General features: G+C 43.3%; 1 protein-coding gene across 1 annotated transcript; it reads right to left on the bottom strand.

Moving 5' to 3' along the window:
* Positions 1 to 41,651: 41,651 nt before the first annotated feature.
* On the bottom strand, positions 41,652 to 105,261 carry LOC148481886 (solute carrier organic anion transporter family member 3A1-like). Its single transcript, XM_088452857.1, has 2 exons — positions 104,801 to 105,261; positions 41,652 to 42,291 (listed from the first exon to the last, which is right to left on the bottom strand). Exons 1-2 carry the CDS (start codon positions 104,969 to 104,971, stop codon positions 41,767 to 41,769), a joined length of 696 nt encoding a protein of 231 aa, XP_088308983.1. The 5' UTR covers positions 104,972 to 105,261; the 3' UTR covers positions 41,652 to 41,766.
* Positions 105,262 to 144,179: the final 38,918 nt, after the last annotated feature.

The raw sequence follows: 144,179 nt of genomic DNA, 5'->3' as shown, positions 1-144,179 counted from the left end.
ATTTCATTATGATATGCAAATATACCAAAATACTAGATATTCCGTTATCCAAAATACCCCTGGTCCCAAGCATTTTGGATATGAGAGACTCAACCTGTACACTTTGAGCAGAGATCTTCCTAATTTCAGCACACTTTCCCTTTCTGGTACAGTCCTTCATTTGGAGCTCAATCCCTGTCCCATAGCTCACTTTACAAGGCTGCAATCATAGAGGCGCCTAGAGTCCGACAGTGTAGGGCTCACTAATTACCTCAGCTGTGCCAGTAAGGGTGAAAGAAGAGCACGGCAGATGGAACATATCAGTGAGGTGCTTTACTGAGAAGTAGAGATAGAGATTGCCACTTATATGAGCATTGATGAGTTCTCCCTTTCAGGCTGGTCAATGGGTCGGGCCCAATTGCTTAACTAGCAACTTTGGGAACTTGGCAGACAACTATATGATCTGGGTCTGGGGCCCCTTCTGGCTCTAGGCCCCTTAGCAATGGCACCCCCTGTACCTACTATAGCTACATTCATGGACACAGATTTAATATTTGACCATATTCAAACTAGGGATAAGCAGCAAATCCTTAAGACCATATAGGAAGAGCCCACTCAGAGGAACACTCACTAGACAGTGTGAATTCCAACAGGTGGTAAAATCTCAGACAAAAAAAATTGCATATTCCATAACATAACATTCGGGATTCCCAATTGAACTCCTGATAGACAGGAATCCCTGTACTCCGTCCATCTCACCAAAATTTGGCATTCATCTGTTGAAATCAGGGAACATCAATCATTCAAAACCTGGCTCTGTCTAGCAAAATCTCATCTCCTTAGCATAAGACAGAAGAAATCACCATTATCTGAGCTTCATCAAATAAAAACAGAAGATAAGTATTGCTGGGACTCCTACAACATTCTTTTGCATCTCATCAAAATGTAGAGCACCTAGAGGTCTTTGTTAGATCAGGACATGTATTGTAAACTAGACTGTCAGGGGGTGGTAGAAATATAATGGTCTCAAAACATAATATTGTGGAATACAGAGTGATGAAGACCTTGAGACTCAGCCTACTGTATGTTAGCCTTCCTAAATGCTAAGTTCTTACCTATATTCTTTAAGAAGTCCCCAGACCCAATGAATCTAGGCACTTTCTATGGCTAGCATTACACAATTCTCACAATCTCATAGTAGTTTACACAGGCATCACTTAAATTTTTGTTATGTAACTCGTATTCTTACAAAATTTTCTCCTTAGGGTTTTATGGACTTAATTTTCTGAACAAAATGCACTGACAATATGACAGACCCCCTTCCCATGCCTTTAAAATAAAACAATACCCTCAGGGATAAATCTCCTATGGCCTAGTTAAAAACCACACAATGGCCATATTTTTATTTTTAGTTTTAACTATTTACAATGAGTTACAATAAAAAAGGGCAATGACAATTTTTTGTTGAAGACACTTATCCTCACTAGGCACCAAATACAAATAAAAATAAATATACATTTCTCTGAAGGATGTGTAGAATAGGATATGTATGGCAATCTAAGGGTAGGAAACACAGACAGAAGCACAATCCTTTGGGTTAAATCTGATGGGAATAGACACAAGACTTCCCAGTAATGTTACTCATTGTTACAATAGTATTATTGCTGGGAAGTTTTGGTTTATTTCCACAAGATTTAATCGATGAATTGCACGTCTCTATGTTATCATTATCTTTAATTTATGATATAGCAAAATACAAAATGAATGAATGAAAAACTTCTAAAATTGTTAATGAGCAAAGGTTTTAATAACAATATTGAATGCAGTGACTTCTGTAAAGTCTCAAGGAAAATGAAGCTTTAGTCAACAGAAGAACATGTAATAACTGCACATACATATAAAGAGGCAGCAGAAAAACTTATTATAACTGGTAATAATGTTCTACAGATTCTTATAGAATTCTCACCAAGAGGATATAAAGCATTCACTAGATTGAACATCCAATCTGAAGATACTATTACACCTCTGAATGTTACAATGAATGTGAACTGAATGCGGTCTAGATTGGTAGGGCATTTATACAAGCGAGCATTTGCAGATACAAACTGAATGAGAAAACATCTTTCCAGGAATTGCTTGGTGTGGTGACATCTTCTGCTTCTAAATGACAAAGCCTGATCAGCACAGATAAATGACTCTGCCAAGGTTAGGGGAAGGGATAGAAAAGCAATGGGAGTTAAACTGAAATTAGACAGTGGATTAGGTGAGGATTATTATACTTGACCTGGCTTTTTGCACAGCAGACAGATTACACGAGTGTACACTGGTAAATAAAACAAATGGATCAATAATACAGCTTTTATCAGGTTTCTATAGAAAAGAAAAGGGATTAATCCTGGCATTGCTGATTCTTGTTTTGGAATAGTACATATGCAAATGAATTGCAAACTGCGAAGTGCAATTTTGTCTGCTGCTGTGGTTTTCAAAATGAGCTCTTAGTACTGTTCGTACACAGCAAAACTGCTTGTGACCCAGATGGCAGTTTGTGTGTCTGGTCATTTTCTTATTTGTGCTCATCTTTATCCATTTTTTGCATTATTTACATTTTCATACATTTTTAGAATTCTGACCCAAGTTAACAAGTACTAACTATTGCAGACACACTTTTACCAGCAGATGCAACCGCTATCTTTTTCTAATCAAGGGTCTGATGCATGTCTGCTCTACAGTATCACCCCGCTGTTCACTACATATGCGCACAGCGGGGCAGCAGAAGCACCATCACCCTCATTTCCTTTACTCTCAACTCTGACTATTAAACCTATAGTTGTACCACTGATATCAATACAATGCCGAAAGTATAGATTATGTAATGTTTTGAATATATATGCCTCTTCTGATATGATGCTTCGTGGATAAAGGTATTAAAATGCTTTAATAAAAGTCCACTATACAGTATGAAACTTTTAACTTAAGGTTACAATATTACCTTGTTACGTATATACTGTACATGTTTGCAGATGGCTGCTTTTAGAATCTCACTCTAAGCAGTGACACTAGGTGCTGATGATCTGTCTCTCTGAAATTTTGCTACACAGCAGCATTGTTGCATGGGTAAAACACTTTATTTGTGATTCTGGATGATGCCAAATTAATGTTTGATAAAGTATATTCTGTCAAAGTTAGCATTCTGTTACTTACAAAACGCCACAGTGTCTCCTTATGTGATACAAACACCTTTCGAAATAGTGTTGTTGATTAATTGAATGAGCTGGACAGCTGACTCAATGTACATACAACCTCTGATATAATAGAGGAATATGAATTAAGCTACCATGGAATAACAGCACATATATTCCCAGACAATGTAAGGGAGACTGAATAATACTTTTTTTTTCCTGTTCTCGATATTTCGACAAAGCACTCACTGGATCTACTGCTTCAGAGGCATATGTACTGTATCAAAGCTTGATGTGAGATAAAATTGTGAGATATATATCACCAACCAATCAGCTCCTAACTATACTTTTTTAAACACAGCCTGCAAAATGTAAGTTAGAAGCTGATTGGTTGGTCATATATATCTCACAAATTTATCTCACATCAAGCTTTGATACATATGCCCATAAATACTTACCTTGGAGGTCGGTATCCTTATGTTAATTTCCTATGCTGAATTCTCGGAATTGTGTGATTTATACTCTAACTGGCCATGCAAATTTTGACAATTTGCTTTCTATTGTACAATTGGCCTTCCCGTTGCCAGGCCAATTAATAAATATGCTACGTGACTCAGACCGTTTTACCTGGTGTGTGCGAGAGTAACCAGTCATTTATTGTAAGTCGGGCAAAGGTTTCCAGTTGACCCTTCGTAGACCATGTCGAAAGAAGATGACTCAGCTGAGGAGAGTTAAGACTGAACTTTTGAGAATCTATTCTACACGGAGGTGAGAGTGACTACACTTTTTTTTAATGCAAAAAAGAGTTGTGTGCAAATAAAGCATTTGGAATTAGCCACAAACAACCACCAATATGAGTTGCCATGCGTTACTAGAAAATTAATAGGGAGCACTTGCATTAGACATGTATCTGTTTTGTGTCCATTTGCAAAATGGAAAAATATGAACATGAAAGCAGAACATGAAAAGCAAAACCATAATACATCTACATAATAGAATAGTCACTGGGCACTAAGGAAATTATACGCAATTACATCAATTTGCAGAATGATTAAACTGATTTTTGTTAGTGCTTAAAATACAGGAATTAATAGAAGGTACACCAGATCAGACATGGGCTATGTGGCTGTGTATTGTAAGATGTGCTGCGAGTATAGGTAATCCCGCAGTAATAAGCCAGAGAATTGCTGTAAATATAACAGACAAGGTTTGACAGAATATAAATGCAACTTTCATTTCCTGTCTCCCAATACAAGACATCTGTTTATGTAGAAATTATGTAGCTGTATGAATGCAAGAGGGTTTTATATTCCAATTATAGATCTAACACACAAATGAGCAAAGGTTCTAAAGATCATTTATGTACCACAAAATATGCAGGGAAATAGAAATTTCATTTGGAGTAAACTGTTTTGCACAGGTTTGTAGATCAGAATGGAAATACACATGTTGGAAGTCTAACTACAAAGTCCAGGCAACAACCTCTTTTCGGTGACCATCTTTATTCATTTCAACTTGGCTAAACCAAGTAACCAAATTTTTATTACACTGTAAAAAAAACCAACCAGAAACTCAATGTTCTTGGAAAGGACAAGAGGCACTCAACTGAAGGTATAGACTACAGCTGGTCATACACTGCCACAGTCAGTGCAGATGACAAGGCTTACCGATGAGGGAAGGAGCACCGGCCCCATAATTGGAGCATCTCCATACACTGCATGATGATGGAGATGACCTTCATTCACAACGTGAAATTGGCTGAACAACTATCGGGTGGATTGGACAGGTGAAATAACTAAAGGAGCCATACACAAGGCGACAGATTGCACAATCCTGCATTTGGATCAGAAATGCCGACCGGCGGCCGTCGATGTTCCATGATCCATCGGAGGATCGTTGGAATCATACATGTTAAATTTTACCGATTTGCAAATCAAGATCATATTTTGATTGTGATTGGCAAATCAGTGAAATCCAACATGTTGGATTTCACTCATCCCCCAACCCGGCATCTGAGAATCTCAGCGACACAACAATCCATCGCTAGTGTATGGGGGCCATTAACCAAACGAAGTAGATGACTTTTTAGCTGTTTTCAGGCTGTGAACAATTATCATTCAGGTCCAACAATTTTACAATATAATGAATGAAATGGCAACAGTGCTTTTTGCAGGCTTTTGTACTGCACATGTGTCTAAGTTGCACTGCGCATGCGTCCTGTCCGTACAGAGTCGCTGTTGTGATTTCAGATGCATGCACAGAGAATTACATTGAAAATGTATTGGGCATTCCTGGACGGGGTCAGGTAGGAGGCTATTGAGACGCATGGGTGTTTTATGGGAGCATTAATAATAATAAGCGTCGCTGAATTGTTTGCATACACAGATGCTTAATTGCTCACATAAAAGGCCATAGTCAGACAGAAAATCTGCACCTGTCATAGGGCTGGTGCAAGTTTCCATGGTGCAACAGGTGGTGGTGTCTAAAGAGGCACTAAGCGGTGTATCAGCGTGTACAGACGCTGACAGAGGGAGTCTCAGTCCTTGCATATTTGTACACACAGATGTACACCAGGAAAGGCTTTGTAGCGGCATTAGCAGGGCCGGATTAAGGGGGGGGGGGGCGACAGGGGCTGTCGTCCCTGGGCCCCCCCACACAGAGGGCCCCCACACAGGGTCAGTGTGACCCTGCCGAGAACAGGTGCCGGCGGCACCTGTTCCCGGGTGGAGGGCGCTCTGGAGCTGCGGCCATTCTACTGCATGCAGCAGCACAGTCAGTGCTGCTGCATCAGCTTGGGGCAGGGTGGTAGTGTGGACGGAACATAAGTGCCGTCCACACTACACAGCACAAACACACAGCCGCCGGTGCCAGCAGCTGTGTGTTTGTTTTAGCAGCCGCTGAGAGTCAGTCAGACTCTCATCGGCTGCTGCTCCCTCCCACTGCCGGAGCCTCCGTCTTCCGGCTCCCGCAGTGGCTGATGGGAGAGACGCCATGTCGTCTCTCCCATCATGCAGTGCGGGCCGGCCCGGGAGGACGGCGGAGGGAGGTGCAGACGACAGAGCGGGGATTAAGGTAAGTGGAAGTTGTTGTTTTCTTTGTGTGTGTCTGGGGGGAGTACTAGGGGCACCGCAGGGGGTAGTACAAGGGTCACTGCTGTGGGGTACCACTACTAGGGGCACTTCAGGGGGTAGTACAAGGGGCATTGCTGGGGGGGTACTACTACTACTACAAGGGGCACTGCAGGGGGTACTACAAGGGGCACTGCTGGGGGGGTACTACTACTAGGGGCACTGCTGGGGGGGTACTACTACTAGGGGCACTGCTAGGGGGTACTACTACTACTAGGGGCACTGCTGGGGGGGTACTACTACTAGAGGCACTGCAGGGGGTACTACAAGGGGCACTGCTGGGGGGTACTACTACTAGGGGCACTGCAGGGGTTACTACAAGGGGCACTGCTGGGGGGTACTACTTCTACTAAGGGCACTGCAGGGGGTACTACAAGGGGCACTGCTTGGGGGGATTACTGGGGGGTACTACTAGGGACACTGCTGGGGGTACTACTAGGGGCACTGCTGGGGGGACTACTAGGGGCACTACTGGTGAGACCACTACTAGGGGACACAGCATAGAGGGGGATTACAACTAGGGGTACTCCTGGGAGGACTACTGTTGAGGGGTGACAGCTACTGGGGGCACTGCTGGGGCAGACTGCTACTGGGGGCACGGCTGGGCTGTGCTCGACTCTGTGTGGCTTGAAGGGGCCCCCACAACTTAGTTGCCCTGGGGCCCCCACAAGTCTTAATCCGGCCCTGGGCATTAGCATAATGTTGCAGGTGTGTGACCGGCATAGACACAGGCCCTTAGTGTTTGGAAAAGGTTGGTATTCCAAGTATATTCAAATTATTCCTGAACTCAGGGCCTGATTCAGAGCCGGACGCTATTTGCGCTCGCTCGTCCAGAAAAAGGGGCTGGCTATTTAAACTGACCGTTCACTCTTTGCGGTCTGTTGACGCCTCTATGTCTGAACGAGCGAACAAAACATGCGGACGTTTTTTTGTAAAAAACGCCCCCTGGCCGCTCGCATCATACGTCATCTCCGCTAATTATTAGATTAATCGAGTACATCAAAAGGCGAATGAACTGCTCGCTATTCTTGTGGTTGCATTTTCCTACCGCAATCATGCGAGCAGTTCTGGCTAAAAGACACCCAACTGACGTGGTCGATGACGCTGCTTTGTTAATTATGCACACCCTTAAAACGCCCGTTTTGACCTTTTGGCACGCCTGCGTTCGGATCTCCACTCCCCGTTTTCAAGCACCTTCCCCTGTTACCACCCACAAATGCCTCATCCTGTCACTCAAATTAGTAGGCACTCGCTATTTTGCGAGCACATGATTTTCGGCCGCACTGACTGGTTCGCGCATGCGTACTAAAACCCATACGCATGCGCAGATGTGCGAACATCGCTCGGAGCAAACGAGCGGCTCTGAATCAGGCCCTCAGCTCATTGGTGTATTGGTCAGAAAAAGAAATGGATTACTAAATGCACAACAATGAAGCTAGAGTACCTAAACTGGAAAGCTTTCATTTTAGACACATTGCTGAGCCTGGGACCAATGGCCATTGATAAAGAGTGTTGAAAAATCTACTTACAGATGTGTACATATACATTTTCCTTTCTGTCTTTCTTATGTGTGCTGGCAATGCTTTCTGCAATTTAGTAAGCAGTTTTTAATTTATTTATTAACATTTTATTATATAGCGCAACATATTCCATTGCGCTTCACAATTGGAAACATTAATAGAACAAAACTGGGTAATAACAGACAAGCATAGAGGTAAAACTTTTGCGTTCGCAAAAATGATAAATCACTATTAAAAAAAAAATCTCAATAATCACAGACTAACGCTGCAGTAAAAAATTAAATAGAAAGATTGATGTCTCTATTTCTGGCTATTTTAGATTAGGCTTTTCTGGAAAATATTTATTGTGGACGACAAGATTTGCAGAGTCAACCAGATTTATCAGCAGTAATATAATTAAATGACAAGTGATGTGCTATTATGCAGAGACATCTTCTAGGGAGGTTTAACAAGTAAAGGTATTTTCCTATCACATTAAACTGATCTTTAATCCTCTTACTTCACATTTGTGGCTCTGAACAAGCGGTGGGCGTAGTGTGCCGGGGAAGAAAAGTCTATAGTTATGTTGGATGCCGTGGAATTCCTGATGAAAACTAGCTCAGAAAGAAGTTGGTCACTGATGTGAGGAAATGCAGAGACTTTTGTATCATGAAGGGTGTGAAATCTCTGGGGGTAAACAACAGAAGACGACAGCTGTGACTTATAGCACATACATTGCTTACATATTAAATAAACAAATATGTCCCATGATAGCAATATCACATTACACAGGTGACGACAAGGTTTTCCGCGGAGATGCACTATGCCTTCTGCGGGATCTGTCACACAGACATTCTGTAGGGAGGAGGATATCACAACGGAGATCTGACATTCTATCATTTGTAATATGGGAATAGGGTCAAATGGAGGCACAGGGCCGATAGGTCAGAGGTTTTGCCGCTAGCTGCTACTTACAGTCTACACCTTTAGATTTTGTTTTTACCTGGTGTAAACAACACGTACTGCTCTTCTTACAACTATGTCAGAGCAAGTTAAGCTGACATAATATGTAATAAAATACACCGACATAAGATTTTCTGCAGCCCGTAGGCTAAATGCAGTGTTTTCATTATATGTCTGCATCTGTTCCTTTGGCTCAGACACAATGGGGAGGATTCAAATGTTTTTTGGGCGCACAATTGTTGCTCTATGCAGTTGTCAGTGCAGCGCGTGCGTGCCCAAAAGCACGAGGGTTAGCCGCATATAGCAGCTAACCCCATCTAAAGTCCTGCTTTGGGCGCACAAAGCCAAGAGCTGTCGTATAGATAGAGAAAAGCAGAGGACCTAGGACTGAGTCTTGTGGTACTCCAGCGGATAGAGGAAGCAAAGAGGTGGTGGATTCAGAGAAACAAACACTGAAAGAGCGATTTGATAAGTACAGTAGGATGACAACCAAGACAGGACAGTGTTCTGAAGACCTAGGGATTGTAGTGTTTGTATGAGAAGAGAGTGATCAACAGCAGCAGAGAGATCCAGGAGAATTAGAAGTGACTAATGGATTTTAGATGTAGCAGTGATGCCCCTGTGGACTGTTGGGAACAAAAATTTTAACCAAAGTTGGTCCGATAAGTTGTGCAGATCAAGAAAGTGTGTGAGGCGGGTGTAGGCAAGTCTCTCAAGTAGCTAGAAGGGGCATGGGAGCTGAGAGATGGGATGGTAATTTGAGAGACAGTTAGGGTCAGAATCGTGTTTTTTTTTTAGAATAGGAGTAATTACTGCATGCTGGAATAATGATGAAAAGATACCAGGAGAGTGATAGATTACAGTTTTTAGCTAAGATTGGGATAAGAACAGGAAAGAGAGCTCTACTGATTCCTGAGGGTTTAGAATCAAGAGGAGTGGTAAGAGAGTGTTGATTTTCGATAAGGTGCATTTCTATGCAGGTTATACAGTACCTATGAACACCAAAAGTACACCACACAGTCATTCCCATTTGAATGCTGCTTAATCATAATTTGCAGTGGTTCTGCTTAATCAGTGGTCAAGTTGGAAGGTGCAGTGTGGTTTTCTATAAAGCATCGTGATAATGTGTGTTTCAGGCATCTGACTGCTGCATCTTTAATGATTTGAATCAGAGCTACAGAGAGAAGGTGAATCCCATTTATTGATAGGCAAGAGAATCCACAAGATTAATAGGAAAGCTGTAATTCACTAATGGAGAAAAACCAAAGCACTTTATTTCATGCTACTTTGCAACATTACTCTGCTGGGAAATGGATGCAGCTGGTAAATACTTCCTACAAAAAAACAAACTTCGGTTTACTTAATTAAATATGTATTAAAATAAACATGTTATAATGGAAATGTGATTTGCTCTGTATATCATTTTAAAAAGACTGCTTTACAACTGCTGCAAACAGTCCAACATGACTTTTGTGAGACAGGCATTGTACTGAATAAACAGTGGCTAAGTGTTCATTTAAGACAAATTTGTTGATAAGAAAATACTATGGACATTGCCAAACAAATATACTTTCAATCTCAAATCTCCGCTTTGGCTTCTAACAACCAAATGCCACTCTACTATATATCTCTTCTCAGATCACCCACAACAACTCCTCTGTTCATCATTATTGCCCAGGAACTTGCTTCCTACTTTAAGGACAGGATTGGCAGGATCTTGTAAGAAATGGGATCAACTTCTCTAAGCAACAACCTGCTTAATTCCCCTCCTGCACAAAAGAGGATGAAACTGAAGTTCTCTGCAAGGAAAGTCACATCATATACTAATGATAGCCACTGTGTTAAAATGCGGTGATTTTAAGTAGACATGAGCAGGTTCGGATCTCAGAGATCCAAACCCACCCAAATTTCACAGATCCGAGTCGGATGCGAGCCGGCTCGGGTTTTCCCTACTGACTCAGATCTCAAAATGAGGCAAAACATCATCATCCCACTGTCGGATTCTCGCGGGTTTTGGATTGTATAAAATTTTCCCGCGATCACCGCCATTTTCATTCCGGCTGTGAAGAGCGAAGAGGGAGGGGGCTGTGAATGTGATCGCTGTTCTGTTGCTGTGCATAGGGGCTGGCTACTGTAGTCACTCAGGGGCTTGCTGCTTAATGTCCATAGGCGGGGGGGGGCTGGCTGTTGATCATATAGGGGCTGGCTGGCTGTTTTCCTGTCCATAGGGGATGGCTGGCTGTTGACCATAGGGCCTGGCTGGCTGTTGTCCATATATGGGCTGGCTGTTGTCCTGTCCATAGGGACTGGCTGGCTGTTGTCCATAGGGTCTGGCTGGCTGTGCTGTTGTGTTGTCTAGGGGGTGCTCTGTCCATCAGGGGTGCTCTTCACCCCCAGTGTGAAAAAAATAAATACATTTTTTTCTGTGTGTGTGTGTGTGTGCACATTAGCCACACTTATCAGCAACGTAGGTGCGCAGGGGTGCTGCCTGTATCATTTATCAAGGGGCTGCTGCCTCGCTTTTCTCTGTGTGTTTGTGTGTGTTAGCCGCAACTTAGCTACGCTATAATTGCTTGGTGACACTGTTGTAAGACCGCAGAGAGTATGGAGGACAGTCACATGACATTAGAGCAGGATCCACATACCAGCCTTGTAGCTGCCGGCAGTAGTCATGATGACAATGCAAGGCCGTCAACGTGATCTATGAAGGCCGATGCACCAGGGCTTAAGTCAGGCTATGTAAAAAAATCAACTTTTACCCTGTTAAAGAAAAAAAAATCTAAAGCTAAGTCAGCTTTAGAGAAACAAAAAATTGGCAATATGCCATTCACTACACAAAGTGGCAAGGAAAGGATAAGGCCTTAGCCTTTATTTATGACTGGTGGTTCTAGTTGTGATGATTTAAGCCCTTCTGCTTGTAGAAGAGGTACAAAAAAAATGTAAATTGTCTCCAAAAAGTCACAGATCCCAGAGGAGAGTCCAAGTGTGTCCGCGGTTGCCATGTGTGAGCCTGACCTTTCTAATACTGTACTTGAAGAGGATCCTCCTTCCACCATTTGTTTGCCCTCTGCAAATGTGGGGATGAGCAGCACAAGTCAACATGCTGACATAGAAATCGAGGATGCTTCTGTGGAATTGCACCAGGAGGATGAGGATATTTATGTAGTTGGTGATAACAACAAGGATGATGAGGATGTTGATGATGATGATGAGCATGTTGATGGTGAGGATGTTTGTGTAAAAACTAATCAGGCAACAGTTGTTGCCCATGGTGGGAAAAATCCCATTATTGCCATGCCTGGGCATAGGACCAAAAAATCCACTTCTCAAGTGTGGAGTTATTTCCACCCAAATCCAGACAACCTTTGCCAAGCCATTTGTAACAGTTGCCATGTAACAGTGAGTAAAGGTAAGGACCTTAACCATCTAGGAATCTCCTCCCTGTTACGTCACTTGTAGCGCATTCATCAAATTGGAAAGGGTATTTCAAATTCTGAAACTTTGAGGACAAAAAAAACGAACAACAATCAGTCCAGTGTCACCTAGCTGCTCCCTTCTATCTGGATCCAAGCTCCTGCAATCTCCACCACCAACACCTGCATCATCATCATCAACATCCTCATTCGTGATTGAAAGTAGTCCTGCATCCAATTTCATAAGCATGACTGACTCCTCTCCTATCCATGATTCCGCAGAAGGATCCTTGAGTGCCTGTTGCTGCTCTTGCGGGGGTGGATCTTCATCCCAGAAAGGGCCCAAGAAGACTACTAATAGTATTAATTTTAAAAAAACAATTGACTATTAAACAGTCCTTTGATAGAGGAAGTAAGTATTACAGCTGTCACCCAGTTTCACTGCGGATCTTTGACACAATAACGGCTGTGCTAGTATTAGATGGTGAAATAATAGAAAATGAGGATGATCGTGTGAAGGAAGTGCAAAAGGAAAGATGAGGGGGAAATTTGTGTCCTATCTGACACTAATGAGGATGTTGATGACGAGGATGTTGTTTGCGTAAATCAGCCACCATGGGCAGCAGTTCTTCCTCATGATAAAAAGAAAGCCAGAAAAGCCACGCCTTGGGTGTGGAATTATTTTAATCTAAGTTCTGACAACATTTGTGAAGGCATCTGTTCCATTTGTAAAGACCAAGATAGCAGGAAGGGACGTTAACCATCTAGGCACCTCCTCCCTCTTACGTCATTTGTAGCGAGTTCATGCAATTTGTTTAACATAATTATAATAATTTGTAAATTAATAACAAGCAGTCCAGTATCAGCTACCAGCAGTTTGGACCAGCACATGCAATCTCCACCACCAACACCCTCATCATCAATGTCCTCCTTAATAATTGAAGGTAGTCCTTCCAAAAAATGTTTTGTGGGGGCCCATACAAACTAAGGAGTTCAGCCACGAAAGTGTCAGACCTAGGGGTAAATTTACCAAGATGGGAGTTCTATTAAGAAGTGATGCTACCCATAACAACCAACCAGGGGAAATACATATCTAAAATCAAAATCAAAACACGGGGGGTCGGCGCACATCTCTAATTTTTAGTAAGACCCAATTTTCTGAAGTGGACTCTTTTATCGTAAAAAAATTGGTCTTCTTGTACTCTACATAAAATACATATTGCAATCAGATAAGGCCTTAGATGTGTTCTGCTACATATTTGCTGATGACGCAGCAAATTGCGCCACGCATGGTGCAAAGCGAGTGCCTGCGAGCGGATACGCACTGTGTTCGCAACTGCACCACCAGTAGTCATGTGCCTTCAGTTAATTAGAGAAGTCTTTATTTGTTATGATTATTTATTAGAGGGGATTAAACAACAGACTTTAACTGTTAGGGGGTTTATAAATGACAGGCACGAGAGCAGCCAGTGTTCCTGACTTCCTAAAGATCCACTTGCCGACTGAGGAACGTTTGAACGATTATGACATCATAATCATTCAATCGTTCCTCATCCTGTAGGTGCCCATACTGAACTATATGTTGTTCAGTGCAGGCATCCTCCCTCTTCCCCGAATATGCCCAATCTGCGGTTATCCGCAGATTGACCGGCATGTTCGGGCGATGATTGATGTCGAAACCGACCAGCGGGACCGCACATCGCTGGTTGTTTTCGACATTTTCATACCCGATTCATGCCCGATTAACGAGCGATTGAACAATTACGATGTCATAATCGTTCAATCGCTCTATTTAATCGGCAGGTGGATACACGGCTTAAGACCAGAGCTTCCGATCAGTTGACCATAATGAGATCCCTGGCGTTAACGCAGCTGTAGCCTATGAGCAACGAGCTTGGAAAAATCAGCCACAGTAAGACAGACAATAAATACAAATGTATAACGCTCCAATGTAGGAATAGATGACTCCTCAATATAGTTTTATAGTAAGTGATATAATACAGTATTATCAAAATAAAACAAATAAAAAACCAAAACACAACCTTTTACTTGTCTACTTTTAATAGCTCCTATCTGGGAGATGCAGGAGAAGGTATAGAAAAGAAAAGGAGGGTATATCTTAATAGCACCATTCAGGGCAATATGTATTGTATGATGATACAAATCACACCATGCCGCTCTTGCCAAGAATGAGCATTGAGTACAAAGTTTGTCCCAATTACCTCTGAGACAAAGTTGGGTGGCATTGTCTTATACAACAAATGTTTTCTTATGTGTAGCAGCCAGCAAACATAAACCTGACTGGTTTTGTCTCAATTACCACTTGTTTCCGTTATACCCATTTAAGGTTGGGCCCTGTTGTTGTACAGAGATAGAGAAGAGTGGCACAGGAAAACAAGACCAAACCTGCAAACAAATTAAAGCACATTGACTATTTACTCATCATGACACTTCTATTCACTAGACAAACATATGGAGCGGAATAATGAGAAAGGCTCATGCACTGAATGGAGATCATTTGTACAACATGATTCTCTGCCACAGATACAGATTTCTGTGAGCACTCAGCAAGTCTGCAGATGTGAGTAATTAGCACAGACATAAATTGGATTAGATCATTTTTGGCATTGCCTTTCACGCTTATCTATCAAAAGACTCTTCTCTGTTCAGATGAGAACTTATAGAATGCTGGCAAACTAGTGCTTACTACTACTACTACTACTACTACTACTACTACTACTACTAATAATAATAATAATAATAAACAAATAAAGCTGTTGCCATGACTTTCAAACGCTGGCTACAGCACCTCATTTCACAAACCTCGCGGCCGGCTGCAAGACTATGGGGCTGCGAGCACTTTTGTGCGAGCTCAAGCTTCCGTAAAGTGCGGCTATTGCCGCAATAACTCGCATCCATGAGATCATCGTGGCTAATTGGATCGAGCCCTTTATCTTTTAAAGGGACTCGCTTTTCATTCCAGGATAATAAGAAACTTATACAAAAATAGTTTCTCTCTGTTTTGGAGTCGAACCAAGTAGTTTATCAGACAGTCTTTACAGTTTATAATGCTGGGTACACACTGGTCGACATATCGGCCGTTCATGTGCCCGTAGTTCACAGACATAGCGCGTCGTCTGTGCAGCACAGCCGATGGCAGATATATCTGCTCATTGTTCAGTGTGTATGTGCGGTTAAAGGGAGGGGGTCGCATACTGGTAGGTTAATTGGCTTCTGACAAAAAAATTAACCCTAGTGTGTATGTGTGTCCATGTGGTAGGGAATATAGATTGTAAGCTCCACTGGGGCAGGGATTAATGTACATTAAATAACTAAACATTCTCTGTAATGTGCTGTGGAATATATGTTCACTATATAAATAGCTATTAAGAAATAAATCTTTCAAACTTCTACTGTGGCTTCTAGAATTTTTTTTTTTCTTTTTATCAAAGATTACTATCCTCATTATAGCATTGCTGTGATGTCTAAATGTCACTTACAGCAGCTACTCTATAGTCGAAGAGACATAGAGAAAAAAACATGAATGTCAAGTTGAACTTTCAATTTCTGAATCAATGAAGCTTAAAAGTCAAATTAAAGATAATACTGTGTAAAATAAAATTTTGTGTTACAAACCCAAATCACAAGAATTTCCATATCTTAAATATTTTTTAAAAGTAAATTTTTGTAGGGATGGCATAATCAGAAAATTATTTTTACATACAGTATGTAGTTTGATATTTAACATAATATAAATCTGCACAGTATTATGTACTAAACCTCCACCTTGTCCACCAACTGCTATCGCCCTTCCTCATTCTGAAGCCCACCACATACCCACACTATCCTTATCCCCCTGCTCTTAATCAATCTCAAAACCACACTACAGCAACCCTAACAATCTTCTTCTTCTCTCTCCTCCTAACTCTGTCCCTCTCTCCTGTCTCCACTGGAAAGCCAGTTATGTCTAATCAACTGGTCCATGACAGCTTCATCTCCAACTCCTTGAATCTCCTAGCCATCACCAAATCCTGGATTTACCCATCTGACACCACTTCTCCTGCATCTATCTCCTTTGGGGGCCTCACATTCTTTCACACTCCCTGGCCTGGAGGTTGCCACGGTGTTGGTGTTGAGGTACTTCTATCGTCTGGTCACTCCCACCAACTCTTACCTTCTAAACTCTCCATTTCATTCTTTCCATTCAATGCTCATGATATTCGCCTCTTCCAACTTCTTAGAGTAGCAGCCTTTTTCCGTCCCCCTGGCCTTAGCTCCAAATTCCTTGATAACTTTGCTTCCTGGCTCCTAATCTTCATATGGGCTCTCAAGACCCCTTTCTTCCTCAAAGCTTTCCAGCTCTTATCCTAACCCACTACTCCATGTTCCTTCCTCACAATCCAGCCCATCTGTGTTACCCCTGTTTGTCTGCCCCTCACCATGTATATATATATATATATATATATATATAATTTTATATTATATTTATATTTTCATTTACAAAAGCACTTAACAGTTGGTTGCTGACACCCGGCTGCTTATTTAAGTGTTATGCAGCAATGTTTATAAATCAAGTATTTGTCCTGCATTGTTTTTACTGTTAATAACTGATTTTCTTGTGTGCTCATTTGTTTATGTACTTTGTAAGGCGATGCGGAACCCTTGTGGTTCCATATAAATAAAGGATAATTATAATAATATTAAAATGATACAATTTGATACATTTTCTTCTGTATAATTCTTAATGCAGTGTTGCATTTGCCTTAAGCATGAAGACTTTAATTTCCAAGAAAGCATTTCACTGGTAGCAAGATTGTTCATTATACTGCAATAAATACAGTGAAACTTTCTAGATATAGAATTAGATAAAAATATTTTTACCCATTACTGTCACAGGGATCATTGATTCCTACAGCCAGTTCTCCATGCTCATTATAGTATTCAGACCTCCAGTATATAGTAAACACATGAACAGTTCAGCATAAAATACATTTAGAAGTTAGAAATAAAATAATAAATTAATTTTTTATCCATGATTCCTTCTTTAATTATTTTTGTTTTTTAAGAAGCGTGAGTGTAAAAGATCAGCTACAGTACGGTAGTATTATTTAATTCAATGGTATTGAAAGTGTTTAAGAAACAAGCAAAACTATATGGATGGAATTTATTAAGCCTACTGGAAGCAATTGTGAAAACACAAGTGCACACCAAAAGCGTTCACTTCAGTTGAAGTTGCCAAAGAAATAAGTAGTGCAGACTAAAACAAGTCTTTCAATTTGATTGGTCAGTGTTCAAGAAATAAGCAATGCCAAGGAAATTGTTTTCTTCAGTCTGATTAAAATTATGGGAGTGAGTTGCTGGATTATAATAGTGATTTCTTGGTTTGGAAGTCTTTTGCCCCTTTGAAGTTTCTACCCCCCTCCACCCAGTTATTGTGATTGCCGGCTTTACTGTTTTGCAGTACAGAGCGATAACAGTGAATATCTTCCTATAGGTTTTGAGGTGCTCTGTGGGTTTAGAGTTAGACTGGTTCTGCCCTTCTAGGTTCAGCTACACCACCATTCTCGGTGGGCAATTTGTGTGTCATTGACAAGGGAGATTAGATACCTTAAGTTGTTGGCGATGGGCTAGCAATTGCCTCATCTAGGTATTCAATAGGTTGGCAGTTGGCCTCCATCTGAGCCTTGAGCTGGGTGATGGGTTGGCAGTTGGACCCCATCTATAGCTTTTATTGGATTATTTGGGCAAGATAAATATACCACCATACCTTTTCCCTCCTTTCACTAAATAATTAAACAAAGATGACCCTTTCCCCTATTAATATGTCTATGTATCTTTATTGTAGATATATTAAGAAGTTTAATGACCCGGGTTTTAAGAATTTGTATGTGGAATTTCCTGTCCCAGGAAAACCACCTAGTATTTACTGTATTTAGAGTGACACAGAATTATTTATTCTATATTTTTTTCTTATATGTTTAATACTCTAATAGTTATGAAAATGAGAACAAAATATCAAGTCAAGCCCACATATCTCTATGAAGACTGGTGCATCTAGGTCTTCCTAAACATGCTTTACTTGCTAAAATGTACCTGCTCTGACTCTACCACAAAACGTCTGTGGATGTTATTAGTGTTATGTTGTGTTTATTATTATTATTATTATTATTGCTACTATGATTACTGTATATTAATTAATTGCATGGCAAGGAGCTCAGAGAAGTCATACAGACTCTCCTCAGCATTATACAATTCATAGATGTGATGTTTATGTTTGTACCACTGCTTTGCAACTCCCCACAGGGTAAATGGATTTTTTTTTTCACCGTCATTTATTTGTGATGAAGGTCAGCAAATAATAACATCCGGATTTGAAATTTTTTATGCTGTTGAATGTATCATATCTTTGTAGATTCCAGCCATTTCTACCATCTTAGTCGCAGAGTGTTATCATCAATGCAACAGACCATAACAAAGATGGGTTATAGCAGAAGATCCTCGCAGCGATGTGTGCAATTTAATCTTATGAAAGCCCATCTGCAGACAGGAATATTAAGATTGGGTCCCTTATGACCATGTTAGTGCTAATACACATGTGTTGTTCCCATGCTCTTAATGTGTGCAATTTTCGTGATGAAAGGGGAAATAATTAACCTCTCTGCTAAGCAAAATTCTAGTGGACCAGGAGGAAACATATTATTTATCTCTGTAATGTACAGAGATTGAGGTAACTCTGCTACATGCTTTAATTAGCCACTTTATTTTTAATTACTTTCTAGAGAGCATGATTATCTGTGTGCTCTTGGAGAGATAAAATTCCCCCTTACATCAGCGTCATTAGCTTATGAGAATATATTTATTACTAAACGTCTACATGTGGGTGAAATGATAAGCTAAATGTTATTTCAAATTCACATAAATATATCCAATTGTTGATTAGTGTTGGAAAAGTTAATACTTTCAAATTAGTTATTTATTTATTTATTTATTTTAAAAAAATCTGTTTATTTATCGTTAATATATTGAGACATTGGAACAAACAAAATACATAAATGTATTAGATAGTACAAAGCAGGAGTCAACAACTATAAATCCAAAATAAGTGAGCAGTGGCTGGAAAAGTAAATACATATGTCCCCGGATATCAGTCCAGCTGATCTTATTACGGCCAAAGTGAAAGTCATTGTTGTTTACATTAAGTAGAGTGCAGTTTTTCAAATAGAACATTCAACCAGAATTGAGGTGTTGACAAAAGTAAATCATCAGAATAATAAAAATAAAATACAAAAAAAAAAAATATTCCAAAAAAAGGAGGGTGGGAGGAGGGATAGAATTGGGGGGAGAAATATCACATCACTCAATTGTCAAGTAGGACTCATTAGTGGAATGAAGAGTGTTTAAAATAAGGGATATATATAACATGCACATTGGAGGAGTGACACAACTTTCAAGAACACCATACTCATTGTAAACGCTGATATAAATACCAGTCAGTACTCAGTAGATTCAAAAATGTTATTAATATGAGCTTGAGTGGCAATAACCAGATGGGAGATATAAATGTCCCATTTATTCTGGAATCGTACCACCCCCTTCTCAATGTCTGGGAGGGTAGCCCTACGGTCAAAATAAAGAATTTGCAACAAATGCGTTTGACTGTCGCCAAAAAGGGTGGGGTCTTAACAGTCCAATTTAGTAGAATGGCCTTCTTAGCTATAGTGATAATTGTTGTAAGGGAGGGAATTATGACTATTCTAGTATGGGATTCCAAATTCCAATTGTCAAAATGGACACATAGCAGTGCCAGAGGGTCTTTAATAAGATGAAGCAAAAATATAGAATTTACGAATGCGGCCACGCTCCAAGAAATTGTGAAAGAAATTAGCTATAGAGGCACCACATTTCAAACATTTTCCAGACTCTACTAAGACCAAATGTGCTCTTTGACTTTGAGAAATATAGGCTCTATTAAGTACCTTAAAATGCACTTCCTGCAACATTGCAGATTGTAGTATTTTCATGGTATTCTCATACTACTTAAATAAAGGTCCAGAAGATTCTAAACTTGGAGTTAGTAATGACCATCTTTCAGTACACTTGTACCAAAGTTTCTCTGTCTTAACTGTCTGCAAATCTATCATTAAGAATTTGGTATGGTATGCATTGGAGGTCAGAAAAGAGAACAGGGACATTAAAACATTTTCTGTATCAGGTTGCAACTTAGAAGACGGCATAGTCTTAGGAAAATGCCTTATCTGCAGATACATATAAAAATTGGTGTTGGGAATGTCATATTTATCTTTAATCCCTTGGAATGTAAGGAGTTTTCCACCAGGATCGAAGACATCCTTGACAGCAGCCAATCCTCTCAAATTATTTCTTTTTAAAATGGCCTCAACGAAAAAATGATAAACTAAGCTCCCTGTCAAAACAAATTAAGGAGCTTTGCTTCTGATGATTATAATTTATTGGCCTGTACATACCCTACTGCAACTTTTACTGAATAAAATTATTTATTTTTCATTTATCTTTCGGTCTTCAGTGCTTTTCATCAGTGTTTTTTCAGCCACTGTTTATTTGCATTACCCTGTGATATGTCATTCCTGTACTGTATTCGTTAGGTATATAAAGCAGCTTTTTGTCATACCCCATTAAAAGAACCCAAACATTTTTCTGATGATAAATAAACATGGCAGAGAAGCACAGAATCAACAGAAAGAAAATAGGAAGAAAATGCAACATATTTCTAAAAATTTGTGACAGACCATGTATAAGTGAATGCATCTGTTGTTGGATGAAACAGTTAAATTAATGTATTGTGTGGCTACCAATTACATTGTGTAGTACAGTACCTCCTCCCTATATCCCAATGCACTAAAGGTGGCTGTCTCCTCTGCATTTTCTTATATCCGCCACTATATCTATAACAGGTGACCTGGTTCTAAAAGGATCAACAGAGGCATACTTCACAATATGAAGCTACTGTAGCATATGACTGTATCAGAAACTGTGCAAAGTGCAGACAATGGGCCTGATTCAGCAAGGAACGCAGTTGCTTATACGTACGCAATTGGGCGATTGCTGCGTTCTGTGCATGTGTATGCATCATAGTGTGCTTGCGGGAACAAGCCACTGAGATCGGGACTGCGATCGCAGAGGCTACGCAGATCCATGGCAGAGTGATTGACAGGAAGTGCCGTTTGTGGGTGGTGACGGAGGGGGGCGGTCGGGCGAACTCAGGAGTGCCACTGCGTTGGGACAGCATTGTAGGGGCGTGCTTAGATTATTCACTGCGAAACCATACGCAGCCTGAGGCCTCATAGCGTGCGCTGAAGTAAGTAAGCAATTCCAGAGTGAGGTCTGACCTGCCTTAACTGTGCCTATGGGTCTGATGTTACTCGATGCTACCGATTGTTTCGATATGTTGTCAAAGTATACGGCTGTGAGTAAGGGGAAGTGGGCATCCTTATATTAGGCTGCGATCTCAATGCGAATGCAAACATTTACATATCACCGCTGATATTAGCAACTGCGTTGCGTGAGTATACAACAGAATAGCGATACTTGCTGAATTAGGCCCAATATGCACTGGGGGTCCTCAGATACAGGGTTATTTTTCTGGACAAATAGGTTCAGGAACTGAGTGAAACTACTGGGGGTGGAGCAATTTAAAAACAATGATATAAATATTATATATATATGCATATAGCCATATACACAGTACTGTGCAAAGGTTTTAGGCAGATGTGGAAAAAATGCTGCAAAGTAAGAATGCTTTCAAAATTAAAGTGTTAATAGTTTATTTTTATCAATTAACAAAATGCAAAGTGAATGAACAGAATATAAATCTAACTCAAAAATTTGTGTGACCACCCTTTGCCTTCAAAATAGCATCAAATCTTCTAGGTACACTTGCACAGAGTTTTTGAAGGAACTCAGCAGCGAAGTTGTCTCTTAATGTAATCCCAGACAGACTAGATGATGTTAAGATCAGGGTTTAACCATATCATAAACGAGTGTAGAAAGAAAAAGAGATGCGCCCATATCTGTGTGCATGCCAAGTTTACTACAAGTAATCATTATTAGTGCGGTCTTCCACCTACCCTATACTAGGTGCAAATAAAACACTTCCAAACTGGCAAATTTTCATTTAAACACACCCTCGATAAAGTTTGCCTACGTGAAAATGCCCCATCACAACCCTGTGCCACCTAATTCTGGTTGTAATTGTAAATGTGATCGAAACGTGTACGACTCTGCATCTGCAAAGACTGCGCAGTGCGAATACACACGAGACACTCTGCAAACCGACTTACATTAAACTCTGAACCTGCACCTAAAACTGCCACTTCCACCACGAATAGTGTATAATAAAAGGTGAGAAAGACAGAACTATGCAAACAAAGTATACAGCAACATAATAAAAAAGACAGAACTATGCAAACAAAGTATACAGCAACATAATAAAAAAGACAGAACTATACAAAGTATACAGCAACATAATAAAAAAGACAGAATTATGCAAACAAAGTATACATCAACATAATAAAAAAGACAGAACTATGCAAATAAAATATACAGCAACATAATAAAAAAATAGGTAAGTAAAAACTTGTACAATCATAACATAGAAGGCCAGTTCTTCCCACTACAGTACAGACTGGTACCTTTATAATGCAGTATAAAGATTTAGGGAGGGGGATGAGCACGTGGAAATAGTACAGTATGTGTGTTATAGGGCAAACATTTCTTTACCCAGCAAAATGTGTGAGTAGGATCTCAGGAGAACAGACACACTTGTGCTTTTTTTTTTTACAATAGCTATTACTATTATACATGTTGGTAGAGAAGGTTATTATCCCCAGTGCAACTGAAGTTGTTACTTTCAAATTATTTATTTGTAATCAATTTGTTACAGTTTAACAGAGAATAATATGTTTTAATGTTATACAAATTAATCTATTGCTACATAACACCATGAGCAGTGACATAACAAGGGAGGACTAGTGGATACAGAATACAACTGGATCATACTTTAATCCCTTGGAGCTTTCATATTGCAATTTATATTGTCAGCAAAGGTTTTAAACCCATTTCACTCTCAGTATTCCATCAAAAGATATATTATATATAGCTGTCTCCTGTCTTGTGGGCAATGTGGGATTTAAAAACAAATTTCCCAGGAAATGAATCTATTATCAATTATTCTTTATATTAAATGTAATGCTTAGTTTCTGTTAACATTATTTTATCAATTAGTAAATATATATGTAGGAACGCTATTAAAATGTGTCCAGTAGACTTGTTATAGTAATTATTACAGTGCAGAAGTGGGCAAAATGCAGCCTGCGGCCTGGATGAAGCTGGCAAATTAATTGGGTCCGGCCTGATTAATGCAGCAGCCCCTGTGCCGGGACTGCTGGCTGCCAACACCACAGCAAGTTAAAAACATCTACAGCTTCCGACAGCACTTGCTGTTGGGAGCCAAACACCAGAACACAAAGGACTCTTGGAGGGGGGGCGGAGCCAAGCCTGGGCTGCAGAGAATAGATAGAGCGAGAGATTCAGGACGGGATGCATCAAGCATTGCATTGTGGATGTGATACATCCCACCAATGATCGCATGCAAGGTAGTGTTTAGTAACACCTCATGCATGTACAATTGCGGTAATAGCTGTCCTTTGTGGTGTGCAGACCTCCGGTTTGCAACCCAGGAGTCCCTCTGCGCAGCGATCTGCCAACTCTAAACTCTGATGCCATGAAATAAGGAGGCTAATCAGTATTTTATAAATGAAATTTATGTGTTGGATATATATAGCTTCACAACAGCACAGTGCCCTGGAAATCAACAGTCACTTTACTATATTACTAATAAGTTTACTATGAGCAGCATTAATCAATTTGCCATGTATTGTGCTACGCATGTACATATATATGTTCATACCTGCAATTTCTCCATTGCATTAATTCAAACACAAAACAACCCCTAATGAGCATGCCAGAGTGCTTACATCAACAATTGTGTATGTATGTATACACTATATACCCATGGCAACCTACTCATCAGGGCATGTGCTGTGTTACCTGACACCCCCTTGTTTGGGGCATACGTTGCAAGATTCTGCTCTCATTGCATATGTACAAAAGAGGCACCAGTCCAGGGGCATCTTAACATATGGGCACACTGGCCATCTTAACGTATGGGCACACTGGACACACTGACCATCTTAACGTATGAACACAATCAGAGTGGCCAGGCAGAATTCTCTACCTTCCTTCCAGCCTGCAATCACAAAGCCAGATTAAGGGGGGAAGGGGCACAGGGGGCATGTCCCCCCCACCCGGGTCTCCCACTTTCGGAGGATCCCCTATACTTTAATCACCGCTACAGTGCAGAGCAGGAACTTTACTGTGAGCTGGACAAGAGAAGAGGGAGGTGGAGGGTAGGGGGCGGGGATACATGGCACTGTGCCAGCAGCATCATGGGAGAGAGGAGGCGGACAAGCTGTCTGAGACTTACCAGAGTGATAACGATTATGAGACCGGCGGACGGCATGCCGCCAGTCTGAATCCCAATGCTGGAAGTCTGACATGGGACTTAAAATAGGCATCGAAATACCGATGTCTATCTTAATACCGACGCCGAACACAGACAGATGCCAGCCCAAACCAGGTAAGTCTGGGGTGTCTTAGCTGTTAGCCATGGAGGAAGAGGGTTAGGTTTAGGTACCATAGCGGGGTTAGCTTTAGTTTTTTTGGGGGGAAGGTTAGGGTTAGGCACCCTTGGGGGGTTAGGGTTAGGCACCACTGGGGGGGGGTAGGCACTAAGGGGGGAGGGCTAGGATTAGGCACGAAGGGGGGAGACTTAGGTTTAGATACTAATGGGGAGGGTTAGGGTGCAGGGTGGGGATTGTTAGGGTTATGCTACAAGAAGAGAGGGTTAGGGGGAGAAGGGCGGAGGGTAATTATACCAACCATCTGGATACCGCTGTCGGTATTTTGACAGGAGGCATCCCGACAGCCGACATTACAAACCGATTCCATGTGTGAGTATGTGTGTGACTGGGAAGGGTATTTAATGCCGACAGTCGGGATCCCGACAGGGTTAACATACCGACTCTTGTTGGTCGGTATGCTAATGCTCACCCACCCCCTACCTTAACCCACCCTCTTTGGTGCCTAATCCTTACCTCCCCTCTAGTGCCTTAACCTAACCTCGACCTCCCCGCTTAGTGCCTAACCCTAACCTTCCCCTTAGTGCCTAACCCTCCCCCTAGTGCCTCACCCTTCAATACTTACCTTTGGCATGCCGCCGGTCGGTATTCTGGAGCTGGAGTCCCGACTGCTGTCGAGATGTAGTCCATCGGCATGCCGTGTGGAAGCATGTTAACTACATCCCATGTGACTATATATGTGTGCGTGTGTGACTGCATATTTGTATATATGTATGTATGTGTGTGACCATGTCTGAGACTGTATGTACAGTATGTATGCATGTGTATAAGTGTGTGACTGTATGTGTGTGACTGTATATATTGCATGTGTGTGTGATGTATAGGTGTGTGATGGTATGTGAGTTCTGGATATATATATATATATATATATATATATATACACACAAATTGGTTACTGATGGGGCGCTTCTATTTGACCCAAATTGACAAGTCAAATTAGAAACATATATTTATTGTGCAATGCAATATAGGGCCTGATTCAGAGCTGAATGCTCTGAATCAGGGCCCTCCTACCTTTTTTTGGAGCGTCCTCATGGACGCTCGCATAGCTGTGGGTTACCACCCACAGCTATAACGAGCGTCCATGATGATGGTCGCGATGGTCTTGACCATCGCGACCATCGGGCTTGCGACAGAGACCCTGCGGTAGGGTCTCGCTGCCGCAAGCCCTGGAGTGATTTTGGCTCTATCAGTGCCAAAATCACTCCCACTGACATCACTAGTGATGTCAGTGGGGCCAGCTTGAGACGGTAGGCGTTCCCATGGGAACGCCTCCGTCTGGCAGGCACGCCCCCGGCACGCCCACCAAAGGGGGCGTGCTGTCAATCAACATCAACAGCATGCCCCCTTTGGTGCGAGACCCGGAGCGATGGAGAGCCCGTCGCTCGCCGGGTCTCGCGCATGTGCACGACGGAGCTCCCTCCGTCGTGCGCATGCGCAGTGGGGGAACATCGACCCGCTTGCGAGCGTACTGCCGCTCACGAACGGGTCTGAATGACCCCCATAGTCCCTCCAGAGGCTTATAGGTCCCGATTCTTTTCTTTTGAAGAGGCAATATCGCTGTAGTTCCTGCTTGTTTTCAATATTGATCAAATTAGTCCATAGAATAAAATTTAGCTTGTTTAAATCCTCCTTGAGGCTCTAAAAAAGATACCCTCGTACCAAAAAACACCCAAGAAATAGGCCCAAGGCCAATATTAAAAGAATTTAAAAATAAAAATATACCTTTATTAAAATATAACAATGTATCAGATGAACAATATATCTTACACAATTTTGATAATATGTAACCATCCACTCTTTGGAGAAAAAAAAAATTTCTACACCTTCCAATCAAGGGAGTGCTCAAGTACAGTGTCCACCTTCCACATAAAACCTACGCGTTTCGTCTAATTCCGAAACTTCTTCAGGGGTAAAACTCAAAATCAGTGTGTGCATATGTAGTTAATGTCTGACCGTATATTAGAAGATTCTTGTACCTCTCAGTCCAACTGAGAGGTACAAGTACAAATTCAGTTTTTATACTTTTTGATCATTGAATCGACTATTATATGGTCAGACATTAACTACGAATATCGTTATGTACACACCAGTTATGAGGTTTTACATTATCTGATTCAGAGAATCGTCTAATATACGGTCAGACATTAACTACACATGCACACACCGATTATGAGATTTACCCCTGAAGAAGTCTCCGAATGAGACAAAACGCGTAGGGTTTTATGTGAAAGGTGGACATTGTACTTGAGCATTCCCTTGACTGGAAGGTGTAGAAAAATATGAGATATGGTAAGAACTTACCCTTGTTATCTCTATTTCTACGAAGTCCATAGGGTTCCACAGGATACCTTGGGGTATAGGTGTGACGTCAGTCGCAGGGCACCAAAGAGTTAAGCTTTCAGCCTCCCAGGATGCACTAGGTCCCCCTCCTATACCCCGCCCCCGGGCCAAGGCACCTCAGTTAGTTACCAAGCCATAGGCCGGAGGAGGAGAAGGAAGAGAGAGAACAAAGATCTGGACACATACAAGAATCACATTCTCACCAGAGGGAGACGGAAAACCGGTGACCAGAGCAAAGCCCATCTGCAGCACAGGTGCGACAGGGCGGGAGTCCTGTGGAACCCTATGGACTTCGTAGAAATAGAGATAACAAGGGTAAGTTCTTACCATATCTCATATTTTCTACTTCAGGGTCCATAGGGTATCCACAGGATACCTTGGGGATGTCCCAAAGCAGTATCCTTTAAGGGTGGGGACGCTCCTGTGCAGAAAGGAGAATCCGCCGCCCGAAGGAAGCATCCTGAGAGGCGAAGGTGTCAAACCTGTAATACCTCACGAAGGTATGGACAGAAGACCACGTAGCAGCCTTGCAGATCTGAACTGCCGAGGCACCACGTCGAGCTGCCCACGAAGGACCCACAGACCTAGTGGAATGAGCCTTCAGAGAAGGAGGGACCGGTAGGCCTTCATGAAGATAAGCTTCAGAAATAGCCATACGGATCCAGGCTGCCAAAGTTTGCTTTGAAGCAGGCCAACCCTTTTTACGGAAGCCAAAGAGGACAAACAAAGCGTCCGACTTCCTAAACGAAGAAGTGCGGTCAACATAAGTCCTTAAGGCCCGCACAACATCCAAAGAGGCCTCACCCACGGAAAGACCCGGTGAGTTAAAGGCCGGAACAACTATTTCCTCGTTAATATGAAACTGGGAAACAACTTTGGGAAGAAACTCGGGCCGAGTGCGGAGCACTGCCCTGTTTCCATAAAAAACCAAGAAAGGGGGTCTACAAGAAAGAGCCCCTAACTCAGAAACACGTCTGGCCGAAGCAATGGCCAGAAGGAAAACAGTCTTAGCTGTTAGCCATTTAAGATCCACTGAGCCCAGTGGTTCAAACGGCGGTCCTTGGAGAGCCCTCAGGACCACAGCCAAATCCCAAGGCGCCACAGGTGGAACAAAGGGCGGCTGAATGCGGAGAACACCCTGCATAAAGGTGCGCACATCCGGGATTGTAGCAATCCTACGGTGAAACCAGACAGATAGGGCCGAAACTTGTACCTTCAAAGAAGCAAGGCGAAGCCCATGATCTAGTCCCGCTTGCAGGAAGGCGAGAATCCGAGACAGACGAAACTCCCGCGGTGCATAACCTCTCGGTCGACACCACTGGAAGAACGTATGCCACACGCGATGGTATATCCTCGCGGAAGACGGTTTCCGAGCTCGTAACATGGTACGCACCACAGAGCTGGAAAACCCCCGGGACCTCAGCATGGCCGTCTCAACAGCCACGCCGTCAAAGACAGCCGAGTCAGGTCCGGGTGAAGGCAAGGACCCTGAGACAGAAGGTCCGGTTGTAGCGGCAACCGCAGAGGAATGTCCACGGACAGACCCTGAAGGTCTGAGAACCAGTGCCGTCTGGGCCACGCGGGAGCTATCAACAGGAGCGTCCCTCCTTCCTGTTTGAATTTCCGGATTACCCGTGGAAGAAGGGAGACCGGAGGGAACAGGTATGCGAACCGGAACGTCCACCGGACGGACAGAGCATCCACCAGAGACGCCCCTTCGTCTCTTGTGCGAGACCCGTACACCGGCAACTTGTTGTTGTGCCGGGACGCCATGAGGTCGATTTCTGGAAGACCCCACCTGTCCACCAGTAGTTGAAAAACGTCCGGGTGCAGGGACCATTCCCCCGGATGAACGTCCTGGCGACTTAGAAAGTCCGCCTCCCAATTGAGCACTCCCGGGATGAAGACCGCTGATATGGCCGGAAGATTGCGCTCCGCCCAAACCAGGATCCGAGAGACCTCTACGAGAGCCGCCCGACTGCGAGTTCCTCCTTGCCTGTTTATGTAGGCCACGGTGGTAGCGTTGTCCGACTGGACCTGCACCGGGCGACCCTGGAGAAACCGCTGTGCCTGCTGGAGAGCATTGAAGACCGCACGGAGTTGCAAGATATTTATTGGAAGCTCCGCTTCTGTCGGCGTCCACCTGCCCTGGAACAAGTGTGGACCCGAAACTGCTCCCCAGCCCCGAAGACTGGCGTCCGTTGTCAACAGGACCCAATTTGGAACCCAGAACGGACGTCCCTTGTTGAGGTGGGTCGTCTGTAACCACCACGTAAGGGACAGGCGAACCTCCTGGGTGAGCACAATCGTCTGGGACTTCAGAGACTGAGTCAGCCCGTTCCACTTGGACAGGATCAGGTGCTGCAGAGGTCTGGAGTGAAACTGGGCGTATTCCACCATGTCGAACACCGACACCATGGAGCCCAGTAACCTCATCGCCGAGTGTAAGGACACCCGGCGGCTGTGCAGACAACTGCGCACCCTTGACTGTAAAGCAGAGATCTTGTCCTCCGTCACGAAGATCCTTTGCTGTCCCGAGTCCAATAAGGCTCCAAGATGCAGAATCCTCCGAGACGGGATTAGAGTGGACTTCTGCCAGTTGATTAGCCAGCCGTGCCGTTGCAGCAGTGCAATGGTCAGGTCCAAGTGGCGTAACAGGAGCTCTGGAGATCCTGTCACCAATAACAGGTCGTCCAAATACGGCAACATGCGGACTCCCTGCAGCCGCAGAGAAGCCGCCATGACCGCCATCACCTTGGTGAAAACACGTGGTGCTGTTGCCAGGCCAAAAGGTAACGCCCGAAACTGGAAGTGGTCGCTGCTGATTGCAAACCTGAGGAACTGTTGATGGCGCCAAAGAATAGGGACATGCAGGTAAGCGTCCTGTATGTCCAATGACACCAAGTAGTCCCCAGGTTCCAGCGCCAGAATGATGGACCGTAGGGTCTCCATCTGAAACTTCGGGACCCGCAAAGACTTGTTGAGTGCTTTGAGGTTGAGAATCGGACGATATGACCCATTGGGTTTCTGTACTAAAAATAGATTTGAATAGAAACCCTGGCCCCTCTGGGAGAATGGAACCGCCACTATAACTCCAGCCTGGAGCATAGTGTGCAATACCTTCCGCAGCTCCGTAGCCTTGTTCCGGTCTGATGGGAGACCCGTGGTGAAGAAGCGAGCCGGGGGTCTGTGCCGGAAGGAGAGGGCGTATCCGTGGGAAACCACCTCCAGAACCCAAGTGTCTGTCGTAGTGGTCGACCAACACTGGGCGAACTGTAGCAGGCGGCCTCCCACCCTGGGATCCCCCAAAGGGAGGCCCGGACCGTCAGGCCGCAGGCTTGTCATCTGGCTTGGGGGCCGGACGTCTGGTACTCCATGCCTGCTTCCGGGGCTTGACCGATTTCTTAGGGCCAGCCTGTTGAGGAAACGACTGTGGTTTGGGCCTGCCCTGGGCCCTAGATGACCGAAAGGACGATGGTCCCGAACCAGAAGGAGCAGCGGCCGACGGGAGACAGGCAGATTTGGCTGCCGCCAGCGTGGCCACAATCTTATCCAGATCCGGACCGAAGAGAACTTCTCCGGTAAACGGCAACGCTTCCAGACCTTTCTTGGAATCTGCGTCCGCCTTCCAGGATCGCAGCCACAAGGTGCGACGAGCAGCTACCGCTGCTGAAGAAATTCTAGACACCAGAGTACTAATGTCTAGAGCCGCCTCGTTGATGTAGGTGGCCGAATCACGGAGATTGCCAATCAACTCCGCCTGATCGGCCGGACAGTCGGATTCAAAAGAAGCCTCTAATGAATCCGCCCAGCGCTCCATCGCTCTGGCAACCCAGCAAATGGCCATAGCCGGCCGTGCTGCCCCCCCTGCAAGGGAATAAGCGGACTTCAGGCAGATTTCTACCTTGCGGTCCGTAGCATCCTTAAGGGAGGACATGGATGGCATCGGCAATGTGGCACTACGGACAAGACGGGTCACGTGAGAATCCACCTGTGGAGGGGATTCCCACTTCGCAAAATAATTATCCGCGAACGGATAAGCCACCGCCAGGCGTCTCTGCGGCTGGTATCTTTTGCCAGGTTGTTTCCACGCCTCCTCTAAATGGTCCACCAACTGACCCGAAAGAGGAAAGACTGTGGCATCGCCCTTCACATCTTTGAAAAAGGCATACTTAGATTTAGCCGCTGGGGGAACTTCGTCCTCAATCACCAAGGCTGTGCGGACCGCCCGAATAAGTCCAGGAATATATACTTTGGACTTATCATCAGCGTCCTTAGTATGGAGAGGTTCCTGATCGTAAGGATCTAGAATCTCCCCATCATCAGACGTCCCTTCGTCATCCTCATAAGGAGCGGACAGAGACGCCACCGGCCTTTTATGAGACCGCATCACAGACTCCCCTTGCAACACATCCGACAAGTGCTGTACAGAACTCGTCAGGGAGTTAACCCACGCTGGCTCCTGAGAACCCGGGAGCGGGGAAATAGGGAGACTGTGGGGTACCACCAATTGTCGTGGGAACCCCTGCATGGGTGACGACACCACAGACTGCTGGGACAAACCCATCGGAGTAAACGCGGGCTGCGGAGCTAACTGGCCCACTAAAGCTGTTAACGCCTGAGCGAAACAAGCCCAGGGCGGCTCCTGTACCGGTGCTGTAACCGTAATAGGCCGCGCCATGGACAAACACTGCCGGCAAAGGCCCTCCGCGCTACCCTCCCCCTCCGCTAACGGTACTTTGCACGTGGTACACTGTAGCCGGAGGGGAAAATCACTTTCAGACATGATGGCACCACGTATGTGACCTCTCTCACCAATTAAGTATTAAATAGGCGAGAGACCACCCTGCAGCACCGCACCGCAAGGGCTTTAGCAGAAAGAACAGGGACAGTAATAAAGCTGACAGTTTAGAGAAGAAAAGATTACAGGCAGCAGCGCTAGCACAGTCACATACAATGCAGAAAAATAACAATTCCTGCACTAACAGCGCTGATCACTCAACTACACAGACACAGGGCCTGGTAGGACACAGCGCTGCATACACAGACCTGACCACAGCGGAGGAGAGGTATGCGGGGGGACCCAGACCACGATGCTTCCGTCCAGCGCTTCCAGCAGCGTTCACCATGCGTTCTGGAGAAGATGGCCGCCGAGGAGCAGAGAGGAGGCTGGCCTGGGGGAGGAGCGCTGCCACAGGACCAGTCGGCAGCATGCAGAGAGGGCTGTGTGCAGCGGGGGAGGCGCCGGCTGTGAGACAGGGAAGGCGCGCTCCCCTGGCATGCATTTAACCCCTGGGACGCCGCAGCGCTACCGCTCTGCTGCGGTCCGCTGTCCCAGGGGGTAGTGGAAGCGCAGGTTGGTCGCCTGGCTCCACGCTGCAGCCAGTCCCCAGGGAGCCCCCTGCCTGGGGACTTAGGACCATGTGATCAGCGGGGACCCACCGCGGGACCCCGCTGCTTACCTCTGTCCCCCTTGAATCCGGCCATGGTCCGGAGCATCTGGGGTCACCGCTAGCTGTGACCCCAGACGCCCACCAGCATCCCCGGATCAGTACCGGCGTTCTGGTACCGGCGGGGTGTAGGGAAGACAGCATGGACGTCATGACTGACTGTCCATGCTGTTCATCCAGTTGTGCAGCCACAGCTGCATGAAGAATAAGCTTCAGGGGCTCTTCTAGCCCCCACTCCAACAGGTGCACCCGACTCCGGCCGGGCACCAAACTAAACTGAGGTGCCTTGGCCCGGGGGCGGGGTATAGGAGGGGGACCTAGTGCATCCTGGGAGGCTGAAAGCTTAACTCTTTGGTGCCCTGCGACTGACGTCACACCTATACCCCAAGGTATCCTGTGGATACCCTATGGACCCTGAAGTAGAAACAAATATTTTCTCCAAAGAGTGGATGGTTACATATTATCAAAATTGTGTAAGATATATTGTCCATCTGATACATTGTTATATTTTAATAAAGGTATATTTTTATTTTTAAATTCTATTAATGTTGGCCTTGGGCCTATTTTTTGGGTGTTTTTTGGTAAGAGGGTATCTTTTTTAGAGCCTCGAGGAGGATGTAGAACAAGCTCAATTCTATTATATGGACTAATTTGATCGATATTCAAAACAAGCAGGAACAACAGCGATATTGCCTCTTCAAAACAAAAGACACGGGACCTATAAGCCTCTGGAGGGACTGTATTGCATTGCACAATAAATATATGTATCTAATTTGACTTGTAAAATTGGGTCAAATAGAAGCGCCCCATCAGTAACCAATTTATATAATTTTTATATCAGTCCTACTAACAGAGGACTTACTGAAGGGTGCTGCATATATATATATATATATATATATATATCACTGCATTTTTATTATTATTATTTTTAATGTTTATTATATGGCATCATAGGTGTTCCGCAAAGTACAAAGTACATAAATAATTGAACAAGAAACCAGTGACTTACAGTACAACACAAGTCAGGACAAGTACATAGTTTATATACATTGCTATATTAGCATACCTCCCAACTGTCCCGCATCCAGCGGGACAGACCCGTTTTTCTGGGACTGTCCCGCTGTCCCACCCGCAGACCGCAGTGTCCCACGGTGTGGGGGGGGGGAGTTAGTGTGCGCATGCGCACGGCATCTGTTCACCATACAGAGAGCCTAGGGACTGCCCAGCATCTCGGAGAGTGCTGGGCACGCCCCCAGAGTGACGTAAACGGGGAAGCTGTGTGGCTCTGCCCCATTTTCCACAGGCCCCTCCCCCTTTTCGGCTGTGCGCGCCTGCAGAGCTTGAACTGTCCCTCTTCAAGGGACCTAAAAGTTGGGAAGTATGTATCATAACACTCAAATCAGCAACACGGTGTAAGCAACCAAGTGTTAGGTGCCCTAGTGGGGAGTAAGGAGTAGATGAAAGTAAAGTAAAGTAAAGAGAAGCACAAGAGGGTAGAGGGCCCTGCTCGTAAGAGCTTACATTCTAAAGGGCAGGGGCAGATAAACAGGAGTGACACATGTGGGGTAGACAGGGAGGAAGGAGCATGTAGCAGCAAGTTAGATCTGGTAGAGAGGTGGAGAGTCTGATGGGGAGATGGAGAGAATTGTGCATATATGTAATATGTATGTGAATACTATAGGCATATAACTGTATGTATATATGTATGCATGTGTATGACTATGCATATGTATGTATATGATTGTGTGTGACAGTATGTATGTGTATAAGTGTGTGTCTGTATCATACTTGCCTACTCTCCTGGGATGGTCAGAAGCCTCCCGAAAATCAGGTGGTGCTCCTGGCACGCCAGAAAACTCAGCAAGTCTCCCAACCGGCATTTTCCTCCCCCTGCTGGAGTCCACTTCCCACTTGTTGAGTGGGCAGTCCAGGGAGCCGATGATGCTATTCGCACTGAATCGTGTCATCGTGGCCCCGCCCCTGGCTGCACAATGCCGGTTATCTTGGAATTGAGTGGCGGGGGCGTGATCGCGATGACTAGATCGCACAGTCATGCCCCCAATCCATCCCCAAATTAGCATCACGACCCCCTGCTATGCCGATCTAGGCTACCTCTTACCGGAGGAGCCAGTCACATTGTCGGCAAGTATGGTCTGTATGTATGTGTGTGATTGTATGTATGTATATGTGTGGATGACTGTATGTATGTATATGTGTGGATGACTGTATGTGTATGTATGTATATGTGTGTGTGACTGTATGTGTGTATATGTGTGTGTGACTATATATGTGTGTGACTGGATGTGTATAAGTGTGTGACTGTACATATGTATGTATGAATGTGTGGGCAGCAGTTATCATTTATATATTGAAATGTTTGTGTTTTTCAAGGCTTATAATGTTCGATATACATCGAGCTTTTTAAGGTTTAAACATTGATTTTGTTGAAAGTACCAATAAATCTAAACGTTTAATTTTATTAACAGTTTACATTTTTATTCCCGTGAATGGGTGGGTAGGGGCCCCAGTGCATTGCTTTGCCCAGGGCCTACAATGCTGTTAAGATGGCCCTGGCTGGACACCACTGTATATATCCCAATGCCTCATTCCCCTGTACTTCCTCCTATAAGAGGTGAAATGTCACCTAACGACCTGCCCTGCCACCTGATTCACCTTGATTCACATATCAGTGGGCAGGAAGTCTGTAAACTTGCCTACAAATACCAGTGTAGTGTTTGAACATCAAATAAATCACCCTGGAGACTCTTGATACTGGATAGCAGCCGCTGAACAACTGTTTACTTTCAAGGGTCAACTGCATACATGGAACTACAACAATGTACCTATAAATAGAACATTGTTCCTGCTGTCTACATCCTCTGGGAGCAGCAATATATTATAACAATAAACCACATTTGTCCCTTCCTAGACAAGACACAAACAATCAACACTATATATCAGTGGCGTAACTAGGGTATTTGGAGCCCAGGGCAAGTTAAAGAGTGGAGCCCCAGAATGCCCGCCTGCCCAAGTATGTGCGCACGCTGAAAAAGCATGCGTGGTCACATGACACACGGGGTGTGGCCACTGGCAAATGGGGGCATGGCAACGTGACACACCACCATTTCTCGTCACTCTGGGAACATTCCTTTCCATTCCATATGTACCTTAATGCCCCCAGTAGTAGTGCCCCTCTTGCAAGCCCCCAGTAGCAGTGCCCTTATACAGTGCGCCCAGTAGAGCCCCTTATACAGTGCCCCCAGTAATGCACCCTTATACAGTCCCCCCAGTATTGCCCCTTATGTAGTGCCCCCAGTAGTGCCACTTATATAGTGCCCCTTATGCAGTGTCCCCAGTAGTGCCCCTTATACAGGGCCTCAAGTAGTGCCACTTATACAGTGCCCCCAATAGCGCCACTTATACAGTGCTCCCAGTAGTGGTCCCCCCTATGCAGTGCCCCCAGTAGCGCCCCTTATAAAGTGCCCCCAGTAGTGGTCCCCCCTATGCAGTGCTCCCAGTAGTGGCCCCCCCTATGCAGTGCTCCCAGTAGTGCCTCTTATACATTGCTCCCAGTAGTGGTCCCCCCTATGCAGTATGGATCATTGTGCCTTATAATCAATGCAGGGCAATTATACTAATGATCCCATTTGAATGTATATATCTCTGTTTTTTATATATATAACAGCTTCATAATGGGGGTAAGTTGCAATCAGGGAGATCGCTAGACTTTTCTGGGAGTCAGGGAGATTGCTACTATTTCAGGGAGTTTCCCTGACAATCAGGGACAGTTGGCAATTATGGTTTAACTGTTATCATGAACTTTATTGTGTACATTTTTTGTACAGACTTGATGGCCCTTTTAAATGTTTGGATGGACTTCTCCGCTAACCCATTATTAGCAGGGTGACATGGGGCTGAAATGTTGCGCTTAATGCCATTCTAAGCACGTGCCCTGCGTCCATTTATGTATTGAGCTGCCTCTCCACAGTGAGGTTGAGACAGTGACCAGAGTCATACCTAGACTTTTTGGTGCCCTGTGCCAGAGAAAGCATTGGCACCCTCCCCTCCATTTTTTTAAATAGGGACATAAGATAGTGCACCTGAAAAAGGGCCATGGCCTCATGGGGAAGGGCCAGAGAAGAGATAAGGGTACTCCTAGGGCAGCCAGGAGATGCTGGGGATAAAAGAAGAGGAAGCTACACGTAAGAATGATAATAGACGGGAAATTGACAGGCCCAAACGGCGCGCCCTGCCCTGCGGTGCCCTGTGCCATTGCACAGGTCGCACTACCCTAGTTATGGCCCTGGCAGTGACCACGCCACCTCCTTGGCCTTGAGTGGGCTGGTGGCACCAGTTTTATTGTTCTGTGACTACATCAATGTACTGATAAATAGAATAGTATTTCTAAGTCTACATTTGCTGGAAGAAGCAATGTAGTTCCATAAAATTCCACAAACAGAATCTTCAAAGAGTTGCTACTGTAGATCCTTTGTTGGCTTATGTCATATAACCTTTGCCCATCCCAATATGTTCTACTGTGCTTCACCACATTACTTTATTTTTATCCTTTTGCATTCATATCATAGCAGAAGAAATGTCATGATGTCTGCAAATATAAATATAGGCCGTGATGCTAAATGGCTATTTGCAAAGTAAATATTCATATACAACATCATAACGATAATGATATTACTTTCATAGACAAGAGCCATTTGTAATTTTGCAAGCTGATTAATTGGAGAAAAATTACCTAACATTGGAAAACCCGTGTTTCCAACAGCAGCTAATATATTTCCAGAGCAAGTCTTTTTTTTCCAGAGGAAAAATAAATATGCAAAAATGGAAAAAAATCTAAATCTCACACATGATGGAATAATAACTGATTAAGAATCAACATAATGTTCAGCTTTCCTAATTCAACAAATAACAGCACCAAAAGAGCGTATCTTCAAATTGGACATTATTTTGTGATCAGCCGCCTGCTGCATTACAAAAAGCTTTCCCAGTTATATTAATTGTTTCATTCTTTAGGGAACAATTCTTATTAATAATTCCGAATGATGGAAATTGTTCTCATTTTGCACTTAGTAAAAGGAAAGCAGCATGATGTATAAATATTAATTTCATGAAGGCACAGATCAATTGTAATAATGTTTTTTATCAACTGAATACAGTTAGCATACCTCCAGCTAGCCACTAATAAGCTGCATGCATTTACCAACTTCCATCATTCAATAAAGTGGCCAATTATAACTGAGCTATTAGTCAGTGTTCTCCTCAGATGAGGGGTTCTCAGAGCTGACCATCTAAAAGCAGAATTAGAGGTGTACCTGGAGAATGTACATCCAACCAAACACATGCAATGAAACTGTAAGTCATCAACCAAGGGGTGCTGTATATTACTTAGACAGTCAAAATTTAGACAATCAAATTATAGACACCATCATGTCGACAAGTGCATTATTTAGACAACCAAAATGTCGACATGGACTCTGGTCCTGATTGAGAGTTGTACGCACACTGGGCCTGATTCAGAGCTGCTCATAAGCGGCAGCTCGTTCGCTCCGAGCGATGTTCGCACAACTGCGCATGCGTATGGGTCGTAATGCGCATGCGCCAACCAGTCATTGCGGTCGGAAATCGAGCGCTCGCAAAATAGCGAGTGCCTGCTAATTTCAGTGACAGGATGAGGCGTTTGTGGGTGGTAACAGGGGAAGGTGCTTGAAAACGGGGAGTGGTGATCCGAACGCAGGCGTGCCAAATGGTCAAAACGGGCGTTTTAAGGGTGTGCATAATTAACAAAGCAGCGTCATCGACCACGTCACTTGGTTGTTTCTTAGCCTGAACTGTTCGCATGATTGCTGTAGGAAAATCCAACCACAAGCACTGCGAGCAGTTCAGACGCCTTTCGATGTACTCGATTAATCTAATAAATAGCGGAGATGACGTAGGATGCGAGCGGCCAGGGGGCGTCTTTACAAAATAGCGAGCGCATGTTTCGTTCGCTCGCTCAGACATAGAGGCATCAACAGACCGCAAAGAGCGAGCGCTCAATTTAAATAGCCGGCCCCTTTTTCTGAACGAGCGAGCACAAATAGCGTCCGGCTCTGAATCAAACCCACTGTGTGATTTGCAGTGTGATTGACAGACATGGAGGGTTTGGGGGTGGTAATGGGGAGTGTCGGCTGAAAACACAGGCATGTCTTGACCGTTTTTGGGAGTGTCACATCCTGCATCTGCGATCTCGTATGCAGAAAACAGAGCTCCGGCGTCTCAGTTACGGCGGCCATTCTGAGTGACCACAGGAGTCGATGTTTGCATGATTTGCGTCTGATGCTGCGTATGTGTTCCCTTACCCCCACACCGACTGCCCAGGGCTGGTTGGAACCCGACTGCCCTAGGCTGACCAGATAGACTTCACATGGATTAGCCAGCACCAATCGCTAGTGGTACAGAGGGCACATATGCTGACAGTTTGGACAAGCAACTGTCCCCACTGACGTTCCACTGCCTTCTACAACTCCAAATGATACATATCTTAAACTACAGGACCTGGCAGTAGAATTTCAAGTGCTTCTTCTGTTTCTGTGCTCATTATGCCTGCACATCCCATTCATAACCTATGTTTTCCTCTACCTCCTCATTATGGTGGTGATGCTCAGGCCTGTGGAGGATTTCTGAATCAATGCTCAATTCATTTGGTCTGAGCTGAAGTAGCCTTGAAATCTCCTTGTTATACACATTAGAACTTTTACTATGTCAGTCCTCTCTCCTGACTATGGCTCTCATTCTGAGCCGTTCGCTATTTGCGGTCGTTCGTTTTCTAAAAAGGGGTGGCTATTCAAATGAACCGTTCGCTCTTTGCGGACTGTTCACGCCTCTAAGTGTGAACGAGCGAGCAAAACATGCGAACGTAAATTTTAAAAATACGCCCCCTGGCCGCTCGCACCATACGTCATGTTCGCTATTTATTAGATTAATCGAGTACATCGACCAGCGTATGAACTGCTCGCTATTCTTGGGGCTGGTTTTTTCAACCACTATTTTGCGAGCAGTTCTGAGTTAAAAAAAACCAAGTGACGTGGTCAATGACGCTGCTGGATTAATTATGCACTCCCTTAAAACGCCCGTTTTGACCTTTAAGCACGCCTGCGATCGGATTTCCACTCCCCGTTTTCAAGCACCTTCCCCTGTTACCACCCACATACGCCTCATTCTGTCACTCAAAATAGCAGGCATTCGCTATTTTGCGAACACATGAATTTCGGCCGCACTGACTGGTTCGCGCATGCGTATTACGATCCGTACGCATGCGCAGTTGGGCAAACATCGCTCGGAGCGAACGAGCTGCCGCTTACGAGTGGCTCTGAATCAGGCCCTATGATCATAGCATAGGCTTTGCAATAGATACCAATAAACGTGATAGTATTGATCAGCACATGTGGTCTCACCATAACATAATAGAACATCAATTCCACTGAACCAGCTGCAGAGGGTTTATTTGTTTGTAACATGCCCTGTGAAAAAGCTTTCATTAAATCAAACTACAATAAATAAACACATCATTGTTTGTATACATACAACATACTTAACAAACTAACATTCACTTTTTTTTATTAAAAAGTAGAAAACAGACACTGCTAGAAGAGCATTTTTTTGGAAAGACCAGCTAATATATCATTAATGACTGACACTTTGTACACCGAAACATTTGTTACCAATTTCCATTGCTTTGTGTAAAATGGACTAAAATAAAAGCTTCACAGCACCAAATGTCACCTAAACATAATAGTGCCAGTTACTTTGTGGGCTGAACTAAATTGTGTAACCGGTCTAAAGATCTACAGTAAAAAGGTAGACAATGTCTTGATAGACACCAGATGTTGGACAGGCAATAGGTCGACAGGGACAAAAGTCGACATGGACAAAAGGTCGACACACTGAAGGTTGGCATGTAAGAATGTCGACATGTATGAATGGTCGACAGGGTCAAAAGGTCGACGTGCAAATGGTCGGCATGAAAACGGTCAACACATTTTTTTAAGGGTTAGGTTTAGGCACTTACTGGAGGGTTAGGGTTAGGCACTTACCCCAACGGTTAGGGATAGGCACCAGGGTGGAGGGTGAGGCACCAAGGGCAGGGTTAGGGTTAGGGTGAAGATTAGGGTTAGAAAATAAAAAAACATATGTTGACCATTTTCATGCCGACCATATGCACGTCGACCTTTAGACTCGTCGACCATTTGAACCTGTCGTCCTTCTTACATGTCAACCTTAGTGTGTCAACCTTTTGTCCCTGTCGATCTATTGCCGGTCTAACATCTGGTGTCTATGTAGACATTGTCTACCTTTTTAATGTAGATCTTTCAATCCATAACCCTACATTGATATGAATAAAGCCTATAAAAATCAATGGAAACCAGTGACACCACTGAAGCAAGTCGTGACCAATATCACAAAGCCCTGATCCTTAGAGAATAGGATGGCTGCACTCAGGAATTTTAGATTAGCTGACAAAATGGCTCCACTAAGTGTAGGCAACAGGTGCTCACTAAAGGGGGAGATGTATCTAACCTTCTAGAAAGATAAAGTGGAGAAGTTGTCCACAGTGATAAATTAGCTGAAAGCTGAATAGTTGCTATGGGAAATGTCTCCTCTTTATCTCTAAAAGTTTTTATACATCTCCTCTTAAGTCATTAGTGTGCTTTATCCCTACACCAACGGTAGCTTGGAACCGTAACCTAAAACCAGACTACACTGTGTTATCAGGTGGTAAAAGGGTCGAAGCCTTCAGCTACTGTATCCAAGTGCTAGATCCCTAGAATGATGGGCACTAGGCGAATAAACCTAAAATACACCTGATTGTCCCAAATCCTGTTCGTAACCAAATGACGGCAATGCAGCCTATAAATTCACCAGGACCCAATGACATTGTGAAGTTTTTTTGCATGTCATTGGTTCCCAGTAAGATGATGTAAAACCTGAGGCTGGAATATACTGCTACAAGAGTAGATGCAAAAAACAGCACTAGCATGTGAACTCTCCTTTAAGCCTTTGCAAAACACTTTTTTGTAATAATCAAGTTGCATAAAATATTCCCATTTTTAGATAATTTGCATGATAGTGTGTTATTGTACCTATATATAGAGAGGAATCTTTCCGTTGCACGTGGTCATCAATGTACGATACTCCAAGAGGTTGCACAGGAGTAGCACCAATTCCCAGGAGAACCTGTGCTCCAATAAGAAGCAGGTACATCATGTTGGTAGTAGTGGTATTCCTGCATATAATATCCGGATCAGGAATGTCTTCACTGGATGAACTATTAACTACGCAAAAGTCTCTTCCTTCGGCTCCCCATCGGATCTCACCAGATTCATATTCGTATTGGTGTGTCAGAAATTCAGGTAGGGCTGAAAGAAAGGCCCCTAGGGCCATAACAATGCCTCCACATCCAATTAAGCGAGGCCTGTGTCCACGGGCTCCAAAGTAACTCACAAACAGTATAAGAGCCAAGTTCCCAATCTCAAAGCTACTGGCGATTACTCCTACATCAGCACTCTGCAGGTTAAACCTTCGTTCCAAGGTTGTCAGCACACTGACCTACAAAGACAGTAATGTGTTAGTATGTACTCTTGTTGCTTCACAGACAGAGACACATGACCTAAACCATCTGTCTAGTTAATAATGTGACATGCTTTAGCTGTCAGCTGCAAATGTCTACAACATGAAAAAAAAAGACAACTTTCACTTCTATGCTAGAAATACAAAGCATCCTGTAACTTGAAAAAACTGTTAGGTTTCCAAATGTAACAATACATTTACAACTTTTATTGAGGCCATTGTAATAATCCTAAAAAAAACCCTCATATACTCTAATTATAATATAGAATTACTGTTACAAGGGATTGTAAACTCACCTGTATACTATTCCCACTTATATTTACAGTCAGAAGTTGTCAGTAATGATATATACACATTACTTCCCCACAATTTTTGACCCAACCCTCTTTGCCCATTCTTGGCTTTTTAAGATTAATGGATGCAATTATAGGGTTTATAAATTGGAGAAGACAGTAAAGAAAAGAACAGTTTGAGGACACCTGGACTAGAGAAAAAAAAATAAAGAGTATTGAAATAGGGATATGCTGTGGGTATATAATGACAATAGCATAAGTCAGAATACTATCAACACCTAATGTTTATATAATTATAAATGTATAATATATATATTATTAAGAACAACAGAAAGAAAGCAGGTGCAGATATGGTGCAAATATGAAGAGCAAAGAGTTAAAACCAACATTGCTCATACTGACAAGTATATAACAGAGGCGGTGTCTTGTTACCTTTGTAGATGTTTTTGTTCTAGATTCAATTAGGAACAGGTGCTTTATGTGTCTAATTACAAAGAAGATGAAAAAGATCCATAGTATAAATACAAATGTTCATTTTTACTAACGTACATAGTATATTGAACCTCATCTGATTCCAGGCTATTTACTAGCTGTAAAAGATTAAAAGCCTCCATAATATAACATATATGACAAATATGGAGCAAAATGCAGTAAACATTCTGCAATAAATTTCATCAGGCAAAGGAAAAATTTCCTAAAATCTGAAAAATATTGTTTTCAAACTAAACTGAGATGCAATTACAGTAAACACTATTCTGCTCATATGTGTGTGATTTCATGCATATTCTATACATTTACTATACATGATAGTGTGAACATGTGAACATCCTGACACCATCACTGAAACACAGGAACCCCTGACTGCATTTCTATACTATGGGGACCTTTGATGGCATCCTTGAACCATAACCACAGGGACCCCTTACTGCATTTGTGTACCACAGGATCCCCTGACTACAACTCTGAACCACTGGGACCCCTAATTGCATCTATGAACCACAGGGACCTCTGACTGCATCAGTGATCTGTGAACCATGGAGATCCCTGACTGCATCTGTGGTCTGTGAACCATCGGGATCCGATCCCTGACTGCATCTTTGGTCTATGAACTATTGGGAGGCCTGACTACATCTGTCTCTGGTTTGCAAACAATGGGGACATCTGGCTGTATCTGTGAAGCAAAGGGACCCCTGACTGCATCGCTGAACCACAGGGACCCCTGACTGCATCGCTGAACCTCTGGGACCCCTGACTGCATTTCTGAAGCACAGGAACCACTGACTGCATCGCTGAACCATAGGGACCCCTGACTGCATCGCTGAACCACAGGGACCCCTGACTACATTTCTGAAGCACAGGAACCCCTAACTGCATCTCTAAATCAAAGGGACACCTGACTGCACCTCAGAACTACAGGGACCCCTGACTACATCTCAGCAACAGTTACCTCTAACTGAGGGCCTGATTCTGTAAGGATCGTAATTGCAAATCTGCTCTCAGGCAGCTTTGCAATTGCGATCCTTTGCAGATATGGTAATGCAGCAGGAGGCATCACGCCCCCTGTGCATTACTTAACCTAGTTGCAGCATCAGTTAATCTGCGTACCATTGGCCGGCTGCGGTGACCCACATGTGCAGAAGGGGTCTGGCGCCTGCGCAGATTCCCAAACATCGGGAATCTGCGTTCAGCAGTGCCATGAGTCTCCTGACTGAGGGCCTGATTCAGACCCACTCGCGAGTGCTGAACGCTCTCAAGCGGGTCAATGTTGGCCCAGTGCGCATGCGCACGATGGAGGCGGCTCCGTCGTGCGCATGCGCGAGACCCGGATAGCGACGGGCAAGCCGTCGCTCCGTGTTTCGCTACAAAGGGGGCGTGCTGTCGATGTTGAGTGACAGCACGCCCCCTTTGGTGGGCGTGCCGGGGGCGTGGCTTCCCAGACGGAGGCGTTCCCGTGGGAACGTCTACCGTCTAGGGCCGGCCCCACTGACATCACAAGTGATGTCAGTGGGTGGACTTCTTGCTCTGTAAGAGCAAGAAGTCCACTGGGACTTGCGGCAACGAGACCCTACCACAAGGGTCTCGTCACAAGTCCGATGGTCGCGATGGTCTTGACCATCGCGACCATCATCCTGGCCGCCCGCACTAGCTGTGTGTGGTCACCCACAGCTATGCGAGCGAGGCTGCTCTAAAAATACAATAGGCGGGCACTGATTCAGAGCGAGTGCTCTGAAAGAGCGTCCGGCTCTGAATCAAGCCCTGAGTCAAATGTTTACAACATGAATAAAAAAGACAACTTCACTTCTATGCTAGAAATACAAAGCATCCTGTAATTTGAGAAAACAGTTATGCTTCCAAATGTAACAATACATTTACAACTTTTATTGAGGCCATTGTAATATTCCTGAAAAAAAAACCTGTTATTCTCATTATAATATAGAATTATAAGGAAATTGTAAACTCACCTCAAAACTATTCCCTCATTACATTTTGACTGTGGGCCTGATCCACTACGGATCACTATTCTGCTTATACGCATGCAACGAAGTTGCTAATATCAGCAGTGATATGTAAATGATTGTATTCGAATTGCGATCGCTGCCTGACATAAGGACGCCAACTTCCCCATACTTACATCTGTATTTACTTGGGCAACATAGCGAAACAATCGGTAACATCGAGAAACCTTGGACCCATACGCACAGATAAGGTAGGTCAGACCTCACTCAGAAATTGCTTACTTCAGCGCACACTATGAGACCTCAGGCTGCGTATGGTATCACAGTGGCTAATTCATGCACGCCCATGCAACGCCGTTGAAACGCAGTGGCACGCCTGCGTTCGCCCGACCACCCGCCCCCGTCACCACCCAGAAACGGCACTTCCTGTCAATCACTCTGCCATGGGTCTGTGTATCCTCTGCGATCGCAGCATCTGGTTTGCGCACATGCACTGCGATGCGTACACATGCGCAGAGCGAATTAATTAGCCGATTGCGTGCGTATGAGCAACTGCGATCCTTGCTGAATCAGGCCCTGAGTCAGAACTTGTCAGTAATGATATATACACGTTACTTCCCCACAATTTTTTACATAAAACCCTCTCTGCCCATTCTTGGCTTTTTTTTTTTTTATAATTTTTATTGACAGGTATACAACATAAAATCAACATTGTACAATGTACAACCAAGAAACAATTATATAACCATTGCTGTTACAAAATATATCTATTACTTAAATTATATATCAAAATACAGAATAATACCCAAAAAGCAATACACTATATCCCAGGGTACCTATGTTAACAATGGAGACATTATCAAAAGAAAAGAACAAGGTAAGTATCTCACAACTCTTAAAAATGGGAGTCAATACTTCCATATTGTACCATGAAGTTAGACAAAAGCACTTCCTCAGTGCTTCCCTGACTGTGGTCGATAAGGTAAGAATATATGGAAGCCATACATCAAAAAACTTTGCAGTGTGTTTCTCCTTCAACAATGTGGTATCAGTCCAGTCCATTCTTGGCTTTTTAAGATTAATGGATTATGGGGTTTATTAATTGGAGAAGACAGTTAAGAAAATAACAGTTTGAGGACACCTGGACCAGAGAAAAAATAATAACCAGTTTTGAAAGAGGGATATGTATTTACTAAAGTGCGGGTTTTTAGAAGTGGCCTGTGTTCAGGTTGTTTTCAGTTTCCTTTTCATTCCTAGACTGCAGCATCTTTGCAGTGAAATGTATAGTCATAGGGTGTATATTTACTAAAGTGAGAGTTTTTGAGAAATGGAGATGTTGCCATAGCAACCAATCAGATTCTACTTAACATTTAACTAGTACCATCTAGAAGATAATATCTAGAATATGATTGGTTGTTATGGGCAACATCTCCACTTCTAAAAACTCTCACTTTAGTAAATTTACTCCACAGTGTCTACAACAAGCACTGTTTTTTTACTGTGGCTGGAGCTCTGCAAATGTCTTTTGCGCTTTTAAGGCTGTGGATCATTTATACCCCTTTCAGACATACCGAGATTCCCGGGAATTTGGCCTGCCTCGGCCAAATTCCTGGGATGTCGCGTATGTCTGAAAGGTACCTACCCGGGAACATGTTCCCGGGAAGCCGACCCTCCAATCGACCAGAGAATTTCCCAGGACTTAAGTCCCGGGAAATTATCCTGCTCATGTCTGAATGGTGCTACCCAAAAATTTACTCCCAGGCTTCACCAAACAGCTCCTGATTGGACGGCCACAGCTGCCTGCTGCATGGTTTTGACATCAGCAGCAGCAGCCGGAGAGAGACAGGAGAGACGCCATACATATTGTACATATTGCAACAGAACCGCGATCTGGAATTGGTGAGGAGAGGGGTCAGGAGAGGGGACAGGAGAGGGAACAGGAGAGGGAACAGGAGAGGAGTGGCAATAAAGGCCTTTATTAAATAAAACTTTGTTTTGAAAACACAAATGTTGTGCCATAATTTTTTTTAAGTTACACCGTTGAATTACTGTTGCATGACCTCAATGTGTGCCAGAAAGCGTCCACTTTAAATGAGAAAACTGTGATTTTCTGTGTAGAAAACAGAAAAGCCCTGCTTATGTCTGAAAGGGGTCTATCCAGGAATTTCCGGGGTAGAAGCTGTAGTGTGAAAGGGGGGTCTCGACCAAATACCCGGGAATTTGCACAGGATAAATTCCCGAGTCAGAGCAGGAAATTTCCCAGGTCGTATGTCTGAAAGGGGAATTAGCAATCTGTGTATAGTGTTTGTATCTTTTGAATCCTGAATTTTACAGCCTCTAATCAGTTCATCATGTAGTGTGCCATGCAATATGTTTTATATACTCTGTGTATTTCTTTGCACTTACTTTAAACAAAAGCTCTCCACAGCATATAAATCCATATAATAGGTCAACTTCAGAGTTAGAAGTGAATCCAACTAGAGGGAGCAATTTTGCAGCTTGGCAAAGCCATGTTTTGCTGCAGGGAGGCACATTTAAAATGTACAACAGACTTATGGTGCGCACACTAGACGATATGCTCCCTGAGCGATATCGTCTAGTGTGTCCCCGACATGGTGTGCTCAATGTCGTTCATGACATTGAGCACACCCGCTGAACGATATCATTAATGATATCGTTCAGCGCCGGGCTCTCTTCCCCCATTCCCCAACATGCAGCAACCTGACGACATCGTCAGGTTGGCCTGCATGTAATGGTGGGTACACACTGGGCGATTAAAGTGGATGACTGAATGATAATGATATCGTTATCGTTCAGTCGTCCACTTTATCGTCCATTTTTATCACAAAAACAATGAACGATAACGACGACGCGCGTTCCCGTGGGTCGTTCGTCATCATCGTTCATTGGGTTAACATGCAGGCCAACCTGACGATGTCGTCAGGTTGCTGCATGTTGGGGAATGGGGGAAGAGAGCCCGGCGCTGAACGATATCGTTAATGATATCGTTCAGCGGGTGTGCTCAATGTTATGAACGACATTGAGCACACCCTGCCGGGGACACACTAGACGATATCGCTCAGGGAGCATATCGACTAGTGTGTACGCACCATTAACCCGATGAACGATGATGACGAACGACCCGCGGGAACGCGCGTCGTCGTTATCGTTCATCGTTTTTGTGATAAAAATGGACGAGAAAGTGGACGACTGAACGATAACGATATCGTTATCGTTCAGTCGTCCACTTTAATCGCCCAGTGTGTACCCACCATTAGAGTTGGGAAACCAAAGCATTTTAGGTCAACTTTTAGTCACAGGATAAAAACAAAGTGTACCAGTATTTGTGCGTTATTTGAAAAATAGGCAGTATTTATGCTATTTGTGATTGCTAATATTGTCACATTTCTGCGAGATACTAATGTCAGAATAGAGCCAATTGCCAACTTCCTATATAGGTAGATGGTATGCGTTTGGCATCCCGTCGGTCTGAATGCCTACGTTTACCATACCGGTGCCAGAATACTGCTGGGATGCTGAAGGTAAGTAGCGGGGTGAGGAGGAGGGTTAGGGGTTAGAGTAAGGCACTACGGGGAGGGTTAGGCACTAAAGGGGGAGGGTTAGGTTTAGGGTGTGGGGAGGGGGAGGTTAGGTTTAGGCACTAGGGGGCAGGTTAGGTTCAGGCACCAGGGAGGGAGGGTTAGGGTTTGACTAGGGAGAGGGGGATTGTTAGCATACGACCACCAAGTGTATGTTAACCCTGTCAAGATCCAGTTGTGGAGATTGTCACCGCCTGGATCCCGTCTGTCGGTAATACATACCGATTCCATGTAAATACGCTCTATACGGCCATTTTATTGTAAATCCTTGACCTTGATTTGAGAACTTTTAGACAATTATGTCACTTACATTCACAACTGAATCCTTTGGTTTTGAAGATCACTGAAACTGTAATAAAATGAAGGTAACCTGACAAGACATCACAAAACCTGACTGGGCATAAATAGGACAGGTCACTATCCTATATGCAGAGAACATATATTCCCTCTACAGTTTTATTATTAATATCTTGATCCTAGCTGCCATGTTGGATCCATCATAGTCTGACATGGATGCCGCCTGCTGACAGCAAAAACATATCAAGGGCCAAGTACAAATATTTAGCATTCTTCATTAAAATTGCATTATAATAACAAGGAAACCAGTCATCAAATAAAATTTTATGTGTACTGTTAAATTAAATCCAATATAACACTTATTTAATTTGATCGCTGAAATGCTTAATATTTATTTTTGCTAATTGTCATCTTATGATTCTCCGATTGTTTAGTACTTAGGTTAATTGTAATCATTACACTCACACAGTGGAAACAGGCATTCTAAAGGGAATGGGATTGAAATACCGGCGACTCAACAGCCAGGGTTGAACTGCTATTAAATCATCTCAGTGGTGTCATTGTATCCTATGAAATAATAAGCCACATTCTCATGAATATATTGGTTTAGAGCACAAAATGGCTGCCTGCAATTTATGTAGACGCTGAGTACACTATAGAAATGCAAATCTAATGACCCATCAACATGAGTAGTTTGATTTTTATTATAAGCAGAAAAATCTCCAAAATTATATAGAGATGTAGTTCCAATGCTTAAAATGGAGACACTGTTAGTTTGAACATGCTAATAATATGATAGAAAGCAGTTTAAGTGTCGGCTACACAACAATTTGGAAAGCCGACACTGTTAAAATACTTTCAATCACATTATTAGCATGTTGGCATGCCGGGCTTGACCAAACAGTGTCCCCGTTCTTATTGTCAAAAATGTGAATGTCGAAATCTCATACTAAACCCAACGATATATTATATTGAGATAGAAATATGCTAATAATTCCTTATTTTCCACAGAAAGGTTTCTTTTCTTTTCCAAGATATTTATTGGTCTTTTTGAATAGCATTCATTTGTCCACGATACTCTATAGTTTTACTGAACAGTTTTAGAATAGAATCCAATTTCTATAAACTGATATTATGCCTGACCCCAAAAAAACAACTAGCATTTCCAGACACAGCTTCAGGACCAACAAACATTTCCACAGGAGATATCAGAATGCGTAGCCTCTAAAATACTTAGAGGATGTAAATGATGATAGATCGGAAATCTAGTCATTACAGCAGATAAAAAGGGGATATGTAAATTCAGTAGGGTGTTGAAACCGCAGCATAAATCTCCTGCCACACTTGTTTATTTGCTAGGATTACACTGAAAATGATTGCATGCTCCCACCGCTCACATTATTCATTATTACGTTTCACTGGGGAGGGTTGTACACAGAACACTGTACAGAAAGAAAAAAAAGGTTTTATTTTAACAAATGCTCACAAAGGTAGAGCTGCACGAGATGTGCTGAATCGTGGGCACGTCACCACCACGGCATGAAGGGCACAGAAGTCTTCACGCTGCAGAGAAGGCAGTGATCCTGGCAGGGCAGCCAGTGGGTAAACAGCTCTGTTTGCAGGAACATACAAGATATGGATGCAGCAAAACATAGAGCAGACATTATGAGACCCGTCACTGGTGTCTGAACATCCTCTCAGATCCACACTGGTAATCAACAAAATGACATGCTACCTAAACATGGTCCCTCGCTTCTATTGATGTATTACATGACTTCACTACATTATTTTTTATTTCTCTTACCCATAAGTCACCACACACAGTCTACACACAATGTGCAGTAAAAGTTTATTTGAGCAATTTATATTTGTGTGCTTAGGGCCTGATTCAGCAATGATCGCAATTGATAAGCTGCACACAGGCTATAGATATATGATGTATGCACGCAGGCTATAGATATATGATGTATGCACGCAGGCTACAGATATATGATGTATGCACGCAGGCTATAGATATATGATGTATGCACACAGGCTATAGATATATGATGTATGCACGCAGGTGTCGAAACTGGATTATTGGCTGAGACAAGATCAGTTTAAAATTGAATCGCAGCGACTCCATCTTGCGACTGACCGCAAGACGACATTTTGCGAAATGGCCGCCTAAGTGCCATTTTAGATAAACTCACACTTTAGTACATGTGTGCTCAAACACTGGGTCTCTAGTCTTCTTGCTGAATGCTGATTGACGGAGGTTTTCTTTCTGAATGCCGGAATCTGGTCCAGAGGCGCTGCGTATGTATACTGTACTTGGGTCTGTATAATTCCTTTGCGCTAAATTGTACACAGATCATAGCGTGTAACTGACTGTACTTTTTACTTGAATAATACTTTGTGCTTTGGAACCACATGTTCTAAGTCTGGAGTCTCTATTTACTGTATGACTGCGTACGCAAATTAAGCGTCATCCTTAGAGGTTTATAGGTAGGATTTTAGAAGGTACAGGCAGGGGTATATAGAGGTTCAATTTTAATATTGTCAGATGGGGGCTCATCGGGTGAAGTCACTTACCTACTCACACGGCACATACGGCTATCGATATCTCAGCAAAGGGTGGAGTGGCCACATACAGGGTTTTCCTGTAACTGCTTTGTGCTGAGAGATCGCTATCCGTTTTCGTGTGAGCAAAGGAAGCTGACTAGAATCCAGGGACAAGAGAGGAAAAAACAAGAGATATGGTAAGAACTTACCTTTGTTATCTCTGTTTCTACGAAGTCCATAGGGTCCACAGGGTGACCTTGGGGTATAGCTGGATCCTGGATCCTCGGGCACCACGGAGTTAAAGCTTTTAGCTGCTCCCTGGATGCACTTGGGTCCATCCTTCTCTATACCCCGCCCCCGAGCCACAGGCACCTCAGTTGGTAAGCAGCCAAGGCCGGAGGAGGAGACGAAACAGAGAGAAGGAAGACTGGAACACACAAGAACCATACTCACAGAAATGGGAGACGGAAAACCGGTGACCAGTCACAGAGCCCATATGAAGCCAGGTGCGTCAGGGTGGGTGCCCTGTGGACCCTATGGACTTCGTAGAAACAGAGATAACAAAGGTAAGTTCTTACCATATCTCTTGTTTTCTACTTCAGGGTCCACAGGGTGACCTTGGGGATGTCCCAAAGCAGTCCAACTAAGGGCGGGGACGCCCCTGTGCTGATAGGAGAACCAGGCGCCCAAAGGATGCATCCTGAGAGGCAAAGGTGTCAAACGCATAGAACCTCAAAAAGGTCTGAATGGAAGACCAGGTGGCTGCCTTACACAGCTGAACAGCAGAGGCGCCATGGCTAGCAGCCCAAGAAGGGCCCACAGACCGAGTGGAATGAGCCTTAACAGAGGCTGGAACAGGTAAACCCTCCTGCATATAAGCCTCAATAATAACAGAACGAAGCCAACGGGCTAGAGTCTGTTTGTTGGCAGGCCAACCCCTCTTGTGAAAACCAAAGAGGATAAACAAAGAATCCGACTTCCTCACAGAACTAGTCCGGTCCACATAAACCTGGAGTGCACGGACAACATCCAAAGAAGCCTCCCCAGCCGAAAGATCAGGCGACTGAAAGGCTGGTACAACAATTTCCTGATTAATGTGGAACCTGGAAACCACCTTAGGCAGGAAATCAGGACGAGTGCGAAGCACCGCTCTGTCCTGATGAAAAACCAGAAAAGGGGGACGACAGGAAAGCGCCCCCAAATCCGAAACCCTCCTGGCAGAAGCAATTGCCAAGAGGAAAACCGTCTTAAAAGTTAGCCACTTGAGCTCCACTGACTCCAAGGGCTCAAAAGGAGGACCCTGTAAGGCCCGAAGAACCACCGCCAAATCCCACAGGGCCACAGGTGGCACAAACGGAGGCTGGATTCTTAAAACACCCTGGAAAAAGGTGTGTACGTCCGGCATAGCAGCAATCCTGCGCTGGAACCACACCGACAGAGTGCACCTTCAGTGAGGAAAGACGTAATCCTAAGTCCAAACCCGACTGAAGGAAAGCCAGAATACGCGAAACCCGGAACACCTGGGGATCATATTTTCTGGCCTCACACCACTGAAAGTAAGTGTGCCACACTCTGTGGTAGATCCTCGCGAAAGCAGGCTTGCGCGCCCTCAGCATGGTGGTAATAACGGAGCTAGAAAAGCCCCGAGACCTCAGGACGGCTGTCTCAAGAGCCACGCCGTCAAAGGTAGTCGACCCAGATCTGGGTGAAGACAGGGCCCCTGAGACAACAGGTCCCGCCATTGAGGTAGGAGGTACGGAGCATCGATGGACAGGCTCCGCAGAACGGAGTACCATGGCCTTCTGGGCCACGCTGGGGCCACCAGGATCAGTGTGCCTCAGTCCGGCTTGAACTTTCGCAGGACCCGAGGCAGCAGAGATATCGGAGGAAACAAGTAAGCCAGGTGAAACAGCCATTTCACCGACAGCGCGTCTATCAGACTTGCGCCTGCGTCCCTTGTCCTTGACCCGTACACAGGCAGCTTGTGATTGTGATGGGACGCCATCAGGTCCAGCTCTGGCAGCCCCCACGTGTCCACGAGTAGTTGGAATACCTCTGGATGAAGCGACCATTCCCCGGGATGCACGTCGTAACAGTTGAGGAAGTCTGCCTCCCAATTGAGGACTCCCGGGATGAAGACTGCCGAGAGAGCTGGAAGATAGCGCTCTGCCCAAGCCAGGACATGGGACACCTCCGACATCGCAGCTCGACTGCGAGTCCCTCCCTGGTGATTGATGTACGCCACCGTGGTGGCGTTGTCTGACTGCACCTGAACGGCCCTTCCGTGAAGAGCAGTGCCGGACGACTGCAGGGCTCTGTACACTGCCCGCAGTTCCAGGATGTTGATGGGAAGAATCGATTCCTCCGCCGACCAATGACCCTGAAGTGACAAGGAGCCTGTCACCGCCCCCCAACCCTGGAGACTGGCATCTGTCGTGAGCAGAACCCATTCCGGGATCCAAAAGGGGCGCCCCTCGAGGAGATGAGCCGTCTGTAGCCACCAGGCCAGGGACAGACGCACCTCCGAGGACAACACCAGCATCTGAGAGCGGATCCTGTGTGGCAATCCGTTCCATTCTGAAAGAATCAGCCTCTGCAGGGGCCTGGAATGGAACTGGGCAAACTCCACCATGTCGAATGCCGATACCATGGACCCCAAAACTCTCATCGCTGAGTGCACTCACACTCTGCCACTGCTCAGACAACTGTGAATCCGCAGCTGTATGGAGGAGACCTTCTCTGGAGTCAGGAAAATCCGTTGCTGACGAGAGTCCAGCAGGGCCCCCAAATGAACCATCCGCTGTGATGAGATGAGGGAGGACTTCTTCCAGTTGATCAACCACCCGTGCGCCTGGAGACAAGCGAACGTCAGGTGAAGATGCTGGATCAGTACCTCCGGGGAGCTTGCCAGCAAGAGGAGGTTGTCTAGATACGGTAGCAACCGTATCCCCTGGCTCCGAAGGTGAGCCGCCATGACCGCCATCACCTTGGCAAATACCCTTGGTGCCGTGGAGAGGCCAAAGGGTAGAGCCCTGAATTGGTAGTGGTTGTGGAGAATAGCAAACCGCAGAAACCGTTGGTGCGATGTTGCTATAGGCACATGGAGGTAGGCGTCCTGGATATCCAGGGAGACCATATAATCCCCCGGTTCCATCGCCAGAATGATGGAACGCAAAGTTTCCATCCTGAATTTGGGAACCCTGAGAAACCTGTTCAGGGACTTCAAATTGAGGATGGGGCGATGAGAGCCATTGGGTTTCTGCACCAGAAACAGCGTAGAGTAATACCCCATCCCACGTTGAGATTGTGGTACGGGTTTAATGACCCCCGTCGTCAGCAAGGCCTCTATGGCTTCCTGAACCTGCAAGGCCTTGGTTTTGTCCTGAGAAGGACTCGTGCAAAAAAAACTGGCGAGGCGGCCTGTGCCGAAAAGACAGGGCGTGTCCCTGGGAGTCCACTTCTCGCACCCAGGCATCCGTGGTGGTATTGTTCCAGCACTGGGCGAATTGAAGAAGTCGGCCTCCCACTCTGGGGACCCCCAGAGGGAGGCCCGTCCCATCATGCAGAAGGCTTATCTTCTTGCTTGGAAGAAGGGCGCCTAGCACTCCAGGCTTGCTTCTTTGGCTTTGAGGCGGTCTTGGTTGCGGACTGCCTCGGGAAGGACTGACCCTTTGCCTTGCCCTGAACCCGAAAGGAGCGAAAGGCCGAGCTCCGGACCTTAGCAGGTGTCATAGCTGAAGGGAGGAAGGCTGACTTGGATTTTGCCAGGGTATCTACTATTTTGTCCAGGTCCGGACCAAATAGTAACTCTCCATTAAAAGGTAAGGCCTCCAAGCCTTTCTTTGAATCAGCGTCTGCTCTCCAAGACCTCAACCACAAGGATCGAAGAGCAGACACTGCTGCCGCCGAAACCCTAGAGGTCAGCAGGCTAGCATCCCAAGACGCTTCTCCAATGAAGGAAGCGGCATCACTCACCCGTCCTAACAACGCCCTCTGGACATCCGGAGCTTCATCCGTAAACGTATTCTCCAAGGCGTTGGCCCAACCCTCAATGGCCTTGGCCACCCAGGAGATGGCCATGGACGGCCGGGCTACAGCCCCTGAGAGAGAGTAAATAGACTTTAGACAAGTCTCCACCTTCCTGTCCGTAGGATCCTTCAGCGAGGATATAGACGACAATGGCAAAGTAGCACTCCTGATGAGGCGTGTTACATGGGAATCGACCGCAGGCGGAGTTTCCCATTTCTTACAATGCGCCTCCGGAAACGGATAATTGGACGCAAACCGCTTCTGTGGCAGGAATCGCTTACTGGGCGTCTGCCAGGCCACCGCCATGTGATCCGTCAACTGATCAGACAAGGGGAACGCTGCAGAAGTAACCTTAGCTTTTTTAAAACTAGGATACCTCGACTTGGGAGCGGGTGCCTCATCCTCAAAGCCCACACCGCCCTAAACAGAGTACGCACATTGATGGAAGACTTATTGTCTACCTCCTGGACTGAGGCATCCTGTACCTCACCATCATCCGAGGACCCCTCAGAGTCCGAAAAATGTGCAGCCTGCGCCATAACTGTGCGTTTAGACGCCCTGGAGGGCACGTCACTGCGCAACATTGACTGAAAAGCCGAAGATGCTGCCGCCAAATCTTGGACAGTGTGGGAAAGCGCATCCACCCAAGGTGGAGGAGCTGCCACAGGAGCCTGAAACGGCACCACAGCCTGCTGCGCCACAGGGGTGGACTGTATATACATTGGCAACCCCGCATAGGGACCAACAGGCTGAGACCCCGGGGGAGTCTGCAATAATTGTGGGACACCCGGGGAAAGGGGGATGGTAGGCTGGGGCAACGCCCTAGTAGGGACGGCAGTCGGGACCGACAGACGGTCCGCGATGGACACCAGCACCTGGGAAAACATCGCCCATGGTGGCTCCTGCGACACAGGAGGTTTAGACGTACCAGGGACCGCCTGGCACCTTCTGCACAGGCCGTCCTGTGACTAATCCTCCCTATCCACTCCTGCAGAACAGTGACTGCAGGAGAACAATACCGGAGCCACGGAGTGCTCAATCTCCTCCTCAGACATGACAGACTATATAATTAAATATACAGTTATGACATAGGAAGAAAACGTGCGCACTCACCAGTGTGCTGGAGAACAGCCCACAATATGGCCCTGTGTAGCACACAACTGTATGTGACGGACCTCACAAATACGTGATCTATATAAGTGAGGTCAGTAGAAACACCCTTCCCCCGCACCCCTATAGGGCTTGTAGGAGAAGGAAAGGGATAGGTATAGGCTGACAGTAAGTAGAAATTAGCACAGACAGGCAGCACTAGCAAAAGTCACATACCATGCAGGAAGATATACTCACTGCACCTTTCCACTACAATCAACCTGCCCAGATTCAGTGTCTGGGAGGGCTATAATGCTGTGTACACTGTCCTTTTGCAGGGGAGAGGTACACAGGGGGACCGGTCCGCGTGCTCCCTGAGAGTATCTGCGCTGCCACAGAGAAAATGGCTGCTGGAGACCTCAGAGGAGGAGTGGCCGAGGAATCTGCAGCTCAGCGACGCCAGACTACGTGCTGAAAGGCGCGCTGAGCTGAGGGGAGGAGCCGCTAGACAGGGAAGGCTTCCTCCCCTGGCTAGCATATTAACCCCCGGGTTGCCGGGATCCCGCTTGCCTTATTCACCCTGGTGGTCTAGTGGTCGGGCGGGGTATGCCTCCAATGGAGGGGGAGCCCGCCGCCACTGCTAGCGCCCCCGGTCTGTCCCCTAGACTGGGGGCATGGGACTGCATTTAAAAGGAACCCGCGCACCGCCACTAATCAGCGGTGCGCGGCTTACCTTGATCTCCCCGGCGTCTCCGGCAGCAGTCCCGGGGGAACCAGAGTCCGGCTAGTACGGACTCTGGCTTCCCCCGCCGCGATCCCCAGTGCAGTACTGGCGGCGCCAGCAGGGAGAAGGAGCGGCAGCGTGGGCGTCTGTACAGACAGCCCATCGCTGCCGCTCTGGAGAAAAAAAGTGAAGTAAAAATAAAATAAATTTAACTTCGTTAAAAAAAATAAAAAGCTTTAGGGGGCTGCTCCTGCAGCCCCCCCGCAGGGTGACCCGACTCCGGCCGGGCACCAGCTTAAACTGAGGTGCCTGTGGCTCGGGGGCGGGGTATAGAGGAGGATGGACCTAAGTGTATCCTGGGAGCAGCTAAAAGCTTTAACTCCGTGGTGCCCGAGGATCCCCGGATCCAGCTATACCCCAAGGTCACCCTGTGGATCCCTATGGACCCTGAAGTAGAAAGTTTGTTTTCCTTTGTTGATAGAACCTAACGTTTAAAAGGGGTGCCGCAGTATTGAGTACGCGGCTGAGTCGAGGTTTTGTGCACAGTAAAAAATGCACTTTTGCGTACGCAGCTAAAAAGTTGTTATATGGTTGTGTGGTAGTCGCATTATTTTGTATGTGACTGGTTACACAATAGCGTATACATACTTCCGGTTGTGCTGCCATGGTGTTTAAACAAAGCCGTTTTTTACATCGAAAGTGGTCCCGCACTGATTACGTGATAGTGATCTTAAACCTGAGGTGGTGGATATTCTTAATATGTATATAATATAATATAGCTTTCAAGCCTATATAACTCCAATAGTTATTATATATTTCTAGTTTCCGGAGGTGCCCCCAGACTTAGTTGTTTCAGTAGTATATTTCTCAGAAGGGAAAAGGGAAGAGAAAAGGGAAAAGAAAGCAACTATTTCTGGTCTGGTGCACTAACAGGCTAACACATATGTAAATCTTATCTCCTCAGGAAAATTAATTAAAATATAACTTTTATTAGGTATTAATAAAATATGATGTGTCCAATGTAGTCAAATAAAGTCGAAATATAAAATGAAATAAAGTAAGGTAAGAGAAAGTAGGATATATTGAAAATAAGTAATTAAAACACCTCCTGTGTCTGCCGGATATAAATAACCATGATTTTTATACTCTGCATATGGATGGCACAATCGTGATTGGATGCATAGGTCTGCGATATATGAAATATCTCTATGAATATAAGTGCACAAGCCCCACCATATATCTTAAATAGTATTACTCATTTATCCTAAATGAATGGTTATAATGAATTCAGCCAAAGTGTCTAGATATTGTAGAAAATATTCTCACAAGGTACTTAGTGTCCTGTGTGTATTTTTAAATAGATACAATGTTTTTATGTGAGTCGACACCAAGTATCTAGTTTGTCGTGTGAGGATTCATAGATACATTAGGATATATAGTTGTTATGATTCTCATATATCATGACACTATCTGAGCCAGATATGGTGATAAGGGGTAAACACCTGTGAGGGTAACCGCACAGAAATCCCCCACACTTATGCACCCCTCAAAACACTGGATAATGATCTCTTAATGAAGCACATAAATATCTATACATATAAATGGATTGCGGAATAATGTTAGGCAGAGAGTCACAGTCGCTCTTATATCTGCTTTATAAATTCCACCAATTTTGAGAATACCCAGGGGGGAGGAAATATACTGCACATATGAATGTGCATCCTTAGATCATATGGATGTGCCGCATCATTGCTAATAGCAGTATTGCAGAGTTATATATTTTTTGTGCTTGGATCACTGTCCCAGAGATGGGTAAAGTGATATGCAATCCCGCATATGATAGTGCGGTATCCGGCAGCATGCAGGGAACGCTGACGCGCGTTTCGCCACGGGCTGCTTTTTCAAGGCAGTGTTTAAACAAAGCCGTTGAGGTTTTACATTTTTCAATTGTTAGCAATATCTGGGTTAACGTTTATTTTTCTGCGCAGGAAAAAGTGTGCAACAGTGAGTATGTGTTAGACAGTTAAGGGTATTGTATGATCCTTAAGGGCTAGGTGCAAGGGTTAGGCTAGCTGCTCGGTAAGCAGCTTACCGTTCAGTACACAGAGCAGGTGTATGGTTTGTTATTTTTGTTAGGGACCGGCTCTCAGGGTGACTGCAGTGTTCAATAATATTTGAGCATTGTAGTTGAGCCGCACTAGGTGTGATTGTGAGCTGAGAGATAATAGGTGAGCGGGGGCATCTAGAATTTTTCTGTTGGTGAGCGGGGGCATCTAGAATTTCTTCCGTAGGTGAGCGGGGGCATCTAGAATTTCTTCCGTAGGTGAGAAGGCATCTAGAATTTCTTCCGTAGGTGAGCGGGGGCATCTAGAAATTTCTTCCGTACGTAAGTGAGAGTATCTAGATTGTCTTTCACCAGTTTAAATCTTTATTGAAAAGCGTAGGATTTTGTCTCAGAATGGGAGCCATGCAAACAGTAGAGATGTTAGACAATGATGTGCTGCTAATGAATGCTCCGATTGGATAGGCTCGTCGTATTATGCATACTAAGTACGATACTTATGCAATAAGGTATTGTGATGTATGGTTTAAAATGACGATGAAGAGTGTTAGACCGTTTCCCAGAATTGGTAGTTTTGATAAGGATGTATTAGATAATGTCCAAGATCACATCAGTTTGATGCGCTCCCGAGAGAAAAAGGACAAATATTGTGAATGTTTAAAATTGTGGCAGTATGAAGGGGATGCGTGGTTTAAAAATGTGCAACGACGCAAACTAGCGTCGCGAGCGCATTGCCAGAAAATACGTTAAATTGCAATACGGGCGAGCCGCAAAATGGCGTGCACGTGCGGCAAGGTAGCGTTGTGGAGAGTATTGTCAGCAGTTCACGCTCACCTCCCCCACCTTATGTGGATGGAGGTGCAAGTACAGTTACCAAAAATACCCATAAAAATGTAACAAGCAATTTGTACCCTCTCTTAAGCAACCATAAAGAAAATGTTTATGATGTGGATAATGAGCCTATTGTAATGTCTGCCATTTCCCATGCTGTGCAAATGATAGATGCTGCATCACCACAATCACGGGTGGTGCCGCCATCTCCATCGGTAACAGCAAGGGAAGTGTTAACACACTCTGCACCCGTAGAGGAAGTTGTTAATACCATACGTAGCAGCAAAAGATTAAACCCCCAGCCAGGTAACCAGGTCAGAGGTAGCAACACTGCCGGTCTGCATCCAATTCGGACGATAACTGTTCCGAATGGAAATGCAGATGCGAACGGTGTAGTGCCCATGAGGGAAGTAGTAATGCATTGTCCCTGGACAAGAGCAGAACTAAATTCCATCATAAATGATTTCCCCGATCCAAAAAAGGAACTAGCCAAATGTCAAAGATTTTTGAGGAATTTGGGTAGTTCTCATGAGCCAACTAATAAAGATTGGCGTGTGGTGTTAAGGGCCTGTCTGCCACGCAATACCGATGTGACAAAATTTATCACGGATTGTGTATTGGATGGTGACATTCCCTTAACAGACCAAGTAAACCAAGGTAACATTTCCCGCATTGTAACTCAATTGGGTATATATTTTCCAGTAGTAGTTAACTGGAACAAAATTTTCACAATTAAGCAAAAGGAGAGTGAATCTGCAGAGGATTATTGCGATCGGGCTCTGCAGGCTATCACCCAGTACACTGGGATAGAAGGTATTAAAGATAGCACTCACCACAGGGGAATGATAGTCACGGTACTCATGGACGGTCTGAAAGACGACTTAAAGACTCGGGTTCAGACCTCACAACCTGGCTGGAGGGGAGTCACAATAGATAACCTCATAGAATCTGCTATAGAACATGATAAAAATATCACAAAGAAGAGAGAGACCCAGAGCGAAAAACTAATGGCTGTCAGTATACAAGCTCTGGGAGGAATGACAATAACATCACAGCCAACCGACACACCTGCACACACACACACACACCTGTACCTGAACAATTACACGTCCTCACCAATCCCACACCACAGCAAACACATCCTTACCCCACATATCATAAACAACAACAGGCCTCATACTACCCACAAACTTCATACCTCCCACAATACCCTTATCCTTCACATCCTTACCCATACCCACCATCTTTCCCTCTTGCTCAAATCCCACAACAATCTGTTCATCCACCCCGTTCAAAATTATGTTTTAACTGTCACCAAGTGGGACACATAAGTAAGTACTGCAAAGGGAAGAACACCACACAGGAACACAAGTTTCCCATGGGTTCATAGGTAACCCCAGTATCTTCTCCCACGCCTTATATGACTGTTTACAATCTTTTCAACTTGCCAATGTATCTGTTCTAATGTAAAATGTGGACGATTTATTTTTGTATTTTAGGTCATGTATAAATGATATTAAACTGTTGTGCTTTATCTGCCACTCATAGGACACAAGGTTGCTAAGGATAAACGGCAGCCATGCCAGGCTGAGGTCGACTACTCGGAATACTACCCAACCCAGTGGCACAGGCATTATTTAGAGCAGTAGCTATTAATAACAAGATTTAATTGCAGGACCTTTATGCAGATACTATATCCCTAGGATTATTAAAAATGATAGGGGGACTTATTTTACAGGTGACGTTTCCAAGAACATGTGTAAAGGTGATGGGTAACAACACTAAGATTATCCCAGACTGTCTTTTCCTTTATTTGCCCCCCTTGGAGATACTGTTCAAACAGGCAGCCTCATGAGAAAATATGATAATGAGGTTACTGTGCAGGGTCTCACGAAGATGAATGAGAATAACCGAAATTTAAAGTGTTATTAACTAACATGTCTAATGCAACCTGTCATGATGTCAAATCTGGAAGAATTTGTTATGATCCAAATTTTTTTTTAGCTCAGGTTGTTTGACTGATCGGTGGAAAGGTCCGATCTGACGATACAACATCCTCAAAGGGTGGCCGGGGAAGATACGTGGGTCCATTCCACTCACTATAGGGAGGTTAACCAACCGGTGGAGATACAAAGCGGAGACAAGGCCGATAACGTGGACCTGTCGATTGCGAGCTTGTGCCGGAAGGATTAAAAAGGTGACGATGAGATACCTGAGCTAAAGAAATGTGTAGATCAGTGCTTCCAGCAATGGCGTGGTCTGCTGTGGTCATCCTAGTTCTTTTTCTTTCCAGAGTTTTGTCGTGATGATCTGTTTGGGGATACCCAGTTTCTGTTATGGGGGACCGATAAAGGAAATGTGAGCTGACGGCAGAGCTGATGGAGTGAAGTCAGGAGGAGGAGTGCAATGCCAATAAGGGGAGTGTCTGACCAATTTTAGTATTGTAATTGTTATGTTATTTGGGAAGAATACTTCCAGAAGTTATGACCCTCACACATGTTGAAATGCTTGGTATACATAAAAACACACCATCACCATATCTTCACACGCAATATGAACACAGAGGCAAGAGAAATATGATACCTGGGGAAGTGCATAAAGCCACTCAGTTAATTAGTAAGACAACTGGCTTTCAAGTTTTAGTCATACTGGATCCCACCAGAATTGCTCGGGGTACATTAAATTTTAGATATATTCAGGAACTTGCTAAATTGATAGATAATATCACCAAGACGTACGATGACACATTCAGGTATACAGGGAGAGAATTGCAAGCGTACAAGAAAGAACTGGTGCAACACAGGCTAGTGTTGAATTATTTAACTGCTGTTACTGGAGGGTATTGCGTAATGTTAGCCACCCAATTTGGAGTAAAATGTTGCACCTATGTCACCAATGATACCAGCGACCCCAAGGAGGTGATAGACCGGAAGATAGATGAAATTCTGCAGCTAAAGTGGGAATTTCGCAAGAACCATAACGCTTCAGTGGCTGAAGTAGGGGAGAAGATAGAAGTATGGGTTTCATGGCTGAACCCAGTGAAATGGTTCTCAGGTCTAGGGGAATGGGTCCAGGAAGTGATCGCCAGCATAGGCAAATTCTTGATCCTTATACTAAGTGTCATCATAATAATTGGCATATGCGTCCGGTGTGTTCCTATTGTGTTGAAGTGTGGAAAATGTAAAAATAGAGTAACACGAAAGAATGAAATCATGATGGTGGCCAGTATGAATACCGAGGTAAATACAGAACTGCATTACAACCCTGAGCTAGGAAATACCATAATTTAATGTATTATATTTAGACATGCATAGAATGTATTATTGAAATGTTATTGTTAAAATACCTCAGATAATGTAAAGTCTAAATTCCCCTTCAAGACTGCTTTTATAAGACTGGTGCATCCCCACACCTTTCACTTGATCTTCCAAGATCCGCGGTGTGCGTATAATAGTAGTTTTATGTCCCCACTCAGAGACACATTACTGATGGATTAAGACCCACCTTGTGCCATCCCATAATAACACTAAATAATATATAAATGTAAGCCTAAATTACATTTTAAGATCAGATTCTGATAGCATGTTGTTCGCTATCAAAGGGTGGACTGTCGAAACTGGATTATTGGCTGAGACAAGATCAGTTTAAAATTGAATTGCAGCGACACCATCAAGACGCCATTTTGCGAAATGGCCGCCTAAGCGCCATTTTAGATAAACTCACACTTTAGTACATGTGTGCTCAAACACTGGGTCTTTAGTCTTCTTGCTGAATGCTGATTGACGGAGGTTTTCTTTCTGAATGCCGGAATCTGGTCCAGAGGCGATGCGTATGTATACTGTACTTGGGTCTGTATAATTCTTTTGCGCTAAATTCTACACAGATCATAGCGTGTAACTGACTGTACTTTTTACTTGAATAATACTTTGTGCTTTGGAACCACATGTTCTAAGTCTGGAGTCTCTATTTCCTGTATGACTGCGTACGCAAATTAAGCGCCATCCTTAGAGGTTTATAGGTAGGATTTTAGAAGGTACAGGCAGGGGTATATAGAGGTTAAATTTTAATATCGTCACAGGCAGCTTTGCAACTGCGATCCTTGCAGATATGGTAATGCACAGGTGGCATCACACCTCCTGTGCATTACTTATCCAAGCTGCGTTGACCAACGCAGCATTGGATACTCTGCATATGCGCAGAACGGGTCAGGCGTCTGCGCAGTGCAATGCTGAATAAGGCCCTTAATTCACTACACTACATATATCACATACTGTACAACCTCTATATCCCAAGTCATACATCTAGTTCTAAGTTGTACAACAGTGTCACAGTTTGGCATTTCTCTAGCCCATAATTTCTAACTCTACATAGACTACACCTTTATATTTTTAATTTTAAAGTACAACATTAAAATGGCTTCTCAACACCATAATTGGATATCTACCACTTTACAGTGTTAACCTGACCTTCCCCCCTGCAATGATATGTTACCAACTCCATTACAGACAACTGATGCTCCCCCACATCTTTAGGATAGTGTTCTAATGGGACTTGATATAGGTGGAATTGATGAGAATGCAATCATTTGATCTGCTGTGACATTACCCACCCTGTTCCTCTGTATGAATCAACCAACTCTCACGGTAGTTTATTGCTATGCAGGTCTGTCACTCTCATTTTGCCAGTTCTGTTTAAGTAGCACCTGTGTCCTAACATGAAAACCTCCTACACATGGTTACAGGAGGATGGACATTTATAGTTAAGTATAAACACTGAAAAGAACATTCAATTCTGCATGATGTTGGGCCGTGAAATGCGTATGCGCACAATATCACATATTTTACAACATCCCAACATCTGTAATTTCCCTGCGTATCTCTATGGCATACTTGCCTACTCTCCCGGGAGCTGTGGGAGGCTCCCGATTTTTCGGGGAACCCCCTGCACCCCGAAAGAGTAGGCAAATCTCCTGCAGCCCGCCCACTTCCTAGTGAAGCGGGCAGTATGGGGAGATTTTCCAAGCAATTTGCGAGTCCGTAGAGAGGGGGCGGGGCTAAATGATGCAAATCGCTTCATTTAGCCCCGCCCCCTCCTCATGGACCCACGAATCGCTGGACTTTCCTGTAGAGGGGGCGGGTCTAATGACGGTTATAGTCTGACTCCTCCCCCCAAAGATGACAGCAGCCAGGTACCCTCCTGGGGGTATGCTGTATGGTGTGTGAGGCCATCGGACAGAATATTTTTTTTCATATGCAGTAAATAATATAGCTCTGTACAACACATCTGATTTATCATGTGACAATCACAGGTCTATTCACTAATATGCTGCAATAACTAAGATTTTCTAACATTATTTATAACGTAGTTTATTGGAGTAATGGAAAATCTGTCACTGCCACAATTTGGATACTTTTCCCACTTCATCAGTCAGTCATGTGAGCCTTTATGTATATGTATATGTATACTTGCCTACTACATACTTTTGCCATCATACTCTCACGCACCACCCACTTTGATGCACCATGTGTGCAGTCTCCGTGTGTCCCCCCCTCTCACTGGCGCATGAACTGAGTAATCTCTGGCACTGTGCAAGTGTCTAATGTAGAGATGAGCAGTTCATTTTCCTAAAACCAGAACTGTGGTGTTCAGAGTCGAATCGAGACCCAGCTCGGATCACTTTGGGGTTCCGAGTAGAACCGAGTCTCGACTCGGGTCTTCTCATAAGTATGGAACTCGGATCTAAGAACCGTATCTCGTGTAATTTGGAATGCATGTAAGTCCCTCTCTCCTGATTTCAGGTGCTGTGAGTTGGTGAAACTTGACTGGAAATGAATGTTATTGATGTTAATAATTCTATAGGAACAAAAACATGTCCAATTTATGTGTTTTTAGCTCTTTTTCTCCATTTTTAAAGAAATACAAAACCAAACCAAAACACTTGAGGGTGGTTTTGCCAAAATGAAAACACAACAATGATTTAGAACCAAAACTAAAACACGGGGGTCTTCGCACATCTCTAGTATTTACAAATACTTAAAATAACACAAATCAAAAATGATCTGTTAGTAAATGTGTAATTTAAACCCAGAAACACAACATCAATGTTGATAGATTTTCATCGATTTTCAATCGATCAAAATTGATTAAAAATGACCTACTGTATAGTAAATATATCCCTACAGTATGTCTCCAAAATGAAGTTGCAACATAATGTAGTGCGGGTAGAGAAAGGGATGGGTGTTTATACCTTATTGAGGCCTGATCTCTCCCAATATTTACTAGGATGTCTCACATGATTTGATGAGTTTGAGTGACACAGAAGCAATAACTAGACGAGAATGAACAGCTAAGGATCTATTGATTGACACATCTCACTGGTTTCTCTAGCTCACATTGCTGATTCATCAATATGTCTCAAGTTAACAGATTTTTACTGAAAGTTAATGTATTGTGACAACACAACACTATGACACTGCTACATGGGATAAACAATTCTACAGACCTGGTGCTGGCTGGGACACAGATTCTTTTATCAACCATTTTGAAGTTCCCATTGTATTTGTTTTTTAAAATAAATAAAATCTACTGCGTACCGAGCAGCGGGCACCACCCCCCTATACCTGATTCTGGCAGCCATCTTTTAGGTGAGGTATTCGGTAATATGGCGCATTAGATTGCAAAGGCAGTGACACTGTGCCAGTGTTATGGTGATCTCCTGAGCATATGCCCCTTTTCTGAAAATATCACATGAAAGATGGCTGCCAGCAGAAAGAGGGGGCTGCATAGAGTGTGCATGTGTGTGTCTGGGGAAGGGGGATTCAGGCTGCTAAAGGCAATGTATTAAATATTCCAAATCCCACAGTTGTCCAAGCCATATACAGTAGCTCTGGCCTGACACTTTGGCATAATACCTTCTAACAGTCCTTAATGCAATTTATTTCATATTGTCTTTAGTTTACCCCATTCACAAAGATAGTGACAAGACAGAGGGCTTGATTCAGAGATGGACGCAATGCTGATTTTTATGCAGTCTGAGCGACTATCGGTAAAATGTGCATCCGTATGAGTCACACAGGAACTACATCACAAGTTTCATTTACGTTGTCACACGCAGAGAGGATTTTTTTTGCAAAGTGATTGACAGGCAGCGACCGTTTGTGTGCAGCATCGGTGTGTGTCTCACAAACTGTGATCCCATCTGCGCAACCATAGAGTTACCCATAAGCCCGATAATCAACTGAGCTACATCTTTATACACAGACGCTTGGATTTGCAAAGCCGCCCGTGGGCCTCTCATTACAAATCGCGGGGCTGCGACATTTGCATATTTTCGCACAGTGCTGCGTACAACTTTGCAGGCTTTATAGTACATCACTGAATCAGGCCCAGCATTGGGAATTACATCATTATTAACAGTGAACAAAAGATGCACAGAGGGCGAGTGCCTTCTCTTTAAGGAAGTACAGAAAACCTTTGCTGCTATTATTTACATGGGAGCGTTGTGTTCTCAATGAGTCAAGTTCAAAGTCCACATAATTCATATCTAAGTCATTCAATGTTCTCCACAGGAAACAGATAACAGAATATATTTGTTGAAATATTGAATTATGTGAGAACTATTCCTTTACAATGGTAAATAGAACATTTAGTAGTTATCTGCAGGGGAAAAAATGGGCATCTGTCTGTTCTCAAGCATGATCGCATCTGCCTAAGCAGGCAACTCTAAAATGAAATTAAGCCAGAAATGCAATTATGTACTTTGGCAAACCATGTACAATAGAGATGCGTGGTGGTGATGCAGTCATAGGGGTATATTTACTAAAGTGCCGGTTTTGGAAGTGGAGATGTTGCCCATAGCAACCAATCAGATTCTACTTAACATTTATTTAGCACCTTCTAGAAGATAATAGCTAGAATTTGATTGCTTGCTATAGGCAACATCTCCATTTCTAAAAACCCGCACTGTAGTAAATTGACCCCATTATGTTGACATTTACAAGGTCAAAATTTTTGATGTCGAAATTGTTGAAATGTCGACATTCTGCATGGATCGGAGGGTTAAGTTGTGGCAGCAGAGGGTTAGGGCTAAACTATCTCTCTCCACTTTATCCCTCTCCAAGGGATATATTTACTAAAGGTCAAGGCTTAGTACATATCTCCTTGGGGAAGGTGTAAAAAGAGGTGTTAGGTGCCAAATGCACTATAACCAGTGCAATTTGACACTTACATTGAACCTCGGTATGTATGAAAGCGGATAACGCAGAGAAAATCAAGTTAACGGCATCTCTGCCCCCCAGTGTATACCCAGCGGCGGCAAAAAGGAACAGCCATTGGGGACATATAAAGATACTAGAGCAGAAAAAAGGGAACCTTTTTTCTGCCGAGGGCCATTTTGATATATACAGTCAGGTCCATAAATATTGGGACATTGACAGAATTTTCATATTTTGGCCTCTATTCACCACCACAATGGCTTTGAAATAAAACAAACAAGATGTGATTTAACTGCAGACTTTCAGATTTAATTTGAGGGTAATTACATCCAAATCAGGTTAACGGTGTAGGAATTACAACGGTTTCTATATGTGCCTTCCACTTTTTAAGGGGCCAAAAGTAATGGGACAAACTAAACAATCCTAAATCTAACTTTCACTTTTGAATACTTTGTGGCAAATCCTTTGCAGGCAATTACAGCCTGAAGTCTGGAACGCATAGACATCACCAGATGCTGGGTTTCATCCCTGGTGATGCTCTGCCAGGCCTCTACTGCAAATGTCTTCAGTTCCTGCTTGTTCTTGGGGCATTTTCCCTTCAGTTTTGTCTTCATCAAGTTAAATGCATGCTCAATCAGATTCAGGTCAGGGGATTGACTTGGCCATTGCATAACATTCCACTTTTTAGCCATAAAAAACTCTTTGGTTGCTTTTGCAGTATGCTTCGGGTCATTGTCCATCTGCACTGTGAAGCGCCGTCCAATGAGTTCTGAAGCATTTGACTGAATATGAGCATATAATATTGCCCGAAACACTTCAGAATTCATTCTGCTGCTTTTGTCAGCAGTCACATCATCAATAAATACAAGGGAACCAGTTCCATTGGCAGCCATACATGCCCACGCCATGACACTACCACCACCATGCTTCAATGATGAGGTGGTATGTTTTGGATCATGAGCAGTTCCTTTCCTTCTCCATACTCTTCTCTTCCCATCACTCTGGTACAAGTTGATCTTTGTCTCATCTGTCCATAGGATCTTGTTCCAGAACTGTAATGGCTTTTTTAGATGTTGTTTAGCAAACTCTAATCTGGTCTTCCTGTTGTTGAGGCTCACCAATGGTTTGCATCTTGTGGTGAACCCTCTATATTCACTCTTGTGAAGTCTTCTCTTGATTGTTGACTTTGACACATATACATCTACCTCCTGGAGAGTGTTCTTGATTTGGCCAACTGTTGTGAAGGGGTTTTTCTTCACCAGGGAAATAATTCTTCTGTCAACCACAACAGTTGTTTTCCGTGGTCTTCCGGGTCTTTTTGTGTTGCTGAGCTCTCCGATGCGTTCTTTCTTTTTAAGAATGTTCCAAACAGTTGATTTGGCAACACCTAATGTTTTTGCTATCTCTCTGATGGGTTTGTTTTGATTTTTCAGCCTAATGATGGCTTGCTTCACTGATAGTGACAGCTCTTTGGATCTCATATTGAGAGTTGACAGCAACTGATTCCAAATGCAAATGTCACATCTAGAATCAACTCCAGACCTTTTACCTGCTTAATTGATAATGAAATAACGAGGGAATAGCCCACACCTGTCCATGAAATAGCTTTTGAGTTGATAGTCCCATTACTTTTGGCCCCTTAAAAAGTGGGAGGCACATATTGAAACTGTTGTAATTCCTACACCGTTCACCCGATTTGGATGTAATTACCCTCAAATTAAATCTGAAAGTCTGCAGTTAAAGTACATCTTGTTTGTTTCATTTCAAAACCATTGTGGTGGTGAATAGAGGCCAAAATCTGAAAATTCTGTCAATGTCCCAATATTTATGGACCTGACTGTATAACATTATTTGCGGGCCTTTTGCAGGCCACGCCCCTCCATGTGATGTCACACAGGGGCGGGGCCACAATCGCCGGTGATTACAGCAATGCCCGGAGCATCCTGAGGATGAGCCACTGATTTGGGTTGGGTTTTTTTTTGCATTGGCTGCGAAACAGAACCCAATTAAATCCCACTGAGGTTCAATGACCCAATGTCATTTGCTGTGCTCTCAGCAATGGGGGCCCCAAATATTCTACAACTTGAGCCTTTCGATGCCTTCTTCTCTTACTAACTGCATGTTTCTAAAGAGAATAAAGTGGCTTGCGAATTTGCACCAGCACCATATCTTATCCATTATTATCACTGTCTAAATGCCAACTGGAAACATTTTAGATAAAGTTAAAAGAAAAAAAAAAGAAATGACTATATGACCTTTTCTGCCACATTAACTGTGGTTTTCTGTTTGTTTGCTCTTTATTAAGCTAACAATGAGATTTGATTTAATATTATAGGTTTCTACAGACCTCAAGGGATCTTACTGGCAATGCCATTGCAAATAGATGTAGCTCTCGGTAATGAGACCATACAGCAAAGTGGAATGAAACATCTGTTCTATATCACAACTTCTAAATGAAGATGACCTTAAGAAGAGATGTAATGATTTTTTATATGACACTTTGTAACATATGCTCACGTTGCTTTGTACCAAATAATGACATTTGTACCCTCATAAGAGCACTCAGATTTCAATTAGTTACTCCTGCTGTCTTCTCCTTTTATAACAGTCATCTGAAGTCATGAAAAACTCTTACTGAGAGCCATTTGTTTAGACATGTAGACACCAGACACTGCAAAAAGGGTTCTATTGGGCTAGATTTCCCGAGCCGAGGGGTGGTGAGTCAATCATTTCTAAAATGTAAATATAGGCCCGATGATCACAACAAATAAATACATTTGTCACATTTTTTTTATTTAATGCAATGCATTTGTATGATAGATTTCAGTTATAGTTTTCCTTTAAACCTATTTATATTGTAAAAAGTCTAAATGTATGTACTGATGTTATATGTTGAACTACTTCTGGCAGCTGCAGCTAAAGTGATTTCTGCATAGTTCCTCTTCACAAATTCTAATTCTGTCTCCTGTACACAGTAAAAGTTCTTACTAATCCATACCATGAGAAAACCTGACTATCAAACAATGTAAACCCAGGGGAGATTTAAATTATTCATCTACTAAATTTACCATTCTAGAATCCAAAATATTGCAAAATAATCCATCTATCTGGGTGCCCTACATAGAGAATATGTGGAGCACCCAGCTGATCTGAAAAACAGTATCCACTCAGCTATCTATAGTTGGTTATTCCTCATCTAGAACTATGTCATCCATCTGAAGAAACAGTTCTGCAAGTTTAAGATCTGGACATTCCTTATGCTGGTTACTGGTAAATAGTGCATCCAAACCAACAGCTGGGTACACACTAAATGATGTGTGTACCCAGCGATGCGACTGATGTCCCAATCCCCCCCCCCTTCCCCACCTGACGAGCCGATATATCGGGTGACCGGTACACAATAGGCAATCCCGTGCCCGGCTGCCCCATATGTCGGCCCCTGCCGCTTCCCGCTGCATGGGGACATTACACGCATCGCCAGGTTGAGCTGCATGTAGGGCCGACCTGACAATGTGGCTAACGACCCCATGGGAGCGCGCACCGCCTGATATAGTTGGTACACTTCACACTTCACAATTTGAACGATTAGTCGCATCGATCTCACGGAATCGGGCAAATCGTTCAAAATATCTCTAAGTGTGTACTCAGCTTAACATGTATGAGACATAGACACGAATTAACCCCACTAACTGGTCCTAAAGTAGATGTTGATAAGCACCGTTTGCTTTACTATTGCACTTATTGCAAAGTGATCAGTTAGCTGTAAAGTCTGGGAGAGGTTCTTTAGGGTCAGGCAGATAGCATGCTAACCAGGCTATTATCAGTCAGAATAGCATGTAAACTGTTCGGCTAGAGTTAAAGTTATGCTAAGAACTGCTCTATGCTGAACTACCACCCAATATCCATTTCTGAGTAAACCTTCTGCGTTTTTGCTCCAATATTATCTCCTGTACTTCAATTACACAAAATAAACTGATTATTCAAAAAGTAATACACAAACATTTCAACATTTCATTACTATAATACAGGTGAGTGATATATGACCTATACTGTACTGTATATGTAGTTATCATAACGGCGGCATGGCGTCCGCCGGTCTGATAACTACATCCCATTGGGCTATAACCTGACACAAAGTCCGACACAGGACTTAGGCGTAGGTATTTCGACACCTATTTTATCTTAATCCCGATGCTGGAATCCAGAAGAATGGCAGCCCGAATGTGGTAAATCAAACGAGGGGCGCCCTTAGCGTTAGCCACGGGGGGGGGGGGGGTGTGGGGAGTGTTAGGTTTAGGCAGCGTAGCGGGTTTAGAGTTAGGTTTTGGGGGGCAAGTTAGGGTTAGACACCCCTAGGAGGGAGGGTTAGGCACCACTGAGGGGGAGTTAGGGTTAGGCACTAAGGGGGGAGGGTTAGGTCTAGGCACGAAGGGGGGAGACTTAAGGGGCCTATCCACTAGGTGACCTGAAAGACTGAACGTCTACCGTTCAGACCTTCAGGTCGCCGAGGTGCGGTGCCCGCACTAAATGGTGTGCACTGAATGTCATTCACTGCAGGAGCCCGACCTCCTATTTCTGAACATGCCGAACCTGACGGGCATGTCCAGTAGATAGTCAGAGTCGGCAAGGACCCAGCGGGCACGCAAATTGCTGGTCCTTGCCGGCTGTCCATTACCTGACTTTGTAAACAATGCGACCAAAACCTCCTGGTAATAAAAAAAATCCCCTAATGGCCACGAAAAATGTGGTTACCGCTCTTTTATACACTTCTGGTGACAACATCCAATTTTTTTAACTTGATTCAATAAAGTTTACTCTAAATAAAAGGGAAATCTCCCTAATGCAAAAGTCATCCTTGAAAAAGTGGCTGGAGAGCACAAAACGCGTTGCAGATATGTAGGGGACTGAAGCACAAGCCGCTGCATTCGGTCCACCGCCCACCCGCCGGAGTGACGTCATCGATCGCGGCCTGCCAAAGCCCAGATGCACCAGGAGAGCAGACAGCTGAACCATCCCTAATCTCCTCCACATCCACTAGAAGGACAGAGACAGGGTAAGCTAGGGTCAGCATAGCCCCCGGACTATGATCGCAAACGGTCCCCACCACGTATTTACAAAGACCTATAAGCATTGCTGCTAACAACCCTCTTTTTTCACAGGTGCCACTCATATTGAATTTTATTTGCATTTAAAAAAAATGATATTTTTTTTTGTTTACTTTTTTTTACTTATTTAAATTTTTATTTCAATTTTATTAATTTTATTAATATATATTTGGTTTTATATTTATTTTTATCATATCTTTCCTCTAAAAGCCAAGCACTCATATCTACCTATTAATCTACTTTAGAATATTTGACCTACTGTAGGTCATAGAATTAGTAGTTAAGAGGAGTTTCTGTGTCTCTCCCATCCCCATGTTATGGTGCACTAGCTAAAAATCTGTTTAGTGGAAATAGCAAACTAAAGTAGATTCCCTAGTAGAAAAGTAAGTTACCTGCAGGCTAATTACATTAACTGAATTAACACTTTGTAGTTTAAAGCATACTTACCGACTTTCTAGCAGTTTCCTCTGAGAGGGGGCTGCCAGGTCGATGCAGCAGGGGGCGGCTTAAGTGGGTGGTACGGGTAATTGTAAAGCAAGAGGCGGGGATACAGTCACATATTCAGCACAAATTGCATCATCGCCCCCCTGAACCACCCACTTTCGCTTGTTAAGTGGGTGCTTGGGCGGAGGAGGGGTACGGGTGGGGCGGCCATTCATGGAGACTTGCCTACTCTTGTGGGGGGCCGGGAACGGCACCTGATTTTCAGGAGGCTCCCGGCCATCCCGGAAGAGTGGGCAAGTATGGTTTACAGACGGGACAGCCCACAACATTTTACCAGTAGCTGTAGTACAGTATATCAATATCATGTGGACATAAATGACTTCAATGAACAATAGTTATAAATGCAGATGTTCATATGCGCTGGATCTTTACTGATGGTTGACTCAGTACTGAGGGCCTGATTCAGCAAGGAATGCAGTTGCTTATATGCATGCAATCAGCCGATTGTTGCGTACTGCGCATCCATATGCATCACAGTGCACGAACTAGTCACTGCACGATCGCAGAGGATATGCAGACCCATGGCAGAGCAATTGGCAGAAAGTGCCATTTGTGGGTGGTGACGGGGGGGTGGTCGGGCGAACGCAGGCATGCCTGTGTGTTTCAACTGCGTTGCAGGGGCATGCATAAAGGGGCGTGCATAAATTAGCCTCTGCGATACCATACGTAGCCCGGGGCCTCATAGCTTGCGCTGAATTAAGCAATTCCTGAGTGAGGTCTGACCTGCCTTAATTGTGCGTATGGGTCCGATGTTACTTGATGTTACCGATTGTTTCGCTATGTTGACAAAGTATGTGAGTAAGGGGAAGTAGGCGTCCTAATGTTAGGCTGCGATCGCAATGCAAACATTTACATATCCCCGCTGATATTAGCAACTGCATTGCGTGCATTTAAGCAGAATAGCGATCAGTAGTGAATCAGGCCCTCAGTTGCTAACAGCTATCCTTGTTGGTTGTTCCTCTGCGGACAATCTTTTTAGCGCATTGGATGATAACAACTGTCTAAGTGGCTGGTCCCTTGCAGTCATTCTATTAAGTGCTACATTAGGTGTCAGCTGAATGTATGGGTTGCCTCTTTTGTGGACAGTCTATTAAGTGCTAGTTCTGAAGTATATTTGCCTACTTTTTTTTTTCCTCCCCAGGAGAAGCCCGGGAAGGAGAAGCAACTGGGTGCCGATGAGGGCAGTGCCTGACGTTTCTTGTCACTAAGCTCCGCCCACTAGCAGTAAATTGCCACTATTAGAGCATATTTAAGTGACGCAATTCTTGTATTAGCCCCCTACTCAGAGACCCCCGATCATCGTGGAAATTCTCCCCATTCTGTCCACTTCACTACTGGGGTGTGGGGGTTTACCCGAAAAATTGGTAGCCTCGCGCGAGTTCCAGGACATAAACCATGGCATGTATGTTCTGAAGTAAAAACAGTCTTTAGTTTAAGCTTACTCAGTTCTGAATGCTGGTTCTGTGGTAAAACAGTCTTTACTTCACACATTCCTCATTCCTCTATGAATGACTATGTGCCCCTGTCATTAATGGTGCTGCTTTCTAGAAGATAGCGTGGCAGTATGTTAGGCAATGTATGAATGTTCAGTAGCATTGACCATTCCGACAGCTCCAGCTGTCGAAATCGCCCTACCACCACAGCAGGGGCAGCACCGTTCCTGGCTGCGGCGGCTGCCGGGCTCGGGGCTGCATACAAGATCTTGCGATGCTTGCAAGATCTCGCTCATAGCCAGTGGAGGTGAGACACAGCGCATTAGTTCTAGGCTGATGCGCCCTGGGCTCTGTCAGGGATCGACCAAGGGGGGAGTTTTCACTCCCCCACTCCAGGAGATGAGATGTTCATTCCTCTTATCTTTACCGCTTCCTTCTTCGCCTCTGTAAAGCAGCAAAGCAGGAAGACTTATAGCGGCACGATCCGCTATAACACATCTCCCCCTTAATACCAAACAATCAGGTCCTAATGGTAATTTTACAGGCTGTTTGAAAAATGACAGTTAGGAGTTGATTGGTTGGTACTTTATCTCTGCCCACTTTATCTCTCTCCAAGGCTTAGTAAATAGACCCCATATCTCAGAAAGGGATGTAGCTATCTTCTCTGAATTCAAAATGTCGACAAGCAAAAAGGAGGCAGCACTATGTTGATCCAGATATGCTGACATGCTAGTACTGCGATGTAAACCATTGTTACCATCTCGGCTTTAAAACTTGAAACATAATACTTTACCACAGGGCCGTAGCTAGGGTAGTGCGGCCGGTGCCATCGCACAGGACACCACAGGTCAGGGGGCGCTGTTTGGGCCTTTCAAATTTCTGTTTATTATCATTCTCACTTATAACTTCCTCTTATTTCATCCCCAGCATCTCCTGGCCTCTTCTATCTCTTCCCTGGTCCTTCCCCATGAGGCAATTCCCCTGTTTTGGGTGCATCATGTCCCTTTGAAAAATGAGGGGGGCGCCAATGCTCTTTCTGGCACAGGGCACCAAAAATGTCTAGTTACGGCTCTGCTTTACCATCTGGTTTAAAGCTTAGACGGTTATGATGCTGTACATCGCTGTACTAGCATGTCTAATTGTCATACCGCTGTCCCCCTTCTGCTGGTCGACATTCTGAATGTTGAAAAGCCATACCTAACCCCTCAGAAGTTATAATTTAACATTTAAGTCAGTTGCTAAAGTAAAATCCATTAACCAGAAGTTGTCAGTGTTTTAAAATATTGAAATAAGCATACCCTTGACTTCCGGTTCCGCTTCAACACACGTGGCTCACCATTCTCAGGGTCACTGAGTATCCGCACGGAGGGCGTAACAAGGCACGCACTGTGACCAGCACCATCCGGACCAGTCTCCTCCAGTGTGAGTTGAGCCACCAAATGGCGGCGGTGGACGGCGGAGGACCACATGACCTCACGGGAGTGTGGGACTCAACTGTCCCACCATTGTTGGTGATCCAGGCAGCCCAGAGAAGGTGACTTGTCCATCCATCGGAGACACATAGCAGAGAGGAAGACGAGAATCAGGACCACAGGGTAAGTTGTTGTCACCGGAGGGTACGGGACGCCGCCCCTCCAGAGCGCAACACCTGCAACTTTATTATCAACAGATCATGCATGACTTTTATTCTTTCTCCGGTTAGGAGCAATTGGATATTATTTAACTAATTTTTCCCTTACACATAGGGGACAGTACCCACACCCAGGTCTATCTCACAACACCTCCAATCAGGAAACTGAACTGCTACTATCCTCCTATTCATCTCCACATCCATCCCCCCCAACCTACCCCTGCACCCCACATTTGTTTTTGTTTTTTTACCCATTTGCAGTTTCATTATGGATAAGAAATAAATGTGACTATCCTGAGAAACTAATCTTCTGCTGCAAGCATAAAACTTGATAAAAAAATCTATGTTTAACGTAACAAATGTTAACAATTACTCTACTACTATCTTTATTCTCATAGGAATTAGGGGTATATATATACTTATTAATCACCATGCACGAACAGGTCAAGCGCAGGTACTCATTAATCAAATTCACTCCATATTGCAAAATAGGGGATTTGGGATAGACCCCTGAGTACAGCAACTGACACAACAAATCAAGTGTGCGCAGGTTCTAATTAATCCATTTATTTTTAAAAGATATTTAACTATTTTATTTAAAAAAAAAAAAAAATTACATAGAGGGGGTGTCTCACACTTATCTCCCCCTCTGTGTCCATAAGCCCCCAATCTAGAATTACCTACCTCCCCCATTGTCAATAAATACCCCAGCAGCAGCAGATTCCCAGTGGCATTACCCATTGTACTCCTAGTGGTGATAGATCCCAGTGGCACAAACTCCTCCACTCACCAGTGTTCATAGGCCCCCTGCATTGGTAACTGTCTCCCCCTAGATTAAATAAAACTTTTTGGGAGTATAACCCCTCCCCCACTCTTCCCCCCCAAAAGGCAAAGGATTACCATCTGTTAACAACATCCCCCCAGCAATGCCCCTTCCCCTTGACATTGCCCCTCCAGTGTCAACAGCAGGATTTCTAGCGGGGTGTTTCCAAATGCTTGAGTTTAGAGCGAGTGTGGCCAGTCCATGAAGAGGGAATAATTAGCGCTTAACCAGCTTTAATATGCATCATACAAAGTGTATTGTCTGTCATAGTTCCAGCATATAAAGGACCAGCGATCACAGTAAGCCATTAAGGGCCTCATTTACTAACGAGTTTTATCACCAAAACGAGTGATACATTTCACTGTGCATGATAAATGGTGCTCCAGCCAATCAGTTTCCAACTGTCAACTGTTAGAAAAATTACAGTTGGGAGCTGATTGGCTGGAGCACCATTTATCATACACAGTGACTAAATGCGGCAGTACGGCCATCCTGCCTGAGCTGAATGTTTTTATTTCAGATGTGGGCACCATTCCAGAGCATTGGAGCAAGTCTAGTAGTCTGGGGGAGCAGCAAAAGAACCTAGCACTGTCCTGGACATATATGTACATATTTGTCTCCTTACGCACTGGATAGTGTATTATTATACAGTATCAATAATTAACACTATTCATGATGACTGACTGACGCATGTTAAAAGATCCACACGTGGTGCTAATTATTTCATTTGTGATACAGAAAAGAACATGCAGCACTAGTAAAATTTTGTTATATTACTATTTCTATTGTGGTCATGGTGTGGACTGGGATGAGGGGTTTCCAGGCAACACCCCCCCCCCCCCGCTGCATTTGCCTATGCCCTCCCACCTAAAGCAGAGTGCACTTGCAGAGATCAACCTCACAGTGCTCAGAGTACCAAGTTTCCCTCTTTGCACTTTTACTTTTTGGCTCATGTGCCCCACAGCATTCTGGGGAGGGATTTCAGCAGTAATATCAGCAGTCACACACACAGCGACATCACTACCTGGGGGCCAGAGAGGGAGGAGAACTATTCTGTACATGTGCATAACAGATCTTCTCTGAAATCACAGGGGGACGCAGGGGATGCGAACGTGTCAGCAAAGGCCCAGCTGGCCACGGTCGCATCCCATGTTAAAGAGTGTCAACCACAAATGCATAACTGTTTTCTACTTAAACAGTGCAAAAACTAAAACTGGCCACATGGTTTCAACCAAACATATGTGGGCTCAATGGCACAATTTTAAAGGGCGCCAAGTACCATCTGATGAAAATCTCACATACACACTGAGCTTCAACAGTGGTGGTGAGCTCCTGCAGATGCACACCCTGCTGATATGGCAGTAATGCACTTGGCTGGTCACACACACAGGGCCAGATTAAGGCTTTTGTGCCCCTGGGCAACTATCTCGTGGGGTCCATATCAATAAAATTATCAAAATTATATACTGACAATGTTATTTAAAAGTATAATGTGTAAATACTCTCAGCACCAACACTGTAGGGCCTCAGGGGTCTATTCATTAAACCTAATTTTTCATTTTTTTATATACTTTTTAACAAATAAATGTATCACTTTTATTCATTATTAGACTTAACACAGGAGATAATGACAAATAAGTATATGACAGTAAGGGCTCTATTTACTACAATCCGCATTTGTAATGCAGATTGTAGTGTGATATTACCGACTGAATTCGCATTGCGAATTCAGGCAATATCACAGGGATAAATCTCTGTCCCTGCGAAACCCCTCCGCATCCTTATCACGGTATTTTCACAAAAAATACTGTGACAAGTGCCAACATATTGCGCCGACCTTTGCTAAGTCCTGCCCCGTTGATAAGCCCCGCCCTCCGCGATCGCGGACCTCGGTGCTCCGGTGATGTCCTCCGTGGCTCCGGTCAGCTGACATCCCATACTGCACTGGGACCCGAACAGGTGACGACCGGGCACCAGTGCAGGCTGGGAGACCAGCTGACCGGAGGGAGGACATCACCCTCTGAGCAGAGCAGAGCAGGAGTCCGGTAACCGGGGAGACCCTGGATAACGCCACCTCCAGGTGGCGTTATTATCACAGGGCTTTCCCCGGTATTTTTTCACAATTTATTTTTAGTAACTTTGGCCAGATCACATTTCCCATTACAATTATGGGAAATGCGATCTGATTACTAAAAATAAGTGATACTTAGGGGTTGGAGTAGAATTTTACGAATTCTACTCCAATTGCCCTGTAGTAACTTTAGGTGAAACTAAAATAATGTGAAAAGGGTGTGAAAACACCCTTTTTCACTTTATTTTAGTAAAAATAATGTTAATAAATAGAGCCCTAAGTCTCCATTAATTTCCACACTCCCCATATAGTAATATGGGGATGTGGAAATTACTGTATTCATCAAACACCGAAAATCTTAGATTTTTAGTAATTGATGGTGTTAATGTATGCTATATGCAGTAGGCGTACACAGCACCCTGACAGTGCTAACAAGCTGCCATTTAGACGGCACGGCAGCTTGTATAGCAGATATTCCCCCAGTCTGTTCGCTCCTCCACCCTCACCTCTTGCGGCCGCCCGCTCCTCCCGTAGCAGGACAATCTTACGTGGCCGCTGGGCTACTGATAGTAGCAGTCTTTTCCAGGACCTCACACTCCCTCCTTCAAGTTCCTCCGGCTCAACTTGCGTTCATCCCCGGCGCTGCATCCCGCTGCAGACAGGAAGCGTCTCCCTTCTGCTCCCCGGTGGCACTTGTAAGTAAGCTTAATAATTAACTGTTTATTTACTATAAACATTTAATTGAAGAAGCACTTACAAGTGCCACCAGGGAGCAGAAGGGAGACGCTTCCTGTCTGCAGCAGGATGCAGCGTTGGGGAGAACATGGATGAACTATAATATTTTATATTAAATTACCGCAGCTGTAATTAGTGCTGTGCATGCGCCGCTTCTGTGGTCAGAAGCAGCGTATGCACAGCACTGATTACAGCTGCAATAAAAGTGGGTATAGGTAGGGAAAAGTATCTATTTTCAGAAAAGCTGTCTTCGCAAAAATGACAGGTTTTCGGAATAGATACTTATGGAGAGGAGGAATGATGAATTTCCCCGGTAATTAGGTAGAACTCCATGCGCGTTCTAAACCTAATTACCTCCAGAGAAGTTTTAGTAATGATGAATAGGACCGCCAGTGCCTATGCTACTGCTAGTCATATTACTATCCAACCTGGCCACACACACACACACTCACACACACAAAACTTCTGGTATGAATGGGGCAGCTAGAGTCATCTGAAGATAACTGCACACACAGGAAGTTAGCATTGGTCTCTGGCCATCGCGACCATCAGGCTTGCGACGAGACACTTGTGGTAGGGTCTCGTGGTCGCAAGCCCCAGAGAGCTTTCGGCTCAAACTGAGCTTGTGATGTCAGTGGGGCCGCCCCCAGACGGTAGGCGTTCTCATGGGAACGCCTCCGTCTGGGCAGCCATCCCCCCTGCCCGCCCACCAAAGGGGGCGTGCTGTCACTCAACATCGACAGCACGCCCCCTTTGGTGCGAGACCCGGAGCGACGGATTGCCCTTCGCTATCCGGGTCTCGCGCATGCGCACGACGGAGCCGGCTCCGTCATGCGCATGCGGTCTGGACCACCATCGACCCGGTTGCGAGCATTCAGCGCTTGCGACCGGGTCTGAGTGAAAAGTGATAAGGTGCCAGCCAATCAGCTCCCAACTGCCATCTCACAGGCTGTGTTTGAAAAATGACAGTTGGGAGCTGATTGGCTGGTACCTTATCACTTCTCACTCTGTCTCCTCCTAACACTGCTTAGTAAATAGACCACTGTGTCTGTACTCAGATTAAGGCATCATATTTGATGTAGCTGTGGCCTAAAATAATCAAAAATTATAGCCACACCCCCTTGCATGGTGGTCATGCCCACTTTAATGGCATAATGTGGAACCCCCCCCCCCCTCTAGAAATCCTGCGTTTGTCTCTGTATAGACAGATAGATCTACCAGCAGCTTGTTGTTTGATTTATTCCACTGCTGGGGCCATGGTGTGTAGCTGTGTATAACAATCACTTTGATGCTTGGTGTATTATATGACGTGTACTGACATTCTTTGTATTATACTGTATGGCAATCACTGCAATTCTGTTTTATATGGCGGTCACTGTAATGCACTCTGTATTATTTGTATATGGTGGTCACAGCGATGCTCAATGCATTATATGGCAGTCACCGAGATGCTTTCCGTATTATATGACGGTGACAATAGCAATGCCCTCTATGGAGTTAGCCACACCCACTGCACATGCCAGACTCCTTGTGTAGACCACACCCACACCACACTGGTCATACCCCCGCATTACTAGTCACACCGACACGGCGCTTGTCACACTCCCCTGCAGCGGCACACAATAGGCCCTTTATAAATTTCAGCTCCAGGCCCATGTGTACCTTAATCTGGCACTGCTTGTATATCTATGTGAGAATCTGTATATGAAGTGCTAAGATGCAGCGGCAGCAGCTTTTTCCTATGCCAAGATCATACTTGCCTACTTTTATTTTCTCCTTCTCGGGAGAAGTCATTAAGCCCTGTCCCCTTCGTGGGAAATTGATGCGATTGGTGCAAATTTAAATATGGGGGTGGCTAAATGATGCGGGACCCGCGATTGCCGCAGAAATTCTCCCCATTCTGCCCACTTCACTAGGAAGTGGGCAGAATGCGGGGGAAGTGCCTACACTTTCGGGGGTGTGGGAGGTTACCCGTAAAATCGAGAACCTCCCGCAAATTCCGGGAGGGTAGACATGTATGACCAAGATCCATTGTGCTTCAGTTACAGACTCAGTATAAATTAGATGTACCCAATGACCTCTATCACCATATAAAATCACAAGTCCACTTGTTTTTATAGAAGACCAGAAACATCAAGCTATTACTGTGATCTACAATAGAGTCATGATACTTAGGAGCCGATTCATCAACACTAACATAAAGTTTTTAAGGACATTTTCCGTAAATACTGTTATTTTAGTATTCATGAAGTATCTTAACACAGGAGATATCACTGAAGTCCCACTGCGTTAATTTTCACACTCCCCATACATTAGTATGGGGATATGGAAATTATGGTATTCATCAAATTCCGAAAATTATGTATTTTCGGAATTTGATGGAGTTACTATCCGCCACTGTGAGGTGGCGAATAGCAGGTGACACTTACCTGCTTCCAGCTGGTGATGAGGTCCCCCGGAGTATTCCTCCGGCGCTCTGGTTCCTCCTCTGGCTCCGGTGGCTGCTCGGACACTGTGTTCTCCCAACAGAACACAATAAAGTTTAGAAGAAAAAAAAACAGTTGTAGCGGGCAGGTAAGTGCGGGGACGGGGGGAGAGGTATGCGGAGGGGGGAGGGGGACACCAAAATTACCGCAGGTGTAGGGAGTGCTGCGCTTGCGCTGCTTTTACGAATGTAACAGTGCATGTGCAGCACAGATTCCAGCTGCGGTAAGTTAGTGTAGAAAGGGATAACAATCTATTTCCCGAAAAGCTGTCATCGCAAAAATGACATCTTTTCAGAATAGATAGTTATGGGGAGGAGGAATGATGAATTCCTCCGGTAATTAGGTAGAACGCCAAGTAAGTTCTCAACCTAATTACCTCCAGAGAATTTTAAGGTATGATGAACAGGCCCCTATATACGGTGTAAAGGAAATATTTCTAATGAATGAATGGAACAGAGGATAATTAACTTTATATTCTACATAAAAAATAGCACATTTTGGTAATACAGTAATCTCAATTTGTTTATGACATGCTGAACTTTAAAAGGGAACTGAATGATCGGAAGGTGATGCTGCAAAGAAGGGATTCAGAAATGAGCAAATAGTTACAGCAGGGCACTCTCTGTAAAGAGAAAGAAATAAAATCGAGAAAGGAGAGTGGAAGGTGTAGGGATGGATGTTTTCATTATTTACATCAGTCTCTGTCAGTCAGTTCTCATTGTTGCTCCCCTTAAACATCCTATTTCACGGAAAGACAAATGTGATCAAGTTCTGTCTGAACCAGAATACGACGGACATCTGCAAAAATACGGAAACGCGCATCTGTCCAGGAGAATGGCCACAGACAGGGACGTTTCTAGAGAGGAGGGGGCCCGTGTGCAGTTTCCAACAAGGGCCCCCCTCCTCTCCGACTGGCGGCTGGCTGCACACTGAGCGGTGCGCAGCCAGCGCCGCACTTATAGACTCTGGGCACTAGAGTCTGCCCAGAGTCTATACCGCATGCACAGGTCACGGGGAAAATTACCGCGGCGGCTATTTTCCAGCTGTTTTTACAGGCGCAGACACCAGAGCCAGACGTTGGACTCCGGAGAGGTAAGTTTTATGGGTGCAGGGTGTGCTGTGTGGGCCCCCTTGGACCCAGGGGCCCATGTGCCCCACACACCCTGAACCCATTATAAATATGCCCCTGGCCACAGAAAAGGCCTGACAGCTCTTCTTCAGAGGAGGCAATATTAAAAAGAAGAGCATTTAAAAAAAAAATCCATTCAACTCTGTGAGTCGCATTAACTCCCAGTCTGAGGTGCATTCTCAGGGGACACACTCCTCATCATCCTCCAGAGACTATTATGAGCAATGTGTGAGGATAAAGAAAAATGTAGAGAAAATATCACACAGGGATGTCTGTTAAATCAAATATGTATCATTCCCATGGAATAACCTGAAGCAAGCAATGCAGCAAGTGCTCATAATACTCCTCAATGAGGGCCCCCTTTGAAGATATAAGGTAATCCAACCAGATCGCACTTCAGTGAACTGGGAGTAAGAAGAGGTGACTGATTCAGAGTTGTAAGCTAATGCTTCCGCCGCTGCACCGCTGCAATGTGTACACAGCTTCTATGCAAAAATATGCAAATGTCGTAGTGGTCAGGAGATGTATTGAGATGCCCACTTTAGGCTTTGCAAATCCAAACATCTGCGTAAAAAAATGTGTCAGCATCTGCGTATAAAGACTCAGTATCGTTTGCAGATTATTCACTTGTTGCAGTCCTAAATGAGCTTCTAGTCCAACAGAATGGCTGTGGGAACTGAGACGCTGGAGCCATATTGCTTGCGTATGGGATCGCAGTAGAAGGATATGACATGACCCGAAACAGACGCAACACACCTACAAAGCAGAAAAAGAGGGCAAATCAGTCTGCTCATTATAGTCTCTAGTAGTCTCCAAGCATGCCCTACTCAAAGGTATTAGTAGAGCCAGCCTCTTTATTGGCCAGACATTTCATTTTATTACTAACAACCAAAGGGCTTGCTGGCTGACTAGAGCCAGACTAACATGTTTAGCCCTGAGGCCACTTAATGTGCCCAATCTAGTAGACATAGACATCTTTGGCCCAGATCTCATAGATGAGGTCTAGGCTCACTACAAGGCCCTCATGCTACTCTCAGAGCTCGAGAGGAGCCTGAACTCTAAAGCTGGGTACACACTAAACAATGTGTACCCAGCGAGATATTGAGAACGGCGGGACCCAGCGGGGGTGCCGGCATCGGCAAGTGCACACACACTAGCCGATGCCAGCATCGACAGAACGACAGCGGGGGCCATGCTGCATTCAGGTCCAATGGGAGATGACACTGACGATGTGCAGGAGACTGCATCGTCAGCGACATAGGGTGTACACACTACCCAATGTGCCCGATATGTCGTCCAATCCGATGGATCGGACATATCGTCTAGTGTGTACCCATCATAAGAAGCTCTTTTAGAAAGGGGTTCAAACTTTTAAAGCCAGCCCAAGAGTTAAAGGGTCTATTCGTAGAGTAGTGAAAAGCCCTTTATCAGTAATAACAGGGCTTTTCACTGCTACCTACTATTCATAGAAGGGATTACAGTGGAGAAATCTCAGATTTCTCTAGTGGTTTCCCTGACCAGTGTAGATATCGCTTCCCCATACAGTAATATGGGGAGAGCGATTCATAGAGCACGGAAAGCTCACCTTTCCGTTTTGCTTCTATGAAAAAAATTGCCATCTCAGGGAAGCCGCGTTAAGAGCTTCCTGAGGGGAGTAGAGCAGTGAAGACTCCTGTGTTCCTGTCTTCTCCCTGCCCCTTCACTTTCAGCTAGTCAATCACAGTGGCCCAGTGAGAAAGGGGGAGGGAGAAAAACTCTGCCCCTGCTCCCTGTGTGACCCTGGTCACTTCACACTGCTGACTTACCTGACTCCAGGGACCGGTGATCGGGGCTCCGGTGATGTTCTCCCTCTGGTTAGCTGGTCTCCCATAGTGCACTACTGCCCGGTCATCGGGTGATCGGGTCCCAGTACAGTATGGGAGACCACCTGGAGAACATCACCGGAGGCCCGGATCATGCAGGTAAGTGTAATTAAGGGAGGGGGGGTCACGGGCCTTAGCACCGGGGGCAGGGCTTAGCGCCGGGGGGGGGTAGCAGCGGCGGACCGCCGGCGCATGTGCGGGCACTTTGTCACTGTATTTTTTGCGAAAATACCGTGATAAGGCTTCGACGGGGTTTTCGCAGGGACAGAGCTTTATCGCAAGCTCTGTCCCTGCAAGGGATTTGTAGTAAAACCCTGTGATATTGCCTGAATTCGCAATGCGAATTCAGTCGTTAATATCACACTACAATCTGAATTCAATATGCGGATTGTAGTAAATAGAGCCCTAGGGCACATTAGTGATTTGAATTATATGGGAGGTCGACTACAATCATTTCATACAGCAAGTAGAGGCTCGCTAAAGGTGATATATGCAGCATTTTATTGGGTGCTTGCTTGTGGTTCTTATATTACAGAAAATAGAACTTTTGCATGTTACATAATCAAACCACCATAAGGCTTATAACTCAGCAAAGTACGTGATCCGCTGACGCACAGCATGTCAATAGCAAAATTTGTTCTGTCTGTCGCATTACTGGATATTGCTCTTAAAGCAAATATGTTAGAAAATACAAAATGTGTAGGGTGTACAAATCTGTCATCATTAAAGCACTAGCACAACAAAGGCACTTTTACTTCTGTGACTGCAGAGGGAAGCAGCATGATCAGTCATTGGTCACTGCAAGTTATCACACCACTATTCAGGACAATTGTATTATATAGATATATTGTGGATAGAAGGTAAAAAAACATACAAATGTAAATCATTTTCTAAATATAAAAAAAACCCATACAACTGTAATCAATGTCATTAGAGGCATATTACCACCTGTGGGATCTCGTGTACAGCGCTCCCAACACCACTACCTTTTGTCATCCTTTGGTGCCATCCTGTGTGTGATATTTTTGGAAGATGGCTCATCCACAGAGTATAGAAAAGGCTCTGGCACAGTGAGAGAGTCTTCACTATCACCTACACCATCTTTACAAATATATCATATGACAGATGGCACCACCAAAACAAGTTAGGGGGAACCCGCTGCAGACATACCGTTTTGGGTGCAGGGTGTGGTGTGGGGTCACCCTTAACACAGAGGCCTGTTGCATCTACGCATTATAGATTCGCCATTTGAGTGTCAACCATATCCTGTGAACATACATTTGGTTTTATAGCATATATACATGCATTTGAATAATACTGACTTTTTGTAATAAAATATATGTAAATATATAAAATATATATAATATATATAAACTGTATATACCGTATATAAAATGCAAAGTGAATGAACAGAAGAGAAATCTAAATCAAATCAATATTTGGGGCTCTATTTATTAACATTATTTTTACTAAAATAAAGTGAAAAAGGGTGTTTTCACACCCTTTTCACATTATTTTAGTTTTACCTGTAGTTATTACAGGGCAATTGGATTAAAATTAGTAAAATTCTACTCCAACCCCTAGTATCACTTATTTTTAGTAAAGCAGATCGCATTTCCCATAATTGTAATGGGAAATGTGATCCGACCACAGTTACTAAAAATAAATTGTAAAAAAATACTGGGGGAAGCCCTGTGATAATAACGCCACCTGGAGGTGGTGTTATCCAGGGTCTCCCCCGGTTACCGGGCTCCCATTCTGCTCTAACGGGGAGAGCAGAGGCGGGAGCCGGTACCAGTAATCAGCTATGTGGTCTAAACAGACCGCAAGCTGATTGCTGTAAAAAAAAGAAAAAAAATTACCTGAATCCAGGGACCGGTGATCGGGCCTCCGGTGAGGGCTCCTCTCCGGTTAGCTGGTCTCCCATAGTGCACTGCGGCCCGGTCATCAGGTGATCGGGTCCCAGTGCAGTATGGGAGATCACCTGATCGGGAAGCCCGGAGAAGATCACCGGAGCCCAGGAGGATGCAGGTAAGTGTAATGAAGGGAGGGGGGGTCGCGGGGGTCCGCGATCGCGGGGGCGGGGCTTAGCATCGGTGGGGGGTAGCAGCGACGGTGGGTCGGCGCATGCGCGGGCTCTTAGTCGCGGTATTTTTTCTGAAAATACCGCGACTAGAGTGCGAATGGGATCCGCAGGGACAGAGCTTTATCACAAGCTCTGTCCCTGCAAGGGATTTATAGTAAATCCCTGTGATATTGCCTGAATTCGCAATGCGAGTTCACTCGGTAATATCACACTACAATCCGCATTCAATATGCGGATTGTAGTAAATAGAGCCCTTGGTGTGACCACAGTCAGGGATTTTGTAGTATTATAGTCAGGTGTATGATTAACCAATCATACAAAACACAGTCATTAATTGAAACAGAAACAGCTGTGTAGGAGGCTTAAAACTGGGTGAAGAACAGCCAAACTCTGCTACAAATGTGAGGCTGTGGAAAACAGTTTCATGTCACAGGTCATACACCTTGGCAAGACTAAGCACAGCAACAAGACACAAGGTAGTTATACTGCATCACAGAAACAGACAAATCTCAGGTGCAAAACTCCAAATTACTGATAATATATAAATGCAATAAAAGTTTGCAATCAATAGTGGTTTTTACCATAATCATGGCCAAGGTTATGAGCCTACCCACCATATCCAGGTAACCTCTTTAGTGTAAGTCCCTAACATACTAGGGTTCAAATCCAGAGTGCAGGACAACGCCAAACTAGCCCAACTAAACCGCCCCAGGGCACCGCCATAGTAAGAAAAGTGCAGTGTAAAAGAGATAGCTAAGAGCAGCCACAGCTGCATATAAAGAATGAAAATAAAAAAGTGAAGCACATGTATAATAAACAAACAGTGAAGGGTTAAAATGTGTTATAAAAGAAAAATGTGTTATAATGCGGTGCCTTGAAACAGATCAAGCAAAGCAATCCAGGGGGACCCACGCCCCAAAAATGAACCAAAGTTGCACTACAGTATATAACTTGTAGGACTTACCTAGAATTGTTCCTAATTCTAGTGTGCATATACATTACCAGACTCCATGCTATTAAACCAATAAGGAAGGGGTGCTAATCCAGACTGAAGGCGTCTCCTTTCCCTCAGGTGTGCAATAAAGCACATTAAATGGAGTATATGGGAAAGATTCCTGGACTGCAAACCCTGAATATATATATATATATATATATATATATATATATATAATTTGCAAGTTGGAGTTGTGCACCTGAGATTTATCTGTTTCTGCGCCTGCAATTAGTCTCATCAGGTAGCACCTTCCAATATATATATATATATATATATATATATATAGACACAGTGGTTGGCCAAGGAAACTTAGTGAATCAGATGAGAGACACATCAGGCCAAATGTAATAGGATGAGAGTTTAGAAAATGTGAGAGTTTAGCAGTGGAGGTTCCTTGCAATTTTGGGGCTGCATTTAAGCAAATGGAGTTGGGGATTTGGTTAGAATTAATGGTGTCCTCAATGCTGAAAAATACAGCCAGGTACTTATCTATCATGCAATACCATCAGGGAGGCGTCTGATTGGTACCAAATTTATTCTGCAGCAGGTCAACGACCCCAAACATACAGCCAATGTCATTAAGAACTATCTTTAGCGTAAAGAAGAACAAGGAGTCCTGGAAGTGATGATTTCCCCCGACGTAATGATATGGCCCTCACAAAGTCCTAATCTCAACATCACCGAGTCTGTCTGGGATTACATGAAGAGACAGAAGGATTTGAGCAAGCCTACATCCACAGAAGATCTGTAGTTAGTTCTCCAAGGTGTTTGGAACAACCTCCCTGCTGAGTTCCTTCAAAAACTGTGTTCAAGTGTAACTAGAATAATTGATTCTATTTGAAGGCAAAGGGTGGTCATACCAAATATTGATTTGATTTAGATTTTTCTTCTGTTCATTCACTTTGCATTTTGTTAATTGACAAAAATAAACTATTAACACTTCTATTTTTGAAAGCATTCTTACTTTGCAGCATTTTTTCCACACATGCCTAAAACTTTTGCACAGTACTGTGTATATAGAGATAAGTATATAAAACTCAACCGCTCAGCCCCTTCAGTCACTCCGCCACAGGCACATTTTATGCTATCGCTTTTTCAGCTTCAGGAGCAGTCCTACATGACATCGATAGTATTTATGGGCCTGATTCAGAGTTGTACCCTGTAGCACACCCGCTGCGTCTTTGTACGCTGTACAAACAAAGCCGCATCTTAAATAATAAGAAGCCCACTGCCAGATACTCTAACCTGAGGCTGCATCCAGAGATGCAGCCTTCAGATCAACTTCGTGACCACTGGACAGCTAAATAACCCTCAGGTTACTCAGAATGTCCGGTGTAACCATGCTGCAGAGGCCAGTAAAGCTGCATTCAATGACACAACCACTGGCTTCGGCATGCCCAGAAAATGGGGGAGACGCACCCCCCTTTTCTAGGACGCTATGTGTTGCCACCCCTTCCCAGCCCCCAAACGATCGCAGCATGTCAATTATGCTGCGGCTTAGGGAGCACTACAGCCGTCGCAGAAACAGATCTGCACTTGTGCAGTACAGATCCCGTGCATGCGCAGACTGCCAAACATCGGAGTTCTACGTTAAACATCATTTTGAGTACTCTCTGAATCAGGCCCTATATTTCAGCTGGAAGTGCAGTGCTTTCAAATCTCTGAGTTTACAGCATACTAAAAGCTTAACATACTGAATGTGACGAGGTCTACTCAAAAATAATATATTTCAATTAGATAGCATTTTTATATAGCACTTTGTAAACTTGGCTAAAATGCTGTTGCCAGTGTTTTAAAAATCACTGGAGCACTTAATGTACATGTGTGACTTACTCTCCATTTTATTAATTTAGGTGAATGATTTCAATTTGGAAAGATTTTTTTTTAAATTGAAGAGTGCTCGTGGAACAATCCAAAATAGCGCTAAAATAATCATATATTTAAAATTTTAAGTAAATAAAAATAATAATAACAAAAAAACTCTCTCATGCCCCATTTCTAGTGAGTGCACTTTATCACTATAATTTGCAGAAAGGAGCCCACTTATATTTCATAGTCAACTGAAATATAGCAACGGTGGCAAACAAAATTAATGTTTTGCTAGTTGCTAGTGTTCTAATTATCTACAAATATACTGATGCTATTGTTGTCTGTGGAGAGTTCTCTGGAAAAGACATAGCAAAAGTGGCACACAGGGCTCTATTTATCATACTAAGAAAAGCCAGATCTATCAAAGGGTCACCTTCAGCAAAAAGATTTGCCAAGTTACTTTCAACAGCAAAAAAAAAAACTCCTAACAAGGATAATGGTGGTGCTTCCTTCTTCTGCTCCTGATGACAATAGCATAAGAAACTCATTACATATATATATCTATATATAAACAATAACATTCAGAGGGCGCATAGAACTGGAATATCTTCGATTGATTGACACCAAATATGAGAAAAAATTGATAAATTGTCTTTTAGAGGTTTCAAATTCACACCAGTGAAATGTCCCAGAGGAGTTTCAAATCCAGTTTTTGATTAAATTCTCTTTTCTCTAGAGTATTGTGGGAGGACTTCAATGCGGTTGAAGGATAATTCTGTAAATCCCGAACAATATCTAAAAAAAGACACTCTCACCAGAAAGAACACCCAAAAAGATGGCACAATGGCCCACTATTAGATTCAGTAGAAAATAGATGTTTAATAAAAAAATTTAAATAATTTCAATAATAAAATTCCATGTCAGTTGACATATAATGAATGTAAAAACAACTTACATAGTTATATTTCCATTGCCTTAACAGAAGAAAACAATTGTGGATATCCTGCTGCTACCCACACTGGGTCTGAACTCATTGAGCAGGTTCCTCACCTCTGACAAATGGATTTAAAAATCACAACCCTACGCGTTTTGTCCGCAAGAAAGTCATCAGGGGTACAGCAATCTTAAATTTGGAAACAAACATAATAAAAGGGTGAACACATTTTATAACTCATAAATTTGAGTAGGTGAGGGGACTTATTAAATAAATAAATAAATAAATACATTCTGCCACATCTGCACCACATTAGTAAATATATATATATATATATATATATATATATATGCAAACCTATATGATAGCAGAATGACCATCATATGGTGTGATATGGCTGATATAAAATGAAAATGGTGTGAATGGCTGATATAAAATGAAAATTTTCATGTTACATATTACAATCTCATTTTACATAGCTAATATATGTTAAACTAGCCATCATATAGTATAAAAAACAAGTAAAATTTTTTCTCAAAGACGGGTCAAAATTAGATAGCCAAAATTAAATAGCCAAGTAATATAACATATTAGCACTCATTACAATTATAATGGTAGACATAAAAAATAGATAAATAACTAGGATTGTATTGAAAGATTCCATCTTACTTACTGATAATGTGAAGTCTATTCTATAAGAACGACAGCATACTGGACCTCATTCAGAGTCGGTCGAAGCGGCCGCACGGTCGTACGCGAAAAGGGGCCGTATATGCAAATGATTCCCTCGCAAGTTGCATCCCTAAGTTCGGATCGGTAGTTGGCCGACCAAGGGGAGGAAGCGGTCGGAAGACAAAAAATACGCCCCCTTCTCTTACGCATTGCACGTCATCTCCGGGCATATAAGGATTAATCGAGACCATTGGCAACCATCGGAACTGGTCGTAGAGCTTAAGGTTGACCATACCCTCTCTTAAGCTCTACGATCATGTCAGTGTAAAAACCTCCCATATCACATGTGCCATGACGCTACTTTGTTAATTATGCACTCCCATAAACCGTATGCACTCCCACAAAACGCCGTCCGCATAATTAGGCATGCCTGCATTCGGATCTCCACTCCCCCGTTTTCAAGCACCTTCCCCTGTTACCACCCACAAACGCCTCAATCTGTCACTCAATCTACCGACCTGGCTGTGTTCAAGGAGAAATTTCTGATCGTAGCGGCTAGTTTGCGCACGCGCATTGCGAACTTTACGCATGCGCAGTATAGCGAACATCGGTAGCGTACGACCGTGCGGCCGCTTTCACCGACTCTGAATGAAGTCCACTGTGTCTATATTTTCGTTGAGACCATTAGGGACTAAAGATTTTAAGGTATATATCCAGTAGGTCTCCCTTTTTAATAGTAGTAATTCCCTACTTCCACCTCTAGGATCATTTTTCATGTTCCAAAATAGTAAAGGAAAAGTCCTTAATATTAGAACTGTGAACTTCAGTAAAATGTCGGGGTAGGCTGTGTTTTTTTAGCTGATTTTTAATATTTTGCATATGTTCTTGAATGCGAATTTTTGCACATCTTTTTTTTCCTACATAATTCAGATTACAGCTACACCTGACTTTGTAAACTACAAAGTCAGTGTTGCATGTAACAATTCCTTTTAAAGAGTACATCGTATTATCCTCAAATTTCCAGCTGAAACCTTTTCTATCCATAAACTTGCAGCAAATACAATCATTGCAAGGAAAGCAACTGTTTCTCTTACTTAAAAAACCATCAGTCCCTGTAACCAATGGGTTATTTGGCAGTGGGGTATTTATGCTATTGTAAAGTGCACTTACTTTGAATGCACTTACCATGGCACTGGAACACAAGCCCAGTTCTATGTATATGTTAAGGCCACTGGAGAGCTTGGCAGTTAAATACGCCAATTAGCTCCTTCAAAGGGGGTGTGTCCAGGGTCTCTAACGACCTATTATAGCAGCCGGAATGCAAGACGCCCACAAAGAAGTATATTGTTTCGGCAGCTGGTGCGCAGAACATTAGCGCATGCGCGACCAGCACTTTCGGTCGCTGGAACCCAAGACCACTAGTTGAGGTGAGCATTTCCAGCGGCTCATCATGGCCGCTGGAACGCAAGTCTGCCCTTCATCCGGAAGCGCCAGTTACCCAGGGAAAACGGCGAGCGATTACAATTATCTTATTTTTATGTGTCATAGATAGTTTTTTCACATTAGCTTTTTAGGGAGAAGGTCACCGCACTTTATTGGTATGCTATAGGGTAATTTTAACAATGGGAAAAGTATACTAATGGCTATTTTAGAGGCTAACATCAGTTTTAGGAACAGGAAATGATGTCATCCCCATTTGGGTATAAAAAGGGGATAAGCAGTGAATACTTCATTGCAGTTTGATCCTGGGATCAGAGCACATCACAGTATTGCAGGTCAATAGACTTCACATTATTATGGATACCATTTTAATGGTTTTATTGTAATGAGTGCTAATATGTTATATTTCTTGGCTATCTAATTTTGACCCATCTTTGAGAAAAAAATATATATATTTTTATACTATATGATGGCTAGTTTAACATATATTGTAAAATGAGATTGAAATATGTAAAATTAAATTTTCCATTTTATATCGGCTATTCATTATCACACCATATGATGGTCATTCTGCTAACATATAGGCTTGCATATATATATATATATATATATATATATATATGTTACTAATGTGATGTTTAGGCTATCGAATTATGTTATCAGGTTTTATATTATATGATAGCCATTTTAAAATATGTAAATGGTGATATTATAATGGCTATTACACCATATGATCATCATTTTGTTAATATATAAGTTCAGTTTAAGGATATTATTTTGCCAGTTCTATATTGGATTGCATACATCCACCAGTTTGCATATGTACTGTGCAGATGTGGCAGAATTTATTTATTTATTTATTAAGACCCACCACCTACTCAAATTTATGAGTTATAAAATGTGTTCACCCTTTTATTATGTCTGTTTCCCAATTTAAGATTGGTGTACCCCTGATGAAGTCCTTGCGGACGAAATGCATAGGGTTGTGATTTTAGATGCATTTGTCAGAAGTGAGGATCCTGCTCAATGAGTTCAGACCCAGTGTGGGTAGCAGCAGGATATCCATAATTGTTTTCCTCTGTTAAAGCAATGGAAATATAACAATGTAAGTTGTTTTTACATTCGTTATATGTCAATTGACATGGAATTTTATTATTGAATTTTTTTTTATTAAACATCAATTTTCTACTGAATCTAATAGTGGGCCATTGTGCCATCTTTTTGTTTGTTCTTTCTGGTGAGAGGGTCTTTTTTAGATATTGTTCAGGATTTACAGAATTATCCTTCAACCGCATTAAAGTCCTTCCACAATACTCTAGAGAAAAGAGAATTTAATCGAAAACTGGATTTGAAACTCTTCTGAGACATTTCACTGGTGTGAATTTCCAACCTCTAAAAGACAATTTATAATTTTTTTCTCATATTTGGTATCAATCAATCAAAGACATTCTAGTTCTATGCGCCCTCTGAATGTTATTGTTTGTCTAGATTTTTCTGTTCCCACTAATAGGAGTTCGATATGAGGTGCAGTAACTTCGATTTGTAGCACAAGATAAGGGGATTTTTTGTATTTGTTATATATATATATATAAATATATATATATATATATATATATATATACACACACACAGTCAGGTGCATAAATATTGGTACATTGAGAAAATTTTCATATTTTGGCCTCTATTCACCACCACAATGGGTTTGAAATGAAACAAACGATATGTGCTTTAACTGCAGACTTTCAGATTTAATTTGAGGGTAATTACATCCAAATCAGGTGAACGGTGTAGGAATTACAATGGTTTCTATATGTGCCTCCCACTTTTTAAGGGCCAAAAGTAATGGGACTATCAACTCAAAAGCTATTTAATGGACTGGTGTGGGCTATTCCCTCATTATTTCATTATCAATTAAGCAGGTAAAAGGTCTGGAGTTGATTCTAGGTGTGACATTTGCATTTGGAATCAGTTGCTGTCGACTCTCAATATGAGATTCAAAGAGTTGTCACTATCAGTGAAGCAAGCCATCATTAGGCTGAAAAATCAAAACAAACCCATCAGAGAGATAGCAAAAACATTAGGTGTGGCCAAATCAACTGTTTGGAACATTCTTAAAAAGAAAGAACACACCGAAGAGCTCAGCAACACCAAAAGACCCGGAAGACCACGGAAAACAACTGTGGTGGATAACAGAAGAATTATTTCCCTGGTGAAGAAAAACCCCTTCACAACAGTTGGCCAAATCAAGAACACTCTCCAGGAGGTAGGTATATATGTGTCAAAGTCAACAATCAAGAGAAGACTTCACAAGAGTGAATATAGAGGGTTCACCACAAGATGGAAACCATTGGTGAGCCACAAAAACAGGAAGACCAGATTAGAGTTTGCCAAACAACATCTAAAAAAGCCATTAAAGTTCTGGAACAACATCCTATGGACAGATGAGACAAAGATCAACTTGTACCAGAGTGATGTGAAGAGAAGAGTATGGAGAAGGAAAGGAACTGCTCATGATCCAAAACATACCACCTCATCAGTGAAGCATGGTGGTGGTAGTGTCATGGCGTGGGCATGTATGGCTGCCAATGGAACTGGTTCCCTTGTATTTATTGATGATGTGACTGCTGACAAAAGCAGCAGAATGAATTCTGAAGTGTTTCGGGCAATATTATATGCTCGTATTCAGTCAAATGCTTCAGAACTCATTGGACGGCGCTTCACAGTGCAGATGGACAATGACCCGAAGCATACTGCAAAAGCAACCAAAGAGTTTTTTAAGGCTAAAAAGTGGAATGTTATGCAATGGCCAAGTCAATCCCCTGACCTGAATCTGATTGAGCATGCATTTCACTTGATGAAGACAAAACTGAAGGGAAAATGCCCCAAGAACGAGCAGGAACTGAAGACATTTGCAGTAGAGGCCTGGCAGAGCATCACCAGGGATGAAACCCATCATCTGATGATGTCTATGCGTTCCAGACTTCAGGCTGTAATTGCCTGCAAAGGATTTGCAACAAAGTATTAAAAAGTGAAAGTTAGATTTAGGTTTGTTTAGTTTGTCCTATTACTTTTGGCCCCTTAAAAAGTGGGAGGCACATTAGAAACCGTTGTAATTCCTACACTGTTCACCTGATTTGGATGTAATTACCCTCAAATTAAATCTGAAAGTCTGTAGTTAAAGCACATCTTGTTTGTTTCATTTCAAAGCCATTGTGGTGGTGAATAGAGGACAAAATATGAAAATTCTGTCAATGTCCCAATATTTATGCACCTGACTGTATAAAACAAACAATAAACCCGTGGCAAATTCAAGAAGGAAAATGCAAGTGCTTATCGGAACCAATCTTGAAATGTGTTCTCAGATGTAGTTTTTTTTTTTAGATCTAACAATAAGAATACAGTACATGATCTTCAAATATCCATGTATGTAAATCCACTCCAAAAAAATAGAAAAGAGAATCATAGCTTTCCATATACACAAAAAGGAATTTATTAGACCAATAATTATTGCATGTAAAGTAAATAAATTATAATTTAAAAATACATCAAACGCTTATCTAAAATACTAAGGAATCAAGTTCAGCTAATTGAACCTGTAGACACCTTATTCCAACTCAAAACGTTTTGTCTAACTTTAGGCACCGTGACTTTATCAGGAATATAAATCTACATCTGCGAAGATATTCACTTGTTTGAAGGTCACCTTGGAGTTATTCTTTGAAGTATAAGTATTATTTGAAGTATAAGTACTGTATACATAGAGATATAGGGCAAGGTAGCGAAGTGCCCCTCAGCTGTCGCCACAATATTTTTTTGGATACATTTGGGAATGGTGGTTTCTATCTCAGTGACAGAGTCCTATCACTACAATTTAATAAATAGGCACAAAAATATCACAACTATCAATTTGACACACACATGGCGCATAAAAGATAAAAGATGACTCGGTTATCAAACCATAGACATATGAACTAAAGTATATATTAATTTTATTTAGAAAGCATATGCTACAGTAGGTGACTATGATGCTGAACATTATTTTATTCTTTGATACATTTAATACAATAATATAATCTATATGGTCTCTATAAATCTAAGATGTTTATAGTGGGAAGAGCATCTTGCAATATCAAAGGCAACAGGCTATAGGCCTGATTCAGGGGTGGACGCTGCTGCATCCCCTCTTGCATCTGTTGGCAGCCGCGGATATGATAATGTGCAAATGCTAGTTTCAGCCTCCCCCTTGTGTACTAGCGTACGCCTGAATGTGCAATCAGTGAGACGTCAGCTTTCAGCATCTCTGCACAACGTTACACCGCCAGTGATTCTTGACATGCCACCATCACCGTACCATCAGGTGCATCATCAACACTTGTACCAGCCCTCTGACAGGTGCAATATCTCCACCTAAACAGGACCTCTGTGGAAGTGGTTTTGTATCTGAGAACGCTTTCGCTGACACGCCTGCGACACTCCCATAACACAGCCATGAGATGGCATTTTTTTTGCGTTCACTTCAGGTCACTTCTCAGTCACTTCTTAGGAACGCCCATTACTTTGACGCTCCATTACTGATGCTGTCTGAGCTGATCACAATAGCAGCTTTGTGCATATACTCAGGGTAACGCATGTGCGCCATCTAGGCTTTCAAAATTTTTTGCACATGTACAGTAGCAAATAATCGCTCAACTACATGAACATCAGCATTGCGTTTGCTTTGCGTCCAACTCAGAATCAGGACCTATGAGTTTGAGTGATTTCCCATTAAGTATAAAGCATCACAATACAAGTACAATGTTAAGAAATATAACAGTGAATAGCTATCCATATTCTATGCGGTGCATGTAACCAAAATAGTGGTTCTCAATTGTAATTTCACTCAATCTGACTCACGGAAATCACTTTCAATAAGAAAGCTGTGGCCTTATACAGGAACTGTACCCTGTGACAAGTTATTGAGAAACTGTACTCTGTAACAAATTATAGAGGAACCATACCCTGTATCAAATTATAAAGGAACTGTACCCTGTAACAAATTATAAAGGAACTGTACTGTACCCTGTGACAAATTATTGAGAAACTGTACTCTGTAACAAACTATAGAGGAACCATACACTGTATCAAATTATAAAGGAACTGTACCCTGTAACAAATTATAGAGGAACCATACCCTGTAACAAATTTTAAAGGAACTGCACCCTGTAACAAATTATAGAGGAACTGTACTCTGTGACAAATTATAGATAAACTGTACTGTACCCTGTAACAAATTATAGAGGAACTGTACCCTGTAACATATTATAGAGGAACTGTACTCTGTGACAAATTATAGAGAAACTGTACTGTACCCCGTAACAAATTATAGAGGAACTGTACCCTGTAACAAATTATAAAGGAACTGTACTGTACCCTGTGACAAATTATTGAGAAACTGTACTCTATAACAAACTATAGAGGAACCATACACTGTATCAAATTATAAAGGAACTGTACCCTGTAACAAATTATAGAGGAACCATACCCTGTAACAAATTTTAAAGGAACTGCACCCTGTAACAAATTATAGAGGAACTGTACTGTACCCTGTAACAAATTATAGAGGAACTGTACCCTGTAACATATTATAGAGGAACTGTACTCTGTGACAAATTATAGAGAAACTGTACTGTACCCCGTAACAAATTATAGAGGAACTGTACCCTGTAACAAATTATAAAGGAACTGTACTGTACCCTGTAACAAATTATAGAGGAACTGTACCCTGTAACATATTATAGAGGAACTGTACTCTGTGACAAATTATAGAGAAACTGTACTGTACCCCGTAACAAATTATAGAGGAACTGTACCCTGTAACAAATTATAAAGGAACTGTACTGTACCCTGTTACAAATTATTGAGAAACTGTACTCTGTAACAAATTATAGAGGAACCATACCATGCAACAAATTATAAAGGAACTGCACCCTGTAACAAATTATAGAGGAACTGTACTCTGTGACAAATTATAGAGAAACTGTACTGTACCCTGTAACAAATTATAGAGGAACTGTACTTTGTAACATATTATAGAGGATCTGTACTCTGTGACAAATAATAGAGAAACTGTACTGTACCCTGTAACAACTTTTAGAGAAACTGTACCCTGTAACATATTATAGAGGAACTGTACTCTGTGACAAATTATAGAGAAACTGTACTGTACCCTGTAACAAATTATAGAGGAACTGTACCCTGTGACATATCATAGTGGAACTGTACTCTGTGACAAATTATAGAGAAACTGTACTGTACCCCGTAACAAATTACAGAGGAACTGTACTCTGTAACAAATTATAGAGGAACTGTACTGTACCCTGTAACAAATTATAGAGGAACTGTGCTCTGTAACAAATTATAGAGGAACTGTACTCTGTGACAAATTATAGAGAAACTGTACTGTACCCTGTAACAAATTATAGAGAAACTGTACTCTGTAACAAATTATAAAGGAACTGTACTGTACCCTGCGACAAAATATTGAGAAACTGTACTGTACCCTGTAACAAATTATAGAGGAACTGTACCATGTAACAAATTATATTGGAACTGTACACTGTAACAAATTATAGAGGAACTGTACACTGTAACATATTATAGAGGAACTGTACACTGTGACAAATTATAGAGGCACTGCACCATGTAACAAATTATAGAGGAAGTATCCCCTGTAACAAATCATAGAGATTCTGTAACCTGTAATAAATTATAGACAAAAACAGGTTTATCATACATAGGGCCTGATTCACAAATATACGTTATTCACACAGCCACTGCATCTTTGCATGCAGGGGCTGTGCGCAGATCTGCAAATGTAAAAGATGTGCGTAAGTATCAAATGTACGTACATATCTGTATTAGGCCCATAGTTCCATATAAAAAAACATTTAGTTACATTTATCTTTCTCTTCAGACCACTGTGTATCTCTAAACCAAAATATATTTATTTAAAGGACCTCTACAAATGTATAAAGTTTTTGTCAGCTTTTCTGAACTGGAGTTACCTCAGATAATGATGTGATTATGAGAGGACATTTTAAGTTCTGTTGAAAAAATAGAAACACATGCATTTTGGGGCCGATGCAGAGTTGAGCGTAATCTTGTGTGTTTATGCAATGCGCATGTTGTAGAACAGTGCATACACAAGTATGTGCAATTAATTACACATAATACCCCTTTTCCACCACCGCAAAACCCGGGTTATTGCCATGTCAACTAGGGTCGCGTCTCAGTGGAAAAAGCTCCTAGAAAAAAATCCCGGGCCGACTGACCCTGCATTTTTTACCGGGTCTCGAGCAGGGTTTTACGCGGGTAAGGCTCAGTGTAAACGGGATACCCAGGTCATCCGACCTGGGACCTGTTTACAGCATGGTGATAGCGTGAAATTGGAAGGGGTCTGTCACAGCTGTCACTGTGGGGGGGGGGGGAGATTACAGCCTCCCCATATGGTCCAGACCGTACGGGTGTTTTACCTCTCCCCAGTGACAGCCGTGACATCAAATACCCTCCCGGAAGGACCCACTCTCCCCCCCCTCCGCAGATCACTGTTCTGCTCCGGACTGGCATTCAGGTGAGGGCTGGAGTTTCCGGCAGTATGAATGGCGCTGGCCTGGACAACACAGTGGGAATGGGGTAAGTCCCGGGTCTGACCAGGTTTGGAAATGTGTTCCAAATCCCAGGTCAGACCTTGGACTTTGGTGGAAAAGCGGTATTACTCAGTGGCATCTCCCCCTCTGGCTGAATTGGCATAACTAGATGGAATTGCGTGCTATGCAGTGTTGTGCGTAGGCATAAATAAGCCTAGTTTCCAATACATCTCGTACGAAGGATAGGACTAACAGCTATGAAACCAAGTGGACGAATAATAGCGGATGGCCACAACTCTGTATACGAGCAAACATCTGCAGTTAGTTCCTCTGCATTGGCTCCTTTCTGGTTATTGGTCTGTTACGCAGCCATGGGTCCTCACCAAACAATGAGGAATCAACCATTATACTCAACCATTGTCTTGTGGCAGGATGAACATGTGGAGTATGTCAGGCTTGCAGACATTTGATAGTCAACATATATATATTATATATGCATACACATATGTATAAATAAAAGACCTGGCACATTAAATATTTAGTTTTCATTAATCATTTATACATATAGAGGTGTTACTCTCCCATGCCGTTTTTGTTTTTTTACAACATGCTTCATAGTTATGCAATCTACATTCATGGATCTTCACGGATACTGATGGCTAGGACAATTGATTGGATGTGGATTATATACACAGAGTTAATACTCCATTCCACTTCTCAGCCTTATGTACTTCTCAGTCATACAATATACAATACCATAAAAAGGTATGCCATACAAATGGTTACAAATGTTTGTGCGAAACTGGCAACACTCCGCAGCTGTGAGGGTTTGTTCACATGAGGAACAGGACAGGAAAAAAAAAAGAACCCGACACCCTGAAAATCCTACAGCCACTGCGATAACTATCAGATTGCCTGCAGCAATTCCGGGTCAGCTCTGCAAACTTGACTGTGCCCAATAATTTTCCCCTTTTGCTCTGACCATAGTGCAGGTCCTTAGTGCTTGTACTTAAATGTGGTCTATGGCTTAGACAGCACTCCACACTAACCTCATCTTTTGGGAAAAACGCCATTGCCATTCCTGGATAATATTCAATGCATGGCTCTTACAAGTACAGTAGATCTGCTCCACATAATGCAGTTTTCAGATGACATTGCATGGATGCAAAACTAAAGAGAAGAAATAATCCCCTTAGAACAAATGTTTTACAACCAATTTAAGTAAACTAAGCCCTGCTTTTGTCTATTGTTACTGTGTACTCATACATAGATACAGATAAACTACTGTTGAAAGTGATAGAGTGCTTGGTACAAATATAATTTGAAGGTAGACTTACACTATGAAGGGGGAAATGTATTGTCCTTACAGTAAATTGTGCTCTGCCCTATAGAAAGATTAATAATGTGAGTGTGGGGGTGAAGCCTGTAGTGGTCTCCACAAGGGTTGATCTAAAGCATAAGCAGAACCTTATGAAAGAAGAAGCAGCTTTAATCTGTGTACCTTACACCAAGCATGATCTGACAGCGACAAAGGCTTTGTATGGAAATAAAGAAGGGAAATAGTCATTGAGAGCTTTTAATATTACCATTGTGACACAGTCATGCTTACCCCAGGTGTGAGGCATGCTCACATACTGTATATAAAAACACAGTTCTTATTTTGACTTGTAGTTGTTCCTATACTGGATAACAAAGTATGACTGGAAGTAATAAGTTATACATAATACCAAAAAGCAAGAGAAAAAAGTAAATTATTGCTATGACCAAGAGCTCCCTCATACTCCATGTGGGGAGAGTGGTGAACAATGTAATGACATCAGAATGAATAGATAGATAGATAGATAGATAGATAGATAGATAGATAGATAGATAGATACTTTATGAAAGATAGATAGATAGATAGATAGATAGATAGATAGATAGATAGATAGATAGATAGATAGATAGATAGATACTGTATGAAAGATAGATAGATAGATAGATAGATAGATAGATAGATAGATAGATAGATAGATAGATAGATAGATAGATAGATAGATAAACTGTCTGGTAACCACAAAGTGATACATTGTGGCGCTTTAGTGGTTAATCTACAGTAGTGAACATCTAAAGTCTTATGTCTGAACACCGTTCTGTACAGTATGTCTGTACTTTAAAGACATCAGCTCTGGAAAACTGCGAACCTTTGCACCTCAATCACAGCAGCAGCTACCAATGCAGCATCATCTGCTCTGTAGAAGAAAAGTATGCAGTAACTTAGAATAGAGCACTTGTATGCACCAGACAACTTTATGTGGACCGCTGAGTGACAGTTCTTGTCCACTGCACCATGTCCTCTCATGTGCTAGCCTACTCACACCACAAGGAAAAAAACACATACAAATATCTGGATTGAACATACAATAACGTAGTACACTGCATTGACATTGCTCAATTAAAAATAGTATGTCAGTGCATGATATATTAGCAAAAAGCAATATACCTAACTACTATAGCAGAAACAATATGAATCTGTGTTACACAGTCTATAGTGTAATGACGAGTATGATGTTACAAACATTCCCAATTGTAACGTACACAAGCTGGCGATATGTAAGTAAAGGATATACTGTAATCATAGACCCTATGAGACTTGACAAGCAGTTAATGACAGCCAATAATGAAGTACGAATGTGTTCCACCAAGGTATTATTCACTGCATAGCCATCTGCAGGTACTTCTATATAAATTGAATGTAACTCCCCTTGTCTATTGCAGTGGATGCTGGCAGCCAACCCAACATTATGCGTCTCCGTTTAGCACAGAGTAATAGTTATAAAGCTGCTTGCCCCTTGCCCGCCTACAGAGGAAAGTCACCCTCTCTCTATGCAGCACTTGGAAACCTGAACACAGAGTATTAAGTATACACAGTGTCTTGTAGCCATGCTCACACAATGCACTGACCTGACCTCGCTTGTATGCATCAGGTTCTCTGAATGCACCAGCAGTCCTACACTACTTAGATGGGACTCACCAGGTAAGCTCCTACAGTGCCTTGTGCCAGCATCAAGGCACACTCAGACACCAGGAAGATCTTGATGTTTAAAAAGCAGGATGTCTTCTTTTTCTTCTTTTTCCTCTGTGCCTCATCCCCTTGAACATCCCCACTCCTTCCTCCAGAGCTCCTGGTTTTTTTGCCCTGCATTTTCCAGCTGGGATGACCTCTTCTTCTTTATTATTTTTATTTGCTTATGTCAGAATGTCTTAGAATAGGCAGCACTCAGCCTGGCACAACCCTCTGGTGTCTCCTTGGTTTAAATGGTCTAGAGCTGCTGTTGCTGCTGCTGCTGATCCTCCTCCCTCTTTGCAATCACAAGAGCTTAGAAAGAGCCAACCCCAGTGCCTGCTTCTTCCGCAGCTTTCCCTTCCTTACAAGCAAAAAAGCCAGTGAAGGGGCCGGCAGCTGGCTCGGATAGGGGGAGAGCTATCTTTCAGCTTCCAGATAACACACTATTCCCAGGCAAATGGCTGCAGGCCACACTTGCTTGCTCCTATTATTAACTGATTGCACTCACAGCTGACCTCTAGTGGATGTGATGGTTTGAAATGTTAAAATTAACATTCTAAAGCAGCACCTTTACCCTGAGCTGATGTACTCTCCTCTGATGGTACGCAGTCAGCAAGTCGACGTTCACTGGAAAATGTTGACACGGACAAAATGCAGACATGACATGTCTACATGGTGAAAATGTTGACATGATCATTAGGGTTAGGTTTAGGAGCTAGGGATAAGGATAAAGCTGGGTACACACTACCAGATCAATCGAATGATGAACAATATATATCGGTAGCGGATAGGCAGGTGTGTACACACGATATGTCTGTGAACAATGTCATTTACAAACATATCCGGTTGGCTCTGCAGCACAGCCGATGCGATATATCATGCAGATATATCAGTGCATCTGCATGCAGGGCCGTAACTAGGGGTGTGCAAGTGGTGCCATCACACAGATCGCAGGGCTCTGTGAGCGGCATCAACACTGCATCGTGGTCGCTGCATCTGGCTAGCAGGGTGTCAGTGTCACTGCTGCTGCGAAACTGGAGCGTCTGTCGGAAACACTCCAGACATGCAGCTGACAGCCTGAGGATGCTTTGGCGCTGCTTCTGTCCTTACCGACACTGGCAGCCCCGCACCCTCAGCATGACATCATGAAGCCCTGTTACAGATCTGTCTGCTTGTGTGTACGGGCAACCAAATGACCACCCGTACACTGGCTGCAGAGACCGCCGATATTGAGTGCCCACCCATATGTGTTGTCTGGCCAGACATATCGAGCGGTCAGTTGGTAAGTGTGTATAGCTTACCTAATCGGTAGCTCGATCGGCGCGATGGCTGGTCGTCCGCTAAGTCAGGTAAATGTATACTCAGCTTTAGGAATACCTTTCAAAAGCATTGTAAACATTATGACCATGTCGACTTGCTGTATGTTGATATGGCGACTGTCAACATGATGAGCAAATCATCATGCCTGTCGACATTATCATGTTGACATTATGAATGTCGACATGGTCATTGTCGACATAATATACCGGACCCACTCTGACAAAGAACATCATTTAGTGTATCACAGCTTTCTGTGCATATATTATTATTATTATTATTATTATTATTATTGTTGTTAAAATTTTAGAATAAAAAAAATAAAATTATTTCTGGAGACGATTATATTGCGGAATTTTACACTAATTATTGAATCCTCTTTCTGTTTATGACACTGGACAACATATAAAATTTACTGACGTGAAAATAGTTACTTCTAACTGACTTCAGCATGTGAAGAACGAATATGACATTTAAAACTCAGTTAAGCTCTTGGTTCTGAGATAAAGCCCATTTATGATGATGTAGGGGTAGTTTGTTAAATACTCGGGAATTTTGGCATCTGGAGAAATACAGGAATACTGAGTTATTGTTGGACATGTTTTGTTTATTGTCTTGTATAGCTTGCATCAAGTGAAGGTTATGAGTGCTGTTCCTTTCATTTGTTTGAGTTTTGTGTTTATAATTTATGTTAAAAGCCAGGATGCCACGTAAGTGTGTTAACATTGCACACAATTGTTGTTATGTGTGTGTTGATGTGACCTTTTCCACCCAGAAACGCCAAATGACTCCGCTCATGAAGACAGCTTACTATCATTATTTTGGCGTCAATGTAGGGGAACAGGACAGACCCTGGGCACCTCACATTTGCTGCATTATGTTTTTATAAAAGTGTTGTGCGTGGCTTCTTGGGTAACAGAAGAGCTGGAAACTACAGTATATTGAGATTGCAAACAACCTTCTAGAAAAGTTTCATCAGTTAGGCTGTAACATCCACTTTCTGTACTCTCATCTGGACCTCTTCCCTGACAACTGCGGTGCAGTGACTGACCAGCACGGTGAGCGATTCCACCATGACACTTCAGCAATGGAAGGAAAATATCAGGGTAGGCGGAACTCTTCTATGCCTGCAGACTGCTGTTGGACAGTGACAAGAGTTGCCTCAGAAGAGGAGAACAAGCGACAAGCAAAGAGAAAGCGCCTCATGTCACTATTTGACATGGTACTTTCAGTTGCTGTATACTGTTTTGTTTTGTGTTCTTATTTGCGATTGATTGAATTGAAACAACTGTTATTTATGTTGTATCAAGAAAATAGGTTATTTTAAAATTGTTTTTCACTATAACTGTTACTGAAGTACATGTAACTCAAGTAGTGTAACTTAAAAACTAGAGCTAATAAAAATATTCCGAAGTCATATTGTTTTTTGTTTTTTTTAACCTCAAATTACTGTAGTATGACTATTTATAGAGAGGAAACAAATAAAAGTATTTTTTTTTTGCACAGTGTTATTATTAACCTTTATTTATATTTATAAACATAAGCAGTGTAAACAAAACAAGAAAAAAGTGCAAATGACATACAGTACAAAACATTGCATAACATGGGATACAATAACCATTGCTGCACATGCAGTCATAACACCCACAGAAGTAGCACCGGATGAACCCAAAGGTTGGGTGCCATTGTTGGCAATTGGGAAGAGATGATGGTATAAATGAGGGAAGGAAAAGCAAACAAGGGGAGAGAGTTTACAATCTAAATTGGACATCAAGTAGGGAAGAATATAACAAATGCATAAGTACAGGAGTCATAACCATTTTGTTCTTAAAAGTTGACAACAATCCAATGTAATACTAATTTCAATATGATAGGCCAGATGTGGTATTAAACTAGTTGAGATTTTATGGGGGTTATTCAATTAGCAGCAATGTGAAGCTACATACATCACCACTAATTATGGTAGCCCAACATAACCTCTATGGGGTGCAAAGAAAAATCTGCAAAGTTGGTGGGCACAAGGCCCTGGCAAAACAGTCAGAACATACTTTACAGCCATCACCTAGATTTGGATATCCCTCCCTGCACTAGGCCAAGGCTCAGAGGGGGGTCTTCATCACGCAGATGATCCAGCCTGCTAACTGCTATTTAGTCACCGGCAGATGTATATCTGTGACTAATAAGTAGTTTGCTGCCAAGATCATCAGCATTCTGTGGGTCTCCCAGCTCCCTTACACTGACAGTAATCAGTTGCAGTTCCACATTGGCATTTAGATGGGAACAGGGCATAGGAGGTGCATGCCCCCAGTTTACCTTTCATGAAAGAATTCAATCTAACCATTGGCCCCTCCTATGCCCTGCCCCTAACTCTCCTCCTTCCCCCTGCATTGTCCAAGTTTCCTGCCATACTGCACAGAAGTAGACGTACACAGTAGCAAAAGTTTCCCAAGTGTGCATCTACCCACTTCAATCCCCAATGTGCCTCTGCCACCCACACTAACCAAGTGTGTCTTTGCCCCCCTCCATCACCAAGTGTCCCTCTCCCCAGTGGCGTCACGGGGGTAGGTGGCACCCTGTGTGGCAATTAAAACACCTGAAAAGGGAACATGGCATTGCAGGGGAAGAGACATGGCCGCGTGGCACACCCCAGGTTTCATCATTCTGGGGGGGGTGCCCTGCACTCCTGGAGATTCTGAGCTGCCCCCAGAGACTCTCCCAGCACTGCCAGCTCCTCCTCAGCTCTGCCTACACCCCCCTCCAAAGTGTGCCTCGGCTTGCATCCCTACTCAAGTGTGCCACTGAACACCCTTTTCAATTGTGCCTATGGTCACCAGCCCTCATACGTTCCTCTAACCACCAGTTATCATGCTTATCACCCCAGTTCCTTTTCCTGTCTCTGACCCTGCTTGCAACTTTGACTCCATTCTTCCTGACTAGTAGCTGCCAATCAGGAATAGTGTGGACGAATGCAGGCAAGATCATGTTCAACACCATATATATTACTGTGTTAGAGAGCAGTGTGCTCAGGGACTGTCTCCTATCTCTACTTTACATGCTGGGTACTAGGACCCAGAGTCAGAGGGGGACGCGTCCTCCAACCTGATAATGTTACTGGTGGGCTATTGCTTATGTGCATCTAGCACCATTTTTACTGTGCATTGACAAAATGTTATCCATATTTCAGCAATTGACATCTGTAGGAGTCCAGGTGGATGAGGAGGAGGTTGCAATGGCAATGTTGCAGAATCTAACGCCTGCATTTGACTTCTTATTGGTGGCTTTAGAATCCACTGTGATTAAGCTATTACTGGAGATCATGAAGACTAAACAGTTGCATTTTTAAGAACGCAAACTGGTAGAGACCAATGCTGAGAGTTATACATTACTCACAATGGACACCAAGTCTAAAAAGCCTAAGTACAATTGTTTTGTGTGTCACAAGGTTAGATCTAAAGCCTCTGAATGAACACTAGAGATGCAAGTGGTGCACAGAAAAAGAAGCTAGACAACAGAAATGAGTCAGCTTTAAATGTAACAGACATTCACAGCACACAGGCCCTGTCTGCCATCTTAGCATGCATCTTAAGCATGTCATCTGAAGCATGGCGTTAGAAACGGAGTAGAGTTTTAATACCATCTCTTATCTCTTTCAGGTAAATTAATGCCATCTATCATATCCGATGATTTTCATTGCAAGAATAGTCTGTATTTAAAGTTTGTTTTGCAAATGTTAGGATTCAACTCCCCCACTATTCATTTAGCTTGTAGAGCAAACTGTACCAGATAACCCAGAATGTCCTACAAAAGGGAATTTTTTGAAAGCCTGTACACACAGGCTCTGTGTGCCATCTTAGCCTGCATCTTAAGCATGTCATCTGAAGCATGGAGTTAGAACCGGAGTTTGAACTGGATTTGGACTTTGGGTCTTTTTCTAACCCCAAAACTAAACATTTGTCAAACACTGCAGCTCAGGAATGCTACTACCCCACATTCCATCCAATTCCCCTGAGACTGGGTTCAGGGGCAGTCTCATGCTGCAGCCCAATTGCAATCAACAAACTGCTGGATGCAACAAGTCATGTGGATTGTTGCAATTTACATCCATTATTTCTGATTCATTTTAACATGGTTTTTAACTTATAATACTGTCACCATTCTTTTAATTTGGCCTTTTATACCTTTGTATTCAGCCTCTGATTCATTTTTTCTCTCTCCACCTGGACATTGCACTTCTGCTACCTGCACACTCTGCCAGATGTAACCTACACAGTGCACCACAGATGGCTGCCTGGGATGGTTCTTTCTTGGGCAGGATGAAAAACCACATGTATCTATTTATTCAGTTCATATTATAATACATACTTTTCAGTCATCCGTATATGTCATGCCCGATCTGCATCACCGCTGTATTTGCTATTCCCTGTTTTGTACTATGTACTTCCGCCCCACTGTATGCTATACTAGTGTGCTATACCTCCACTAAAGTGCATTCTCCATGGACAGGATGTACTTCGCATGGATCTATTCATACAGGGTATATCATACTGCCACACACGTGTCACTTTTCCCATATATGCCTTGGTTCCTTGTTCGGTTTATTTCCCACAGTGTAACCTTCATAGTGTGCCCAACATGGCTGCCTCACCTGGTATACTCGTGGATGGGATGAAAAATGCATGGACATGATGATTATAGTGGGTCCCTACTCCTAGCATTAGGATGTTGCAACCACCATTTATATCATCTCTTCTAGGCATAACCTATTCCACCTAGGGTAATCCTACATAGTGCGCCCAAGATGGCTGCCTCATCTGGTACATTTCATAGGTGGAACATATAACCTGTGGAAATCATTTCCCAAAATGTCTGCACCAACCCTGCAATATACTTATTGTGCTCTCTAGGTTTTGGTTGTTTTTAATTGTCTCTGTGAGGTTTTCTATTTTTTGAAATACCAACTCCTTGTACAATATACCATGTTTTCTGATGTCTGTACTACAGGAGAAAAGCGCTATATAAATAAAATTATTATTATTATTATTATTATTATTATTATTATTATTATTATTATTTAAGTATTGCTGGTACATGGTACAGTAACTTCCCAAACTCAGCAACAATAGCTGAGACACCATTATCATTGGTGCATACAGATGTGTGTGGCCTAATGGTAGGAAAATCGATAAGTTCATTGATTATTTCATGAGAATGACACATATTCACTTCATCAAAGCCAAGAGTGAAGTAGTGAGCAAAAGAGCAAATTACAGATGTATGGTGGAAACTCAGAACAAAAATGATGCTAGTGAGCATGCAAAGCGCACAATTGTGGAGTGAGCTGGAGCTTTTCTGAGTGGCGCGGGCCTGTAGAAGTGTTTTTGGCTAGAAGCAGTATCTATGGCACTATACTTAGAGAACCATGCACCCAAAGTTGCTGCAAAAGGTAAAAATCTACTAGAGGCATGGCCTGAAAGCAAGCCAAATGTCAATAATCTCAGAGTCCATGGATGTAGTGTTCTGTGAAACAGCACCACCTTACATGAGGCTGGAACAAGAATCACAGCACAAGTTTGTATAGTTGGATATGGAAGCCTGTCTGAGTTGGAGACTGCCAGCGGGGATACCCATCCCAGAACAGGAGTTCGGTAAGAATAAAGGAAAGCCTCCCAAGAGATATCATGATTTTGCAAATATCACTTTTTTGAACCCCAAAATATCCAAAAAGGCCAAATCAAGCAGCAACTGGGAAAATAGAAGTCAGCAATAGACAAAGAAATTACATAATTGCAATCAAGAACAAGTGGTTTTTCTGTAAGATGTTAAATGTAGATGGAACTGTTGCCCATTACAGAGTCCATCTTGTCACTAAAGGATATACAAAGAAAACCAAGATTGACTTCAGTGAAGTCTTCTCATCTGTGGAAAGATCTTTGCACTGCGTTTAGTTATAGCTATTTCTGCCATATTCTGTATGATTTATTGCTGTACCAGTTAGATTTTGCTTCAGCTTTCCTAAGTAGAGATTTAGATGTCGATTTTTATATAGAACCTCCTGAATATTTTAGTGTTGACATGTTCCAAGGATATAAAGTCTGTTTATTAAAGAAAGCATTGTACATTCTGAAGTAGAGCGTCCACCGCTGGTATGTTAAATTAGATGCAGAACTTTTGCAAATGGACTTTGGGCCTGATTCAGAGCCGTTTGCAAAAAGTGAGTGCTCACTCTGAATCAGGTCGGCCGCTTTGTTTTAAAAAACCCGGCCTCCTGGCTGCTCGCTAAGCTGTGGGTCACCACCCACAGCTTTAGCGAGCGGCCAGGTGATGGTCGGGCTTGTGACGAGACCCTTGTTGTAGGGTCTCGTCTGCTGCAAGCCCCAGTGAGCTTCCGGCTCTAATAAAGCCGGAAGCCCACTATTGACATCACTCGTGATGTCAGTAGGGCAGCCCACAAACAGCAGGCATTCCTGTAGGAACGCCTCCATTTGTCCAGCCACCCCCCCACCCCACTTACAAAATGGGGTGAGCTGTCGATCAACATCGACAGCCGCCCCATTTGTAGCGAGCCGAGGAGCGATAGAATTTCTCTCTCGCTCCGGGGCTTGCGCACGCTCATTGTGCACACCGCACGTGCACAATGCCCCACCATCGCCCCTTTTGCGAGCGGGTCTGAATCAGGCCCTTTGTACATACAGAGACTGATCATTGTCTATACCACAAAACAATAGAGCTAAGAGTTCATCATTGTTGTGTATGTGAATGACTTGTTACTGGCAGGTCAAGAAAGGCACATTGCCATTGTCAAGCATCTGTTAGAGCAAATGTTCAAATTCAAAGACTTAGGGCCTTCACATCACCTGTTAGGTTTAAGAATTTTGCAGAACTTGACTAATGGAATGGAAAAATAGAAAGTGCTAACACACAGTTCTATAATGAAAAATAATTATGTATTATTCTCTGTTTTAGAGAGAATTTACCAGCTCTTTAGCACATATTAATAACCTTTGTTTTTAAACCAATAATATACATCAATAAATAAAACAATTTAAAAATTATTATGACAAATTCTATGTTGTGTAATCAATTAGAAATACATCTGAATTTTCACGGCCACATATGTCTCTATTCAAATAAGTATAAAAAACAAGAAAAGGAACTGAATTTTCTTCACATTATAATGACGAAAAATTCAATATAAAGGATTTCATAACCTGTAGATCAACCTTTATTATATATATATAATACAGTGTGGTTGTGGGAAACAGTACGTGGGACAGACCACAAGAATGTTCCACACAAGATTTTATGGAGCATTGGCGAAATATTAATAAAGGGATAAAAACCCACCCTCTGTCTAGTCACATATCACAATGTAAAAGTTTGTCCCAGGCATAGAACAACTTAAATTAACACCAAGGGGAGGAGATAGGTTCAGTATGTTGTGTTGGAAAGAGGCATTCTGGATCTATGGTCTTGGTACACTTTCTCCCAACGGTCTAAATGATACTACAGAACTAAATAATATATAGCTCATTCTAAAGGTGGTTCTAGTCATCCAACTTGGGGATGTATAGTACCAGAAGTCCCTTTGGCCCAGAGAAACTAGGAAGGATAGAATAGTTTTCCATTTTATAATAATGTTGGATGTAATAATATATATTTGTGATGTGTGTTTTTTTATTTCTATTTACATATGTATATTTTTCTCTTTATTTGTTTTTTTAGTATTTTTGTTTTTTTTTATATGTAAAAATATATATGTATAATTTATATTACTTGCAATTGTATCTCTCTCTCTCTCGCTCTCTCTCTCTCTCTCTCTCTCTCTCTCTCTCTCTATATATATACAGTCAGGTACATAAATATTGGGACATTGACAGAATGTTCATATTTTGGCCTCTATTCACCACCACAGTGGCTTTGAAATTAAACAAATAAGATGTGCTTTAACTGCAGACTTTCAGATTTAATTTGAGGGTAATTACATCCAAATCAGGTGAACGGTGTAGGAATTACAACGGTTTCTATATGTGCCTCCCACTTTTTAAGAGGCCAAAAGTAATGGGACAAACTAAACAAACCTAAATCTAACTTTCACTTTTTAATACTTTGTTGCAAATCCTTTGCAGGCAATTACAGCCTGAAGTCTGGAACGCATAGCCATCATCAGATGATGGGTTTCATCCCTGGTGATGCTCTGCCAGGCCTCTACTGCAAATGTCTTCAGTTCCTGCTTGTTCTTGGGGCATTTTCCCTTCAGTTTTGTCTTCATTAAGTTAAATGCATGCTCATTCGGATTTAGGTCAGGGGATTGACTCGGCCATTGCATAACATTCCACTTTTTAGCCTTAAAAAACTCTTTGGTTGCTTTTACAGTATGCTTCGGGTCATTGTCCATTTGCACTGTAAAGCGCCGTCCAATGAGTTCTGAAGCATTTGACTGAATATTAGCATATAATATTGCCCGAAACACTTCAGAATTCATTCGGCTGCTTTTGTCAGCAGTCACATCATCAATAAATACAAGGGAACCAGTTCCATTGGCAGCCATACATGCCCATGCCATGACACTACCACCACCATGCTTCACTGATGAGGTGATATGTTTTGGATCATGAGCAGATCCTTTCCTTCTCCATACTCTTCTCTTCCCATCACTGTTGTACAAGTTAATCTTTGTCTCATCTGTCCAGAGGATGTTGTTCCAGAACTGTAATGGCTTTTTTAGATGTTGTTTGGCAAACTCTAATCTGGTCTTCCTGTTTTGAGGCTCACCAATGGTTTACATCTTGTGATGAACCCTCTATATTCACTCTTGTGAAGTCTTCTCTTGATTGTTGACTTTGCCACATATACACCTACCTCCTGGAGAGTGTTCTTGATTTGGCCAACCAGGGAAATAAATCTTCTGTCATCCACCACAGTTGTTTTCCGTGGTCTTCCGGGTCTTTTGGTGTAGCTGAGCTCTTCAGTGCGTTCTTTCTTTTTAAGAATGTTCCAAACAGTTGATTTGGCCACACCTAATGTTTTTGCTATCTCTCTGATGGGTTTGTTTTGATTTTTCAGCCTAATGATGGCTTACTTAACTGATAGTGACAGCTCTTTGGATCTCATATTGAGAGTCGACAGCAACTGATTCCAAATGCAAATGTCACACCTAGAATCAACTCCAGACCTTTTACCTGCTTAATTGATAATGAAATAACGAGGGAATAGCCCACACCTGTCCATGAAATAGCTTTTGAGTTGATAGTCCCATTACTTTTGGCCCCTTAAAAAGTGGGAGGCACATATAGAAACCATTGTAATTCCTACACCGTTCACCTGATTTGGATGTAATTACCCTCAAATGAAATCTGAAAGTCTGCAGTTAAAGCACATCTTGTTTGTTTCATTTCAAAACCATTGTGGTGGTGAATAGAGGCCAAAATCTGAAAATTCTGTCAATGTCCCAATATTTATGCACCCGACTATATATATATGTGTGTGTGTGTGTGTATCTTTTTATTTATAATAGCTCTATTTCATATTTTTCTCTTCTCTATGATACATAGTAATGTATAAGAAAAATCTTCAGTGTAGGGGGTGTGGCCTGGATGGCTCTGTGGGTAGACATGCCTTACCTCAGCTCCGTTGACCCACAGCTCCAGACGGTAAATTAGAGGAGCTTCCTCTCCCTGTTTTAACCTCTGGGGTGCTTGCCTCCCTCTCCCACACATCACTCGTCCTCCCCGTGTGGATGCTGTGGCTGAGACCGGCTCGGTTGTGAGACGCTGAGACCTTGGGCCTACTCACCTCCGGAAGCCGCGGGATGGAGTGTGGGACCTCCGTTGCAGCAGTGCGCGGAGGTGCCCGCGCGATCGCCGGACTCCACCTAAACTGCAAGGCTGCTGGTCGTCACCCTCCCAGCACCTACTTACCAGCGAGATCCCACCGCTAATGCAGGGGACTGCTCCAGGTGCCCGGGGATGCTGTTTTCATGCTGTCCCCGTCTGGCCGCCATCTTGGATGGGAGACAGAGATCCCTGCACACTGGGATCCAGTACAGTACTGCAGAAAAACGGAGACTCAACATAAAGGTGCCCTGTCTCTCACAGATTGACATCAGAGGCCTTGGGATCTTTTCTTTTAACCCCTGGTGAGAGCTCCAGCCTAACCCTGTACAGCTACAACCATTATTGTGCAACAGCTCTTTCCCTGCACAGAGGCTGCTCCCTCTCATACATAAGCTATATATATGTTTTTGTCTCTGTAGCATTGATAATTAATCTATACAGTTCATACTCTTTATCTGTCTAGAGCTTATGACCACCTGAGGAAGATTCCTTCACTATACTATGATACTATAGTGTCAGTTCTGCAGGAATCTGTCTTTGGAGCTATAACGCTCTCCCACAGCATGCTTCCCTTTTAGGGATGAAGACACCCTCACCCATGCAGTAATCTTATGAGACTGTCTATCACATCACTACCAGGTGCCAAATATCTCCTGTCTCTTTCTTTAACGTTTTCTATTAGTATATCTGGAATTATAATGCCACCTAAATGTGGAGGGAAAATACAGCGATTACTATCTCCTGTACAATTCCCTAACTCAACCTTGAATAAACAAAAATATTCTACTTCTGCATCACTGAAGTCCGTCCTGATGCCTGTTGCTTCACTCTCTAATGCACTCACGTCACCGGCTGACTTGGGACTGGACTTAGATACCTCAGCTCCTCTAACTACTCAATCGATGTTCCAGATGTTTGCAGCATTTCGCATAGATATCCTCGCTGGAGTAGAATCCTCAGTGCAATCACTCAGAAAAGAGCTTAAAAGCCTGGGTGGCCATACAGATCACTTGGAGGGAAAGATGGGTGAACTGGTTTCCTCGCATAATGACCTGCTTACTGCTCATGCTGAGCTGCAAACTTAAGTATCAAACATCCGATATAAAATGGCTTATCTCGAGGACAGATCGAGATGAAACAATGTCAAAATACGCGGCATCCCTGATTCAGTTACTCCTGCAGAGTTTCAAGAATATGTGACCAAACTATTCCAAAAACTCTTACCATTGGCTTCTGTACAAGACTTACTTATAGACAGAGTTCATCATCTGCCTAAGCCAAGAGTAAGTACCAATAATTTCCCTAGAGACACATGAGAATCCACTTCTTCCATATTAAAGAACAGATTCTGAAAGCTGCCAGACAAGCAGAAGGGTCTGACACCCTGGGAGGTCTACAGATATTTCCGGATTTCTATCGGCCCACACATCGGCCAAGAGACGTTCGTTTCACACTATCATGGCAGCACTTCAAGATTACGGAATTCCTTACCGTTGGGGATTCTCCGTTAAGCTGCTAGTTCATTACGAATCCTCTTCGTATGTTATTTCTTCAATGGAGGCTGGTGTTAAACTACTGGCAGAATGGGACATACCTATAACCATAGGCACATCTAGATCTTCAAAAAGTGTTGTACCTGATTGGTCTTATGGACGTGAGATTATGAGTATTTTTTTTATTATAGATGCAGCTTCCCTGCTGAGTATAGTACCGTTTTAGGTCTGTTGCATTTCTCCTAATATTTGCATTATGTAAGTTTAATATTTCATCTATTGGTTATCTCAATTTCCTAATAGAAATGTTCAGGTGAATTATATATTATTATTACTGTTTATATTTTAAATTTTTATTTTTTGATACTGGTGTAATTGTTTTTTGCTTACAAGACTATATGAGGCTCCCAGTGTCATAGTTCACTAGTCGGCAATCCCGAGGAATAATTTTTTTCTAAACTAGATGATTACATATAATTGATATTCTGCTCACACCCCAGTTCTGTTAAGTGTTCTCTATAGTATCTAAGCAGCTGCATGGGTGGGTGGCTTTCATGCTGGGTCACTTTCCCCGATGTTTTTAGTTTTGCCATAATTTTGTACTTGCGGAAAACATTCTAGCCCTGATTTTTGGGCTACTTCAGTGCATTCCCTTTTAATGTATGTTCTCCTTAGTGTTTTTTGTTGTTTTTTTTGTCCTTTCCTGGTTTGTCAATCTCTAGGAATCTAGATATGCTGCTATATATGTTCTATATATGTTCTATGTAAAAGTGTGGCCCTCTCTAACTCCAAATGGTTAAATTTTATTCACTAAATACTCATGGGCTCAATTCCCCTAACAAGAGGCATTTGGCACTGGCTACTTTTCATGGTGGCTCTACAGGAGACACATTTCTCTTCACTGGCACCTCCGGTTATCGGTCATGCTAGATACCCAGTAACCTATTATGCTAATGGTCCCTTTGAGTGCAATGGAGTAGCTATTTTATTTAATTGCTCGTTACGATTTGAAATATCCTGCAAGATCGCTGAGAGAGATGGCAGATATTTGATATTAGTTGGGAAACTAGATGATAGAGAAATGACCTTAGTTTCCCTTTATGCCCCTAACACGAGGCAAATTCCTTTTCTAAAAAAGATGCTAGAGGCCCTTCAAAAAGCTCAAGGAGGTAATTTAGTGATCATGGGTGATTTCAAACTAGTAACAGATATTAAAATGGACAAGTCCAATGCAGTGGGCACCTCCAGATCTGGCCCAGACACATCCTCTTTGTTGTGCAATCTATTGAAGGAGTTTGAGCTATATGATGTTTAGCAAATTTATCCCCCAAGGGTTAGAGATCTTATATATTTCTCGCATGTACAGAATCTTTAAATCGTGCTCGTCCATCTTGTCTTCTTAAAAGAGAGTTGGTATCCATTAGAAATAAACTCCAAAAATTGTTCATGGAATGTATGAAAGGCGCCCTGTCACAACTACAACAGAAATTTTATACCCTAGGCAACAATGTGGGCAAATTTTTAACGCGTAAATTACGTCTACGCCAAACAAGAAATAGAATAAAAGCCATAAATACACCATATGGACAGAGATTGCTCAGTCCCTTGTTCTTCGCAGGTGCATTTGCCAAATATTATGAAAAATTATATAATTTACATAATGATCCTAATACTCCCCAACCCACATATAACCTTATCTCCTCTTTTTTGGAAAAATTACATTTACCTAAATTGACGAATGACGAGTTGGAGTCTCTTAATGCCCCTTGGTGGGAGAGAGAGATTGTGGATGTCATTAAGGCCCTCCCTTTAGGTAAAGCACCTGGCCCAGATGGATTTTCCAACTCTTTTTATAAACATTTCTCACTTGAGGTTGCCCCGGTTCTTACTACTCTCTTTAATTCAGCTACTGAACAAGGGTCTCTACCAACTGAGATGTTAGAAGCACGGATCATCAGTATCCCTAAGCCTGGGAAAGACCCTTCTCTATGTCAGAATTACAGACCAATTGCTCTCCTTAATTCTGATGTAAAGATTTTTTCTAAACTAATTGTCAATCGCATCTCCCCATTGATTCCTCAGCTCATACATCCAGACCAGGTGGGTTTCGTTAGAGGATTTTCTTATAACTACCTTAATGAAATTTGGATTTCAGGGAGCAATACTCTCTTTGTTTATCAGCTCTATATAGTAACCCAACTGCCAAAGTATTGAGCAATGGTTTCTTATTTTTTTCCGTTTACTATCTCCAACGGTACAAGACAGGGTTGCCCCCTTTTGCCATTAATGTATGTGCTAGCCATCAAGCCTTTTGCCACTTCTATCTGAGAAATGTCATGTTTCCCAGGGATTGGTGTAGCCTCCACATCACACAAACTATACTTATTTGCTGACGATGTTTTATTATTTGTTACCAGCCCGGAGACTTCTTTGCCTGTCTTACAAGAGTTTATAGATAGATACAGCAATGCATCTTTCTACAAATTAAATAACACCAAGACAGAGGAATTACCATTCCATCTATCTCAGAAGACACTTACATATCTTCAAACTTTGTAAAAATATCAATGGAAGAAATAATCCCTTTTATACCTTGGTATCCATATTCCAAATAATGTCTCTAAATTTGCCAAGATTAATTTTCCTCCCATTATAATACATATTGCTGATCTTTTAAAGAGATGGATGTGCTTTGAAGTCTCCTGGCTGGGGAGATTGGCAGCGTTCAAGATGATGGTCCTACCCAAGTTAATGTACCTGTTCCGCACAATACCTTACTTGGTACCACAGTGCTACATAGCTCAAATACATAGACTTATTCTACAATATATTTGGAAAGGTAAAACTCCACAAATAGCTTACAGTCATTTAATGCGTCACAGACATCGAGACGGCCTAGATCTCCCGGATCTCTTAGCCTATCATCACTCATGCTTAGTAGCCCAGATTAGCGACTGGGCACTACCTGCCAACTTGAAACCTTGGGTTGATTTGGAGAGAGCTTTGTTTCCTCAGTTCCCCTTAAAAGAAATTATTTGGACTCCTAGACAATTTCGTCCATCTTCGACAGACTCCCCTAGAGCAATATTAGATTCCCTTACAACATGGGATGCTACTATAGGAGTCTCTCATTTTATGATTCTACCTACCCATAATATCTCTCTTTTGGCCATTTCCCATTTAATTCCAGATTTGCACATTTTATCATGGCGCTCTAGAGGTATAAACACAATAGCCGACGTGTTATTTAATAATTCTGTGTTCCTTTTCGTATTAACAGACGCAATATAATTTACCCTCAAGCGAATTCTTTACTTATATACATATTAGTCACTGGGTCTCTGATATGTTTTGAACCATGGGTTCCCTGGCTTTACCCCCCTCTAATATATTTGCCAAAATGTTGTCAGGTAATGTTAGAGGTGCTATAAGATTTTGGTATTCCCTATATATAGAAGAAGAGACCCTTACTAAATCCCCTGCACAATTACAGTGGGAAACGGATTTACAAATTGTACTCAGCCCCAACAATGGGAAAAAATTTACTAATGGCTCACAGATTCTCTAGATGTTCTAACCATTTAGAGATGCAATTCATGTTACTACATAGGTTGTACTTTACACCTGAAAAGCTGCACAAAATATGGCCCTCCCAGTCAAAATATTGTTGGCGGAATGTTCGGAACAGGGAGATATCTTTCATATATTTTGGAATTGTCCAATCATCCGAAATCTTTGGCATGAAGTATTTGTATTAGCATATAAAGTTCTCAATGTCCAGTTTCAGGAAACGCCTACCATAGCTCTTTTCCATATGTATCCCCAAGAGATGTCTAATTCTGACAAATATATTATAGGCCACCAGGGCAGCTATAGCACAAAACTGGAAGAGTCCGTCTCCTCCATCCTTACAAAAGTTTTTAGGCAAGATTCAATATGCTTTCCAAATGGAAACTTTAGGTATCCCATACTCCTTTGTGGCCTCCTACCCTTTGGTAAAATTGTTCAAATGGCATGAATTTGTCATGAATGGAGAGGGCGCCACGCTGCTTTTTGATGCTAATTGATTTCTATGTATTTCTAGTGTCTATTTTTATTATGAGAGTATTATTCATTTTGTATTATTATTTTTAGATTGGGGAAAGTGTGGGTATTGGGGGTTTGATGCTTTGATGCCCTACTTATTATTTTGTTATCTTATTATTTCATAATATTTATTTATGCGGTATTGTGAATATGTTAAATGTTTTTTCAACACAATGTAATTAAGAGGTTTATTATATTGACAGTAATGTCTGATTCCTCCCCCCCTTCCTCCCATCCTTATGGTTTCTTTTTTCTGTATCCTTCCCTTTCTATGTTGTTAATGGAACAAAACTTTAATAAAAAATTATTGATGGGAAAAAAAAATCTTCAGTGTATATAAAGTAAACCCTACATTTTCAGGATTAATATAGTCTAGTAGTAATCATCACAGATACAAAAAGATGAAAGTAATTTCAAAGAAATCCTGGACAGACATCATCCACCTGAGGGTTAATTTTACACAGCTATTCAAATAAAAAAGAAACTTGATTAGTAGATTGCCTACACATGTGCTGATTACATAGACACAAATAAAAAGGGTGGTGAGACAATACAATGCACATGTTGACTGAGGAAGCCGCTGATATTTCACAGAGGCGGAGAAACGCATTTTATACTCAGAGAAGGAGGAGACAGCCATTAAGTGGCGTACCACATTTACTCCCTATACCCACTACAGGGATATCAATTGGCCGTTCCTTTGCTTCCCAGAACCGCTCCGTCCCCCGGTGCTTCAGCTGCTGAACTGTGGATACAGCCACAGTATAAAAGCTACGGAGCGGATATTAGATAGAAGAGGGAGAAAGAGCTGTAAATTGCATAACAAACTAACCCTGATAAACCAGGAGGATGTGGTAAATAATAATTTTTATACATATTTTTCATGGCCATGATTTTTTAAAGTGGAAACTGTGGAAACATAAATTGCTGAATACCAAGAACTTGCCTTTTCTTCACATATAAGTGTATGTTCTTAAAGGAACTGTAAAGAGTTTAAAGACTGTGTGGTAATGATTATTAATATGTGCTATAGAGCTGGTAATTTCTCTCTAAAAAAGAGAATAATAAATTATTATTTTGTATTATAGAACTGTGTGTTAGCGCTTTCTATTTTTCTATTTTGTAGTCTATATATATGGGGACCGAGCAATCCCCCTGTTTTTGAAAGCAGCAAACACTTCAGTTCTGTGTAAATTATATATTGGCGCCATTACTACACATTTTTTATTTCTTTTTTGTTATTGACTAAAGGAACTCTAACAGTTGATCAACAAGTCCCTATTGATGCAGTACTTAACAAGTATACAATGTCAGATGCCAAGCCGGTAAATAATCCCATTGACAAAGGCACAATATTAACAAAGCCACCAACAAGTGAGGCAGAGATAGAGGAAATGAAAAAAGTTCCTTATCAGAGCCCTGTTGGAAGGCTGGCGTATGCAAGTGTAAGAACTCTCCCAGACATTACACATGCCAAAGCTCAGTGAGTCAGTTTTCTAATAATCCTAGGAAGCAACCCTGGACTGCAATTAAAAGAATCTCAAAGTATCTAAAGGGTTCATGTTCCTTGATATTAGAGTTTTGAAAGCATGGAAAGTCTAAGCCGAAATCCTTCTGTGATTCCAACTCATTAGCAGATGAGGATGACCATCGTTCCTACACAGCATATCTGTTTATACTGGCAGGTGCAGCTGTGAGCTGGGCAAGTAGGAAGCAACCCACTGTTGCCCTATCCACCATTGAGGCAGAGTATATGATAGAGTCAGCCAAGTAAGCCTTAAGCCCCGTACACACCGGATGATTCTTTTGAACGATATGACCAATAACGACATCTTTGATTGATATACCGTTCAAATCATCCAGAGTGTATGCACTATGCAATGAACAATGCGTGCTCCCACGGGTCGTAAACGATATCCCCAGTCGTCTGTACATGCAACTCAATCTGGGGATATCGTCAGCGTTGCCATGCTGCATGGCCCCGCTACCCCCCGCCTTCGTTCGTCTTTGCCGGCATCGGCAAGTGTGTATGCACTTACCAATGCTGTGACCCCCGCAGGTCTCGCCACATCCGACATCACTCAGTACACACATTGCCCAGTGTGTACAGGGCTTTGTACTTAAAGGAGATTTGGGTCTTCTAGAACAGGATGAAACCATAAACATAGAGTATAACAATAGAGGTGCAATAGACTTGTCCTACAGCACAAAGCACCATAGACGGTTTAAGCACATAGCTATCAGACATTACTTCATCTGAGAGTTAGTAGAAAGGAAGTTTGTCAGCATCACCTTTGTGGTGAACAAGTTCTGAGTGTGTTTCTAAGACCATGTGGACTGGAATACATTTGATATTTGTTGATATGTTTCATTGTTTTTTCTGCATAACACAATGTTTCTGGTTACAGGATGGACTTTGCCAAATAATTATTGAGTAAACTGTGATATATGCTTTTATGTAACCGGAGATACTCCAGAGCGAAGAGGCTCGGGTAGCGGAGGGAGGTGTTAGAGAGCAGTGTGTTCCAGCGCTGTCTCCTCTCTATGCTATACGTGCTGGGTACTAGAACCCAGAGTCAGAGGTATGCACAGCCTCCGACCCGGGGATGTCACTGCTGGGCTACAGCTCATGTGCAGCTGGCACCATCTTTACTGTGTGGAGTGTCACAGTACTGTATGGATGCACAGTACTTAGCTCCTGAGGTGAGACACTTATATCACTGTCAACCCCTGCAATATCGCTATTGTGCTTACCGCTAATACCACTCTGTTGCCACTGTTGCTTGTTAGCAATAAACCCAGAATCCTGGTTACAGTCACTTTCACATTCCACCTGACACCTATTGTGACCACCATCCCAACAGGCAATATCCATAGACTGTACCTAAAAAAGCACAAATTTTCTATTTAATTAATCTTTTGGACTTTTCTCACTTCAAAGGATTAGTGTCACATATAACTGTGCTATAGCTAGCAATAACCCCTGAAGGATGTATTGTACTTTGTATGGGAAAGTCTCATAAGAGCCAATACCTGACCATTTGAAAAAAAAAGGTTTATCTCTTGAGTAAAGGACTTTTGTGTAGCCCTTAAAAAAATGTTATTTCATGTAACACAATTTTCATTTTGCAACTTATAATTTCTATTATTTATATATATATATATATATATATATATATATATATATATATATTAGGGATGAGCGAGTTCGGATTTCTGAAATCCGAACCCCCCCGAGCCCTCCTGATCTGAGTCGTATCCGAGTCAGGCTCGACTTTTCCCGCCTGACTCGGATCTGAAATCAAGGCAAAACGTCATCATCCCGCCTTCCGGATCTCGTGGGTTTTGGATTCTATAAAAGGTCCCCACGTCGGTGCCATTTCTCACTCCGGCTATCTACAGTGAAGAGGGAGGGTGGGAGCTAGGGCTGGCTGGGCTGTGTTGTGCTGCTGTTGTCCATAGGGGCTGTGTCCACTCAGTCCATAGGCGCTGACTGGGCTGTGTTTTGCTGCTGTTGTCCATAGGGGCTGGCTGGGCTGTGTTGTGCAGTCAGTTGTCCATAGGGGCTGTGTCCACTCCAAAGTCTAGTGCAGTCAGTTATCCATAGGGGCTGTGTTGTGCAGTGTCCCATAAAGGCTGTAGTCCTATAGGGGTGCTGTAGTGTTATCCAGGGGGTGATCTGTGCATCAGGGGTGCTCCCCCAAAGTGCACTCCAAAAAATGTTTTTACATTTTTTTTCTGTGTTTGTGAATTGTGTGCGCAGTAGCCGCACGTGCATCAACAAAGTAGCGGCAAGCATGCACCTGTGTCATAAATCAAGGGTCGGCTGGCTTGTCTGTTAAAGAGTACTGTAACCCACAAAGGGCACTCCAAAAAAAATAAAAAAATTTTTTTTTTGTGTTTGTGAATTGTGTGCGCAGTAGCCGCACATGCATCAACAAAGTAACGCCAAATGTGCGACTGTGTCATAAGTAAAGGGCCGGCTGGCTTGACCATTAAAGGGTGCTGTAACCCCCAAAGTGCACTCCAAACAAAAGAAAAAATTATTTTCTGTGTTTGTGAATTGTGTGCACTGTGGCTGCATGTGCATCAACAAAGGAGCAGCGCCAAGTGTGCGCCTGTGTCCCATAAGTAAAGGGCCAGCTGGCTTGTCCATTAAAGGGTGGTGTAACCCCCAAAGTGCGCTCCACAAAAAATAAAAAATTCTACTTTTTTTTCTGTCTTTGTGAATTTGTGTGGGCTGTTGCCACACCTGCATCCTCAAAGCAGCAGTGCCAAGCGTGCGTCTGTCTGTTAAAGGGTGGTGAAACCCCCAAAGTGCACTCCAACAAAAATAAAACATTTTCTTCTGTGTTTGTGAATTGTGTGCACTGTACGTGCATCAACAAAGGAGCAGCGCCAAGCGTGCGCCTGTGTCCCATAAGTCTGTTAAAGGGTGGTGTAACCCCCAAAGTGCGCTCCACAAAAAATAAATGATTCTTTTTTTTCTGTGTTTGTGTGCGAAAGTATGCGCAGTAGCTACACGTACATCAACACAGCAGCAGCGCCAAGCGTGTGCCTGTGTCATAAGTCAAGGGCCGGTTTGGACATCTGGTCCGGACTGAAGGATGTGCCAACAATTTCAGACATGTCTACTGTCACTGCATATGATACTGTCACCACTGACAGAATGGTGGAGGAATACATTGGTGACAGCATCCAAGTAGGGATGTCAGACAGTCCGTACCTGTACTGGCAGGAAAAAGAGGCAATTTGGAGGCCCCTGTACAAACTGGCTCTATTTTACCTCCTATGCTATTATTAGCCTCAATAACATTAATTTCCACTCATTTTCTAGTCTAATCTGAACACCTCACACCCCACAATAGTGTTTTTATGTCCAAAAGGTTGCACCGAGGTAGCTGGATGACTATGCTAAGCGACACAAGTGGGCGGCACAAACACGTGGCCCATCTAGGAGTGACACTGCAGTGGCAGACAGGATGGCAGTTTGAAAAACTAGGCCCCAAACATACATAGTGCAAAGAAAAAAAGAGGTGCAAGATGGAATTGTCCTTGGGCCCTCCCACCCACCCTTATGTTGTGTAAACAGGACATGCACACTTTAACAAACCAATCATTTCAGCGCTAGGGTCTGCCACACGACTGTGGCTGAAATGATTGGTTCGTTTGGGCCCCCACAAAACAAGCTGGCAATTAATCTGTCCCTGCACAAACTGGCTTTACGGAGGCAAGATGTCATCCTCATCCACCTCATCCACCGATTCTTCACCCTCTTCAGTGTTGTGTACATCCTCATCCTCACAGAGTATTAATTCATCCCCACTGGAATCCACCACCACAGGTCGCTCTGTACGTTCTGGAGGCTGGTCTCCCTGGATGAGTTGATAATTCATTTTTATGAACATCATCTTCTCCACATTTTGTGGAAGCAACCTCCTAAGCCTTTCGCCGACAAGGTTCCCGGCTGCACTAAACACTCTTTCGGAGTACACACTGGAGGGGGTTAACTCAGGTAAAATAGAGCCAGTTTGTACAGGGGCCTCCAAATTGCCTCTTTTTCCTGCCAGTACAGGTATGGACTGGACTGCCTGACATCCCTACTTGGATGCTGTCACCAATGTAATCCTCCACCATTCTGTCAGTGGTGACAGTATCATATGCAGTGACAGTAGACATGTCAGAAATTGTTGGCACATCCTTCAGTCCGGCCAAGATGTCCAAACTGGCCCTTGACTTATGACACAGGCACACGCTTGGCGCTGCTGCTGTGTTGATACACGTGCGGCTACTGCACATACATTATGCACACAAACAGAAAAAAAGAATTGTTTATTTTTTGTGGAGTGCACTTTGGGGGTTACACCACCCTTTAACAGACTTATGGGACACAGGCGCACGCTTGGCGCTGCTCCTTTGTTGATGCACGTACAGTGCACACAATTCACAAACACAGAAGAAAATGTTTTATTTTTGTTGGAGCGCACTTTGGGGGTTACACCACCCTTTAACAGACGAGCCAGCTGGCCCTTTACTTATGACACAGGCGCACGCTTGGCGCTGCTCCTTTGTTGATGCATGTGCAGCCACAGTGCACACAATTCACAAACACAGAAAATAATTTTAAATTTTTTTTGGAGTGCACTTTGGGGGTTGCAGCACCCTTTAATGGACAAGCCAGCCGGCCCTTGATTTATGACACAGGCGCACGCTTGGCGCTACTTTGTTGATGCACGTGCGGCTACTGCGCACACAATTCACAAACAGAAAAAAAATTTTTTTTTTCAGTGCACTTTGGGGGAGCACCCCTGATGCACAGATCACCCCCTGGACAACACTACAGCACCCCTCTAGGACTACAGCCTTTATGGGACACTGAACAACACAGTCCAGCCAGCCCCTATAGACTTTGGAGTGGACACAGCCCCTATGGACAACTGACTGCGCAACACAGCCCAGCCAGCCCCTATGACCAACAGCAGCACAACACAGCCTAGTCAGCCCCTATAGACTGAGTGGTCACAGCCCATATGGACAACAGCAGCACAACACAGCCCAGCTAGCCCTAGCTCCCACCCTCCCTCTTCATTGTCCACAGCCTGAGTGAGAAATGGCGCCGACGCATGGACCTTTTATAGAATCCAAAACCCGCGACATCCGGAAGACGGGATGATGACGTTTTGCCTCGATTTCAGATCCGAGTCAGGCGGGAAAAGTCGAGCCAGACTCGGATACGACTCGGATTGGCTGGCTCGGGGGGGCTCAGATTTCAGAAATCCGAACCTGCTCACCCCTAATACATATATATATATATATATATATATATATTGATGTGTGTGTGTATGTATGTATGTCTGAATAAGGAGAGTTCTGTGTTGGCATGAGGCACATGTTATTACTGTAGGTGAGGGAATCATAGCATGTACTTGCTATGGGCACCATGCTACATCTCTGCATCTACTGGGATGGAGACCAGAGAGGATGAGTGGGCCCTGCCTGTTTCATTTGTATTGGTCCCCACACTTTCTGATGGAAGCTCTGGTTAAATATACAGAGGCTTCTCTTCCTTATACCGCCCCATTATCTTGCTCAATGCTGATTTCATAATAATGGGAAAAACATTGTCAGGCAGACTGCAGGTTTTTCTCACCTCTTTACTTAGAGACCATCAGTTGGGCTGTGCCAGAGGTAGACACTACGTGAAGCGCATTTGAGCAGCCATTGCGGCTGTAATGGCTGCTAATCTCCATCCTGACTCCCCAGGTATCATTTTTTGATGCAACAAAAGCGTTTGACAAGGTATCTATATTTATGAACTCTTAGAAAGATGGGGACTTGGATTGAGATTTTAAGCTTTAATAAAAAAATTTTACACTCTCCCTACCACTCCTATTGTTAGTTAATGGGACTGTGGGAGAAAGCCTTGTGATGTCCAGAGGAACAAAAGACGGTTGTCCCCTTTCACCCTAGTTCTTTAATTTGGTTTTGGATCCCATGCTTAGAATCCTATAAAATTGGTCACCATTTTAGGGTATACTTATTGGGAAGGAGGCATTGCTATAGCATTTATTAGCATATTACACACCAGACCTTTGTGCGATTATGGAGCTGTGATGGCAATAGCGATCCTTAATGAATCAGGCCCAAAGTCTCTTTAATATCTGTCAAATATAGTAGAAAAGTCCAGAAATCAATAGTTATTTGCTTATTAATAATACAATGCTGTCCCCTGCTGTTAATACAAATAGAACTTACAGTGTGTATGTTTTTTGACAAACAATGTATGCTCTGAATGTGATATGATATGCAATAAAAAAGCTAAAAAAAAATAAATAAAAGTCAGAGTATTATCTGATACACATTTATTGTTGTGTGTCCACTTACTCTCCGGCCATGATAATCTTTCCTTTTGCAGAAATACTAGTTACAGTACCTGACAACTTGCCTTTATCAACTGGGGGTCCCAACGAGATCCCCAGTTCTTGACCAGAGACGGACACCACGACTGGTGGACGCTGGATGACAGAATTGCAAAACTGCATGGTTAGTAGAATTATGGTCTGCTCTCAAAGCTTTTCTGTCCTCCCATGTCCAAATAGTCAGTCGGTTTCTGGGTAAGACTCGGGGATCATAACTTTTAGTAACCAGGCTTTTATATGTGCTTTTGTGTTAATAGGCGAATGATTGAGTGAGTAATTGACTTAAGTTGCACATGGAAATGTGTGTCTGTCGTTTTTGAAACTTTGTAGCAAAGATTAACCCAGGTACCCTAGACTGGCTTGTCCGGCGTGTTCACTTGGACAGCCCTGAATTCTTGGTGGACTAGTGTCACGACTAGGGTTTCTCAGCATGATGGTCGATGGGTATTACCTGTGAGGTCACTGTGGCGGGGGGCATCTGGCGGTGGTGCTGGTGTGTGGTGAGGGGCATTGGCTGTGCGTGGTTCTGCGTGGGCATGCTGTCACATTGGGCTGGTGAGGCCTGGCGGTGCTTCCGTACCGTTTGGCATGGGCGCCGCCATCTTGCCTCCGGCCATGTGATTTGCTCGCCCAATCCTGGTTTGTCACATGCTCTCTCTGGCCAGTCACGGCACAGCACTTGGTATTTAGGGAGGTTCAGAGCCTCACTTCATTGCCAGTGCAACGTGTTTCTCAGCATAGCTGAGAGAGAGTTCCCTGTGCTCACCACCTTTTACCTGTGAAATGCTACCTGCCTGCCTGCTTGTCTGCTCCAACCCCGCTGGACTACCCTGCATCCTCCATTACCTTCCCCTTGCCTGAGTACCTGAGTCCTGCTGTTCACCTTGCACCTTGCCTCCACTGACACTCTGCTATTTCTTCCTCAGTCTGCATTCTTCATTAATCAGTCACCATCTGGACAGTTCCCCTTTTCTGCCACTACCTGGACATTTTCTATTAACCAGTCACTACCTGGACATTTTCCATTGCCTGTCACTAACTGGACTTTTTCCTATTTGCCTCACTACAGCTCCCAAGTGCACTTTAGTGCTATACCTGGACTTTCTCTTTTACCACATTCATGTCTGTTAAGCCACTCATTAAAAACTCCACATTTACTTTTATACCTGCTTCAGTGTCTGCTCCTATTACCACCCAGGGTCCACAAGAAAACCAGAACTTCACAACTAGGTTTTTAGACATTGCTTGTGTCAATTGAATCAAGTGATGGTGTATAAAGCTGCCCATTGACTTTGGAAAGATTTTCCTGCAGATCCCTGTTGGCACGCATATGAGGTGCCTGGGGTCACGAAATATGTCTTAAACATTTGTTTTAATCCATAATATATGTTTAAGTATTAGATTATAATGGGAGGGGTTTATCAATGGTTATAGATATTTGGATTTACTTTTTGGCTAGTGAACACCACATCTACAGTTAGTTGATGGCACCAGATTGTGTAAGGAGATTACCCTATGAGTTGCAGCCAGTGTGTCTGAACTGTGAATCTGACTCAGATATTGGGTAGGCCAATTATCCTCCACAGCAAAGATTCTTATGAAGAAGGATCAACTATTTACATTCCACTCTGATTCCACTTTCTGTCACTGGTTAGTGACATAGAGAAATGGTGGGATACAGTGGTAACTAATTCCACTAGATTACCACACAGTGTAGTGTCCTCTGAACCACTAGACCCCGGATTCTGAGATAATCTATAGACTAGGGGGAACACTTAGACCCGAGATTCTGAGATAGTCTATTGACTATGGCGAACACTGACAGTCATCCCTCAGATATGAACCCACAAATTGCCATGGATGTAATGCGCATGGTAAATGGCGATAGGTTGTGAAGGGAATGGGGAAATTATTTAAAAGGTGTGGATTACTGACACAGGGCACCTTAGATCCAGATAAGTTACAGGATATGGAAAGGTGACACATGAATTACATACAGGATAAAGATTTGCAGAAGTAAGTGAATCAGTGGCTTAACACGGCAAGCAGATTAAAATGGGAGATGGGAACAGAGGGCCTGATTCAGACCCACTCGCGAGCGGCTGTCCGCTCGCAAGTGGGTCGATGTTCTGCACTGAGCATGCGCACGACGGAGGGAGCTCCGTCGTGCGCATGCGCCAGACGCAACGAGCGAAGGATTTTCCTTCGCTCGTAGTGTCTCTTCAAAGGGGGCGTGCTGTCGATGTTGACTGACAGCACACCCCCTTTGGTGGGCGTGCCGGGGGCGTGCCTCCCTGACGGGGGCGTTCCCACGGGAACGCCTCCCGTCAGAAGCCGGCCCACTGACATCACTAGTGATGTCAGTGGGAGTGATTTTGGCTCTGATAGAGCCAAAATCACTCCGGAGCTTGCGGTTGAAAACCTCAACCGCAGGCTCCGGCTCGCAGTTTCGATGGTCGCGATGGTCACGACCATCGCGGCCATCAAAATGCACGCTCATATAGGCTGTGGGTGGTGATCCACAGCTATACGAGCGTCCAGGAGGACGCTCCATTTTTATGGAGGGCGGCCCTCATTCAGAGCGTGCGCTCTGCTCAGAGCGTACGGCTCTGAATGAGGGCCAGAATCCGGATAAACTCAGATGGTCACAGAGTCAGTGGTTAGAAAAAGGAAAGGAAGTCAGATCAATCTCCATTATCCTAATTGGAGTTTTCTAAATTGGGGATTGTGGACACAGGGCCTGATTCAGACCCGCTGAGCGTTCGCAAGCGGGTCGATGTTGCCCAAGTGTGCATGCGCACGAGGGAGCCGGCTCCGTCGTGCGCATGCGCGAGACCCGAATAACGACAGCCAAGCCATCATTATGGGTCTCGCACCAAAGGGGGCGTGCTGTCGATGGTGACAGCACGCCCCCTTTGGTGGAAGTGCCGGGGGTGTGGCTGCCCAGACGGAGGCATTCCCATGGGAACGCCTACCGTCTGGGGCCGGCCCCACTGACATCACTAGTGATGTCAGTGGGAGTGCTTTTGGCTCTGATAGAGCCAAATGCACCCCAGGGCTTTCGGCAGCGAGACCCTACCACAGGGTCTCGACGCAAGCCCGATGGTCGCGATGGTCTTGACCATCGCGACCATAATTTTGGCCACTCACTATAGCTGTGGGTGGTCACCCACAGCTATGCGAGCGGCCAGGGGGCCGCTCCAAAAAGGAGCAGAGACGGCCCTGATTCAGAGGAGCGTTCAGTCAGAGCGTCCGGCTCCGAATCAGGGTCACTGTTTCACTATTAACATTCTTAGCAGAGAAAGGATCCAAAGCATCAGAAACTACAATTGGTAGAAAATCTAGTACATTCTTAGGCCATTGTATATCAGCTAGAGTCAAGCACATTACAGCTGAAAGGAGAATGGCCATTTCACAGGAGCAACTTCCCAGACATTAAAACAGCTCTGGGTATTTCTAGGCCTCATAACATATTGTAGGGTGAGGATTCCGAATGCATCACAGAAGCTTCAGGTCCTGTATGATACTTTGAAAGGAGATCTTAAGCAAGGACATGTAGATGTGACAGACAACCAACACCTAATCTTCACACAACTAAAAATGTCATCCTTAGTGCTCCAGCTTTGGCACTTCCTGATTTTAGTAAACCCTTTAAACTTCTCTGTCATGAAAATTCAGGCTATGCCCAGGATACTACTCTTTACAGTTGGATCCTGTAATAAGAAGAGCACCTTCGTGTTTTGTGCTGTTGCTTCTGCAGCTGTACTTATAGACAAAGTGACAGATATTGCCTTAGGGTTCCCACTTACAATACAGGTACCACATGCAGTCACTGAAATACTCAATCAGGCCCAAACCAGACACCTCTCAACTGCCAGACTCACCAAGTATGAAGTAGCAATACTCACACTATCCAATATCATCATCAAAAGATGTAGAGTTTTGAACCCAGCTACTCTATTACTGCTGGGTCCAAAAGAGGGGGAAAAATTGATAATGATGCAGATGACAGTGAAGGAAATAGCTAATGGGTTAGGAGACTCAGATACCTCAACTTTTTTCTCTGATGACTATGATAATCTTGAATTAATGAAACTAGAGACAATTGATATTCCCATCATGGCTGATGTACCCCTTCAGAATGCAGACCTTAATCTTTTTGTTGATGGGTCACGTTATTATGTGGGGGGTGAGCCGCACACAGGTTATGCAGTAACCACAGAAACTTAACATTGTCATACAGGAGGCTCTAACGTTTTCCAGCTGAGTGCAAGATGGCAAGGTGAGGGCCCTGGCAGCCACCTGTATATATGCAGAAGGGCAAACAGTAAGTATTTATACTGATTCAAAGTATGCCTATGCGATAGCCCATGATTACAGTCCGATATGGAAGAGTAGAGATTTTAAGGAGTCATCTGGTAAGCCTATTAAACATGCGGATTGCATTAAATCATTGTTTGTTGCTCTGCATTTGCTTAGGCAAGTGGCTGCTATAAAGCTAAAAGCACACACTCGAGACAATACTATGGAGGTAAGAGGGTGCATTAGCAGACAGGACAGCAAATGAGGCCACCCTGAAACCACCCCCAGTTAGCATTTAGGAGCTTGGCCCGCTAGCTAAAGATGGCGTTAGCTACTGTAGCCATTAGGCTACAACTTCACAAAAGTTATCCGAGAGTGATCTGATGGATTCCTATGCATTTGCTGATGTGCGGCCCAATAGCACATTAGCCCTGCAGGGTCATAATACAGTAGTAATGTTATTGCATAAGTCATGACTTTACTTTTTAGATTTCGCCGAAACAGGGTATTTTCTGAGCCTTTGTATAGGGATCTCAGAACTGATACATTGCCCCAAAAACACATTCCAAATCACAGCGATATGCATTGATAAGGAATAACTCTTATTTCTCTTGTATGAATGAGTACTGGTGAGCATCACCATCATCAGCTGTTATTTGCATCAGTCAGTAAGCAGCCGCAAGCGATATGGCTACTCAGGGGTGCATGAAGGTTTGTCTGCATCAGTTCGCTATAACACAAACATGCCCTTACTCTATTCAGTCTGTGTTTGCAAGTCACTTAACATTTGCCTTTTCTCCAAGCATAAGGAGGTATGCTGCACCAAATATTCATAATAAAATAGGCCAGCGGTTTTCAACCACTGGCACATTAGTGTGCAGCAAGCGGTTGTTAAGTGTGCCGCGAGGTCAGTGCAGTCAGAGCTGACTTTACTTGTACTGCTGGCCCAGGCAGTGTTGGGCTCTTCAGAGTGGCTCAGGCGTGCCCAGGCCATCACCTTTCAAGACATGGCGGCATGACATAGGTCACGCACACCGCGTTGCATGCCCGCCTGCACACTGCTCCCAACTCTACACTGTATGTGACTGAGCTACCCCAGTCGATGAGGGACAGGACAGGGACTACAGTGAGCCTTCTCAGCTGGTTATTTTATTTTGTTTCTTTGGGGCCAATGTGATTTTTTTTCTGTGGGGAGCAATGTCATTGTTTTTTTTCTGTGGGGGCCAGCCAATGTGTGTGTTTGTTTTTTTTCTGTGGAGATAATTTTGTTTTATATTTTTTTGTGTGGGGCCATTGTGTATTATTTTTTTTCTGTTGGGCCCAATGCACTTGTTTTTGTTCTGTAGGGGTCATTGTGCTTTTTATTTTTTTCTGTGGGGGGCAATGTGTGTGTTTTTCTGTGGGTGCCAGTGTCAGTTCTTTTTCCTGTGATGGGGGCCAATTTGTGAGTGTTTTTTCCTGTGGGAGCCAATATGTGTGTTTTATTCCCGTGAGGGACTGATGGTGTGCCTTAGCAATTTTAAAATCTTGTTCGGTGTGCCACGAGTTGAAAAAGGTTGAAAATCACTGCCATAGGCATACAGCTTTTTTGTGGTGATGAGCAGTACAAATTTGCATATTGTATCCTAAGCAAATGAGCATACTCCTCATTCGGAATTAAGTACCATAGTAGGCTATGAAGGTAACTGGGTTAATCACCAAATAAATAAAATGAGGTAATAGGACAGTAGTCAAGACTTGTGGGGCATGCTGCCTGCACTTGACATCTTTTCTTGAGTGTAATTATCCCCCCTAGTCTCGCATTATCACATATACCCCCATAGTTAGTTTTTAGGAGATGCTTTAAACTAAGAGAAAGTTGTTCTGCAAGGGAGGGTATTACACAGTGCAGGTGCTGCCAAGCTAAAGTCCTGTATTCAGGAATTGGGGCAGATTTTGGATTGGATGCAGATTTTGTAAGGAGTGGAGGAGTAAAGTTGAGAGATGTTTTAAAAGTGAAGAAATCTATGCTGGTACAGTATTGTGGCCTTGTATGTTATTTATTAGAAGTATTTTATATTTGATTCTGTAACATACAGGCAACCAATGTAGGGATTGGCCTAGCAGAGCAGCAGTAGAATAACATTTTGCAAGGGAAATCAGGCTAGCAGCTGTGTTAAAAGTTGATTGTAGCAGATTGTAGGGGGTTAGTGGAAGACCAGGAAGGAGGCTATTACAATAGTCAATGCTGTAAATTATGAGTGTATGAATTAAAGCATTTGCAGTGTCTTGTACTGTATATGATATACATACAGTATATTCTGAAAATGTATCAAAATGTGGATACAGATCGGATGTGGAGGACAAAGGACAGTTCAAGGTAAAGGAACACCAAGGCAGCAAGCTTGAGGGGTTGAGTTTATTGTCATAAAATTAATAGAAATAAAGTTATCATGTAGGCAACTTCTATTGACTGGTGAGAATAGTTTTAGCTGTGTTTTTGAAAAATTGCCTCGAGGTAGCAGGATCACATCCTACAGTAGATGAAATTGCAGAAAGACATTTAGATTTGGACAGGACTGGTAAAGGTGAGCAACAGCCACATAGAGATGATACTGATGATATGGATATCCAAAGGAGCTTATTCGTTTTCCTATAGAAAAGGTATATAGAAGATTAGATGACCTTTAACTGAGCATTGTGATACCCCAAATGTTAAAGAAAATGGAGAGGAAGTGGATATAGATTACTGAACACTGATAGAGCCTTTTGATAAGTATGTTGGGAACTAGCATAGACAGAATACTTAAGATAGTGTTGGTATGAGAAGAAAGTGACCAACAGTGTCAAATGCAGCACAGAAGTGAAAAATAACTATAATTGAGCCTTTCAATTTATCAGTGATTAAATCATTGACCATCTTAGTCATTGAACACTTAGTAAAGTGTTGGGAACAGAAGCTGAACTGAAGAGGTTCCAATATGTCATGTGAGTGCGGGCAAGCCTCTCAAGTGAGGAGCTGATATATTTGATGGTAATTTGTGAGAGACTTTGAGTTAGACGTACTGTAGTTACTTCAACTTTATTTGTGGGATCAATTTAAGAGAAAGTACCAGTAGGTCTAGGAAAGAATTTGAATAGATTGTTGGTTGAGGAAAAGGGCACTGTACCATTTCATGTCAGATTTTGTCAATCTTGTACTTGAGGAGGATGTAGCAACATCTTGGACACTGATGATAGTTGGAAGATTTGGGTGCGTGTGTGGGTTGGCTTAAAAGCCACAGTATAAAGCAGAGACTGGAAGAAATTTTGGTTGGCAAAGTCAAGAGCATTTTGATAACAGTATATGGGGCCTATTCATCATCACTTATTTTTCACAAAGCATGTGAAAATTAACATTTTCACATACTTTTGTAAAAATAAGTGTCAGGGCTATTCATCAAGTTCCAAAAGAGCATTTTTTTCTAAACTTGATGGTGCTACTGAACGCCACCCTGAGATGGCGTTTAGCCCCTGATAATCTTTACAGGCTGCTGTTTACATGGCAGCATGTGAAGAGATTTACATGCCAGCCACAGCAGAGGGATCTATTCAGATCCCTCCCTCCCTCCTCTGTCTGCATGGCACTGCAGACATATGACCCGGAACGGCGGATAAGAAGGGAGGCCCCCATTATCGACACTGAGCACAAAACACTGAACAAAATAAAGTACGATTTTGTACAGTGCCGGGCTCCCTCCCTCATCCCCGAACATGTCCAACCTGACAATATCGTCAGGTTGGACAGGAAGTTCGGACGATGAACGAAAGCTACAAACTACAAACGGGAGCGCGCATTTGTAGCTTTCGTTCATCGTTATGCCTCAGAAACGGAACAATTTTGTGAACGATTTGTCGTTAACGACAAATCGTTAAAAAAATCGTCCCGTGTGAACACACCATTACTCTCAAGACAGTCTATTATATTGTCAAGATTCTATTTGCACATTAGAGTTTTGTGGGCCCTGGACAGCTGTTCTAACACCACAATTATAATCTGCCACTGGAATACAATAATTTCAGTATTAATTATGGAAAAATATTCATAGCAAGTTCTCTGTGCCCTGCAGAAGCTTCTGCCAAGAAAGTGAACAATAAGTGGGTACACTACAGGTAGTTCTGACACATGCTGAGTGCCTGTTGGTCTTGCTATGTAGGCACTTAGGGCCTGATTCAGAGCCGCTCGTAAGCGGCCGCTCGTTCGCTCCGAGCAATGTATGCCCAACTGCGCATGCGTACGGATCGTTATACGCATGCGCGAACCAGTCAGTGCGGTCGAAATTCATGTGCTCGCAAAATAGCGAATGCCTGATAATTTGAGTGACAGAAAGAGGCGTATGTGGGTGGTAACAGGGGAAGGTGCTTGAAAACGGGGAGTGGAGATCCGATCGCAGGCGTGCTTAAAGGTCAAAACGGGCGTTTTATGGGTGTGCATAATTAAAACAGCAGCGTCATTGAGCACGTCACTGGGTTATTTTATAGCCAGAACTGCTCGCAAAATTGTGGTAGCAAAAACCAACCACAAGAATAGCGAGCAGCTCATACCCTGGTCGATGTATTCGATTAATCTAATAAATAGCGGACATGACGTAGGATGCGAGCGGCCAGGGGGCGTAGTTTCCCAAAAAACGACCGCAAGTTTTATTCGCTCGTTCAGACCTAGAGGCGTGAACAGACCGCAAAGAGCAAACGGTTCATTTGAATAGCCACCCCTTTTTTTTGAACGAACGACCGCAAATAGTGACCGACTCTGAATCAGGCCCTTAGTACACATGGTAACCAGGGCCAGGGCAAACCCTCCCATGCGGAAGTATGGCACTTAGCTGTGACATCATAGCCAAGGGCCACACTCCCGTCTTAACACTGACATGGAGGAGCCGCAGTCAGCAGCACTGCTGTCTGGTTCTCCTTTGTGTCAGTAGCCAGCACCCTGTGCAGGGTGTCACAGCCTGGGGCATAAAATCACTGGATAACTGACATTATGTCACTGGATCAGACTCAAGGTTCCTACCCCCTTCTTGCATGATGATCGTTGTGACTTATTAAATGCAGCATTTAAGCAGATGACAGTATAAGTGTAAAAGAAAATCCTTCAGGCTCAAACCTTAGAGCTCCCTATGGCATCATTGCTGTGACCTTAGGCGAGCACCATGCAGCCAGTCCTTTATGTTCATTCGGCTGGAAAGTGAGTAATTAGCTACTTTGCCTCCAATAATTTCTGTTTACCCAACTGTAAATTGATTAATTACCATTATTTGGTTTGTTTCCTCACCCATGGCCCCTAATTATATAAGGGGAAAAGGGCATGTTGTAAAAAGATGTTTTGTTTCAATAAAACATTTAACTACTGTATATCTTTTTCTGAATGATCATTATCCTATTGTCATTCTTAATTTACTGCTTGATTTATTAAAAATGTCACAGTTGTATTTAACTTTTATGATTAAGAAGAAGGTCAAGTAGGATTAATTTACTGAATATAAATCGAAATATGCCAAAACATGCATAGGCTGGTTACAAGCTGGCATTGGTAAAATTCTAGTGACACAGCGTGGAAACCAACACTTGTACTTGCTTTTCAGGAGGAAATTCTTTCACTTCTTAATGGTAAATAAAATAAATATATTTACTTGTAAATTAAGTACATTTAAATAAATATTATGGGTGAGATGTACTAAGCCTTGGAAAGCGATAAAATGTAGAGAGCTATAGGACCTCATTCAGAGTCGGTCGAAGCGGCCGCACAGTCGTACGCCACCAATGTCCGCTATACTGCGCATGCATAAAGTTCGCAATGCGCGTGCGCAAAGTAGCCGCTACGATCAGAAATTTATCTCTCCTTGAACACAGCCAGGTCGGTTGTTTGAGTGACAGTTTGAGGCGTTTGTGGGTGGTAACAGGGGAAGGTGTTTGAAAATGGGGGAGTGGAGATCCGAACGCAGGCGTGCCTAATTATGCGAACGGCGTTTTACGGGAGTGCATACGGTTTTATGGAAGTGCATAATTAACAAAGTAGCGTCATGGCACATGTGACATGGGAGGTTTTTACACTGACATGATCGTAGAGCTTAATAGAGGGTATGGGCAACCTTTAGCTCTACGACCAGTTCCGATGGTTCCCGATGGTCTCGATTAATCCTTATATGCCCGGAGATGACATGCAATGCATACGAGAAGGGGGCATATTTTTTTTAAGTCCGGCCACTTCCTCCCCTTGGTCGGCCAGCTACCGATCCGAACTTAGGGACACAACTTGCGAGTGAATCATTTGCATATCCGGCCCCTTTTCCCGTACGACCGTGCGGCCACTTCGACCGACTCTGAATGAGGTCCTTAGTACCAACCAATCAGCTCCTGCCATTTTTCAAACACAGCCTGTAGTTAGGAGCCGATTGGTTGGCACTTTATCTCTCTCCAATTTATCACTCTCCAAGACTTAGAAATTTTTGATGAGTCTATATCATATTTTTTGAACAAGAAAACAAACAAATCACAGATGCACAACTCCAAATTACTGATTATATATATATATATATATATATATATATATATAAACACATTATACAATACAATTTTGCAATAAATAGAGGTTTTTAACATAATCATGGCCAAGGTTATAGGCCTACCCACCATATCTAGGTAACCTCTGTAGGGTAGGTCCCTAACATACTAGGGTTCAAATCAAGAGTGCAGGACACCCCCAAACCAGTCACCCCAGGGCATCGCTTTAATGAGAAAAGTGAAGTGTAAAGCAGGGGCTGGCTGGCAACTTTTAGCCTGGGGGGCAAATGCAATGCAGGCGGCCCTGGCAGAGGGCTAGCGTGTAGCCAGGGTGCCCGAAGAACATGCGTGCTACGGCGCCCCCCCCTCAAGTTTTCCAGGGAGGAGGCGGGTCCATATGGGATTAATGTAAAGTAAAAATAAAGATTAGGAACAGCCCCATCGTGGAGCCCATATGCAGTGCCCCCCTGTGCCCCAGGAGAGGATCCCCTTATGCAGGCCTCCAGTAGTGCCCCCAGTAGTGATCCCCCTATGCAGTGCCCCTTATACAGTGCCCCCAGTAGTGGTCCCCGCTGTGCAGTGCCCCTGGTGCCCCCAGTAGTAAGCCCCTTATATAGTGCTCCCATTAGTGATACCCCCTATGCTGTGCTCCTTATATAGTGCCCCCAGTAGCAGTCCACACCCCATGCAGTGCCCCCAATAGTGGTAACCCTTATGCAGTGCCCCTTAAATAGTGGCCCCAGTTGTAGTCTCCCCCCTATGCAGTACCCCCAGTATTGCCCTTTTTATAGTGCCCCCAGCAGTGGTCCCTCGATTCAATCCCCCAGTGGTAGTCCCCTCCCCCCTATGTAGTGCCCATAGTAGTAGTCCCCCTCCCCCCTATGCAGTGCCCCAAGTAGTTGTCCCCTCCCTTGTAGTGCCCCTAGTAGTAGTAGTTCCCCCTTGTAATAGTAGTCCCCCCATGTGGTGCCCCCAGTAGTAGTCCCCCCAGTTGTAGTCCCCCCCTTGAAGTGCCCCCAGTTATAATCCCCAGTAGGGGTCCCCCCTTGTAGTGCCCCCCCTGTAGTGCCCCCAGTAGTGATTTCCCCCTTGTAGTACCCCCAGTAGTGGTCACCCTCTTGTAGTGCCCCCAGTAGTAGTCTCTCCCTCTTGTAGTGCCCCCAGTCCAGTAGTGGTTCCCCCTTTGTAGTGCCACCAGTAGTCCCCCCCTTGTAGTGCCCCCAGTAGTAGTAGTCCCCCCCCTTGTATTGCCCCCATTAGTAGTAGTCCCCCCTTGTAGTGCCTCCAATAGTGGTTCCCCCCTTGTAGTGCCAGCCTCCCCCAGTAGACACACGTAGTTAAAAAAAAAGAGAAAACACTTACCTGAATCCCCTCTCCCGCCATTGCCATCCGCTCCTCCGTCTGTCCTTCCCGGGCATTATGGGAGAGACGTCATATGACGTCATGACGCCTCTCCCACTGCCCACTGCGGGAGCCGGAAGAAGGATCGGCTCCTGCAGTGGGCACAGCAGCAGCTAATGAGAGTATGACAGACTCTCATTGGCTGCTGCTTACAACAAACACACAGCTGCCGGAGCCGGCGGCTGTGTGTTTGTCACTTGTGTAGCACTGACCGAACTCCGTCCGGTCAGCGCTACACACGCGGTGCAGTCTGTGTCACAGAGACACAGTCTGCACCGTGACCCACGGCCCGCGGCCCGCATGATGCTGCGGCCCTGGGGGGCACATGGCACCCTGCCCCCCGGCCCAGCCCGCCACTGGTGTAAAGTAAGATAGGTAAGAGCAGCTGTGGCTGCATATATAGGATAGAAAAGTGAAAATACAAATATAATAAAAACAAACAGTAAGAGTGTTAAAATGTGCAAAAAAGGAAGAATGTGTTATAATGCGCTGCCCTGAAGCAGATCAGCCAAAGCAATCCAGGGGACCCACGCCCCAAAAATAAACCCAAAGTTGCACTACAGTATTTAACTTGTAGGATTTACCTAAAATTGTGCCTATGTACTGTAAATGTAAAGCACTTTGAGTCCTTTAGGAGAAAAGCGCTATATAAATAAAATTATTATTATTATATTATTATTACTAGTGTGCATATACAATACCAGACTCCATGCTTTAAACCAATGGGGGAGAGGTGCTAGTCCAGGCTGAAGGTGTCTCATTCCTTCAGGTGTGCAATGAAGCACACTAAATGGAGTGTATAGAAAAGGATCCTGGACTGCACCACCTGAATATATATAATGGGAGGTGCTACCTGTTGAGACTTTTATTGTAGGCACAGAAACAGACAAATCACAGGTGCACAACTCCAAATTACTGAATATATATATATATAAATACATTTTGCAATAAAATTTTGCAATATATATAGATTTTTAGCATAATCATGGCCAAGGTTATGGGCCTACCCACCATGAAAAGCAGCCGCTCTCACACTGGATATTTCCCTTTGTGTACAGGAGACTCCTGGTAGGTTAATGCAATCTTTTTCCAACCGCACTGGATAGTAGCGCAAGTGGATGAACAGGTAAGTACACAGGTAGGTACACGAATAAAACCCTGTGAGTGTCGACCTGTTTGGCTCCACCAGGGAGCTTTTTCAAGACTTTGAAAAAGCTCCCTGGTGGAATGAAACAAGTCGAAATTCATGGGGTATCCACTTGTGACACTGCCTGTGATTTGTGTACCTACCTGTGTACTTACCTGTTCATCCACTTGCGCTACTATCCAGTGCGGTTGGAAAAAGATTGCATTAACCTACCAGGAGTCTCCTGTACACAAGGGGAAGCATCCAGTGTGAGAGCGGCCGCTTTTCATTCACCATACCATGGTCTCCCAGGACTGCTTTCGAACACAGGCAGACGGCATTGCTCCGCTACTTCTACAATTTGAACTTATGTGGTGAGAGCATATTTTAGCTACTAAAGACATTCACAGTGCATGAAAAGACTTTCTTTATGCTATAATATGCAGATGGATAAGAGCTTAAACAGACAGATACATATCAACTACAGGAGAGATATCTCCCTCTTTTCCGTCTGGACATTTGATGGAGCTTTATGTGGAATGATTATGTGCATGTCACGAGTGCTATTTTATGCAATTACTGTGTGTTTTAGATACGGGTTTTTGTTTTATTATTCATTATGTCTATTTTTTTATTTTTATCTATTGTAGGTTGTGAATAAATTAGTTTTTTTATATGTAGAGGAGCCTTGATCGTTGATTCATTTAAAACCAGTGATATATATGAGGTATTATATTTTATAGCGCAGTCCTAATTTGTAGCTGTTTGTGGGTGACTTTATTGAGACCAGCTTATATACAGTAACTTATAAACACACCTCCAATCAACCCATTGGTCATACAACATACCATCTGACCAAAACCTAAACTAATCTGCCTGGCAACAAGGCTGTCAAGCCAGCCAATCAGCAAAAAACTCAGGATTCTTATCTATTCTCAAGACTATTCAGCTTTTGCCTGCCATGAGGCCTGAAGGTATGGTATATCATAGGGAATTAATCCAATTAACAATACAGAAATTAATAAGTAAATTATTTATAAAATACAAATTATGCCTGCAGCATTGTTTATATTTTTCAGTAAATATCAGAATTCATAAATACATAAGTGCCTTTGTGGATCTATGTAAAGGATAATGAATACTAATGCCGTCTCTAACAATCATAACACATAATTCTACCTATTTGAATACCTATCCTGGTGCCAGTGTCACCACAGTCACGCTTATAGGGCAGTACAATAGGCAAAATGAGATAAACGTGATGCATGGGTGTATATTTACTAAAGTGCGGATTATTAGAAGTGGATTTGTTGCCCATACCAACCAATCAGATTATAGCTATTATCTTCT

Source organism: Taudactylus pleione, unplaced genomic scaffold (assembly GCF_031769625.1).
Source record: "Taudactylus pleione unplaced genomic scaffold, aTauple2 ptg000556l, whole genome shotgun sequence".
Taxonomy (NCBI): domain Eukaryota; kingdom Metazoa; phylum Chordata; class Amphibia; order Anura; family Myobatrachidae; genus Taudactylus; species Taudactylus pleione.
The sequence above is the reverse complement of the archived record's forward strand: the minus strand, read 5'-3'. Positions and strand labels throughout refer to the sequence as shown.

Bases quoted from the DNA above. Each gene is read 5' to 3' on its own strand.
- LOC148481886 (XM_088452857.1), bottom strand. From the start codon at position 104,971: ATGCAGGGCAAAAAAACCAGGAGCTCTGGAGGAAGGAGTGGGGATGTT. The intron at 42,292-104,800 runs GTGAGTCCCATC...CTGTCTTTGTAG, and splicing joins GCACTGTAGGAGCTTACCTG to GTCAGTGTGCTGACAACCTT.